The 132,102-nt window shown below is 32.3% G+C and overlaps 3 protein-coding genes, 5 long non-coding RNA genes and 2 pseudogenes across 12 annotated transcripts; 9 read left to right on the top strand and 1 right to left on the bottom strand.

The window, feature by feature from the left end:
- Positions 1-13,449: 13,449 nt before the first annotated feature.
- Positions 13,450-14,177, top strand: LOC147411739 (uncharacterized). The gene is made up of 2 exons (XM_086432407.1): positions 13,450-13,537; positions 13,648-14,177. Exons 1-2 carry the CDS (start codon positions 13,450-13,452, stop codon positions 14,175-14,177), a joined length of 618 nt encoding a protein of 205 aa, XP_086288533.1.
- Positions 14,178-25,626: 11,449 nt separating this feature from the next.
- Positions 25,627-26,678, top strand: LOC147411738 (uncharacterized). Its single transcript, XM_086455451.1, has 3 exons — positions 25,627-25,775; positions 25,924-26,008; positions 26,091-26,678. Exons 1-3 carry the CDS (start codon positions 25,764-25,766, stop codon positions 26,582-26,584), a joined length of 591 nt encoding a protein of 196 aa, XP_086311577.1. The 5' UTR covers positions 25,627-25,763; the 3' UTR covers positions 26,585-26,678.
- A 9,032-nt stretch (positions 26,679-35,710) lies between these two features.
- On the top strand, positions 35,711-88,145 carry LOC147411731 (uncharacterized). 3 transcript variants are annotated; one of them, XR_015180894.1, is made up of 2 exons: positions 35,711-36,053; positions 87,552-88,145. It is a non-coding gene; the product is annotated as an uncharacterized LOC147411731 (long non-coding RNA). The 3 variants fall into 3 exon arrangements; XR_015180895.1 differs by lacking the exon at positions 35,711-36,053 and adding an exon at positions 85,313-86,066; XR_015180892.1 differs by lacking the exon at positions 35,711-36,053 and adding an exon at positions 87,062-87,403.
- Positions 38,382-40,103, top strand: LOC147411737 (uncharacterized). 2 transcript variants are annotated; one of them, XM_086451729.1, is made up of 3 exons: positions 38,382-38,950; positions 39,198-39,282; positions 39,367-40,103. In XM_086451729.1, the coding sequence occupies exons 1-3, from the start codon at positions 38,939-38,941 to the stop codon at positions 39,921-39,923; spliced, it is 654 nt and encodes a 217-aa protein (XP_086307855.1). In that variant the 5' UTR covers positions 38,382-38,938; the 3' UTR covers positions 39,924-40,103. The 2 variants fall into 2 exon arrangements, with proteins under 2 accessions (XP_086307855.1, XP_086307848.1); XM_086451722.1 differs by having other exon boundaries at positions 38,384-39,049.
- LOC147411736 (uncharacterized) lies at positions 48,808-49,980 on the top strand. The gene is made up of 3 exons (XR_015180886.1): positions 48,808-48,988; positions 49,140-49,224; positions 49,371-49,980. It is a non-coding gene; the product is annotated as an uncharacterized LOC147411736 (long non-coding RNA).
- Positions 54,879-56,073, bottom strand: LOC147411735 (long-chain-alcohol O-fatty-acyltransferase pseudogene; annotated as a pseudogene).
- Positions 72,646-76,126, top strand: LOC147411734 (uncharacterized). Its single transcript, XR_015180883.1, has 3 exons — positions 72,646-72,970; positions 74,685-74,782; positions 74,926-76,126. It is a non-coding gene; the product is annotated as an uncharacterized LOC147411734 (long non-coding RNA).
- On the top strand, positions 76,367-79,484 carry LOC147411733 (pyrophosphate-energized vacuolar membrane proton pump 1 pseudogene; annotated as a pseudogene). Its single transcript, XR_015175915.1, has 5 exons — positions 76,367-76,619; positions 76,970-77,024; positions 78,157-78,536; positions 78,648-78,734; positions 78,824-79,484. The product of XR_015175915.1 is annotated as a pyrophosphate-energized vacuolar membrane proton pump 1 pseudogene (transcript).
- Positions 82,698-84,593, top strand: LOC147411732 (uncharacterized). The gene is made up of 2 exons (XR_015180898.1): positions 82,698-83,904; positions 84,026-84,593. It is a non-coding gene; the product is annotated as an uncharacterized LOC147411732 (long non-coding RNA).
- Positions 88,146-111,975: 23,830 nt separating the features above from the next.
- LOC147411730 (uncharacterized) lies at positions 111,976-113,058 on the top strand. Its single transcript, XR_015181982.1, has 3 exons — positions 111,976-112,046; positions 112,196-112,280; positions 112,364-113,058. It is a non-coding gene; the product is annotated as an uncharacterized LOC147411730 (long non-coding RNA).
- The last annotated feature ends 19,044 nt before the right edge of the window (positions 113,059-132,102 follow it).

The following is a 132,102-nucleotide window of genomic DNA, read 5'->3' as shown; positions in this document are numbered from 1 at the left end:
TTATATTGACCTGATGTCACACAACATCATAGGTTTTGTTCTGATCTTACATCTAAGATAAGATGCATCCAAAAGTTGTGTAAAAAAACAGAAAATGTTCTATAAATGGATAAGTTGCATCAAATGGCACCAAATCACACTTTTTAAATGATAAATTTAAATAGTCTATCTTGATAAAAACGTCAACCACTATGATCATCGCTATCTATCATCATTGATGATCACCATTGATGTTAGATGAAGCAATTGTAGCAAACGTTTAAGTGTATTGGATTCCAAATCACATTGAAATATAAAACTAATTATTCCCTTGAGAAAGCTAAACATTTTATCTTGAGAATTTAAATTATTATTTAACATGTTGAACGGTAGAACACAATTTGTCCTTTTGAGATAATGTTTAGATAAAGTGAATATTAAATGATCGAATTTTTAAAGATTAGATCAGATATAAATAGTTTTTAGCTTAAGTGTAATATACATTTTATACTAATTTTTCAAGAACTATTAGAACCTGTGTTACAAGATTCATGGGTTCATTCGAATTTGGGTTTGTGGTTTGCTACTTGATAACTAATTGAGATTGTAGTGTACAGACAAAGATGAGGGCAATTGAAGGTTAAAGTGATGAATTGGGTAAAAGAGATAAAAGTATTTGATTATTTTTCATCAATTTATTAATGAAGAACAAGTTCAAAGGGGGTATTCTATCAATTTAAAATTCTAAGGGATATGCCAATGCATTAGACATCAACATGTGGAGGGAGGGAGCATGGTTATTAAACTCGGTATCGCGTCTCGTCTCATTCAGCTCCGATACCAAGTTGTTTCGGACGAATTTTTGGATACGTTTGAGACGTCTCGTGAGATAACTCAAAAAATATAATGTGGGATATAAAACTCGATAAAAAAAAATCAATTTGTGAGTTGGTCTCGTTCAATTTTGATACCGAGTTAACTTGGGAGATATGTCTCGGTCTCGGACGAGTTTAAAAACCATGGGAGGGAGTGAAGAAATTCATGCAAAATAACTTAATCAATCAAATTTTAAAAATGTGAGAATTTTTAAGTGATGGGAATCGATTCTAAGTGGAGTGCTAGTAATCACTTCCAAAAAAAAAAAAAAATGATACTTGAAAGTAGGATAATTCAATTGGTTGTTCGCATATAATTGGAAGAGTCAATCGAAATTGACTTCCTCTAGTATTGACGTGACCATGCATAGAGAACCATAAATTTCTTTCTCAAGATGCAAGGGAAAAAAATCCATGATTCTCTATACAGTGTCATGTCAACACAAATGTTGGCATTTCCCCTAATTGGAATCAAGTGAATTAAAAGAAATGTGACAATTTTAGAACAAAGACTTAAAAGTATAGAAATTTGTGTGCTAAGCTGATGAATTGATGACATGATACCACATGCATTAACAAAACAAGGCTAATTGGTCAATGGAGAGTACATCTTGAGAGAAAATTTCATAGTGTCTTGCCATTGGTTCATCAACTTAGCACACAAATTTCTAAATTTTAAATCTTTGTTTTAAAATTGTGTCGCATTTGTTTTAATTCACTTGATTTCAATTAGGGTAAATGTAGACACTATGTTGATGTGGGATTGTGTCAAGAACCATAGATTTTTTTTCCCTTGCATCTCGAGAAATTCTTTGGTTAAATATTTGTTTTTCAATACATATGACATCATGCTATTAGTTCATCAACTTAGAACATAAATTTCAAAACAGCATATCTCTGTTTAAGATTTTAATGCTTTTAATTCAATTATTTTGTTGGCATATAATTGGAATCAAGTGAACTAAAAGAAAGTGGGACAAGATTTTAACGTGCTTAATCCGTACCAGATCATTTCAATTCTATCACTACTTTTAATGGAATGATTCAAAAATTAAAAGTTGATGGACCCCACCTTTTGATTGGAAAACCGAGTGATCAAGGAAACGAATATTCAAATAAAGGTCAATTCTAATAATGTTTAAAAGGATATGAGAAAGGACGGAATGATGAATAACACCCTTGATGATAACCATTGAATTCGTGACACGTGTGATGATAAGCCTTATCTTCATTCTTTTTTACAGACGTGAAAGCAAAAATAACTAAAATGTGACCGAGTTCCTGTCTTCACGTAAACAAGTTGGCATAGAGAATCTAGAAAATAGAAATAGAAAATTAATCATTTTTTCCCGGTCTGAAATTATATGGATTAAAAAAAAAAATGAATTTTTTTTTTTTTGGTGTGGTGGGGACTTTGATGCTCTCTCAATCACCATCTGATTTTGATTGGCGAGGGGAATCATCTCCCACGACAAACAAAAGTTACCATCAACATCCCAAAAATAGCACTTAGCATATTTAGCCTTTTGTCAAATTGATGGGCCAAGCAAACGATGATCTCTTATTCAGTAACTCAATCAATCAATTATTTATCATCATACTATTCCGTGGCCTTGGATGTGGTAGAGTGGATGAATGAGATTTGTTTGGACGGCTCCAAATCTTTGTAATAAGGTTTTGTTGTAGTAAAAAACTATTGCCATCCAAAAAAAACCCAAGTGTTTTGTCGACCTGAATTTGGAATCTCAAGATTCCCTTCATGGACCCCCATTGATTGATCTACTATTGCAAATATGGATGATGTAGATAACAAGATGATAATTTGGTCTTTTACATAACTCAAGACATACTAAGACAAAATTCTAAATAATTTCTATCTACCACTTAGGGGTCCACCGTTGAGAGAACAAGTGATAAAAAGTAGATAAGAAGCCAAACTAGTCTTATGGTTATTAGTTTGTTTTGTTTCTTATTTTTTAGGGTGTGTGTGTGTGACCGATCTAGGGAGAATCCTCACATTGGTGAGATTATAACTACCTAGGGACTACTCAGAACCCACAGCCACATGTTCCATTTTTATCAAGAGGAGTTTGTAATTACTCGATTTCGAACTCACAACTAAGGGGAGCAAACCCCTGTACTTACATCTTACCGTTGAGCCCCCACCTTGGTGGGTGGTTATTAGTTAGCTTGTGCGGTAGGTTTCATGTTTTCACGTCGCTTTGTAAGCAAGTTGATTAGTTAATAACTTCCACCGACCTTGGAATAGGGTAAGTTTTGACCATCCCTAATACCTCGGAGGTAGAGATCTAGGGAGAACGATAACAATATTTTTTTCAAAATTTTGGGGTCCAACGTCTAAGTTGTCTCTAAAACTATGGTTTATACAATCCATTTTATTCATAATTCTCTCATATTGTTGAGGTTAGCTGAACCAATGACTTTCGTCCATTTAATTCTGTTTTAAATTTAATTATGATCGAACCAAAACTCCAAAATTTTTAAATATTCTATATAAAATCATGTCTTTTACAAATTCAAATATGTTCATGATTAACAATAAAACAAAAAAGAGCAAAAAATCTTTGTATTTCCTGCTGAGAGGCAAATGGTGAGACTCTTAGATATGATCTGAGAAATTCTGAAAGCAAATGTCAGAATAATAACAAATGCGGCCCCGCTCCCTAAAAACATTGCAGACTGACTCCTCCTTCTGAAGCTCTGAACAATACGGAAATTTAATTAAAACTCCTTGGACCCCACTAAAATCTGCCCTCGCTTATACTCTGTCCGCTCATGGCGTCACTACAGTAAACCTACCCTTTCATTGAAATCATGGTGACATACATGTCCTTCACTCACTCACATTTTAAGTCTGAAAACAAGGCGCCAAAACAAATGATTAGCCAGTTTTATCATATAAGGTTAATTTGGTCATTTGGAGTAAAAAGAGTCTGTTGTGGTCCTTGTTGAAGGGCAGAGTTGCAGTGAAAGATTAAAGAAGTGGAGCACGTGAAATGCAGGAAAAACACGTGTAACTTCGCTTTCCATTCTCGTTGAGAACTGTGACTCACAAAACAGCTCCATATTATTTAGAAAATGACAAAAGCCCCCTATATTTTAAACATTCTCTTAACTTTAGTCCATATTGGACACTCATTACCTTGTCTATCTCTATATAAGTTTTCGGGCCTCTCCACTCGTCGTCAATTTTTTAGTTGGACCCCAAACTTATCAGCGTATCACATAACAATTGAAGAGCTTGAAGATGATGGCATTTGATTCGTTTTTCATTAATTCGTGGAGATGACTAAGGTCAAGCGTTTGAACATATAAAGATATTTCAAATATTCACCAAAACACGTAATTGAGTGTGTATTAACTAACCTAAATATCTTAAAAATTCTTGGCTTTTAAATCATCTAGTGTGAAATCTTAATTGTAGATCATATCGTAATTGATCCATCTCGTATCCCAAATGTTCAACCCAATTATGAAATGTTAGCGATCAATTGAATTACAACTTGGAGAGTTGTAACCAACATTGCATGGAACATGCATGTACAATTTATGCATGGAACTGGGTAAGGTCGTGTCGTGTTGAGATAAGGGTATTCTGAAAAGATTAATGTTGGAGTGACCTCAGTGGAAGATATCTTGACGTGGTGGCACACATATGCCCATAGATGCATTTCTCCGAGATACGAGTAAAACGCATCTATGGACATTCATGTGCCACCACGTCAAGGTGTCCCCTATTGAGGTAACTCTAGCACAACTCTTTTGAAAATTTACCGAACCTGACCTATTTATTAAATAGGTAACACAACACAATCGGTGTAACCCATATAGTAAACATGTTGGTTTCTTACATGTTCAAGACGACAAGTATATCCCGTCAACACGACAAGATTACAATTCAAGAACAAACATGGTTACGACCTAATCATAAACATGAACATGATTACGTCTTGAACGTGAGTAGAACTCATACCTACCAACTTACAATTGATATTAATTGAGTTAGGGGTGGCAATCTTAATAAAACCAGTGAACAAGACTCGAAAACGACACAAAATTAGTGTGTTTGAGTCATAATAATGTCAAATCATCTAACACAATTATTAAATGGGTTAAATTTGAGTTAGGGGGATCAACCTGCTTAACCCATTTTGACACGTTTAATTATTCTGCCATTAACATATAGGTTTAAATGTATCAACAATTGTTTAAGAAAATTTTAAATTACACATTTTTTTACGTGAATTTCCAAAAACATTTTTATAATATTTTTTTTTTCAAATTCTATATAATATAGAGGTTGTTTTAAGATATTTATCAAATAATTAATTGCTAAACTTTTAGTTTTGGAAAGAAAAAAATACTTTCCTTACTAAGTTATTTATTTATTTATATTTGTATTTTTGTTAATCTAATTTTTCATTGAAATGTTAGAGGCATGCAGTTTTTTATTCCTAATATAGATATCCAATTGGGCAAAACGACTCTTAGTAAGATTTAAGACCTTACTAATTAAGGTTAGTATGTACATGTGATAATAAAATACATTTTACTTAGCTAATAATAATAATAATAATAATAATAATTATTATTATTATTATAATGAAAAACACTTTTCTTACGAAGTTAGCAATGAATTTTTTTTAACCACATCACCTTATGACATTCAAAAACATGATTTGATGCCATGTGATTGTAAAAGACAAAATTATATAAACTTAAAAGAAAATGATTCAAAAGAAAGTGAATTTTCACCATTGAACTTAGTTTATGGTTAGATGACTTTATTTTTAGTAATGATATTTTATTTTTGACGGTGAAAATGTAATTTATTTTTTTCAATAAAGATTAAAATTTTATTAAACAGGTTATATATGGGTTGGGACAGGAATACCTATTTATATATGAGTTGAGTTTGAGTTTTAGTTTTTGACACAACTATTAAATAGGTCAGGTTTGGGTTTGGTAAATTTTCATAATACCCTTACCTCAACACAACACATCACGAGCCGACCCAATGCCACCCCTTAATTGAGTATCACAAAATATAAATAGAATTCTACAAAAAAAAAAATCAAAACCATTAAATGGATGTTATATGGATCAGGTTGTATGCGTGCCAACATAATAACTAAACGTGCAGAAATGGGTTAGATGAGCTGATGTTCCTAACCTGAACTCGACCTGGCCCGTTTAACAAACGGTTTGGATTGGTCAACACAATTATGATCCAAACATGATTAGCATCAACCCAAACCCGTTCACTTCATGCTGTTATCGAGTCGTGTTACGACTCGTGTTAGAATTGCTGCCCCTTTACAATTTGCCATAAGTGGGACATGTATGGGCCGTCATTGGTTGGACAACGACAAATCCAATAAGACCTTGATCCTAAACAGGCCAAAAAATCAGCCTTGGCCCAGCTGAAAAGCTAAATTTTAAGCTAAGCCCAGCTTGATAGTCTATTTTTAAAGAACAATGCATTGGTAGCATTTGGGCCCAATAAGACAATATCGCGTAATCCAGCCTATGTGAATGGGTTTGCTTGGTTTGAATGTGGGCTTGAGGTCTGTGGTCTGCTTCGTTGTTGGTTAAGAAGAAATAATTCAATTTTATCTTATTCATGTAATAAATCATAAGTTCAATCATAAATGTTAAAAATTTCTAAGTCACACGATCAAGCAGTGGACCAATTACAAAATTGGTAAGCAAGTAGGATTATGTTATAAAGAAAGAACATGAAGGGCTGAGGGACCTAAGGAATCACCCAATAATCTCTCTTTTTGATCAATCACAGAAAATCTTCCTAATTGTTTGGTTTCGGCACGGATCCCTAAATTTAGTGATGTAACAATTGAATAAATAAATAAATAAAATAATCAAGAAAACACACAAGATTTATATGGTTGGATCGACTATATTTGTTTATGTCCATGGGATCAGAGTTGAGAAAGTTTTAATGTGTTTGAGAATGATTACAAAGCTCATAAATTTGTTGGTTTCTCAATTCGAAACCAACTTACTTTCTTTGATTACTAAGTACCACATTTTTGCCTAAGATTAGTAGTTAAAAATTCGGTGAAAAAAGTTACCCTAAAAACAGTCCTAAACGTACAACTGCCCCCTTTGTCAACATTAACAAGGCATAAACATCACACAATTAAATCAATGAAAAATAATCAAATCCAACTTAGACTCATGGCTCACTTCGTTGACAAAAATAATGAAAATCACTTGCAATTGAAAAAACTAAGGTCTCGTTTGATACAATTACAAGAATCTACTATAAGAAGTTGTTAAAATCTGTTGTTAGAAACTGAAACACTAAAATATTTGTTTGATAGAGTTTTGAAAAAGTGATGTGCTGTTTATCAGAATCTAGTAATTATTGTTTGATGCAGTTTTGGGAATCTACTGTATTATGGTAAAATGATCATAATACCCTTAAGGTAGATAATGCACTCAGAATGCATCAAAATTACCATAATACCCTTATAAATATATAATTACATTATATATATAATAAATTTATATTAACAATTTACAAAAATAATTATTTTAATTTTAAAAAGTTTATAAAAAATTATATAAAAAATTTATAATTCTATAGAAATTTCGACAACATCTCCTTTTAAAAATGGACATATGAAATTTTTCTGATAAACAAACCGATACATACCCGATATATTCCAAAAACATTTAATGTTTCAAGGTCAATAGTTTCAACCTTCACTACTGTTATCAATCGATACATTCTGGTATTTTAAACCATGAAACGAACATATAATAGACTATGAACCATCACCAATTCTAGATGAATCAAATAGAAGAAGAATCCACTTATGTCATTGAATGGGAGTCGCCACTGATCTTCGAAGTATGCTCAACCCCCAAAGGAAGATCATTCCATTTTTATTAAAAGCCCGATTTTTATTTGTTAAGTTTCAGTAGAGATAAAACAACGGGGGGAATCAACTAAAGTAAATATTGACATAAAAAGATCATGGGAAATTGCATCATTGATTCTAATATTCCAAGAGAGATTAGAATCTTAGTAATATGGTCCAATAGCCACTTGCATCTCCCTTTCTTGTCCCCTCCTTAATGTCTTGTCTATATCAGAATTCTCTCTTGTCCATTGGAGAATCCCAAACATGGTGTTTCACCCTTGTCTCTACAATCTTCATTGTATACACCACCTTCCTAATTCATATGGGGAACATACACTTACTCCTGCCAAGGTGGTTTACCTGATTGGAAAACTTCTAATTTAATAACCTATCATTCTCTCTCTATGCGTTCACTATTGTGCTATCAACCGAGAATCTAGTAGGACTTGGATCCATTCCTATTATCGACATTTCTCTATTAGGATAGGTCATATATCATTTGGTGTAGAAATTTTTTTGGTGACTTTTGAATAGTTAAGAGATTCCTATAAAAAAATTTGAGTTTGCTGAATTTTCAGCCTACTTTCCTTTTCAAATATATTATCCAAGTACATGTGTGTTAATTACTTCAAGTATAAATGTCGTATATGTGTTGCGTCATGGTCATATCCTAGGCATAACTGGGATGCCTCATTCATCATTGTAACTAAGTTAAAACAGGGCCTTATTCTTCCCATATCAAAAGATGCCTAGCTACCATTGCATGAGGGTTTGGGATCAATAGTTCTTTATCTTAACTATTTACTGTCAACAACGTAAATCTTGTTCTGCCCCTCAATTATATCTGATGTATTATTTTCTGCTAACCATGTATAATCAAATCTTCTCTCAATACCACATCATTCTTAAGCCTTCAACCGAAACCAAAGTGCTCATTTCCATTGGTGCCACCACATTGGTCTTCATTGACAATTTCTTTTCAGATCTTCCAATCAAGGACAACGTACCTCTAGATCTAGAGATTTAGGATTTCAAATGAATTATTAAGTGTCCCAATTCTCCAATTATGCAAAACTGAAATTCAGTCTTGGGCTTCAAAATTGAGCCTATTTTCTACTATAAATGCATAGTTTCCTCTTTGATGCCATTCAAAACTGAACCCCAACTATGTAATAATGTGATCGTACACGAGAAGAGATTCAAAAAGTAATGAAACCATAAAATTTTCAAGTTTGATTTCAACATAAAATGCTTAAAACATACCTCATCCATTATTGAATCCTACTTTGTGACAGATACAGACAAGATTAACAAAATTGAACAACACTATTACGAATATTCGAACACAATCACATAGCAAAAAAAAAAATTAAACAAAATAGCAGGGGAGGAAAATCATGGACAACATACCTCAAGATCTGGAAATCTATTACTTCAGATGAGTTTCTCAATTAAAAAAGATTGGACAAAGAAAAAGAGATAGAGAAGCAAAATTGTATACTTTCTCCAAAGAATCAAGACTGAAATTTAGACTAGTGTATCAAATTTGAACTTATTTTCTCTTACAAAGACCTAGTTTTCTCTTTGATTCCATTCAAATCTGAACTCTAATCATGTAAGACTGTGATCCTATATGAAAAACTATTGACCCTTAATCAAGATCTCAATTACGAAAATCAAAACACATGATAATAAATTAAAATTTAACTAAACTATAAGAATTTTCTGTTTGATCTGAACATAAAATGCTAGAAAGCTAGATCATCCAGAGAACAGAATCGATCCTTTACTAATAAGAAATCAATGAGAGAGTAAAAAAGAAAAAAACAGTTGCAGAGGTAAATCATGGAGAATGTACTTCTCGATTTAGAGATCTAGGGTTTCAGATAAATTTTGCCATTAAAAACCTTCGGCCGATAGAAATTTGGAGTTTTTTGCTTCAGTTTGATCTTCTATTCTTGTCGACAGAGAAGAAAAGAAGAGACACAGAGAGAGAGATCTGAAAGATAGAGAGAGAGAGAGGTGTGCGAGAGAGTTCTGTTGACAGAGAATAGAGACGAAGATGGGCAGGGGCATATACGTCCTTTCACACGAACCATTTTTTCGATGTTAGCTTTTTCCGCAAACGTGAAAAAAAAGCGCCTATCAGCCGCTTCTCATATTTGCATTTAAAAACACATTTTTTTGACGCTGATTCTTTTATCAAATAGTAATTACGGAGCCAAACGCATATTTTCAACAAAAACACACTAAAATTTGTATTTTGAAGTCAAAACAAATACCCACTAATGTGTATGGAAAATTGAAAATGTAAGAAGATCAAAGAAATGGGCTTAGACCCATGGCTCATTTCGTTTGGCACATTGCAATACAATTTTGAGATCGAAAAAAAAAAACACATAAATGAATATGTCCAGCAAATTAGTTTTATATTTACGTTTTTGTTTGCTTGAATCAAGATCTGAGCCAAGATTTTCTTGTTGTGAGGGCAAACTATGGTTTGTTGTATAGTTGAAGACCTTGAATGGTCAAAAAATTATTTGTGCTGAAAAATACAATTGGAGGCAGGTGAGGGTGTGGGGGTAAAAATTGGAGGGAGATGAGGTTGTGGGGGCAAATGGAGAGAGAGGTGAGGGAGTTGAAAGAAATGGGACATATAATTAGTTGAAAATATAGGGGTGTCTCAAAGTTCAAAGTTCTGTGGGGGGTAATTGCCCCCACCAGCTCCTTACTAGCTCCGTCACTGGCTTGAATGGTATAATGAGTTGGTCGAATTCAATTGAAAAACACTCAGTGAACCACAATGACTGGGTTCTCAAATCTATTGAAATAGAACCACTGCAAACAAATAGTTCACTCCATAGCGATTCATTATTTGAAAATAACTAGTGGCGTCATACCATTGACGAGTTATGATAATATGCTTCCAGTGTCTATGAAAATAACTACTTCATTCATTTTCCAACTAATTGTGCGAAACGTACACAATCACACGCTAAAGCATATAGAATCGTAACCAGTTAGGTAAGATAGAACTATCAATAAAGCACATGTGGATTTAACAATTCTTCGAGCAATTAAAGACAAAAGAACACGGCATGGTCATGACCCCTTCCTCCAATTTAGTGCGATTTTGTTGATGGGCATATTGTTTACGCATAGTGACCATGCAATCTTATTGGAGGATTGCTTGGAAAATTTTTGTATCAGTTCCTCCATGTTAATTTCGTTTATAATCCTTATATTCTTTATTAATGAAATTCAAATCCAAAACATCGTCATTTCAATTAAAATTGCAAAATACTTGTCTTACTAATGTAATAAGATTTTAATCTTTACTAAGGGTCGTTTTACTCATATAGATCACCACATTACCAATCCAACACTACCACAGCCCTCTAAGTTTCATAAAAACTTAGATAAAAAAAAAAAAATTCAAGAAACAATTTTTTTTTTTTTTAGCTTAATCCAAGTTTTTGAAAATTACTGAACTTCCAAATAACTCCAAAACTTAAAATTGAAATACAACGGTGAAAAATAATTTTTTTGAGGATTTATTTTTTCAAAATACATAATCTTTTGTCCTCAACAAGATTGAAGCATCTGATCTTATTTTTGGATGCCACAAAGTAAGCCCAAGGTTAGTCGAAAACAATAAAATATTTTAGAGAAGTATTTTTCCTATTAACTTAGTAAGATTTCAAATCTTACTAAGGATAATTGAGTTTAAATGGATTATCAAATTGGCAAATCCAAAACTAAGGTTTCTAGTCCTGAAAAAAAAAAATTATGAAAAAAAAATTATATATTTTTTAATAAAAATGATTTTCTTGAAAAATTCAGATAAAAATAATAATAATGAATGAAAAATATTTTTTTGATTAACCTGCAAAAATAAAAAGAGGTGTTTTAATTTTTTAATATGAGAGATATTTTAAGAGAGGGGTTATTGACACCCCAACTTTTATTATTACATTCTAATTACTTAAATTAACTATCACACCCCACTTAAAGATCAAAACACACTCTTCAAATATTACTAAGTTTTGCCTTAAATTACAATCTCATAATAAAATATTATAGCACTCATTCAAATAATTTCAATAGCTTTTACAATTAGAAAAAGTTCATATAAAATCCTAAACCTAAAACAATAGAATGTAAGAAAAAATAAATGAGAATTTCTATTGGCACCCCAACTTTTATTTATTCTCAACCATTCACCTATTTTCTTTATTTATTATTAAGGTTTGCCTCAAATTACAATTTCAACAGAATAAAATATTATAACACTGGTTCAAATAATTTTAGTAGTTTTTTACAATTAATAAAAAACTATTCATATAAAATCTTAAACCTAAAACAAAAGATTGTAAGAAAAAATAAATTAGAGTTTTTATTAGCACCCCAACTTTTACTTATTCTCAACCATTCAATTGTTTTATTTATTTTTAATTGGGGTGTAATAAACAAAAGTTGGGGTGCCAATAATACTTATCTTAAAATATTTCTTATAGTAAAAAAGTTGAAATACCTCCTTTTATTTTTTTGTAGGTTAATTAAAAAAAATGTTTTCATTCATTATTTTATTTTTTTCATGTTTTTATCTGAATTTTCAAGGAAATCATTTTCATTTAAAAAGCACAATTTGTTTTACATAAATTATTTTTTTGATTTTTTTTCATAATCGAAAACCTTGATACTGGATTGCCAATTTGATAATTCATTTGAGTTCAATAACTCTTAGTAAGATTTCAAATTTTACTAAGTTAATAGGAAAAATGCTTCTCTAAAATACTTTATTGTATTCAAGTAACCTTGGGCACACTTTGTGACATCTAAAAACATGATCTGATACTTTAATATTAAAGTGGACAAAATTATATAAATTTTGAAAATACAAATCCCAAAAAAATAATTATTTTTTACCGTTGTATTTCAATTTTAAGTTTGCGAGTTATTTGAAAGTTCGGTAGCCATTAATTTTCAAAAACTTGGATAAAATTAAAAAAAAAAATTATTTATTGAATTTTATTTTTTTGATATGAGTTTTTTATGTAACTTAGAGGGTTGTGATAGTGTTGGACTGGTGATGTGATTATCCATATGAGTGAAATGACCCTTAGTAAGGATTAAAATCTTATTACATTAATAAGATAAGTATTTTATTATTTCAATTAAAAATGATGGTATTTAAATTTATCTTTAATTAATAAAGAATACAAGAATTGTAAATAAAATTAAGATGGACAGACTACTGAAAAAAAAAATTTCAAAGCAAACCTCTAATAAGATTGCACTTTGCGTCAACGATACGCAACCCCCCCCCCCCCCCCCCCCCCCCCCCTCACATAAATTTCAATTTTTAATATGACACTTGTCTTCAACTACTTCAACTGTCAAGAGTATGCGGAGTGCCAGTATGTATTCTCTTTATTGCCACATGTAAATATCACTAACAAATTATTGGTCTCTCTCTCTCTCTCTCTCTTTAGCGCACCTCTATTAATACTTCTTCAATCCAAGAGTTTGGTGTTCATTCCTTCATCACTTCCAACAGTGACAGAAAAAGTCTGACAAACCCATCTTTTTCTGTTTTATTTTTTCTTTCTTTGTGTTGAGATATTTATTTAATATAACTTGGGTTTCTCTAAATAATGCAAGTTTGATCAATTTTGTTACAGATGTCGACAACATTGGTGTTGAAGGTTGATCTTAATTGCTGTAAATGCTACAAGAAGATCAGGAAAATTCTATGTAAATTCCACTATGGTGAGGTCTTTCTATCTAGATCTCTTCTCTCACATAGAACTTGTAAATTTTCTGATACAAAAACTTAATAATTTTATATTTTTTTCTTCAAATATTTGAGAAAAAAACAGAAATAAAAGGCAAGATATTTGATGAGAAGAATAACACGGTGACGATCCACGGTCCCTTCGACCCCATCAAGTTCTCAAAGAAGTTAAAATGCAAAGCTGGCGATGTTATAAAAAGTATTGAGATCAAAGAACCCAAGAAGCCAACATCAAATCCAACTAATCCCCCAAAGCCATCAGCACCCACACCTGAACCAAAGCCAAAAGCACCGGAACCGGCTCCAAAAGAAACTGAACCGAAGCCAAAAGTACCCGAACTGGCCACCAAAGTTTCTGAACCTGTACCAAAAATAGTTGTACCAGTTCCTGCAACAGGATACCCAGTACCATTTGGGTTTTGTTGTAGGCCATGTTATGAGGGTTACCATGGTTGGGGACCGTGGTATCATCCCGGCTATGGTAGGCCCCCACCATGTTATGATGCTCATGGAAGATCACAATGCTATTGTGGTTGTGGTGGAAATAAGGGTAATGTGAGTGGCTGTGATGTCTTTTTTATTGAAGAAAGTCCAACTACATGCATAATCATGTAATACTCTCCCAATTCTTCCTCTCTTCTTTTTTTTCTTTTTTCTTTTTTCTTTTTATTATGGATTATATACATGTTATATGAGTGGTACTGTTGATGTCATTGATAGTTTAAATGAAGCAAAATATTGTAGCTAAGAAGGTTTTAATGAGAAATTAAGATTCTCTGCATGGGTATCTATCTTAAAGATTTTTATGTAATTGAGGATCATTCCTTTATTCCTCAAGAATCGGGGAGTATTATGCTTGATGATTTAAATTGTAATTATATTTGAAAGCATAATTAATAAAGAGTGAGGGGGAGGGGGGGCCAGGGGTGGAGTGAGGATTTTGCTCATGTGGGAGCGGCCAAGAGTAAATTTTTTTGGGGAATAATTAAGAGTGAAAAAAAAAAATTGTGGAGCCAATAGTGACAGATTTATTTATCTGTCGTGGGGGAGGGGTGAGGGGGTCACTTCAATCCCACCTCACAGATTGAAAAAAAAAAATCTCTGCATGCAATAAATAATCTTGCTTAAAAGAACTTGAATAATCATTCATTTTAAGGAAAATACTATTAATTTATTTAGAAACAAAGCATTTTAAAATAGTCCAGAAGGTTGTGTTATTGTTGGTTCAAATGAACCAAATAGCTGATAAGGCATTATTCAGAAATTTTCCTGCATCTTTAGTAATGATATTTCTTGGAAAGCACTTAAATAACCATCATATTGAAGTGAAACAATGTAAAACTATTTCTGAGCAAAGCATTTTAAAAGTGGGCTGTATCCCTGGACACATGAAAACAACCTTATATAATTAAAAACATGCAATCCAAATCCAAATAATTGACTCGCAAAATCCAACAGTCACACGTGATATATATGTCTTTAGGATATATGTTTTATTTCAATAGTTGGATTTTTTTTGTTTCAACTTTTTTTATTTTTTTTAGATTAGTTTGTTTCGATTTTGTCCACATGGACTCCAAACATTATAAAATATGATTGATCTTCTAATATCACGCGCTATTTATCATTTTGACCGATGTCGTAAGAAAATATAAGGTGATTTAGACATATTCATCAAATTCCTACATGTTTTGATTTTTAATTTTAGATAGCTCACTGTATTTTCAAATTGATGGCATGCCCTTGACCTTGGTCTACTCTAATAGATTAATGAAAACTAACTTAAATGCCACTGTTTTCAACTTGTAGTAAAAACTCATGATTTTTCTTCCCAAAACCGTTCAACTTTAACTTCTTAGGTTAAAAATTGTATTTTCATTTTCAATCTTAAGATTCTATCTATTTTGACCTTAATTTAAAGCTCAAGAAAGACAAGGATTTAAAAAGAAAAATAGAAGATGAAGAAATTTTTTAGTAGACAAATTAAGAAATTTCTTCAATGGACGTGAAATGAGGATGACAGATTCTTAAAAGAAAATTCAAGGTTTTCTGGTTAGAGGTTGAATATGAATCATTTAGGGCATTTTGAATTGGTTTATAAGTAAAGACCAAGTTCATGGGAGTATGTCATAAGTTTGAAAACATAGAACTATCTCAAATATTGAGAAAGTAAGGCTAATTCATCAGAAAATATATGAATAAACGTACACTAACTAAATAAATAATCGTTATAACCTTGACGACCACATTCGTTAATTTGTTTATAGATCCATTTGTTATTAATACTTCAACAAACAAACAAAAGTGGGTCTACATTTTTATGGTGGAATTTGTAAAGATCATTTAACTTTATGATAGTGAAAGCAACCATTAAAAAGCTTAATCTTTGTATAGGACCTTAAAACCTTCGTCCTTAAGTAACCGACATTTTAGGTTTGGTTCCATTACCCAAACCATATTTTTACATGTTTGGCTATTTTCACAGTTCACTTTGTGAGAATATTCTTGTGACCTACGTGTTGAAATTTGAACACTTTTTTTTTTTCAACCAAGTATCCCTATAGACAGTAAACCGGGCCTGCATTTAGGCTTTGCCTAGTCAATAAATCATGGTCTTTTCCAAGGACTAGACCCGGGGCACATGCATCGCCCACACATCACACGCACTTGATTTAACTTAGATGTCCATCTAATTAAGTCTGGACTCGATTGTACAAATACTCTATCCAATGGTTAGGACTTATCCTTAGGATTGTTTTTCTGGAGATGGATAAATTATGTTTGAATAAAATTTAATATTTTATTTATTTTCTAGTTTTCAAAAATAATGTTAAATATAATATAGAATTAAACTAATGTTCCAATCAAACTGGAGAATTTTCAGATCCACTTGACAAATTTCCTTGTAAACTAATTGGAACAATTATTTTTGGGACAATGATTATGACCAATATTTTCCAATGTGGGATATTTTTGAGATCATGCATTGGTTTGCACCGATCACAGTCAGTCCAAGATTAAATCTTTTTGTCAAATAAATATATCATTTATGTTTAGGAATGCTGTCAATTTGTTAATACATCTCATAACTTGTTAATGAGGATATATATATCAATCAAAAGTAAGAATATGACATGGTCCAACTAAAAGTTGGAAAACTAAAGACGAAAAAGGCAAATAATTGATGGATGAAATGAAAGACGAAACAAATAAAGTTCATTTGAAATTGAAAGTGAAAAGTGAAGTTAGGTGTTTCATGTTTACTTGGTGGGTAAGCATGGAAAAAATGCAAAACACCAAGAAACTAAAGAGATATATCACTCACCCTTAAAGCTATTTAATTTCTTCCTTTTCATAGTGTGTGGCTTTAAACTTCGAATTAACCAAATTAACTTAGTTAGACGATGTCAATATCTCTTAAGTATATATTTAAAAAAAAACATCTAACATACTTATTTGTTTGAACAAAAACAAAAACAAAAATGAAAAAAGATCGATTGTCCTTTAAAGTGAACTTGCTCAGGTTGGATGGATTGGGGTCTAATTGAGGAAAATCCTGACATGTTCGATTTATATCAAATCATAAAATCCAACAAAATCATTATTGTACGGAAGAAGAGTTTATGGCCTTTAGATTAGTGTTGCATAGAGAGGGAATCCAAAAAAGAGCATTGGAAATTAAGGGGTAATATTAACGAGAGATTTATCGGGCAGACCTACCTGTTGCAATTTTATTACAAAACTTAGCTTACTTTATCAGGTTCGTTAGGGAACAAACCTTTACTTTAAGAATGAGGCTAGCACAAATAGCTTTGTAAGATTTCAAATCTTGCTAAGGGTCATTGGGTACACATGGATTATCAAATTAGCAATCTAATGCACAGACTTCTCGATTTCATGAAAAAAATCATATTAAGAAGAAATTTTTTTTTGAGCTTGATCCACAGTGTCATTGACGAACTCCAAAATTTAAAATTAAAATTCAACTGTGAAAAATTTTGTTTTTCGATTTTTTTTTTCAAAAGTTCTTAGAATTTTGTCCTTTGTAACTCTGTGGCATCAGATCAAGATTTTAGACGCCACAAATTGATGTTGATAGGATCCTTTCCAAGGTATGTTGAGTAACAAATTAACGCATCGGTTTGAATTTTATGATATGGATCCCACTTCAAGGTTTGATGGGTAACAAACTTGATAAAGTAAGGTTTGGTGGTTAACAAATTTCATAAGGTTCCCTTGGAGTTGAAAGAGCCTCAAGAGAGTTTTTGTAATAAAAATGCAATAGTTATATCCACCCCACATAAATCTCTCATAATATATTTAAAAGTGGGGGTATTTTTAGTCTTCCAAATTTTAGGGTCAATAAACACTTACTAGTTTACTCCGCCTTCTCTCTTTGTGACAGTAAAGACATACATGATATTACATAGAGTCGTGTAGGAGTAACATTGAAATGTATATCGATTTTGACATTGTGATGTGGTGGTGCACATATAACGATAGATTCTTTTCACTCACACCACCACATCAGAATGTAGAATCGGTGTACATTTTAATGTTACTGCAACATTATCCTGATACATAACTATAATGTATAATTGAGGTTGAGAGTCAAAATCCCATCATGTCATGACCCTTATTTATTGGTGTGTTGTACGAAACGGAGAAAGAAACCCCTTACCAAAATCCTTTAGGAGTTCATACTGGGCTAGGCATGAAATGAAAAAAAAAAAAAAAAAAAAATGTCCTTCTCATAACTTAATTTTTTCTGTTATTATGTGTCAATGTATAGTGCCCTAGCACTTAATAGAATGACTAGCTTGTAAGCAACTTTTTCTCTACCAAGTCCAATTCCCCATGAATTTAGTGCTTTCCTTATCTTGTAGGCATTTTACATCTTGAGTGATTTTCACTTCAGTCATAACACATGAAGGGGGATAAGGAGCCTAGTTGATAGTTATGTGATGCATTTTTTATATATCATGTGCACATCCATCTTTTTCGAGGGCAGATCCTTTGTAGTGGTTTTTTTGTTTTTTTACTATAGCAGTTTGCAACGATTGAGATGGCATTACTTCTACAAGTAAAATAAATCCAATCGTTTAAAATTGAGAGTTCAATGTTTGTTGATTTTCAATGCCCTTGACCTGGCTTAAAAGAGGTTTTTTTTTTTTTTTTTGTGAAATCCGATCTAAGGCACAAGTGTAGATGGCCTTGGTATTATTTTTTGTAACATGCTACTCTCTCGACATTTTTTTAAAGTGCTATAAAGAGTTACAGGAAAAAAAATCTTACGTACATCTAAAATTCATTTTTTCCCTAAATTTTCTTATTAACAACCTTTAAAAATTAAATGACTGTAATTACTATATATTAGTAGGAGACTAGGCCTTCAACGAATTTGGCAAACTTAGAAGCCAAATAAATAAATAAATAAATAAAATTAAAATGTAATTTTGTTTGAATAATTTGTGAATAATAATATGTTAATTATTTTACTAGGCTGAAAACTTGAGAATTATTCTGAATATTTAATAAGAGCCTAAAATATTCTTGCTTAATTTTATATAATATTTATCTAATACATTTACAATTGTGTATCGTAAGAAAACAGATTTATGATTCTGTGTTCGTTCGAGTATTGAACGAGTGAAAACATTACTCTTTTATTAAGAAATAAGAATATCTCAATTTTTTAAAGACGGACTTCCTGACCTGTAAGGTGAAAAGGTAAAAGTACGGATAATAAAAGACAATCTTTTTGACTCTTTTATTAAGAATATCTCAATTTTGAGAGACGGACTTCCTGACCTCTAAGGTCAAAAATTATAATAAAAAATAATCTTTTAAAACTTTAATCTCACGTCTTTTTTTTTTTTAATTTATTTATTTAGATAGCTACTATTGTCACACTAATTTAAAATCTCCCATAAACAATATGGGCTGTGAGGATTAAAAATGTTTGTTTTTATGTCTGTGTCTTTCTTCTCATCCCTCGTTCAAAGAGAAGAACAAAGGTGAAACTAGGTTCTCTCTCTCTCTCTCTCTCTCTCTCTCTCTCTCTCTCTCTCATCTTCACCATGAAAGTTTGAATTTTTCTTCTAAAAAATTCGAAGTTTCTTATTAAGATCGGAGATTTGGAGAAACTCGAGTCTATAAAGCCTGGATCGGAGATCTAGTTATCAAAATCAGAGATTTGGATAATTTCGTGAGGGATCTAAGTACCTTTTCCAAAATCGTACTGATCCTTCTTCGTCATCAAGGAGGCGTAGCTTCTCTGACCCTAGTTTCCAAAATTGACACATCATCTCTCTCTCTATGTATATATCTATCTATCTATGTGTGTGTGTTTTCACTATTACGATTTGGGAACTAAGTTACTTAAAGGTAAATAGATTTTTCTTTTGCAATAATAATTTACAGAAATTTTTATTTCTCATTTTCAATTTTAGCTCCAATCACCACTCACTAGAGATTTAAAGGTGTTTGAATATTTGTTGATTTAGTTAGGCATCAAAGGTGTTTGATGAACTGTTTAAGAGGAGAATGGGTGCAAAGGAATCTCTATTTGACTGTACTGTTTCTCATAGCCTTCAATGATTTCATTGCACTATTAGTTAAAAATAAATTGATGAGTCACTTAGGAAATTTTCACTTCATATCGAGAGAGTCGATTAAATATGTCACGTGGAAAAATCATATTATGTAACTGAGCAGCCCTAATCATGATTCCGTACGAGGCAAAGGCAGAACCACACATTTTTTTTTCCTTTGTATCTGTCCTTGCCACATCAGCTGCATACCTAATTCTGTATCAAGACCGCGTGCATTTATGACGACTCTGTCCTAAATAGTTCTTTACATCCTTCCACTATTAAAGAGGTAGACTTTTGTTTGTTTAATTGTCAATGGTAACTTGCTAAAAATTTGATTCTTGATCCTTACATGAATTATATATCATATATTAATTAAGGTAGATGTGATGACCTAGCCATATCCTCCATGTTTAGGTGACTTTTTGAGATGCCCATATGTTCTCAATCAATGACATACACACCTAATTAAATCTTGGTCCTACCATAGACTAACTTAAAATGACCTAAATGTTTTCATTTTCAACCTCTAACAAAAAAATCTTTATTTTGATAAGAGATTAGAACTTAAATTCAATCCATTAAAAGAGAACACATATCCCAAAAATAATCAAAATAAATCTTAAAAATTGAATTTCATGCTTTGTTGAGTTCATTTTCACCATTACATGATTATCAACTCATTTTTAAAAATGATTTGGTTGGGTATTACATGAGGGTGCATGTGGTTGGATTTTCTTCAACAACAAAGAAATCACATCCACTCACATTACCTCTATTACAACCACAACCACAATAACATTGTGATCTTCCGTAAGCATCATAACATGGTGGGGGCTTACAATAATCAGGATGATACCATGGTTCCCAACCATATTGACCCTCAGGATGATACCATGGTTCCCAACCATAGTGACCCTCATAACATGGCTTACAACAAAACCCATATGGTACCGGGTATCCTGTTACAGGTACTGTTACAACAATCTTTTGTTCAATTTGCTTCTTTCTTAAGTCTGGCTCATATTCCTTCTTTGAAGAATTTTTCTATATATATTTGTTTTATATATATTTTTTGAGAAAAACATAAATAAAATGGCAGATATACGATGAAAAGAATAACACAGTGACAATCTATGGTCCATTCGATCCCATCAAGTTTTCAAAGAAGTTGAAGTGCAAAGTTGGTGATGTTATAACAAATATTGAGATCAAGAAAGAAGTCGAGAAGGAAAAAAAGACTCAATCTCATAAAGAAGTCGACAAGATTGATAAAAAAAATTCTTCAAAGAAGGAAGATGAGCCGGATTCAACAAGAAAAAAGCAAATTGAGCAAAAGATTGTTGTAACAATACCTGTAACAGGATACCCGATACCATATGGGTTTTGTTGTAGGCCATGTTATGAGGGTCACATGGTTGGGGACCATGGTATCATCCTTGTTATGGTAAGCCCCCACCATGTTATGATGCTTGTAGACACCCCAATTTGAACGGGCCCATACTCGAAAGGGCCCAAAAATACAGATTTTTCAATAAAAATTGTCAACGGACCTCAAAAGTCCAAATAAATCGAAATATGGCATTTTGATCGAATCAATGCCCTTAAGACCCTCTAAGGGTCTAGGGAGCCCACCAAAAGGATTCAGCATGCTCCCATCTACCCCGATTCACTCAAAACATCGATTTTTTGACAAAATTGGCCAACGGACTTCAAAAGCCCAAATCGCTAAAAAGTAATGTCTTAATCGAACCGAGGCCCCTGAGACCTCTCAATGGTCTGACCTATCCTCTATTTGTCCAATCCTCACCGCTCCGCCTTTGTATTTAAGAATACCCGAATGCTCGATGAAATTCTCCAACGGGCCTAAAAAGTCTGATTTGCCAACACATGGCATCTCGATCAAACCAATGATTTCAAAAATATCAAAAAAAATAAATAAAATTAAAAAACGAGACTTGGGACGCTTACCACCTACTATACCCTCCACCGCTCCATCTCCAAATCAGAAAAAAAAAAAAAAAAAAAACCTAAGCCCACTTATGATCCATAAACCATCATCTCTCTAAAATCAATTTCTCACCTTACCCTCAACCTAAAATCGATCTCATATCACCTAAACCCTAAAATGAACCTACCCCCAAAAATTCAACCCAAAACAAATCTCATCCAATCCAAAATAACCCACAACCCTCCTAAAACTCAAGCTCAATACACTAAAAGCCCACAAACCACTATACATACCCAATTCATTATCCAACCCATAATCCTAACCCACAAACCACTACCCATATCAACAAATTACTGTTTTTATCATCAAAAGGTGACACATGTCATCACCCCATCTCACCTCCCTCACTCAACTACCTACCCATTAATTTTTTTTAAACCTCATCTACCCATACATCAACCCATCACTTTTTCTCTCAAATCAAACACATCTACCCACACCCCTAACCTATACCTCCTCCTAATCTATCCCCATCATTTCCTACAAAACCTACATCTACAATCTAAACATACACCAATCCTCTCAAATTAAACACTCATCCTTTCTCATCAACTCATCTTAACCCTTCATTTCCACCCACTTTGACATATGACATTATCTCCCTCATCTTCCCAAAATATCATCAACCACCTTCTTAAAATCCTCCATTCTCTTAAACCAAACACCATTTAATCACAACCACTAATTAATTACCCCATCACACAATTTCATCTTCTCAATCACTCTCATCAATTCTCTTCCATCTAACACTCAACCCAAATGGGTTGAAAGATCCAACCCATTTGGGTTGTAAACAACCTATTTGACCTCCCTTCTCTAAATACCCTCCTATCTCTCCCAAATTACACCCACTCCTCTTTCAAACTCATAACCATTCTATCATTTTTCTTCACTTCACCCCATTATACCCCTAAAATAACTCCTCAACATCTATAAATACCCTCATCCACTTCCCAAAAAATCTCAACTTTTCACTATAAAAATTATCCCCCCAACTCTTACTACTAACCACTATTACCTATTCTCTCACCAATTCTCTCTTACTATCCATCTTCTCTCCTCATCTTTTCTCCAATCTCATACTAATCATTTACAAAAATAATCACATATTTTTACATCACTAAGGACTCAAAAGACTTTAAAAAGAAGAAAGAGCAGATTGAAGATACAAGGTGGGTTCAAAGTGCACTCCCCCTTTCTCTCTACCCTCTCCTCCTCCCTCTTCTATCACCCCTCTCCTCTTCATTTTATTTTTTAGGATGAATGGACTCCAAGGCTAAAGGTCTATAACCATCAATGGAATGACCCTATGATCAAGCCGAAAATGAACTCCTATTTAGGGTACAAATGCACCCACATGGTACGTTATTTTTCACATCTTTTTAAATAAAAAAATGATCAAGTTTCTTTGAGGTTACCGCAATTTGACGAGAAGAAATGTGTGCCTAACACCTTCCCTTTTCTCCAACCGAACCGCTTACCCGAATCTCAAGGGTTGATTTAGCCTTATTCATCGTAAGTCACTACGAGCCCAAAATGATAATTTTTCAAAATGTACATCTGGTGATCATTGACACCCACTTACAACATGAATGATGGCGACTCCTAACCTTACTAGATGTGATCATCGTAACGACGAAATCACGTGTCTACAATGCTTGTGGAAGATCACAATGTTATTGTGGTTGTGGTGGTAATAGGGGTAATGTGCCTGGCTGCGATTTCTTTGTTGTTGAAGAAAATCCAATTACATGCACCATCATGTAATACTCTTCCAACTCTTCCTTGGTCTGTTTAATTTGGGTTTTTTATTTAGTTATTATGATTATATTGTTTCACAAGTTGGTTTTGTTGATGGTTGAAATAATCCAATCTATTGTAATTGAGATATTATACTTTATAAGCTTCTTGAGTAAATAATCTAACTTGGAAAGTACATAAATAAAAAGTCACCAAAAAATTAGGTGTGCATGTCACTGATTGAGAGCACATGGGCATCTCACAAAGTCACCTAAAAATGGTATGGTTGGGTCATAGCATGTACCTTTATGTAAGGGCTAAGAATCAATTATTTAAGAAGTTACCATTGACAAATAAACAAACAAAAATGGGTCAACCTCTTTAACAGTGGAAGATGTAAAGAACCATTTAGGATAGAGTCAGTGATGAATGCAACTAATGTGACAAGGACAGATACAAAGGACAAAAAAGATGTGTGAGTCTGTGCCTTTGTCTCGTACGGATCATAATTAGGGCTGTTCAATTACATAATATGATTTTCTCACGTGTCATACTTAATCGACTCTCTTGATATTTTAGAACCATAGGTTTTATGCCTCGAGATACAGAATCATACATTCTCATAAATATATGCAATTTGTGTATCCCGATCTATGATTTTGGCACACCCCACCACGTGGGGAGATTGATTATCACCACTCTTCTTGTACAGGTCCTTAAAGAAATTTGCCATTGTGACCGACACGGTAGGTTCAGAAATCAGAACCATCACGCAAACCATATTTTTGTATACGTGGGTCCTATTCTCAGTTCATTTTATCCTAATGGTAGCTGGGACTATTGTACGACCTATGATTTAAAACTGTCATTTGATGATTATTATATTATAAAGTAAATAATAATATATAATTATTTAAAACTGCAATTTGATGACTTATCAATAATATTAATAATAATAATAATAATACATAATTCTATATAATTTCCAGTTTGGCTTGATAATTTTGAAGTCAACTTAATAAATTTTCATATCAACTCTGTTAATTGGCTCTTTTTGGATTTGCATATCAAGTTATCGCAAAATTCAATCGAGTTGAATTGATGATTCATCCTAATGTTAATTTTGTGACAAATAAATATTTCATTTATGCTTAGAAATGATGTCAATTAACTGTGATAATTCTATGTAGATTACACTTTAGCGAGGATATATCTCAATTCGATGCAACAGATGACATCACCTTATCAATTAGAAGTAAGAAAAAAGATGGAAAAATTAAATTAATACTGAAAAGAAAAAGAATTGAATAAATCAGGAAAGTAATAAAGCTCAATTTAATGTGAAAAGTAGTTAAGAGTGTGTATGATTCATGGTTACTTAGTGGGTAAGCAGGGAAAAATGCAAAAAACCCAAGTGACTAAAAACACGTACACGTGTTATCATCCCCTAAAGCAATTTCTTCCTTTTTGATAGTGTGATGTGGGATGTGGCGTGTGGCGTGTGTCTTTAAACTTCTTATAATTCTTATTAAACAAGTTTGACTTGATTAATTGATGTGTATGGAAATTCCTACTCCTACCTTCATTTGCTATGTAAATGTGACACGTATATATTACTTTTTACAGATCCATGAGAAACACATGCTGATTTAATGCTTATCCATCAGCAGAACACGTCATGATCGTGACTCTTGATGACATAAAAATTGGACAGGTGTCTTCACCTGTTTGGCTCATTTAAGTCCCACTTACAAATTATTATGAAGAGCTTTGTTATATATCTCTCTCTTCGGTTTCTCTATTAATAATTTTTCTTTGTGGGGGTACTTGGTGTTCATACCTCGATCACTTCCGACAATGGCAGAAAAGGTCTTAAAACCTCTCTCTGTTCTTCAAACCCATCTTTTTCTACTTTTGTTTTTGTTTTAGAAATTAATTTTTTATTTTCTTTCTCATTTATATCTTTAATATAATTTGGGTTCTGTAAATAATGTAATTTTGATCAATTTTGTTACAGATTTCGACATTGGTGTTGAAGGTTGATCTTAATTGCTGTAAATGCTATAACAAAATCAGGAAAATTCTATGTAGATTCCACTGTAGTGAGTTCTCTCTCTTACTCCTATTTTTTTTCTCTAATAATAATATCTAACAGTTTTATATATATTTTTTTGAGAAAAACAGAAATAAAAGGGCAGATATACGATGAAAAGAATAACACGGTGACGATCTACGGTCCATTTGATCCCATCAAGTTTTCAAAGAAGTTGAAGTGCAAAGCTGGTGATGTTATAACAAATATTGAGATCAAGAAAGAAGCCGATAAGAAAAATACGACTCAATCTCAGCAAGAAACCAACAAGATTGATGAAAAAAATTCTTCAAAGAAGGAAGATGAGCTAGACTCAACAAGAAAGAAGCAAACTGAACAAAAGATTGTTGTGCCAGTACCTGTAATAGGATACCCAGTACCATATGGGTTTTGTTGTAGGCCATGTTATGAGGGTCACTATGGTTGGGGACCATGGTATCATCCTGGATATGGTAAGCCCCCACCATGTTATGATGCTTATGGAAGATCACAATGTTATTGTGGTTGTGGTGGTAATAGGGGTAATGTGCGTGGTTGTGATTTCTTTGTTGTTGAAGAAAATCCAACTATATGCACCATCATGTAATACTCTCCCAACTCTTCCTTGGTGTGTTTAATTTGGGTTTTTTGTTTAGTTATTAGGATTATATATATATATATATAAGGTTATGATTTATCTATATTGAGTGATGGATGTAGGGGAGGGGGGTTTAATATTGTTTCACCGGTTGGTTTTGTTGATGGTTGAAATGAATCAATCTATTGTAATTGAGATATTAAAATTTATAAGCATCTTGAGTAAATAATCTAACTTGGAAAGTACATAAATAAAAAGTCACAAAAAAAAAATAAAAAATAAAAAACAACTAAGTGAAACAATATAGAAGTACTTTAAATTAAAGCAAATCATTTTCAAAAAATGAGTTGGTAATCATGTACCAATGAAAATGAACTCAACAAAGCATGAAATTCAATTGTTAAGATTTATTTTGATGGACTGATTTTAAGTTCTAATCTCTTAGTAAAATAAAGATTTTTGATTAGAGGTTGAAGATTACAGCATTTGGGTAATTTTACGTTAGTCTACGGTAGGATCAAGATTTAATTAGGTGTGCATGTCATTGATTGAGAGCACATGGGCATCTTAAAATGTCACCTACACAGGGAGGATATGGTTAGGTCATAGACAAAAAATCAATTATTTAAGAAGTTTCCTTTGGCAAATAAACAAACAAAAATGGATACAAAGGACAGATAAAAAGGAAAAAAAAAGATGTTTGGTTATGTGTCTTTGTCTCGTACGGATTCATAATTAGGGCTGCCCAATTACGTAATATGATTTTTCCACGTGTCATACCTAATCGACTCTCTTGATATTTTAGAACCATAGGTTTTATGCCTCGAGATACAGAACCATACATTCTCATAAATACATGCAATTGGTGTATCCCGATCTATGACAATTAACTGTGATAATTAATTTATGTGGCTTTTAAGACATTTCGTATGTTTTTAGTGAGGATATATCTCAATCAAATGCAACATATGACATCACCCCACCAATTATAAGTAAGAAAAAAAGATGGAAAAACTAAATTAATACTGAAAAGGAAAAGAATTGAATAATAAAGTTCAATTTAATGTGAAAAGTAGTTATGAGTGTGTATGTTTCATGGTTACTTACTTAGTGGGTAAGCAGAGAAAAATGCAAAAAACCCAAGAGACTAAAGACACGTACGCGTCTTTTCATCCCCTAAAGCAATTTCTTCCTTTTAGATAGTGTGATGTGCCGTGTGGCTTTAAACTTCTTAATTCTTATTAAACAAGTTTGACCTGATTACATGGCACTAATCATATATATTGTTTGAAGCATATAAGACCATCCGTTACATTTTCTCATGTCCAAATTAAATTATAGGGTGATTTATCTAAACATATGCTGAAAATTGAAATTTTGTATAATGTCACATTTTAATTCCGAAATAAATTTTGTCATTCTCAGATTTAAAATATATTCTATATTTAAAAAAAAAAACTATCTTTCTGAAATTAAAATGGGAAAAGTATTTATTGTTTATAGAATATGAAAAAAATTCCACATCAATGAAAATATTTTAAGTTCTAAAATGATTATTTATCGTTTTTGAAATTAAAATAAATAAGGCACTGATTAAAAAAAATGCAATTTGTATCTATCATTTGTTGAAATATGGTTCCAAAACAATTAGGTCCGATCCAAGTATGTGTGTATTTTTGGGTCGGACCAAAGTAATTTGGGTTAGGCTTGTAACTCTTGCAAGTAACCCACTTATGTGGTGCTATGAAAAGGGGTTTTGTTTTCTTTTGTTGTAAATATAATTTTAAGTCTAAACTTTACTAAAAAAAAGAGTGAGGACACCTCAATTTGAACATGCCCTCACTCGAAAGAACCTTAAAAAAAATTGATTTTCTAATGAAATTTGCCAACGAGCTTAAAAAGCCTAAATCATCAAAACATGACATTTTTATCGAGTTGAGGGCTCCTAATACCCTTAAAGGTTTAAAGGGCTCACAATAAAGACTTCTATACCCTCACCTTCCCTATCTTTCATCGTTCCACCCTCAGAATCGAAAATACTCCATGCCTGTTTAAGACTCATAAACCCTCAATCATTCTTCACCTTATCCAACATAACCTAGATTTAATTTCATATCACATAAATCCTAAAACACACCCACCCTAAAAAAATAAATCATAACCAATCTAAAAATAACCTAAAACCTCTCCAAAACCCAAGCTCAACACATCAAAGCTCAAACTAATCCAAATCCACATTCATAATCCACAAAACATTATCCATATCAACCAATAAACTTTTGATCATCAAATAGACACTTGTTCACACCACAACTGACCTCCTAAAACAATCATTCTACAAAATCTAACCCATTACCTTTTTCTAACACAACCACCAACCCACACTCCATATTATAAATTTAACTCATCACTTTTCTCTAACTCAACCATCAATCCACATCACAATCCATGTCTCCCTTCATCATTCACCCTTAACCCATCCTTAAAAGTCATCCCCACACCTCTTCCTTCCAATCAACTCACCTAAACACTTCATTTTCATACTCTTTTTTACACTAGTCACAATCTCCTTTACCCTCTTAAAAATTTAAAATCCCTAATTCCTTACACAATTTATTATTTTAATCGAACACCACTAATTTTCATCTCATCTAACATTAAATCTTATTCTTTCAACAAAACACTTTATCATTTCACCTCACCAAACACTCAATCCAAATGAGTTGGGGTGGATCCAATCCATTTGGATAAAAAAAATATCCATTTATCCCCATTCCACAAATACCATCATCTCAACTTTAAATTTCACATCCACCACCCTCAAATCTAATGTCATTTTCTACTCTTCTACTTGCTTACCCCATTATACCCTGAAAAGCAATCATCAACACCTATAAATACCCCTCTTCCTTTTCAAAATGGGTACCAAATCTAAGTGAAAAAATAATAATTCTCTTAACTCTGCCCTATTCCCCTCATTTCATCTACTCTTACAATTTACTTAGGACTCAAAGAAAGAGAAATCATAGAAGAAGAAAAATGAAAGAAATAAGTATCAAGTTAAGGCTTCAAAATGGGTCAAAAGAAGCTGTATACCCCCTCTCTCCCCTTCTCCATTTCCCTCTTCTACTTCCCTCTCGAATATTTTTTAAAATTTTTTTATTTATAGAAAACCCCCTAAGATATGATGTTTCTCCTCCCATATCTCCGGTAGATTGAACTTCTGTTCAATTGAAAGTATAGGGATTGTAATCACCTTAAAAAGAAAACTGTTTTAAATCCTGCAACTCGTTTTCAAGCAATCGGTATTCGAGTCATTCTCAACATATGAGAATGGACTCACAACTATTAGCCAACATTTTTCAAAAATCTGTATTATTCTCAAGGTTAGATTCGTATAAGGATCACCTACTTCAATGAGATGATCCCTATAAGTTAAGTCGATTGAAAATCCATATTTAGGATACAAGTCGTTAAACATGCGACACTTTTATTTTATTTAGTTTTCATTTGAAAATAATCGAGTTATTTTGAGGTTACCATCATTTAATGGAGAAAGAGGGGTGCTTAATACCTTCCCCTCTCTAATTGGACCTATAACATCAATTTTATGTTGATCGGTACCTTATCCATACAAAAGTCATTAAACGACAAAAATAATATATTTTCTAAAAATGTACATCGGGTGACCATTCATACCCCATTACAAAAATGAATGGTGGCGACTCTAAACCTTTATAGAAATGATTTTCGAAAATAAAAAATTACACATCTACAAAGAGTATATAAAGAAAGAAACCCAAGAAAGAAGAGGTTAAGAGGTTTAGAAAGATTAAATTTTAGAAGAAGGTAAAGCGAAGTGATAGAGATGACTTATTGTATCGATTTGTTCCATTTTTTTCATAGTGAAATCAAGCTCTAACACTCATACTTCCGTAGATGTAACCTTCGAGTGAACCATATAAAATCATACGTTGTGGGTATTGTGTTCTTACTCTTTCTTTTATGGTTGCTTATCTTCTTTTCATTTGCATTTATTAGTTGGATTGTTAATTATTGTTATTATCAAATAAGGTCTTGGAAGGTAGGGTGTACAAGGTGTTTGGTTAAATATCCAATAAGTGTTTGATCAAATTATTAAGTAAGCGTCACAAAAGTGTTCACATACACAACATCATTTTGGGAAAAAAAGAAATTGAATTAAATAATATTGATGGTCCTTTGAGTTGCAGCTTGCTTAGTTAAGAAAGATTGGGATCTTCAATGTGTGAAACGTAAAACCTAAACTAGGATTGTTTTATAAATTGGGGATGCCCTCAATACATGTGAGCTCATGTGATTGGTCTATCCAAGATCCTATGAGCAAAACTAATTTCCAAATAAAAAAAATTGGTTGGGCAGAGCCAAGAAGCGGTAAGCGGAGGTTGTTGCCCCCCACTCATGTTCTTTTGGATGAAGTAAATGCCCACTAAACTTTGATGATTTTGTGATACACTTGTGTTATAATGTGCCCTCTTTCATCGTTTTGCCCTCACAACCCTCAACCCTTCAACTTTTTGCCCTCTCCCCACTACTTTTTGGTGAATATTTGGGGTACCTAATTGTGTTTTTAAACTGTTGGCATGTCTTCTTTAACCTTTTTTTCCCCTTCCCCTGTGTTTTAGTAAATCCCAACTTACCAATCGAAAAATATAAATAATTCTCTGCATGCAATAAATAATCTTGTTTAAAAGCACTTGAATAATCATTCATTTTAAGTGAAATCATATTAAAGTATGTAGAAGCAAAGCATTTTAAAATAGTCGAGAAGGTTGTGTTATCGTTGGTTTGAATGAACCAAATAGCTGATACGACATTATTCAGAAATTTCGTGCATCTTTAGTAATGATATTTCTCGGAAAGCACTTTAATAGCCATCACATTGAAGTGAAACAATGTATAACTATTTCAAAGCAAAGCATTTTAAAAGTGGGTTGGGTCCCTGGACACATGAAAACAACCTTATATAATTAAAAACATGCAATCCAAATCCAAATCATTGACTCGCAAAATCCAACTGTCATTCATGATATATATGTCTTTAAGATACATGATTTCTTTCAATAGTTGGATTTTTTTTGTTTGAACCTTTTTTTTTTTTAAGATTAGCTTGTTTCGATTTGTCCACATGGACTCCAAATGTTGTAAAATATGGTTGATCTTCTAATTTTTTCGAGCGCTATTTATCATTTTGACCGATGTCGTATGAAAATATAAGGTGATTTAGACATATTCAACCAATTCCTACATGTTTTGATTTTTTATTTTAGATAGCTCACTGTATTTTCAAATTGATGACATACCCTTGACCTTGGTCTACTCTAATAGATTAATGAAAACTAACTTAAATGCCCTTGTTTTCAACTTGTAGTAAAAACTCTTGATTTTTCTTCCCAAAACCGTTCAACATTTACTTCTTGGGTTAAAAATTGTACTTTCATTTTCAATCTTAAGATTCTATCTATTTCTACCTTAATTTAAAGCTCAAGACATTTTTATGGTGGAATTTGTAAAAGATCATTTAACTTTGTGATAGTGAAAACCATTAATAAGCTTAACCTTTGTATAGAACCTTAAAACCTTCATCCTTAAGTAACCGACATTTTAGGTTTGGTTCCATTACCAAAACCATATTTTTACATGTTTGTCTATTTTCTCAGTTCACTTTGTGGGATTACTCTTATGACCTACATTTTAAAATTTGAACACTTTTTTTTAATTTTTAAAATCAGGTATCCCTATAGACAGCAAATGTGCCATATTTAGTCATTGTCCAGTCTATAAACCATGGTCTTTTCCAAGGATTAGACCCAGGGCACGTGCATCGCCCACACATCACATGCACACGATTTACCTTGGATGTCCATCTAATTAAGTTTTGACTCGATTGTGCAAACGCTCAATCCAATGGTTAGGATTTATCCTTGGAATTATTTTTCTAGAGATGTATAAATTATGTTTGAATAAAATTTAATATTTTATTTATTTTCTAGTTTTCAAAAATAATGTTAAATATAATATAGAATTAAACTAATGTTCCAATCAAACTGGATAATTTTCAGATCCACTTGACAAATTTCCTTGTAAAGTAATTGGAACAATTATTTTTGGGACAATGATTATGACCAATCTTTTCCAATGTGGGATATTTTTGAAATCATGCATTGGTTTGCACCAATCACAGTCTGTCCAAGATTGATTCTTTTTGTCAAATAAATATTTCATTTATGTTTAGGAATGCCGTCAATTTGTTGATACATCTCATAACTTGTTAATGAGGATATATATATCAATCAAAAGTAGTAATATTACATGGTCCAACTTAAAGTTGGAAATCTAAAGACGAAAAAGGCAAATAATTGATGGATGAAGTGAAAGACGAACCAAATAAAGTTCATTTGAAAGTGAAAAGTGAAGTTAGGTGTTTCATGGTTACTTGGCGGGTAAGCAGGGTAAAAATGCAAAACACCAAGAAACTAAAGAGAGATATCACTCATCCTTAAAGCTATTTAATTTCTTCTTTTTCATAGTGTGTGGCTTTAAACTTCGAATTAACCAAATTAACTTGGTTAGACGATGTCAATATCTCTTAAGTATATATTTAAGAAAAAATCCAACATACTTATTTGTTTGAATAAAAACAAAAACAAAAACGAAAAAAGATTGATTGTCCTTTAAAGTGAACTTGCTCAGGTTGGATGGATTGTGGTCTAACTGAGGGAAATCCTAACATGTTCAATTTAGATCAAATCATAAAACCCAACAAAATCGCTATTGTACGAAGAAGAGTTGATGGCCTTTAGATTAATGTTGCATAGAGAGGGAATAAAAAAAAGAGCATTGGAAATTAGGGGGTAATATTATACGAGAGATTTACCAGGCAGACTACCTACTGCAATTTTTTACAAAACTCAGCTTACTTTATCAAGTTTGTTATGGAACAAACCTTTACTTTATCAATCAGGCTAGCACAAAGTGCTTTGTAAGATTTCAAATCTTACTAAGGGTCGTTGGGCACACATGGATTATCAAATTAGCAATCTAATGCACAGACTTCTCGATTTCATGAAAAGAATCAAATTAAAAAGAATTTATTATTATTTTTTTGAGCTTGATTCATAGTGTCGCTAATGAACTCAAAAATTTAAAATTAAAATTCAACTGTGAAAACTTTTGTTTTTTGATTTTTTTTCCAAATTCTTAGAATTTTGTCCTTTATAACTCTATGGCATCAAATCAAGATTTTAGACATCACAAATTGATGTTGTTAATTAGGATCCTTTCCAAGGTATATTGAGTAACAAATTAATGCATCGGTTTGAATTTTAGGATATGGATCCCACTTCAAGGTCTGATGGGTAACAAACTTGATAAAGTAAGGTTTGATAGTTAAAAAATTTCAAAAGATTCCCTTGGAGTTGAAAAAGTTTCAAGAGAGTTTTTGTAATAAAAATGAAACAGTTATATCCACCCCATCAGGTAAATCTCTCATAATATATTTAAAAGTGGGGGTATTTTTAGTCTTTCAAATTTTAGGGTCAATAAACACTTACTAGTTTACTCCGCCTTCTCTCTTTAAGAGAGTAAAGACATACATGATATTACATAGAGTCGTGTGGGTGTAACATTGAAACATACATTGATTATGACATTGTTATGTAGTGGTGCACACATAACCATAGATGCTTTTCACTCACACCACCACAATAGAATGTTGAATCGGTGTACATGTTAATGTTACTTCAGCATTATCATGTTACATGATTATAAAGTATAAATGAGGTTGAGAGTCAAGATCCCATCATGTCATGACCCGGATTTAAAAACGTGTAGTACAAACGGAGAAAGAAACCCCTTACCTCAATCCTTTAGGAGTCCATACTGGGTTTGGCATGAATGAAAGAAAAACAAAAATATCCTGCTCATTACTTAATTTTTTCTGTTATTATGTGTCAATGTAGAGTGCTCTAGCACTTAATAGAATGACTAGTTTGTAAGCAACGTTTTCTCTACCAAGTCCAGTTCCCCATGAATTTAGTGCTTTCCTTATCTTGTAGGCATTTTACATCTTGAGTGATTTTCACTTAGTCATAACACATGAACGGGGATAAGGAGCCTAGTTGATATTTATGTGATGCATATTTGATACATTATGTGCACATCCATCTTTTTTGGGGGCAAATCCTCTGTAGCATTTTTTTTTTCTTTTTACTATTGCAGTTCGCAACGATTGAGATGGCACTACTTCTACAAGCAAAATAAATCCAATCGTTTAAAATTGAGAGTTCAATGGTTGTTGATCTTCAATGCCCTTGATCTGGCCTATAAGAAGTCTTTTTTATTCTTCTTCTTGTCTTTTTATTTTATTTTAATTTTAATTTTAATTTTTAAATCCGACCTAAGGCACAAGTATTGATGGCCTTGGTAATATTTTTTGTAACATGCAATCCTCTCGACATTTGAAAAAGTGCTATAGAGAGTTACAAGAAAAAAAAATGTTACGTACATCTAATACTCAATTTTTTCCCAAATTTTCTTGTTAACAATCTTTAAAAATAAAATGATTGTAATTGCAATATATTCGTAGGAGACTAGGCCTTTAACAAATTTGGCCAACTTAAAAGTAAAAAAATAAAAATAAAAATTTATAATGTTATATTGTAAAATGTAATTTTGTTTGAATAATATGTTAATTATTTTACCAGGCCGAAAACTTGAGAATTCTTCAGAATATTTAATTAGAGTCTTAAATGATCTCGCTTAATTTCATATAATATTTATCTAATACATTTATAATTGTGTATCCCGAGAAAATACACCTATGATTTTATGTTGGTGCCATGTCAGTCGAGTATTGACCGAGTGAAAACGTCATAAGTAGTAAATCATTTCACGTTTATTAAGAATACCTCAATTTTTTAAAGATGGACTTCCTGACCTCTTTGGTCAAAAAGTAAAAGTACGGACAATAAAAGACAACCTTTAGGAAGATTAGTCCCACGTCTCTTTTTTATTTTTTTTTATTTTTTATTAGGAGTTATTATTGCCAAACCAATTTAAAATCTTCAATAAACAATATAGGGTGTGACGAGTAAATTCAAAAAAATGTTTAGTTTTTATGTTTATGTCTTTCTTCTCATCTCTCATCCCTCTTCCAAGAGAAGAACAAAGTTGGAACTAGGCACTCTCTCTCATCTTCACCATGAAAGCTTGGATTTTTCTTTTAAAAAATCCGAAGTTTCTTATCAAGTTCGGGGATTTGGAGAAACTCAAGTCTATAAAGTCAAGATCAGAGATCTACTTACCAAAATCAAAGATTTGGAGAATTTCGTGAGGGATCTAAGTACCTTTTCCAAAATCGTACTGATCCTTCTTCCTCATCGAGGAGGCGTGGCTTCTCTGGCCCTAGTTTCCCAAACTAAGGCGTCCTCTCTGTCTAGTATATATCTATCTATCTATGTGTGTGTGTGTGTGTGTGTTTTCACTATTGCGATTTGGGGACTAAGGTGTTGTTTGTTAAACTGAAAAAAATAAGTGCTGAATAGCACTAAGCGCTGAAACTTATAAGCGCTGAATTCAAGTGCTGAAAAAGTTGTTTGTTTAGATGCTGAATCATGTTTGTTACACATTGCTAAAACTGATAAATTGTCTTTGTTACCCTTACAATCATATTATACATTGTTTGTATGTTTCAAATGCTTATTTATTATCAAACACAATAAAATATATTATTTTTTATAAAATTAAAATACAATTTATTTTTAAATAATAAATAATACTCAAATCTTCAATTTATAAATAATAATTTATATTTATAAAAGCCCACAAATTTCAAATTAAAAATAATAATGTCATACAAGTAACCAAAATTTGAAATTAACTTTAAAAAGAACTTAATTTTCGATGAATAATTTTCGATGGAAATGAAGGATGTGTAATTATAAAAGCACCCTATGAATTAATAAGGGCAATCCACACTATAGCCATTTTTTATTTTGTTTTATATGGATTAAAGTTTTTGGAATGAACAAAGTTTTAGTGAGGATGGTTTATATGGTCTAGAGGTCATCCTCACCAAAAATCAACCTATTTGTAAACTTCTAACTCGTTAAAAATAGTTTTCAAAAAAAAATAAAATGGATAATTTACGGTTCTTGAACTTGTTTTGATAGGGTTAGAAGTTTCAAGATGTGCTGATTTTTTGTGAGGATGATCTCCTCATTGTAGAGATCATCCTCATCAAAAAGCAACTCATTCCAAAACTTTTAACCCATGTAAGACAAAATAATTTAACTATGGTGTGGGTTTATTAATTTGTGGGGTGTTTATATACTTATCCATGGGATATAAGAGGTAATATCCTTTTAAGAATAAGGGCATCCTTGTCCATGCTCAAAAAAATAAAGGGCATACTTGTCCGTATTGAAAAAAGAGAAGTGCTTACCGCTTCAGCACTTTTTTTTAGCATCAAAATAGTACTGAATTTTTTTCACTTATTTTCAGCAATAAGCTCGAGTAAACAAACGTACTATTTTGACAAAAGTGCTGAATTTAATTTTTTTCAGCAATAAGCGCTGAAAAATAGCGCAAACAAACACCGCCTAAGTTACTTATAGGTAAAAGGATTTTTCTTTTGCTATAACAACTTACGCAAATTTTATTTCTCATTTCGAATTTTCGCTCCAATCACTACCACTAGAGATTTAAAGGTGTTTGAATATTTGTTGATTTAGTAAGACATCAAAGGTGTTTGATGAATTGTGTAAGAGAAGAATGGATGCTAAGGAATCTCTATTTGATTGTACTGTTTCTCATAGCCTTCAATGATTTCATTGCACTATTAGTTAAAAATAAATTGATGAGTCACTTGGGAAATTTTCACTTCATCATCTTGGCAAATACTTCTACAGAGTTTCATTTCATCTCACATTTTTATTTTTAATTTTATTGTTCTACAGCATTGATGTGTAATACAAAAAATGGTGTGTACATTTGTTTTTTCAATAAATGGTGTGCGGATTCCTTTTTATTGGTGTGGCTTATGTAATTTCATTAATTAGTGAGACAATGATAAAATTGATGGGACAATAACAACTCTCCTTTTTTAAATTTTGCTAAGATGACTACAACACCCTTTCCTCATTTACCAAATTACCCATGGAAAAAACCTTTCTATCTTTTGTGTGTGAGTGTACATGGTGGTCCAAACTCCAAACATTCAAGAAATAATTAACTCTCCTTAAACTTCTCTTGGTGATGATATTTTGATGCTGTCCATGTACTACCATAGAACGTACGATTACACTCCACTGGTAAGATTAATTCAATTTCAATAATCAAATTTTCCATCTCTATTATATCAATTAAATATTTTGACTAATGAAAAAATTGATAAGACGTCAATTGAAACTTTTTATACAAATCATTACATTCTAATACATAGTCAATACATTTTGATACATATCCAATAAAATTTTAAAATATTCAATATTTTGTATCCATCTCAATATATATATTAATTGGTATATTTTTCATATTTTAGATCATGGTTACATGTTGGGCAAAATCTCCATTATTCTTATGTGCGACGTTAAGTAGTGGAATTATCATCACATCCAATGATTTTGTGCTGAGAAAATTTTGGATTTATTTTTTAAGTGAAATTCAAATTGAAGAATGGGTCAAATGGTTATAATAATTGATATGGTAACCTCATGATATTCGTATTTGGGCCCATAAGGTTTTAAAATAATAATAATAATAATAATTCAAATTACTGTAAAATTACAGAAATACCCTCTGAAAATCTCTATTGACAATTTGATGTTATAAGGTCATCTTTGGAACAAGTGTTACAAAAGACATATATAGATGTGACGTTTTCTAGGAAAGATCACTTTCGTACGATTTCAAATGATGCCATAGCCTAAAAAAATCAAATAGATAAACACAGTATAAGTTATGATAAGAAGCTTCGTGTGTGTATGGAAATTCCTACTCCTTCCTTCTTTTTCTATGTAAATGCGACACGTATAAATCACTTGTTCCAGATTCATCAACAAAGCACATGCTGATTTAACAATTGGAGCTATTAAAGGCGGAACACGTCATGGTCATGACTCTTGATGACATAAAATTCAATTAATATGACAGGTGTCTTCGTCTGTTTGGCTGATAAGGTGTACGTCCTTACTGTCTTTCCACATGTAAGTTCCACTTGCAAATTATTATGAAGAGCTTTGTTATATCTCTCTCTCTTCGGTTTCTCTATTAATAATTTTTCTTTGTGGGTACTTGGTGTTCATACCCCGATCACTTCCAACAATGGCAGAAAAGGTCTTAAAACCTCTCTCTCTTCGGTTTCTCTATTAATAATTTCTCTTTGTGGGGTACTTGGTGTTCATACCCCGATCACTTCCAACAATGGCAGAAAAGGTCTTAAAACCTCTCTCTATTCTTCAAATCCATCTTTTTCTATTTATGTTTTTGTTCTAGAAATTAATTTTTTATTTTCTTTCTCATTTATATCTTTAATACAATTTGGGTTATGTAAATAATGTAATTTTGATCAATTTTATTACAGATTTCGACATTGGTGTTGAACGTTGATCTTAATTGCTATAAATGCTATAACAAGATCAGGAAAATTCTATGTAGATTCCACTGTAGTGAGTTCTCTCTCTTACTTCTATTTTTTTTTCTCTCTAATAATAATATCTAACAGTTATATATATATTTTTTGAGAAAAACAGAAATAAAAGGGCAGATATACGATGAAAAGAATAACACGGTGACGATCTGCGGTCCATTCGATCCCATCAAGTTTTCAAAGAAGTTGAAGTGCAAAGCTGGTGATGTTATAACAAATATTGAGATCAAGAAAGAAGCCGAGAAGGACAAAAAGACTCAATCTCAAAAAAAAGCCGACAAGATTGATGAAAAAAATTCTTCAAAGAAGGATGATGAGGTAGTTGACCCGGACTCAACAAGAAAGAAGCAAACTGAACAAAATATTGTTGTAGCAGTACCTATTACAGGATACCCAGTGCCATATGGGTTTTGTTGTAGGCCATGTTATGAGGGTCACTCTGGTTGGGGACCATGGTATCATCCTGGTTATGGTAAACCCCCACCATGTTATGATGCTTACGGAAGATCACAATGTTATTGTGGTTGCGGTGGTAATAGGGGTAATATGAGTGTTTGTGGTGGTAATAGTTGTGGTGGATGTGGTGGTAATAGGGGTAATGTGAGTGGTTGTGATTTCTTTGTTGTCGAAGAAAATCCAACTACATGCACCATCATGTAATACTCTCCCAAATCTTCCTTGGTGTGTTTAATTTGAGTTTTTTATTTAGTTATTAGGGTTATATATATGTAAGGTTATGATTTATCTATATTGAGTGATGGATGTAGGGGAGGGGGGTTTAATATTGTTTCACAAGTTAGTTTTGTTGACGGTTGAAATGAATCAAACTATTGTAGCTAAGGTATAATTGGGATATTATAATTTATAAGCATCTTGAGTAAATAATCTAACTTGGAAAGCACATAAATAAAAAGTCACAATAAAAAAAAAACAATTTAGTGAAATAATATAAAAGTATTTTAAAATAAATCATTTTAAAAATGAGTTGGAAATCATGGGCAGTGAAAATCAACTCGACAAAGCATGAAATCCAATTGGGGATATGTGTTTTATCTTGATGGTTTGATTTTAAGTTCTAACCTCCTATCAAAATAAAGATTTTTGATTAAGGGTTGAAGATCAGAGCATTTAGGTCATTTTATGTTAATCTATAATAGGATCAATATTTAATTAGATGTGCTTGCTGTTGGTTGGGAGCATATGGGCATCTCAAATAGTCACTTAAACATGGAGGATATGATTAGGTCATCGTACCTACCTTGAATATAAAAAAACAATAAATTATGTTATTGGTCAAATATTATAAAGGCCGTGACAATGATGACAACAGCTTAATTGACATATGTTCTGTGAATCATGACCACTTTGACCAGGACCAACAATCAATTATTTAAGAAGTAACCATTAACAAATTATACATAATTATTGTATTTTTGTATTTGTGACTCTTTTCTCAGATCATTTTATCCTAGTGGTTGGTGGGACCATTTGCTGACTTTTATATATTAATAATAATACATAATTCAACCTAGTTTCCAGTCTGGTTCCATGATTTTGTAGTCAACTTAATAAATTTTCATATCAACTCTGTGATTTGACTCTTTTCGGATTTGTATATCAAGTTATGACAAAATTCAATCGAGTTGAGTTGATTCAATAAAATTTTGAAGTGAGTCATTGAGTTTTTGAACTATGATAATGACCATAGTATTGAGCTTTATTAATTGGTGATGTTGTGATGGTGACCAGAGCTTTGTGATATTGAGACATCGTAAATATGAGTTCGGGTAGGCATGGACATCTACTACTATATAATAAAAGAAAAGGTTCGAAGTGATTTTCTTCCACGTGTATATCTATTTGATTATCTCAAGATTAATTTTAATCTTTCATGAAGTAATTTTCTTTCACTTGTACAGAGAAATTAACAAGACTGTTAACTATCTTGCGTCATTGCAACCCGTTATTAGCTGTCATGTGCTGAATTGTAATTCTTTTCCTATTGAGCTTTTGTCGATTTTTGAAAATGATCGTAGTGGTTCGCGGTTCTTAAGATTGTAATTGGTTTGGGTCTGGCCTTAACCCAGTTAATCTTCCAAAAAAGTAAATATGAGTTCGCACCTACAACATACCTACTTTGAAGCAATAATAGTCATTCTAATATTAATTTTGTGACAAATAAATATTTCGTTCATGCTTAGAAATGGTGACAATTAACTGTGATAATTAATTTATGTGACTTTTAAGACATTTCGTATGTTTTTAGTGAGGATATATCTCAATCAAATGCAACATATGACATCACCCTACCAATTATAAGTAAGAAAAAAGATGGAAAAACTAAATTAATACTGAAAAGGAAAAGAATTGAATAAATCAGGAAAGTAATAAAGTTCAATTTAATGTGAAAAGTGGTCAAGAGTGTGTATGTTTCATGGTTACTTAGTGGGTAAGCAGGGAAACATGAAAAAAAACCCAAGAAACTAAAGGCATATACACGTGTTATCTTCCCCTAAAGCAATTTCTTCCCTTTTGATAGTGTGATGTGTTGTGTGGCTTTAAACTTCTTCATTCTTATTAATCAAGTTTGACCTTATCACATGGCACTAATCATATATATTGTTTGAAGTATGCAAGACCATCTGGTACATTTTCTCATGTCCAAATAAATTATAGGGTGATTTATCGAAACATATGCTCAAAATTGAAAAATTATATAATGTCACATTTTAATTCCTAAATAAATTGTCATCTTCAGAATTAAAATATTTTCAATAATTAAAAATATATATATCTTATTGAAATTGAAACAGAAAAAGTATTTATTGTTTATAGAATATGAAGAAAAAAAAAATCCACTTCAATTAAAATGAATAATGCATTGATTAAAAAAAATGCAATTTGTATCTATCATTTGTTGAAGTGTGCCTCGAAAATAATTAGATTCAGTCCAAGTATATATATATTTTTGTGTTAGACTTGTAATTTATATAAGTAGCCCACTCATGTTGTGCTTCTAAAAGGGATTTTGTTTTCTTTTATCATAAGTCTAATTTGAAGACTAAATTTTTTCAAGAAAAGAGATTAGAGAAAGAAAGAAACCCAAGACAGGAGAGGTTGAGAAGTTTGGAAATATTGAGATCTAGAAGAAGGTAAAGCTCATTGAAAGAGATGACTTCATTTATCAATTTGTCCCGTTTTCTTCATAGTGAAATCGAGTTCTAAAACTCATACATCCGTAGATGTAACCTTCAAGCAAATCACATAAAATCTTGTGTTGTGGGCATTGTATTTTTCTCTTTCTTTGTATGGTTGTTTACCTTCTTTTCATTTACTACTATTAGTTGGATTGTTATTATCTAACAAGGTCTTAGAAGGTGTGACATACAAAATGTTTGGTTAAATATCCAATAAGTGTTTGATTAAATTATTAAATGAGCTTTACCAAGGTGTTCACATACACAACATTATTTTGGAAAAAAAAAATTAAATAATATTGACGGTCCTTTAATGTGCAACTTGCTCAAGTAAGAAAGATTGGGATCTCTGATGTGTGAAACATAAAGTCTAAACTTGGATTGTTTTGTAAATTGGGAATGCCTTTAATACATGTGGGCTCGTGTGATTAGTCTATCTAGGATCCTATGAGCAAAAATAATTTCCAAACTAAAAAAATTTGCTAATTAAGAAGGGGTGAGCAGAGGCTATTGCCCCCCACTCAAGTATCACTCAAGTATTTTTTGGTGAGGTAAAAACCCTCTAAACTTTGATGATTTTGTGATACACTCATATTATAATGTGCTCTCTTTCATCATTTTGCCCCCACATCCCTTAACCCTTAAATTTTTTTACCCCTTCCCCTATGTTTTAGTAAATATTTGAGCCACCCCAGTTGTGTTTTTAAACTGCTGATAGATCCACTTTGAACTTCTTTGTTTCCCTCTTACCTCTCAATTGTTTTGGGTGATTTAGACACCGTACTATTAAATTGATTAATATTTGAATACACCATTTTTTAAAAATTGGTGACATTCACTACCCTTGATTTGGATCTTCTCTCATTGATTTATGAGAAACGAAATAAATGCTCTTTTTTCAATCTCTAACAAAAAGAAAAAAAATTCCTTGAATTTTATCCACAAAATCAATCATCTTCAAATTCTTCAACCTTAATATATAATGTATATTATGCTTCCTCTAAAAGAAAGTCCTGGCTCCGCCCGTCCGTGAACGTGACGGATCCAGAGATCACCCCCCTACCTGCCAATTCCATGTTTGGATAGGAAGAGGAAAAAAGATAAAGCAATTCTATGTATATATTTGCATGTGTAGAGGAGGAGAGTTGCTGTACATCCATCCAAGCCTGCCTTATGTGATGAGAATGGTCAACACCCACCCCACCACCTACCCTGCTGCACATAACATATGATTGCTCTTAAACACAGCTCAAAGCCCCATCAAACAAATAATTTCTTTTCTGCCACATACTGAATCCTTTCCTAAATAATATAAGGAATCTGTCAATAGGCGTCTTCGGTCCGGGCTTCATTGAGCCCTAACCCAACTTTTAAAAAGGAGGGCTCTCCCTAAATCAGCCCCCTATCGGGCCTAAGGTGTCCCAGCACTAACAGACTTGATTTGGGCCGGATTTGGGCCAAATAAGAATGCCTAGAATTCAATTTTTTTAGTGGAAAAAAAGCATTTTTTATTTTATTTTTACAATAATGTTTTTTTTTGTATTTGATGATTATCCTGTTGAATTTTCAATTAGTATCTTATTAGCATATAATTGTAGTAAAAGATGAAAGCTAAATTCTAATTATACAACATATTTTACTTTTATTAGAAAAATATTTATCTAACTAATATTTTATGAATGTTTCTAAAATATATAATAGTGGGCTGGAAACTCGGATTGGAAGGGTTGTCCCTACCCTTGCGGGCTCAATATGAAGGCCGCCTAACCCTTGTTTTGGAAGGCGGACAGCGAGCTCAATTGACACCCCTATCTGTCAAAGCTCATTTTAGCTATTTTTATGTAAAAGAAATCCTTAGTAAGAGAAAAATAAGTATACAAAATAAAATACTGATGTAGGTGGCCATTCTAGCCATTTGTAAATTATTTCCATTTTTTTGTATTTAATTGAATGAAAACTGAAAATATTTCGAAACAAGATACCAAATTGCATAATGGCATTGGAAAAGAATCTGAAGTGAATTGAAACTAATTAATGCTTAGGTAATGGCCTTGCTTAAGTTATTTTAAATAGATGTAATTGACCAGAAAATAAGTGAAGAAAGAAATGCAAAATGAAATGGGTGACTAGTTTACTACACAACTACATTCCAATTTTCTTCCATAAAGCCAAGTAATTAATTATGAATCAAGTTAATTATCAAGGCTAGCTATTTGGAATTACCAATGAAAATGAATATGAATATCTCATGAAGCTCCTAATTAGTCTAGTCACAGAAAGGAAGATTAGTAGGAACTTTCAACCAATGCAACATTAGTAAGAATGGTCAATGGATGTCAGATACTAATTAAGAAGAAAAACCAAAATGGTCACAGGTGAAACATTCTGAACTAATCCAAAACATTGAAAACAAACCCTCTTACGGTTGAAACACAACTAGTGTTCAAAACCCGTATTCACCTACTAATTACTAACCACCAACTCCCTTATACACATTGTAGGGTTTAAAGGATTAAACCCTTTCTGGAGGTGATATGCAGTCAATTCAAGAGTTAGAGGCCTTTTTAATTGCATTTAATTAAATATTGTAAGATGAAGGATTAGCCAAATATTATTTACACTTTAACAAGGAACGATGTCAGAATATGGTAAATTCCATTTTTTTTCTAATAGAAAGATTTAAAAAAAAAAAAAAAGAACAGTCACCTTTAAGAACTTGACAATGAAAAGCCAAGAAAGGGCTTTCCTCGAGATAAAGATACAATTGGGCCTAGAGTATTAACTTAGCTAAAGGAGGGGGGAGGTGTTAGGTGGCCACTTCTCCAAAAATGAAATGGAGACCACCAAACTGGGACATGGGCCTTCTTGATCACCCATTGACCCTGTCAAGGTACGTATATATCCAGCTCTATCCTACCCATAGTTGCTGCTTTACTCATGGAAACTAAAGCAATCCAAGCAGCAGCCAAAAAGACCTTTGCCTTCTCCACATCAATCAAGTTCACAGATGGAGGAACTTGAGTGCACACCAGACCCAGATCCATGTGGGTGTACCTGTATGATTCTAGGGTGACTTTACAGTTAATTTCCGAGTTATTTTCTGTATTAAATACAACAAGCCATATATGGTTGGAAAGCTCTTCAAACAATGTTTCATTTGGACTTCCCCAGATAAAGTTATGACCATTTTGCTAGATGGTGTTTGGGTGACTGTGGAATCCGCACAAATCAACATTTTACTACCTTTTAATTTTCAGTCCAACACATTTTATTGAAAGTTAATTTCTGTAGTTTCTTAAAGTTTAAGTCTTGATTAGTGTCTATTAAGTTTACTTACTAGGTTACTTGGTCCTCAAGAATTGTATTGGAATTGTAATTGCTTTTAGTACCATGTATCTATTTAAGTCTATAACTTTGTAATTGGAAGGTGATTGAATGAATTTTCTTTAATTCTAGGTTAATTATGTGTCTTCTTCAGTTCTTATCCAACGATGGATTCCGACAAATAAGAACTTTAGTTGGAAAGTGGTTGAATGAATTTTGAGCTTTAAGACTTTTGCAGAACAAGTTCTTCATTTCTTTAACTCTGAATTATGTGCCTTCCTCAATTCTTATCCGACAGTGGTGAATTGTATCCATGTCTACCCTTGTTTTGTACTCATTGTTCTTTCCTCAATTCTTTGTCCCTCTGTTTCTGACATCTAATTAGTATCAAAGCCTTGGTTCTGAGATGACTGGTGAGGTTTAAGACAACGTGGTCCTAACATTGAAGAAGTTTCAGCTCGAGAAAGAAACCTAATATATGTGGTAATGGACAACCTCAATATTAAGAAAACAAGCGCAATCGAAACAAGAAAACAAATCGAAAAAAGCAAACACAAGATGCAATCACACAAAGATTTTATGTGATTCCCTCTAGATTGAAGTATGTCCACGGATCACAAAGATTCCACTATGAAGAAAAACTCGCAGTTACAGATTGCACCCTTTCACCAAAAAGAAATATAAATACCCCAGGAAACCTAACTAGGGTTTTACGTAATATTAGTGAAATTTCAAAAATACCCTTGAAAATTTTCTTTCAAGGCTTCGTCCCCGAACTCCTAGTGAGCTCACTGTCGAACCCAACCAACGTAAAGGCATGACTTGATTTATAGTACCTTCTCGTTAACCAGTACTATTAGGCTCCACAACACTCAAGAGACAATTACAAGAATTTACACAATGTTTATAGCACTACGAAGTTTTGAACAATGATGAGACAATTCATGGATCAAATTTTGAGATTTTTTTATGAGGAGGATGTACATCTATCTATTCATGCTCATGATCCAGCACCTAGATTTGCCTCACGCCCAAACTCGACTCTCAATAAAATCTTTCTCTTAATTCCTACGAAAAATCTCATATCTAAGAGGTTTTCCTAGTATCAAGACCTTTCAACAATCAAATTAGTCAGAAATCCAGAAGAATTATGAATTGCAGAATGAATCAGAAATAAGTTTTAATATGTTACATAAATTGTAATCCTTGATTTCTCCTCAACAAGGTAACCACATGATCTTGTTCAGTCGAATGCTTTGGATTCTACCATATGTCACTCAATTTGAATTCTTTTAAGGACTCCGCTAAGTTAACATGTGGACTTCACAACCATGCCACTCATCCGCTTGAGTGGGTTTGTTGATTTTAATGATACAACGCAAGTTTTTCCTGATTTGATTTTCTCTTGTTTTTAACGGCCACGTGGAGGCCTCGTACTAATCCACCTTTCAAAAGGTAATTATACAGCCACAATACTTGTATCTTCTCTCTTGGTAGGCAATGCATGGGCCACCATAACTGATGTTTGCTTTAGAATAGGCCCACTAAAGAGAGGGCCAACATTCATGGATTAAAATAAAAATAAAAACAAGGCTCCATTTCTGAAATATAAAAATAAAATGAGAGACGTGGAACTAGGTTACTTAACTAAAACGGGTCAGGATCAAGGGGCATATGTAAAAATAATGTAATATTAATAAATTTTCAAAATATAGGTTAGAAATTTTGGATTGAACTATTTTTTGTAAGGATGATTTTTATAATGGAAAGATCATCCGAAAAAAAAAAAAAATCAATCCAATCTGAAACTTCTAACCTCATTAAAAGTGATTTAGAATGTGGACTATCAATTTTTTATTAATTTTTGTCAATAATTTATAAATCACTTTTGATGGATTTAGAAGTTTCAAATTGAATTGATTTTTTGTGAAGATAATCTTCTCATCATAGTGATCATCCTCGCAAAAAATCAACTCAATCCAAAACCACTAACCCATATTTTGAAAAATCATTGTTTTTACATATGTCCCTTGAACCGCCTCCAATTAAAACATCTCCAACTTGACAAACCAAATGACCCACTGAGAAATTAATCACAACCGTTAATCAAAATAAAATAAAGCACCGTACTCCCCAATTACCCTCATATCAACACCGTGCAATAAGTATGGCACAGATCCATCACCAAAGCACATATTGATTTAACAATTAGAACTATTAAAGGCAGAACACGACGTGGTCATGGCTCTCTCGAGTCGTGCTGGGGTGACCCAAACGGAGACAAAGGGATGATAAAATGATGTAGAGTCATGCATATTACCGTCAATGCTTTTTTGCGAGATATGATTAAAAAGTATCTACGGTTATCTGCACGCCACCACATCATTTTTTTTTTTTTTTTCATTCTTGATCTCCGTTCAAGCATTTTTCCTCTTAATAACGTAAAATTCAATTATTATAACAGGTGTCTTCAACTATTTGGCTTTTAGAGTGTACACCTTCTAGTACAATCCACGTGTAAGTAAAATGATGATGAGTGCACACAGTAAATCATATGTGGTTGGTATTGAGTGTGACCTCACAAGGGCAGAGAAGATCTTTTTCATCTGGTATCTAAGGATAAAGATCTACGATATCAGCAACATATCGACCGACGTATTGTTTTTTAGTGCATTCACACCACTCATCTAAAAGTAGAGTCCCAATCCTAAGCACCCAGGGTGGAGGAATAAAACCCTCCTCCCCACCTCAACACATGACATGTTAGTCATATTTAAAGAAAATTTTGAAAAAAAGATATTTTAGATTTTTATTCCTTGAAATATTGCTAACGTGGCATTAATTGAGATTTGGGAGGAGGGTTTTATTCCTCCACCCTGAGAGCACACAATCTAATTAAAAATAAGAGTCGTGATAATTTGACACTCTTATTTTCAGATGCCCCTATCACAGAGTCGTTGATCATTTGCCTTGAGATACACAAGACAAAGATTTTAAGATTTATGATTGTATAACTGTCAAGGCAAGGAGCGTATAGAGGCGTCTGAAAAGAGGAGCGTCAGTTATTATTAGTCTACAAATTATGAAGAGCTTTGTCATATCTTTCTCTCTCTTCAGTGGCGGTGACTCTATTAATATTAATAGTTGTTGTATGTGGAGTGCCTGGTGTTCATATCTTGATCACTTCCAACAATGGTAGAAAAGGTCTTAAAATCTCTGTCTATTCTTCAAATCCATCTTTTTCTGCTTATGTTTTTGTCTTAAAAATTAACCTTTTATTTTCTTTCTCACTTATATATCTTTAAGATAATTTGGGGTTCTCTAAATAATGTAATTTTGGTCCATTTTGTTACAGATTTCTACGTTGGTGTTGAAGGTTGATCTTAATTGCTATAAATGTTATAACAAGATCAGGAAAATTCTATGTAAATTCTACTGTGGTGAGTTCTCTCTCTCTCTCTTTCTCTTCCCATATCTCTCTCTTATTAGAAGATATATGTAAAATTGCTGATAATAGTTTTATATTATTTTATTTTTTTCATTTTTTGTGAAAAAAAATAAAAAATAAAAATAAAATACAAAACAGAAATAAAAGGGCAGATATACGATGAGAAGAATAATACGGTGACGATCTACGGTCCCTTTGATCCCATCAAATTTTCAAAGAAGTTGAAATGCAAAGCAGGCGATGTTATAAAAAGTATTGATGAGATCAAAGATAATACTACTGATAAGAAACAAAACGAGAGCAAAAAATTAAATACATCAACAACCAAACCTACACCTACACCTACGCCTACACCTAAACCAGAACCGAAGCCAACTCCAGAGACAGTAGTACCTTCATCAGGATACCCAATACCATGGTATCATCCGGGTCATGATTGGCCTCCACCATGTGATAATGCTTATGGAAGACCACCACCATCGTATCATCCGGGTCATGATTGGCCCCCACCATATGATAATGCTTATGGAAGACCACAGTGCTATTTTGGTTGTGATGCTAATACGCCAAACGTAGGTGATCGTGATGTCTTTGTAACTGAAGAAAGTCAACCTTCATGGACCATCATGTTATTCTACCTTTGTGTTTTTTTATTTTTTTTATTTTTCTTAATTTTTTAGGGGGGGTTTGTTGTTTTGTTGTACACAATGAAAAATATATATGTAACTGACAAGGAATTATGTAGATATATATTATGAGTATCCTGAGTAAATAATCTTCTTTGGAAAACATACAAGTAAATAATAATAATAATAATTTTCTGACTCCCTCTTTGACATGACATATGTTAGAATCATAGATTATTTTCATAAGAATATATAACTACACATATTTATGGGTATGTGCAATTGTGTATCATGAGAGGAAAAAATCAATGATTATAACCGATGCCACATCCGTAAGTGTACGGGAATATGTGTTAGAAGGGTGTTAGAAAATCACGGCTCATAAAAAAACTCACCATCTTAAATTAGTTAAGTGATGCGAAATTAGGAAAAAGCAATTTAGAAATGAGCCGGGACAAGTGAAAATAATTAAACTGATGAAAATATGAGATCTAATTGTTAGAATTTTTCTCGATGATTTTTGAGATATGTATTTTATCTTAAAGGTTGGATTTTATATTCTAACCCTTAAACAGGACATAAAATAGGAAATTTTATTAGGAATTAAAGATGAGAGCATTTACATCATTTTACATTGGTCAGAATATAGAGATTTAATTAAGTGGACATGTCGTAATCAGTTGACAGCGTAGGGGCATCTCAAGTGGTCACTAAACACGGAGGGTATGGCTAACGCTACCATTGTAAATCTTTGAAATGTATTTCTACTACTTTTAAGTTGAAAATGTTAGAAAATTTATACAACTACTTGATGAATTTTTAATTTTATAATGTAAATTTTGTACATAATTCAACCCAATTTCCAGTCTAGCTCGGTGATTTTGAAGTGAACTTGATAAATTTTCATGTCTACTCTGTGAATGGCTCATTTCTGATTTGTACATCAAGTCATAAAATAAAATAAAAAAAATCTGACAAATTGAATCTGGATTCAATGAAGTTTTGAAGTGAGTCATTGAGTTTAAGAACTATGATTATGGTCTAATTAGGACTCTGCATTATTGATCAGTGATGGTGGTGACCAAGCCAAACTTTGTGAAATTAATATATTGAGATTATGTGTTAAACAATCATATTCAATTAAATATTAACTCTTTTAAACAAATAAATATTTCATATATTTGCGTTGAAATGATTTAAAATAACCGTGATAATTAGTTTGTGTGGTGCTTCAGACATTTAATTCATATGTTCTTAGTGAGGAATATGTATCAAATGTAAAATATGGCATCACTCTACTAAAAGTAAGGAAAAGGAAAGGAATTGATGAATGAGGAATGTAATAAAGTTCTATGGAATGTGAAAATTGAAGGGTATGTTTCATGCTTACTCAGTGAGTAAGCAGAGAAAAATCAAAAAAAAAAAAAAAAAAAAACAGAGACTTAAAAATACGTGTTATGACTTGATTGGATGTATCATGTGGCTTTAAACTTCTTATTAATCAAGTTGACACTTGGGTATGAAATGATCCAAAATATATACGATGCCCTGATCGATTAGATATGAAAAAAAAAAAAAAAACATGAAAGATCGGATTGAAATTTCATATTCAATGTAATTTCGGATCAGACTTGTATGTACCTTAATCCGCTCTAAAAAGATCTGATCCAAACATCTTTTAAAACATGTTTTTAGCCCTTTTTTTTTTTTTAATTCCCTAAGCATCCAAGGTCCTTTACCCATTTCTCCCCTGCATGCCACCACCAAAATGTCAAAAAATCAGATGATGACGGATAGTCGATCAAGTATCTCTCTCTCTCTCTCTCTCTCTCTCTCTCTCTCTCTCTCTCTCTCTCTCTCTTTTTCTGAATTGATGCAATAAAGAGAAACAAGAGGAGTGTGATTGCAATTGTGGAAACAAAAAATTGGCGGTTCAAAGCATGGGAGTTTAGGTATGTATTCGAATCGGGTTTGGATTAAGTATTAAATGAAACGATTCGGATTCTGTTCCTATATTCATTAATCTGGTCAGATCGACAATATGATTAAAAATGTTCAAATTGATATTGAACTGATATTGATTTGATACTGAACCGATCTAGCCCTAGATGACACTAATCAATCTATTGCTTGAAGTATAAATGATCAATATTGATCAACCACATTTCCTTATGTTCAAATAAATAATATTGATGGTCCTTCAAAGAGCACTTTGCTTAGGTTGGACGGATTGGAGTCTAACCCGAGATCCATGCAAAGGTTAACTTGACATTAGGTATATAAAGACATGTTTTTCATCCAACCATGCTTTTGGAGGATGGTTCTTCAATTCAGAATTGGTGGATTAGATCTGAATGTCTTTAATATTTATTATATAAATATGTATTTATTATTTAAAATATTAATATACTTTTATTTTTTTTATAAAAAGACAAAATGAATAAGAATATTATTAGAAAATGAATATAAAGGCAACTGTTAATCTTATATACTTTTCTTAAGGGATGTAGGCATGTTGTCTACTTGTTTTTATCCTCACCACTTAGCCTATCGACACATAACATATGCTCTTCCACATATAGCTCAATGTCCATCAAACGAACAATTTGTTTTAATCCACAAAACCAATCCTTTCTTAATCAATAGTAGGAATTTGTCAAAAGACTGTTAGGAGCTTAGTTCTAGTATTTACTAATACTAGAAATGAGTATCTCGAGTGCTAAACACACAGTGTAAAACCGTGATTAAAAATAAGTATTTACTAATAATTAATAAGGAAACTACGTCCTATAAATAAATAGCTATATTTCTAGTATGACATGTTTTCTATTTTATTTTTCTTTATTGCTCATTGAAATAACATGATGCTTAACCAGAATAAGATGAATCACTACAGCCAAATGCAGCAATCGAATCCCTTTACAGCTTATAGGAAAACCTATTGTTGCAATTTAAACCAAATATTTGATCAAAAATAGAATGAAAAACAAATTACTAGAGAAAAGTCATGAATAATAGATTTTAAGACAATTGTATTAGAAGAAATTAAGGGGAAGATAGTATTCGAGAAGTTTGAATTGACCTAAGAAGAATTCGAGTGCAAAAAAACATCCTAGAAGTGAAATTAAAAAACATCAGGAGAGCCAACAAATGACATCTAGATAGTTATTTTAGTACAGAGGATTGTTAATGGTAAAAGTGGATGGGAGAGGGAGTGTGACATAAATCCGCCCATCTTTCTCCTCTCTCTCTCGCTCATTTCTATTCCTTAAGCATCTCTATTAATCTTGACAACATATGTTTTTATATAGTTGAAGGAAGACAACCATGGATTAGCGGTTGTTTGGTCCTCGATGGTTAGTTGTCTCTAATTTAAAATAAGTATGAATTATCATAAAAAAATCATATTATAATTTTTTTTATGGATTAATTGTTTTTGGGTCTTCGATGGTTTGTTGTCTCTAATTTAAATTAAGTGCAAATTATTATAAATAATCATATTATAATTTTTTGTGGATTAATTAGTTGTTGTTTGATCATTGAGGGTAAGTTGTCCCTAATTAAAATAAGTACAAATTAACATTAAAAAAAAATTATATTATAATTTTTATTTAACAATAAATATATATATATATATATATGGATGGAATCCTTTGACTCCTAAGAATAACTCATGAAAATACACATGATCCCAATCTTTTAATTGCAAAATCCAATGGGTGAGATTTATCTTTAGGATAAGTATCTTTGTGATTTGTATTATTAAGATACTCATAAATCTCAACCATTGGGTTTTGTGCTTAAAGGATTGAGATTTGAGGCGGAGCTAGTGGGGGCACTTGCCCCCTCCGAAATTTGAGAAACCCCTATATTTTCAATTAACTATAAGCCCCATTTGTCCCCATTGCGTCACCTCTCTCCCCATTTGCCCTCACACCCTCACCTCCTTCCAATTTTTGCCCCCACAAAAATTTGAGACACCCTTATATTTTCAACTAATTACATGTCCCATTTGTTCACATTCCCTCACTTCTCTCCCCATTTGCCCCCACACTCTCACCTCCCTCCAATTTTTGTCCCCACAGAACTTTGAGATATCCATATATTTTCAACTAATTATATGCCCATTTGTCTCCACTCCCTCATCTCTTTAATTTTTTATTGATGACATTACCTCTTGATCGGGACTACTCAAATATTTATTGGAAATGGCCTAACTATTAATTAAAAACCTTTTAATTGCACTATAAAATTATTCATCTTCACTATACAATTAATCATAGTTTGCCCTCACTATAGGAAAATCCTGGCTTCGTCCCTAGTTGAGATCATGTGTTTTTTTCATGAGTCATTTTTAAGAGTCAACAGATCGCAACCCATATATATTTATATATATATATACACAAAACATTCACCTTTATTTTTAAGTATTTTCTTAACTGACATATATTAATTGATTTTTGGTGGGCTTTAGAGTATATCCACTCTATACATTAATTATGTCGGTAAAAAAAGATTTATCTCACCCCCAAACTTGAAAAATTCCCCCGAATTCTTAGGAAAATTTTTAGATTTGAGAGATTTTTCTAAAATAAAGACCTTCAAGAATCAAATTAGCCAAAATTCTAGAAGAATTATGAATTGTAAAATGAATCAAAAAGTCATTTTCCTGTGTTCCGTAAATTGTAATCCTAATATCGCATCGGATCTCCCAGTTACCGAAGATTTTATTATTTTCTTAGATTTCTCTTCGACAAACTTAACTAACCACCCCATCGTGTTGATCAAGTGCTTTCGATTCTATCACATGTCACTCAAGCTGAATAGACTCCACCGAGTTAACATGTGATTGCCTCATCTAAGCCACTCATCCGCTTGAGTGAGTTTATTGATTTTAATGATACAACACCCAACTTTATTTATATATAAAAAAGACGTGGAGTTGGGTAACTTAATTGTGAGCCTAAAAAAGTTCCAACTTGATAAAGCAAGAGGCTTACTGATTCATCAATCACGACCGTTAATCAAATGAACATTTTTATTTAGGAAGTACGATTAAACAAGAGCGATAGATCATGTTTCACAAAATCAAATAGAGCACCGTACTCCCCAATTACCCTCACATCCACACCGTTCCTTACAATCTGGGGGAAGAACAACCAGAAACCCGTTACCGAAACGAACCCAATTGTTAGCGAACCAGAAACCGCCCGATGCAACTGAAACTTGGTTTTCTTCTTCACAGCAATCTCCACAGCCACACAGATTCCATGGAGTACGAAGAACCACGTCACCTCCCAAGTGGGCCTCACTCGCGTAAAATAGAAGTAGAACAACTCGTGCATAAGCCCAGATACAAAGAATGTAACCAATACGGCCAATAATAGGGAGCACCTCCTCCCTACAATAGGGATTGCTGTACTCCGCATGGGTTCGTATACAGTGGGGCGTAGAATACTTGGGACCATGAGGTTCCAACTCCTTCCCCAAAAGTCTTGTAGCGAGCTCGATAGGTAGGGCTCGTTGAACTGTGACTCGATCTCGATACCCAACACAGTATGTACCGGAGCTGCACACGTGGCGAATATGATTTCTGAAGCAAAGTATATGTGACAACAATAGAGGGTTAAAATGATGTTTGGGTGGATATATTGTTTGTAATCGTAGATACGGATCACTATAGCTAAAAGCAAGGCTTTTATAGCATAATTTAGAGGTGATTTTAGGCCCTTTTTGGTGATTTGAAGAGATGGGTTTTCTTTGTTTTTGATGTTATGGAGTGGGTCTTGTTTGATTTTGATGGGAAGACAAGCTGTGGAGATGAAATGTAGGAGAGAGAGAGGTGGGTTGGATGATAAAGGTCCCAGATTGAAGGCGAAAAGAAGAAGCTTGAAGTTAGCAAGCCAAGTGAAGAAGAAAGTTGTGATACCTATAAGATGGATGGATGAGAGATACAATGGGAGGAGAGTGAAGAGGGGGAAGATGGGGAGCAGAAAGAGGAGTCTGATCTTGCCTTTTGGGATCTTTGTGGGTATGAAATAGCAGTAACTTAGAGATGCAATAACTGTAAACCATACCTTGATAAGTCTCTGAACCTCACCTTCCATCTTTCCTCCTCTTCTTCTCTCTAATTACTTGTTTTTATATCATTGCTCTTCTCTGACCTCCCAGTCTTTCCTGTTATAATATTGGCCTATTTATTTATTAAATGGGACTCGTTGAGTACCATGTGACGAATGGTTTATTTAAGGATGATAAATACTTCCCTTACTGACAGGTATCTAAGAATTGGATATTAGTAAGGCAGTATTTGTTTGTGCCATTTTTTAGTGTTTATTATTGAAAAAAATTAAATTTAGTATTTTTTGTCAAAATAGCACATTTGTTTACTCTATATTTTCAGTATTTATTGTTGAAAATAAGTGAAAAAAATTCAACACTATTTTGATGTTAAAAAAAAATGCTAAAGCGGTAAGTACTTCGCTTTTTTCGACACGAACAAGTATACTCTTTATTTTTTTGAGCATTGACAAGTATATTCTTATTTTTAAAAGAATATTATCTCTTATATCTCATGCATAAGTATATAAGCATCCCACAAATTAATAATCCACACCATGGCTAAATTATTTTGTCTTATATGGGTTAAAAGTTTTGGACTTAGTTGATTTTTGATCAAGATGATCTCCTCATTAGTATGGGAAATGTTCAACACCCTAAGTTTTACTCTACACTTTAACAAACGTATTTTGTCCTACATGGGTTAGAAGTTTTGAAATGGGCTGATTTTTTATAAGGATGATCTCTATGATTAGAAGTTCATCCTCACCAAAAATTAGCTCATTCCGAAATTTTTAGTTCCATGTTTACAAGTTGAAAAATCGTGGACCGTCCATTTTTTGTAAACCATTTTTTATGGGGTTAAAAGTTTTGGAATGGGCTGATTTTTGCTGAGGATGATCTCCTCACCATAGAAATCATCCTCACCAAAAATCAGCCTATTCCAAAACTTCTAATTCATGTTGGACAAAACACGTTTGTTAAAGTGAAGGGTAAAGCTTAGGGTAGCGAACGGTACCCCATTAGTATATAAGCACCCCACAAATTAATAAACTCACATCATGGCTAAATTATTTTGTCTTATATGGGTTAAAAGTTTTGGAATAAGTTGATTTTGATAAAGATGATCCCTACAATGAGAAGATCATCTTCACAAAAAATCAGTACATTCTGAAACTTCTAACCCTATCAAAACAAGTTCAAGAACCGTAAATCATCATTTTTTTAAAAACTATTTTTGACGAATTAGAAGTTTCAAAATTGACTGATTTTTGGTGAAGATGATCTCTAGACCATATAGACCATCCTCACTAAAAATTTACTTGTAGACACCCCAATTTGTACGAACCCATTAGGAAGATCCAAATTTCTTCGAATTGATTTCGATTTAGAACTCAAGCCTCTCAACAGGCCCGCATTGCCACTTGACATCATTTTCATGCATAGATGCATCATGTCATATAATTTGCATGCTCAACCTTGTCTCTAACCCACTCTAAATTCATATTCATTCTCCATTAACCGATCCATCACCCATCCCCTCACATGGTCCACTCCCTAACCAAATCTAAGCCCAAAACAAAGTCCGTCTTTTTACCGAAATTCAAGCCCATTCTCTTAGCCCTAAACCCAATTACCCAAATCCATTACCTAGCCCAATCTAAGCCCAAAACCCAAGTCCATCCTAAGTCCAAACCCAAGTCCATATCCTAACCTAAACCCAAGTCCATATCTTAACTCAAACCCAAACCCAACACCAAGCCCACTCCAAGTCCATTCTCTCACCCCTTCATATGATGACACATGTTGATACCTCATAAGCCCCCAATGCCCAATGCATCACTTAATTGGAGGGTCAACTTCCTTTTTGTGTAAACTCAATAATGCCCTTCTCAAAAGGTTTAGTCAAACCAAAAAGGTTGTTTAGTCTTTGGTAATAATCCATAAAGGTGAGGGAACTTCCCATTATGCCCTCAAAAGGTGGGAATCTTCAAGTACATACATGGAGTTCTCCCATTGGCCCATTTCAAAATTATACTTCCACCCTTGCTTTATTTGTTATTTACAAATGAACCAAAGTCTACTTTTCACCTACCACTTCACCTTTACACATGTCATCTTCCTATTCATCCTCTCAAATGTGTTTTTGTTTTTCCATTGGTCCATTTCAAAACTACACTTCCACCCTTGCTTTATGAGTTATTTACAAATAAACCAAGATCTACTTTTTACCTACAACTTCACCTTTACACATGTCACTCCCCCATTCATCCTCCCAAAAGTACTTTTGTTCTCTCGCCTCTATTTACCAAAAAAATCAAGGATCAAAGAATGTTTTTAGGATTTCTTCACAAATGTCATCTTTACCCTTATACAAATGGAAAATCTAAAAAGAAACAACATAAATCTCATATCCATTTTCTTTATTTTTAGGGTTGGACCACTTTATCCCCAAAAGTTCTCCAAAAACTCTATAAATACCCTCATTTTCTATGATCAACTCATGCTCTCAAGCCCCCATCTCTCAACCTAAAACTCTACAAAAATTCCTACTCATTCTCTCATCTTCTAAATTTCAACCCAACCTTCAACCGTCTCACTCAACTCTCAAGTTTTCATTTCAAGGTTCAAGTTCATCAAGGGACAAGGTGGGGTTTAACATATAGATTTTATTTCAAAGCTTGCATATTCTTCTTCTAACCCTCTACTTTAATTTCTTTTTCTAAAAATCCTTTAGGATGTAATGTATACCCTCTCCCATCCCCAGTAGATTGGACTAAGGTTCGATCGAAAGGATGGGAGTTGAAGTCCTTTTAACTTTAGTTTTATGCATCATATTATACACAATGCACCCACCCATTCATGCATGGCAATGATGAAGAAATGTGTCACCCTCTTGATGGGGTGAAGCACAAAGTTTCTAGCCATGCATACATGCATTAAGGTTGTGACTTCAAGGGAACTCCATTATGGAGTCTCTCTAAGAGTTCAAATCAACATTCACTTCATAAATTTAATGTGATTATATGGGTCATTCTCTTCCATAGAATGCCTTAATGTCACTTTGAAATCAAAACCCTTTTGGAAAAGGGGACATTTCACTTTAATGCACATACCACCCTTGTCATGCATTCTCATGCATTTTTAATATTTGTTTTCTCAAATTTTTACAAAATAAAATGCCCAAGCAAGGTAACCACCTTTGGTGGAGAGGATGGGGTGCCTAACACCTTCCCCATTCTCTAACCGAACCTCCTTACCTAGATCTTAGGTAGACCTTGTCCTTTTCAACAAATGAGAGTCACTACAATGCCATGGAAAAATGATTTTCAAAAAAATTAATTTGGGTGCCTATTCACACCCAATTCCAAAAAAAGAATGGTGACGACTCCAAACAATGTAGCATTGAGGTTCATTATGAACATTTCATGTCTACATTACTCATTCCAAAAAATTTAATTCATATAGGACAAAAAAAAATTGGTTATGGTATGAGTTACCCTTATTAATTCATAGGGAGCTTTTATAATTACACATCCCTTATTTCCATCGAAAATTATTCATCCAAAATTAAATTTTTTTAATGTTAATTTCAAATATTGGTGATTTGTATGACATTATTATTTTTAATTTGAAATTTGTGGGCTTTTATAAATAGAAATTATTATTTATAAATTGAAGATTTGAGTATTATTTATTATTTAAAAATGAATTGTATTTTAATTTTATAAGAAATAAGCAATTTGAAACATGCAAACAATGTATAATATGATTGTAAGTGTAACAAAGACTATCAGCTTCAGTAATGTATAACAAACATGATTCAGTATTTAAACAAATAATTTTTTCAACACTTAAATTCAACTCTTAATGTTATTCAGCATTTATTTTTTTCAATTTAACAAATAGCACCTAAGGGTTGGTGAGCTGAAATGGATCACCAAAGTAGAACACTTTCTTTAAATAGTAAGATTTAAAGTCTTAGTTTACCAAGAGTCGTTTTACAAAAATGGATTACAACATCAACAATCCAACACCCACAACCCTATAAGTTTCATAAAAAAAAACTCATATAAATTAAAATTCAAAAAATAAATTCTTCTAAGCTTGATCCAAGGTTTTGAAAGTGGATGATTACTTAAAAATTAAAATTCAATATTGAAACATAAATTTTTTTGTGAATTTTTTTTTTTCCTTCAAAGTTTATAGAATTTTGTTCTCTACAACCGTTAGGCATTGGAGGATTATGTTTCTGGACCCTAACGGGTGAAATCCTTACTTGCTTAGTTAGGCTAATTGGACTCATTACTAAATTGGCAAGCCAACTGAACATACTCTACATTTCATTAAAAAATAACTTAGGTCCAAATTTTTTATTATTTTTTTTGAACTTGATCCAGTGTATTGAAAATGAATAGATATAGAACTCCTACCAAACTCTCAAATTTAACAATGAAAAATAAATTTTTTTAAGTTTGTTGTTGTTTTCTTTTATATGATTTCATGGAATTTTGTTCTCCACATCTACATCCCTGTAGCATCAGATTTTGGATGCCACAAGGTAAGTTCAATAGTCCTTGGTAAGATTTGAAATCTCACTAAACTAGTAAGGTTAGCCTTACTCTTTAGGAAACGTTTTTGTAATGAAATCGATCCCAGCCTTATATTATATAGATAGGTAGCTAAATTTTTTGCTCACATAATTTTTTGTCACAATACTCATAGACCAGGCGCACATGTGATTAGTGCATCCTAGATTCTATGAGCATTGTGAGCAAATTTTTTGATCAGGTGGTAAAAAATGAAGAAGCAGTCCAAGGTAGGGGTGTCAATGGGTCGATTCTGATTTAGTTGCTTAGGTATACAGAATCTAAACCAATAATTTTGTTTTTTTTTGTGTTTTTTATCGATTTCTAAAATAGAATAGAAATAAAAGCCTTGAAAAATGTGAGTACCCATTGATTCATATTCTTAATAATTGAATAAGAAAAAGATAGTATCTCAAGTTATTAATAAGTTTTTTTCGTTTCAAAATATTAATGTACTAACTAAAAAAAATATTGACTTAACTACAATTTGTTTACTACATAAATGAGTTAATGACTTTTTCGAAAATTAAATTTATCTTCTTTAAAAGAGCTTAACTTTTAGAAGAGAGGGTCCATCTTAGCTCACTATATAATTTATAAGGAAAATTGAAGAATTTTATGTAATATATATTAATTTAAAACATATATATCTTAAATAGATCATAATTTAAAGATAGATGAGAAAAAAATTGGTTCCAAGTATCTATAGGTACCCATTGAAAAAAAATCTAATTGTTCTGGTTCATATTAGTTTGATTCCAATTTAGAATTGAGTCTAATTGGATCCAATAACAATGGAACCAAAACTAGGGTTTTCGATTCCGATTAAATGGGTAACCATTGACACCTCTAGCAAAAAAAGGTCAGTTATAAACCAAAAAAACAATCCCAATCATGTTTGTTTACAATATTTATCAAAAGAGTCATATTTTCAGTTTGGTATTCTTTTATTTTTATGAAAAGTATACCCGTGACTTAACTTTTTAGCCTTCTTGTGAGCTTTAAAGGTAAATTGAATTAAAAATAGCTTTTTAGAAGTAGGTACCCATTTTAGTGAAGACAATTAAATACCAAAATGGGTATAAGGCCCTTTTGATTAATATTTCAAAAATATCATTGGGCCAGTAATCTCAGCAAAATACTTGGCCGTTCTGATGAAATAATTGTAAAAAATATCAGCACTCATGATCCCCTGTTTTTGTAAACTGTTTTTGTAAAGATGATCTCCAAATCCTCTTAGGATTGGATCATGCCCCTTTAGGATATAGAGTATAATAATAGAATAGGTCATGTTACATAATAGTACCATTGGTTGAGATTTGATGTAGGATTAGGGGTACAATTAGTTTTAGATAAGGGATTAGTTGATTTTATCTATAGATTAACACATTTGATATATGTCATGTTGTTGGCTATTAAGTACCATTTGAATATTATGCCCTTGAGAATTAGGACCCCAAACCTGCTTCATGACTTCCAAGTTGAGGCCCTACCCCTCGTTTTTTAAAGAGGGTCAACCAGATTAGCGAGCTAGCCTGCCCATGCGAGCCATATTTGTTGGGCCGCATTCACCTGTGGATTATTCTTAGGCTTTCTTAGAGTTTGGGTGATCTTGCATCTAATCGTTCTTAATATTTATATCACTCATAAGCCCATCTATGGGGTCTTAACAAGCAGGTTTAGCCATGGACAATCCAAGTCCACGCCTTTCCTAAAGAGTTCGGCTTCACAGTGGCCAACCCAAAATGTGCTATAATTTAAGTTTTGGTTGGAAGTTTGATAAAGTTGATCCTAAAATAATTTTTTTCCACATGTGGAGTTATAACTTGAGTTGTGATAATATGATGCCCTCCTCTATGCCCCATCACAAAATCATAGATCATTTGCCTTGGGATACACAAGAAAATATTATAATTATGTGTATCCCAAGGAAAGTGATCTATGGTACTGTGGTGGGGGCGTTTGAAAATCATTACACTCATAGTTTATAAGGACAATATTTTGACTATCCAACTAGTATTTTTTTTTTTTTTTTGGGGTGATAGGTTAATGCTTGGTTAGAATAGGTAATATGGTTAATTGTTAACAAAAGAAGTATGGGTTCAAAGGATTTGAAAATAGGACGTGGGAACAACCCTTCACACATTTTACCATTAAGTTAAATGGCACTTCTTCAACTAGTATTTAGTTATTCTTCACATGATGATGATGATTGAAAGAAAATGAAAAAAAAAAAAAAAAAAAAACCCATAAATTCTAATATTATTATTTATATAAAAAAATTTGACATAAAATAACAATTAAATCAACATTAATTTCTAACTTTTAATAATATTATTGTATTCTTTGGCCGAGCACGAGGCGCACACAATACCATATGTTATAGACTAGTTGACCCAAAAACCTTGTAATTACAAATGTGAATAGAAAATGAAGGGTGATTTATAGACCCTTGCATTCTCAAAGCGATTACATGCCCCCTTGACCTATGTCTCCTTTGTAAGATTTTCTACACTATTTTAACTTAAATGTCCTTATCTTCAATCTCTAGCTAAAAACCCTTGATAATATTCTCCAAAAAAGCACACATTCAAGCTCTTTGATCACTTGGTAAATTATTTTAACATATTCAACCTCATGTTTAACTTTGCTTTCAAATTATCTCTTAGCCTTTTAGGAAACCTTTTATTTTCTAGCATGTCTTCTACTCTTTCCTGTTCCAAAGGTTTGAAGGTTGAAGGAGATAAAATCTTAAGATTGAAAATTAAAATACAAAATAAACCCAAAATGACACATTTGGAGAGAGAAAATTCGCAGAGTCATCTTGCCCAGATGAGATAAACCATTTAACTCCATTTATAATTATTTATTAAATTATATTTATATTCAAATTATAATTATTTATTAAATTATATTTTGAAAATGCTTAGTCCCAATATCATATTTTGTTAAAATAATGAATATTTAAATCATTAAAAATTAGTTATTTTTATATTTTAAAAAATGTACAAAAACCCGATTGACCCAATTTAATTTGTTTGTTTTTATGTATGTGTCTTTCTTCTCATCCCTCATTCAAAGAGAAGAACAAAGTTGAAACTAGGTTCTCTCTCTCTCTCTCTCTCTCTCTCATCTTCACCATGAAAGCTTGAATTTTTCTTTTAAAAAATCCAAAGTTTCTTATTAAGATCGGAGATTTGGAGAAACTCGCGTCTATAAAGCCTGGATCGGAGATCTAGTTACCAAAATCAGAGATTTGGATAATTTCGTGAGGGATCTAAGTACCTTTTCCAAAATTGTACTGATCCTTCTTCGTCATCAAGGAGACGTGAATTCTCTGGCCTTAGTTTCCAAAACTGACGCATCATCTCTCTCTCGCTCTCTATGTATATCTCTATCTATCTATGTGTGTGTGTGTTTTCACTATTGCGATTTGGGAACTAAGTTACTTAAAGGTAAACAGATTTTTCTTTTGCAATAACAATTTACGCAAATTTTTATTTCTCATTTCCAATTTTAGCTCCAATCACTACTCACTAGAGATTCAAAGGTGTTTGAATATTTATTGATTTAGTTAAGCATCAAAGGTGTTTGATGAACTGTGTAAGAGGAGAATTGGTGCAAAGGAATCCCTATTTGACTGTGTACTGTTTCTCATAGCCTTCAATGATTTCATTGCACTATTAGTTAAAAATAAATTGATGAATCCGTACGAGGCAAAGGCACAGAACCACACATTTTTTTTTCCTTTGTATCTGTCCTTGCCACATCAGCTGCATTCCTAATTCTGTATCAAGACCGCGTGCATTCATGACGACTCTATCGTAAATGGTTCTTTACATCTTCCATTATTAAAGTGGTTGGCCCATTTTTATTTGTTTATTTGTCAATGGTAACTTACTAAATAATTGATCCTTGGTCCTTACATGAATTATATATCATATATTAGTTAAGGTACATGTGATGACCTAGCCATATCCTCCACGTTTAGGTGACTTTTTGAGATGCCCATATGTTCTCAATCAATGACATGCACACCTAATTAAATCTTGGTCCTACCATAGACTAACTTAAAATGACCTAAATACTATCATTTTCAACCTCTAACAAAAAAATCTTTATTTTGAGTTCATTTTCAGTGGTACATGATTACCAACTCATTTTAAAAAAATGATTTGGTTTGGTATTACATGAGGGTGTATGTAGTTGGATTTTCTTCAACCCCTATTACCACCACAACCACAATAACATTGTGATCTTCCGTAAGCATCATAACATGGAGGGGGCTTACCATAACCAGGATGATACCATGGTTCCCAATCATAGTGACCCTCATAACATGGCCTACAACAAAACCCATATGGTATCGGGTATCTTGTTACAGGTACAGTTATAACAATCTTTTGTTCAATTTGCTTCTTTCTTGTTGAGTTCGGCTCATCTTCCTTCTTTGAAGAATTTATATATATATATATATATATATGGGTCCCTATCCGTGGCCAACAGTTTGGCAAACATTTTGGCAAACACTTTTTCAAAACATGGGTTAGAGGTCTTGGAATGGGCTGATTTTTGGTGAGGATGATCTCTACGGTGAGGAGATCATCCTCACCAAAAATCAGCTCATTCCAAAACTTCTAGCCCCATTTTACAAGTTGAAAAATCGTGAACCGTCCATTTTTTGTAAACCATTTTTGATGAGGTTAGAAGTTTTGGAATGAGCTGATTTTTGGTGAGGATGATCTCCTCACCGTAGAGATCATCCTCACCAAAAATCAGCCCATTCCAAGACCTCTAACCCATGTTTTGAAAAATGTGTTTGCCAAAATGTTTGCCAAACTGTTGGCCATGGATCGCTACCCTATATATATATATATATATATTTGTTTTATATATATATTTTTTTAAGAAAAACAGAAATAAAAGGGCAGATATACGATGAAAAGAATAACACGATGATGATCTACGGTCCATTCGATCCCATCAAGTTTTCAAAGTAGTTGAAGTGCAAAGCCAAGGATGTTACAGCAAATATTGAGATCAAAACACCCGAACCAGACAAGGTAAAAAAGCCTCCATCCACGCCAGAAGATGACAAAATTTTTTTTAAAAAGAAGGTAGATAAGCCGGACTCACCAAAACGAACACCAACAACAGTTGAGCCAAAGATTATTGTGCCAGTACCTGTAACAGGATACCCGGTACCATATGGGTTTTGTTGTAAGCCATGTTATGAGGGTCACTATGGTTGGGGACCATGGTATCATTCTGGTTATGGTAAGCCCCCACCATGTGGTGGTAATAGGGGTAATGTGCGTGGTTGTGATTTCTTTGTTGTGGAAGAAAATCCAACTACATGCACCGTCATGTAATACTCTTCCAACTCTTCCTTGGTGTGTTTAATTTGAGTTTTTTATTTAGTTATTATGGTTATATTGTTTCACAAGTTGGTTTTGTTGATGGTTGAAATGAACCAATCTATTGTAATTGAGATATTATAATTTATAAGCTTCTTGAGTAAATAATCTAATTTGGAAAGCACATAAATAAAAAGTCACCCAAAAAATAAAAAAAAACAACTAAGTGAAACAATGTAATAGTACTTTAAATTAAAGCAAATCATTTTCAAAAATGAGTTGATAATTATGTACCAATGAAAATGAACTCAACAAAGCATGAAATTCAATTGTTAAGATTTATTTTGATGATTTTTGGGATATGTGTTCTATCTTGATGGATTGATTTTATGTTTTAATCTCTTAGTAAAATAAAGATTTTTGATTAGAGGTTGAAGATGATAGCATTTAGGTCATTTTACGTTAGTCTAGGGTAAGACCAAGATATAATTAGGTGTGCATGTCATTGATTGAGAGCACATGGGCATCTCAAAAAGTCACCTAAACATGGAGGATATGACTAGGTCATAACATGTACCTTTACTAATATATGATATATAATTCATGTAAGGACCAAGGATCAATTATTTAAGAAGTTACCATTGACAAATAAACAAACAAAAATGGGTCAACCTCTTTAATAGTGGAAGATGTAAAGAACCATTTAGGATAGAGTCTTGATGAATGCCCAATTACATAATATGATTTTCCCACGTGGCATACTTAATCGACTCTCTTGATATTTTAGAATCATAGGTTTTATGCCTCGAGATACAGAACCATACATTCTCATAAATTTATGCCACTTGTATATCCCGATCTATGATTTTGGCACACCCCACCACGTGGGGGGAGTTTGATTATCACCACTCTTCTTGTACAGGTCCTTAAAGAAATTTGCCATTAAGTGACCGACACTCTAGGTTCAGAAATCAGGACCATCACGCAAACCATATTTTTATCTATGTAGGTCCTTTTCTCAGTTCATTTTATCCTAGTGGTTCGTGGGACTATTGTACGACCTATGATTTGATGACTATTATATTATAAAGTAAATAATAATACATAATTATTTAAAACTGCTATTTGATGACTTATCAATATTAATAATAATAATAATAATAATAATAATACATAATTCTACCTAATTTCCAGTTTGGCTTGATAATTTTGTAGTCAACTTAATAAATTTCCATATCAACTCTGTTAATTGCCTCTTTTTGGATTTGTATATCAAGTTATCGCAAAATTCAATCAAGTTGAATTGATGATTCATTCTAATATTAACTTTGTGACAATTAAATATTTCATTTATACTTAGAAATGATGTCAATTAACTGTGATAATTATTTTATGTGATTTTTAAGACATTTCATATGTTTTTAGTGAGGATATATCTCAATCAAATGCAACATATGATACCACCCTATCAATTATAAGTAAGAAAAAAGATGGAAAAACTAAATTAATACTAAAAAGGAAAAGAATTGAATAAATCAGGAAAGTAATAAAGTTCAATTTAATGTGAAAAGTAGTTAAGAGTGTGTATGTTTCATGGTTACTTAGTGGGTAAGCAGGGAAAAATGCTAAAAACCCAAGAGACTAAAGACACGTACACATGTAATCATCCCCTAAAGCAATTTCTTCCTTTTTGATAGTGTGATGTGGCGTGTGGCTATAAACTTCTTAATTCTTATTAAACAAGTTTGACCTGATTACATGGCACTAATCATATATATTGTTTGAAGCATATAAGACCATCCGCTACATTTTCTCATGTCCAAATAAATTATAGGGTGATTTATCCAAAGATATGCTGAAAATTGATAATTTGTATAATGTCACATTTTAATTCCGAAATAAATTTTGTCATTGTCAGATTTAAAATATTTTCAATATTTTTTTTTTAAAAACTATCTTTCTGAAATTAAAACCTGAAAAGTATTTATTGTTTATAGAATATGAAAAAAATTCCACATCAATGAAAATATTTTAAGTTCTGAAATGATTATTTATCGTTTGTGAAATTAAAATAAATAAGGCACTGATTAAAAAAAATGTAATTTGTATCTATCATTTGTTGAAGTATGGTTCCAAAACAATTAGGTCTGATCCAAGTATGTGTGTATTTTTGGGTTGGACCAAGGTAATTTGGGTTAGACTTGTAACTTATGCAAATAACCCACTTATGTGGTGCTTTGAAAAGGGGTTTTGTTTTATTTTGTCGTAAATATAACTCTAAATTTAAACTTTAATAAAAAAAAAAAAAGTGAGGACATCCCAATTTGAACAGGCCCTCACTCGAAAGAACCTTAAAAAAATTGATTTTCTAATGAAATTTGCCAATGAGCTTAAAAAGCATAAATCATCAAATCATGACATTTTTATTGATTTGAGGGCTCCTAATACCCCTAAAGGTTTAAAAGACTCTCAATAAAGACTTGTATACCCCAACCTTCCCTATCTTTCATCGTTCCACCCTCAGAATCAAAAATACTCCAAGCCTGTTTAAGACTCATAAACTCTCAATCATTCCTCACCTTATCCAACCTAACCTAGATTTAATCTCATATCACATAAAGCCTAAAACACACCCACCCTAAAAAAAAAAATCATAACCAATCCGAAAATAACCTAAAACCTTTCCAAAATCCAAGCCCAACACATCCAAGCTCAAACCAATCCAAATCCACAAAACATTATCCACATCAACCAATCAACTTTTGATCATCAAACAAACACTTGTTCACACCACAACTCACCTCCTAAAAAAATCATTCTACTAAATCTAACCCACTACCTTTTTCTAACACAACCACCAACCCACACTCCATGTTATAAATTTAACTCATCACTTTTCTCTAACACAACCACCAACCCATATCACAACCCATGTCTCCCTTCATCATTCACCCTCAACCCATCCTTAAAAGTCATTCCCACACCTCTTCCTTCCAATCAATTCACCTAAACACTTCATTTTCATACTCTTTTTTATACTAGTCTCAATCTCCTTTACCCTCTCAAAAATTTAAAACACCTAATTCCTTACACAATTTATTATTTTAATCAAACACCACTCATTCTCATCTCACCTAACACTAAATCTCATTCTTTCAACCAAACACTTTATCATTTCACCTCACTAAACACTTAACCCAAATGAGTTGGGGTGGATCCAACCTATTTGGATAAAAAAAAATATTCATTTATCCCCATTCCACAAATACCATCATCTCAACTTTAAATTTCACATCCATCACCCTCAAATCTAATGTCATTATCTACTCTTCTACATGTTCACCCCATTATACCCCTAAAAGCAATCATCAACACCTATAAGTACCCCTCTTCCCTTCCAAAATGGGTACCAAGTCTAAGTAAAAAAAAAATTTCTCTTAACTCTCCCCTATTCCCCTCATTTCATCTACTCTAAAAAAATATATTCTTACAATTTACTAAGGACTCAAAGAAAGAGAAAGCATAGAAGAAGAAAAATGAAAGAAATAAGTATCAAGTTAAGGCTTTAAAATGGGTCAAAAGAAGCATTATACCCCTTCTCACCCCCTTCTCCATTTCCCTCTTCTACTTCCCCCTCTCACTTTTTTAATTTTTTTTTATAGAAAAACCTCTAAGATATGATGTTTCCCCTCCCCTATCTCTGGTAGATTGAACTTCAGTTCAATTGAAAGTATAGGGATTGTAACCACCTTAAAAAGAAAACTGTTTTAAACCCTACAACTCGTTTTCAAGTAATTGGTAATTGAGTCATTCTCAACCTATGAGAATGGACTCACAACTATTAGCCAACATTTTTCAAAAATATGTATAATTCTCAAGGTTAGATTCGTATAAGGATCACTTACTTCAATGAGATGATCCCTATAAGTTAAGCTGATTGAAAATCCATACTTAGGATACAAGTCGTCAAACATATGACACTTTTATTTTATTTAATTTTCATTTGAAAATAACCGAGTTATTTTGAGGTTATCATCATTTAATGGAGAAATAAGGGTGCCTAATACCTTCCCCTCTTTAATCAGACCTATAACCTCAATTTTAGGTTGATCGGTACTTTATCCATACAAAAGTCATTAAACGCCAAAAATAATACTTTTTCTAAAAATGTACATCGGGTGACTATTCACACCCCGTTATAACAATGAATGGTGACAACTCTAAACCTTTGTAGAAGTGATCTTCAAAAATAAAAAATCACACATCTACAAAGAGTATATAAAGAAAGAAACCCAAGAAAGAAGAGGTTAAGAGGTTTAGAAAGATTAAATTCTAGAAGAAGGTGAAGCGAAGTGATAGAGATGGCCTATTGTATCGATTTGTTCCAATTTTTTTCATAGTGAAATCAAGATCTAACACTGATACCTCCGTGGATGTAACCTTCGGGTGAACCATATAAAATCTTGTGTTGTGGGTATTATGTTCTTACTCTTTCTTTTATGGTTGCTTATCTTCTTTTCATTTGCTACTATTAGTTGGATTGTTAATTATTGTTATTATCAAATAAGGTCTTTGAAGGTATAGTGTACAAGGTGTTTGGTTAAATATCCAATAAGTGTTTGATCAAATTATTAAGTAAGCGTCACAAAAGTGTTCACATACACAACATCATTTTGGAAAAAAAAATTGAATTAAATAATATTGATGGTCCTTTGAGTTGCAACTTGTTTAGTTAAGAAAGACTGGGATCTTCAATGTGTGAAACATAAAACTTAAACTAGGATTGTTTTATAAATTGGGGATGCCCTCAATACATGTGAGCTCATGTGATTGGTCTATCCAAGATCCTGTGAGCAAAACTAATTTCCAAATTAAAAAAATTGGTTGGGCAGAGCCAAGAAGCGGTGAGCGGAGGTTGTTGCCCCCCACTCATGTTCTTTTGGATGAAGTAAAAACCCACTAAACTTTGATGATTTTTTGATACTCTCGTGTTATAATGTGCCCTCTTTCATCATTTTGCCCCACAACCCTCAACCCTTCAATTTTTTGCCCTCTCCCCACTACTTTTTGGTGAATATTTGGGGTACTTAATTGTGTTTTTAAATTGTTGGCATGTCTTCTTTAACCTTTTTTCCCCCTTCCCCTGTGTTTTAGTAAATCCCAACTTACCAATTGAAATATATAAAAAATTCTCTGCATGCAATAAATAATCTTGCTTAAAAGCACTTGAATAATCATTCATTTGAAGTGAAATAATATTAAAGTATTTAGAAGCAGAGCATTTTAAAATAGTTGAGAAGGTTGTGTTATTGTTGGTTCGAATGAACCAAATAGCTGATACGACATTATTCAGAAATTTCGTGTGTCTTTAGTAATGATATTTCTTGGAAAGCACTTTAATAACCGTCACATTGAAGTGAAACAATGTATAACTATTTCAAAGCAAAGCATTTTAAAAGTGGGTTGGGTCCCTGGACACATGAAAACAACCTTATATAATTAAAAACATGCAATCCAAATCCAAATCATTGACCATGTGTTTGAACGTGTTTTTTTTTTAAAGATTAGTTTGTTTCAATTTGTCGACTCCAAACGTTATAAAATATGGTTGATCTTCTAATTCTTTCGAGCGCTATTTATCATTTTGACCGATGTCGTAAGAAAATATAAGGTGATTTAGACATATTCATCCAATTCCTACATGTTTTGATTTTTTATTTTAGATAGCTCACTGTATTTTCAAATTGATGACATGCCCTTGACCTTGGTCTACTCTAATAGATTAATGAAAACTATCTTAAATGCCCTTGTTTTCAACTTGTAGTAAAAACTCTTGATTTTTCTTTCCAAAACCGTTCAACTTTAACTTCTTGGGTTAAAAATTGTACTTTCATTTTCAATCTTAAGATTCTATCTATTTCGACCTTAATTTAAAGCTCAAGAAAGACAAGGATTTAAAAAGAAAAATAGAAGATAGTAGAAAAATTAAGGAGTTTCTTCAATGGACGTGAAATGAGGATGACAGATCCTTAGAAGAAAATTCAAGGTTCTTGGTTAGAGGTTGAATATGAGTCCGTTTAGGGCATTTTTAATTAGTCTATAAGTAAAGACCAAGTTCATGGGAGTATGTCATAACTTTGAAAACGTAGAACTATCTCAAATATTGAGAAAGTATGGCTAATTCATCAAAAAATATATGAATAAACATACCCTAACTGAATAAATAATTGTTATAACCATGACGACTACATTCTTTAATTTGTTTATAGATCCATTTGTTATTAATACTTCAACAAACAAACAAAAGTGGGTCTACATTTTTATGGTGGAATTTGTAAAAGATCATTTAACTTTATGATAGTGAAAACCATTAATAAGCTTAACCTTTGTATAGAACCTTAAAACCTTCATCCTTAAGTAACCAACATTTTAGGTTTGGCTCCATTACCAAAACCATATTTTTACATGTTTGGCTATTTTCTCAGTTCACTTTGTGGGATTACTCTGATGACTTACATTTTAAAATTTGAACACTTTTTTTTAATTTTTAAAATTAGGTATCTCTATCACTACGTCATATTGCGTTTTCGGCGATACCAAATTGCGCTAAAAACGACTGCTAAAAGCTGTCGTTAATTGCGACTGTTTTTAGCTGTCGTATAACCGTCGGTTCAACATACTCATGGGCGGTAATAAGTAAAAGTTGGGGTGCCAATAGTCACTCTTTAAAAAAATCCTCACAGACCTTCGTTTACAAAAGTTCGATCTCCGCCACACTCTCTTCTCTCTCTCGAATCGGTCTCTCCTCTCTGTCTCTCTCTCTAGAATTCGTCGCTCTTCTCGCTCTGTCTTGAATCTGTCACTCTCTCTCCCTCGAATCTATCTCTCTCTTACTCGTCTCTGTCTTGATTTTTTTGTAAAGAAATCGATCGGAGTTTGAGTGAAAGATCTTCGCTCGATCTCTCACTCACAAAATCTGTCAGTTTGAAGACGCAATCAGACTTAGATTTGCAAGTTTTAGGGCAGAATTGATCGACGTTTGATCGAAAGTTTTAGGGCATTGTTCGATCTCCCTCCCTTTGCTTGGTTTGTGATCGAATCTTTAGGTATGTTAAAGTTTTTTATTGAATCTCAAATTTTCCTTAATTAATTTAGGATTTCAAATGTTTTTTTTCATTTGAAGTCATACTGTTTTTGGAGGATTAGCAATGGATCGAGTCAATTCAAAGATCTGATCCGAGCTTGATTTGTAAATTATGAGTGTATTGCAAATTATGCACATTGTTTTAATTGGAGTTTCTGCTATGTTATGTAATATACTAGCTGATTTCAAATGACTGTATTTGGCTTTGATCCTTGAAAGTTATAGTTTGTTTGGTGTTCTTTTAATGGCTTTGAACATCTGATCTAATAATTGGATGTGTGCCTCGTGTATGGAAAAGGCATGTGAGATCTTTTCAACCATCTTGTACTGATATGAGTATTGCTCCTCTATCTAATAGTTGTCCATTAACTAGTAATCTGCACATGAAATTTTTTTTTTCAATATAAGCTTTTAAGTTCCATTTTTCTTTATGGAATTCCATAAGAGAATGCCGTCAAAGTACTTTTTTCTGCCATTTTGGTACTTTTGCTTGAGTTAAGAATTGTTTTGATTTGCATTAAAAAATTTAGCATGAGTTGAGTTACTTCTATAAGCTATTTTTAATTTGCATATTACATCATATATGTGATATCTTTCATGTTAATCTATTTGTATACCCCTTTTTGTGCTGCTAGATTATTATTGCAATCTATTCTCATTCATATTTTGTGATTTATTTGAAAATTTATTAGGTAAACACTTCATCATAGTTTAGTACTAATTAACTAATTTTTTTTCTTTTTATAATTTTTTGGGAATCCGAGTTCTTATGAATCAAACTCATTTAGTTTGACTTCTTATTTATGATTTGATGCTGCAGTTTTCCAATCCTTCTTTATTTATTCCCAAACTGCTCAACTTAATTAATTTGTAGTTGTCCCCCAAAAGTTTTTCTCTAAGTATGCTGGATTGTTATTGTGTCTGTGACAAAGAGGGCTCTTGTAGTGTTGAAACTTGAAAGTAGATCCCAATATTTGGAAACAAGAAATGTATGTATAAATCTTGTTATACTATTGGGAGTAAAGATTACATAGGAAGACAAATACAGGTTGCAATGAGTCGGTTCTGGTTCAGTTCCTATGAAAATAAGAATTATAACCACTATATTTTAGTGGTTCTGGTTTTTGTTGGTTCTAGTTTTAAAATAAGTGGAAATAGTACTGTCAAATCTGCAACAATTTTAGTAGTTTATATACTAATGCAGGGTAGTTGTAGGAAATATCCACCTTTAGTAGCAAAACATAGGTGTATGACTTAGTTGTTGGAAGTGATAACAAAGTAAAGAAGAAAACTTATGTCTTGATCAAGTTGATGACCCCATTGAGTGGTGGATCCCACCTCCTTTATGTTAGTAGCTTGTACAATTATGTTGTTGGTAGCAAGCCATTGGTGACTTCACCATTTGCCTCCTCTTTTCTTCCATCTCTCTCCTCCCGAAGCTTCAGCTTACGGACATGCCATTACCCTCCTTTGTTTTAATTTATTACATTGGTAGCATACTGGAAGTAAAATTAATTCAACATTTTGTAAGTATGGCTGAATGTTGGTTCTTGAGTAACACACAATTTAAATGCTTTTTCTATATATGTGCTGGTTGCATCTATAGGTGCAATTATATATTGTTTTGATCATATTTTAAAGATTTCAGCTTTCATCTACTGGTACTATCTTTTTAGGTACACAGATAGAATGAAAAGTGCAGTTGATCACTTTAAGCAGGCCTTGTCCATAGACCTCTAACTGTGGACTGCATATGATGAACTCTGTATATTAGGTCAGTACAAAGCATGCTTGAACTTGGATCTTCTTTTTCTGTCAATACCCACAACATTAATTCAGTGATTCAGACAAGTTTGAACACTGTTTTCAGATTTTGTGAGTGAATTTTTAAACTGTTGATCATTAACCCCTCTATAGTTGTCCTGTTACTCCATATGTAAAAAACGAGGACTCGGCTTGGAAATCTCAAGTTGATTGGGCTTTGTCCTGAAAAGGTTTGTGATTTATAAGTTGAAACCAACCATCGCTTGGTTGATTCTAGCAAATCAGTTTTTTTCTCATTCAATTATTTTCTTGTGCAACTCGACTAGGTTGAATCAAAAACTCACACAATGTGATTTGCCCATTCTATGATGAATTTTGAAACGAGTTTTAGAGTCGGTGAATTTTCTAAAAAATATTCCAATATTCTGTAACTTCATGAAGACCACACTGTTTTGGATGTGATAACTTGATAATTAATGTAACCCCATTTACTATTTCGTGAGGTGTTTGGACCATGGTTTTAAATCTTGTCTGCAATAAGAACATGTGAATGTTGCAGTGCTAAGATATTATGTAATATGAGTCTGAAATGGGACAAGTTTCAAAGGGAAAAAGAAATAGAGGGGAGGGGGCGTGCTTAGTAGAATATGGCTCATCCTTTGTAGGACATGGTTTCTTCAACATCAAGAAAAAGGCATAGATGTGCCCACCATTCACAGAAAAGGATAGGTTACCCTCCCATCCTTCTATTTTCTTCCTGTTATTCTACATAATCAAATTACCCTCATCTGTCTATCTCAATTCTCAAGAGTCAAGTCACCTTGTAGTTAGTCATTTAGCTGCTGGGATTTGAATTACTGAGTTGAGTTCTAAGGGCAAGAAAATCTATAGTATTTTATCCTTCAAGGTTAAGCTGTCCATGCCGTGAATACTCAATACCCTGCCCAGCCCATCCCAACCCAACCCAACCCAATCCAATTTACACCCTTAACTGTGACTTTCAAGGATGGCAGAGATTATGTTGAATGTGCCAACAAAGTTTATCTCAAAGGGGGGAGCAAACCCATTATCAACTTATTGGTTCTCTTGCAAGCATGATGAATTTTACCAAAATTCCAATAATAAAATTGATCGATTTACTATTTTGACTTATAACTTAATTTTGAATAGGTTAAGTTTATAATTTTATTATGTATTGGTAAAAATCAAAGTGACATTCATGAGTTAGACATGAACCAATCAAATGGCACTTGTGCTGCATTTTTATTACATGGCCATTAATCTTTCTTTCAATCAACAATCAATGCTTGAGTATGTCTCCAATGGAAGTTAACCATGCTGACTCAGTTATTCTTTTGTTTGTTGATTCAGTTTTGTGGAACTTATGGCCCCTATATTTTGTTGGGAAGCATGGCGTTGCGTGTGGCATATGATTCAGGTGTCATTACATTTTGATGGAACACGCTGTTCCTTTATTTTTTTTTATTTTTTAGATAAGCAAGTGGGTTACTGGTTAATAATTAGTAGGTGAAGGCTGGTTTTGTGGCATTGACTCTCACATAATTAAACCAACTTAGCAAGTTGGTTTTCGAATATAGGATAAAATTGTGATATGACTTAACAGTTATGTGATCACGTGCCCATGCAAAACGTCGAATTCAGGTGATGAGATGCAGGGCGTGCTCTCACGTGGGGACTGTTTTTTTTTTAAATAGAAGGGATGGTAAAGGAGAGGAGGGACCACCCAAACCTTCTGCCAGTTTCTATGATAATATGCTAAGAGTTAATTGTCATACACGTTCTTCATCATGTCTTTCTACTCCCTCCTCACACATGAATTTGCCAATGTAAGCTGTCAGATTCTCCGTTATAACATTAATACTTGAAATAAGATTTGGGACTTAAGAGTCATTTTGCAAGATATGGTTCCAAATTACTGAGAGAATTGAAGTTTGTTTGTAGTAATGTTTACTTGTTTTAATCATAGAAAGATCAAATGGTAACCAAACTTGTAAGTCTGACATTTAGAATTATGTTAGAATGACTCAGCACATTTTTCTTCCAAAAAAGTTTAATTTCTCAAGGTGTGGGGGAAGGGTGTTCTTTATTGATTAAGTATCTTTCAATTCAAAGCATCAAAAACTTTATAAAAAAATTGATCCAAGTACATGCTTTTAACCTGTTGTTTATGTCGTAGTGTTTCTATTTGCAGTGTTCCCAAAAATTGATTGCCCAATGATGTATCCAGTCCTGTGAGCATTCTAACTCGTTCTTTGTTTCTATGTTCATTGATATTTTTTATTATAAAACAATGATTGGGAGTTTTTTTTTTTTTTTTTCTATTTGATGAATGTCCCTCTCCTTGAATATTGGTCCAAATTAACAAATGTATTGAAGGGATTGAATGATTGGTAGGTCTTGCGTACTGTTAGAATTTCCATATTTAGAAAAATATGTGAGTTACATCTGATAAGGGAAAGAATTAAATTGTGGGTGATCCCAAACAGTTTATCCAAAACAGTTCTTTAAAACAATATATTAGAAGATAGGCAGGGTACTACTAGTTACTCTTTGTTTTGACCAAACATATGGCGATAAAGGTTTAATAATGGTGATGATGATCTCTTTATATGGATCAAATCAGCTTACGTCAATATAAGGGCAATCTCAATTCACAACTCTCATTCGATCATTTCTGTTGCCTGAATTAAGATTCATACTGGTGGTATCATTTCCAAACTAACAGTCTACCATAATTTTAATTATTGTTTGCTTTACATGGGCTAGATAGAGTTTTGGAGCTTAAACTAGTGCACACAACACTGAGGCAGCCAGTTTTATTCTATCTTATCTGCCCCAAATGAATAAAATGGCATGTTAATAAATCCCTATACGCCTTGTTAAATTCATGGGCTTTGATGGTGTTTTTATACTTCGTTGGCAAAGGGGCATGATGCTGCTACTGTTTTAAAGAAGCTAGCCTCAAGGTTGTAGTCTTTGAAAAATGTGGATGGTTCACACTTTTATGCATTATGAATGCTTTGTATCAGAGGCATGCAGCTTACATGCATATGTTGTTGGTGGTAGGTTGTGGTAGTTTAAAAAAAGTTTAATTTATTTCAATTTTTGTATCCCCACCACACAAACACACATATATCAACGTATGGTGCACACCACTTACACGGGGCATTAGAAATGGTATAGAAGGTGTTACGCATCCCCCTTGGTTAAAGCCTCACACACAGACACATAAGGTGTAGAGTGCTTTGTGGAAGCCCATCCTCATGGCATGAGCTGCAAACACCTTTGGGATTTTGAATCTCTAGTTTTTTTAAAGTCCAGGGTTTATTATGGCCTAATTATATCTTTGCTTTCTTCTTAAAGGTGATCGCTGACAATGTTGGTGATAATGTTGGGGATATTGCTGGGATGGGATCTGATCTTTTTGGCTCTTACGCTGAGTCCTCATGTGCTGCTCTTGTTGTTGCCTCCATCTCCTCATTTGGGATCAACCTTGAGTTCACTGCAATGTGTTATCCCTTACTCATCAGCTCCATGGGCATCCTTGTTTGCTTAATCACCACTCTATTTGCAACTGATTTCTTTGAAATCAAGGCTGTCAAGGAAATTGAGCCTGCCTTAAAGAAGCAACTCATTATCGCCACTGCTCTTATGACTGTTGGAATTGCTCTTGTTAGTTGGGTTGCCCTCCCACCATCCTTCACAATCTTCAATTTTGGAGTCCAGAAGGTTGTGAAGAACTGGTATGCTCCATAACTGTTCTTCATGCTTTTTCAAGATATTTGCAATTTTTTTTACATATATTTTGGTTGTTTCAAAATAATAAAATATGTTGACAGAGACTCCAATTGCAGGGAACTGTTCTTCTGTGTTGCCATTGGCCTATGGGCTGGACTGGTTATTGGATTTGTAACCGAGTGTTACACTAGCAATGTATACAGGTAACTAATCTTAGTAAACCTTCCGTTCCTCTTCAATTCTGTCGCATAATAATTTTTATCTTAACAAAAATCTGTCTTTCATTTTACAGCCCTGTACAAGATGTTGCTGATTCATGCAGAACTGGGGCTGCTACCAACGTTATCTTTGGTCTTGCTTTGGGATACAAATCCGTGATTATTCCGATTTTTGTCAGTTTCAGCTTGGCTGCTATGTACGGCATTGCCGTAGCTGCTCTTGGAATGCTGAGCACCATTGCTACCGGATTGGCCACTGATGCTTATGGACCCATTAGTGACATTGATGTTTTGAGTTTTTCATTTGGATTTTGGTGGCAGATTTGGATTTCGATTTTGGTAGATTTGGGTGGCAGATTTGGATTTGGATTTTGGCAGATTTTGTATTTCATAAAAATAATTAAAAATGACACATTTTTTTTCATTTATAAATTTAGGAAAAAATGTAATTTTTTTTTATTACAAATCAAGAAAAAACGACTGTCTGTGACAGTCATTTTTTCCGACTATTACTGTCGGTTTTACCGACTGTCAAAGACCGTCGTTTTTTCCGACTGTCGAGGACAGTCGTTTTTTCTGACTGTTTTAGACTGTCGTAATTTAAAAACCACTCCTTTTAAAACGACCCCTATTCCGACTGTAGGGGCAGTCGGTTTTTTCAAAAACGACTGTCATGGACAGTCGTTTTTAGCGCATTATGACGTAGTGTATAGACAGCAAACGGGCCATATTTAGGCTTTGTCCAGTCTATAAACCATGGTCTTTTCCAAGGATTAGACCTAGGGCACGTGCATCGCCTACACATCACATGCACATGACTTACCTTGGATGTCCATCTAATTAAGTTTTGACTCGATTGTGCAAACGCTCAATCTAATGGTTAGGATTTATCCTTGGAATTATTTTTCTAGAGATGTATAAATTATGTTTGAATAAAATTTAATATTTTATTTATTTTCTAGTTTTCAAAAATAATGTTAAATATAATATAGAATTAAACTAATGTTCCAATCAAACTGGATAATTTTTAGATCCACTTGACAAATTTCCTTGTAAAGTAATTGGAACAATTATTTTTGGGACAATGATTATGACCGATCTTTTCCAATGTGGGATATTTTTGAGATCATGCATTGGTTTGCACCAATCACAATCAGTCCAAGATTGATCCCTTTTGTCAAATAAATATTTCATTTATGTTTAGGAATGCTGTCAATTTGTTAATACATCTCATAACTTGTTAATGAGGATATATACATCAATCAAAAGTAGTAATATTACATGGTCCAACTAAAAGTTGGAAAACTAAAGACGAAAAAGGCAAATAATTGATGGATGAAATGAAAGACGAACCAAATAAAGTTCATTTGAAAGTGAAAAGTGAAGCTAGGTGTTTCATGGTTACTTGGTGGGTAAACAGGGAAAAAATGCAAAACACCAAGAAACTAAAGAGATATATCACTCACCCTTCAAGCTATTTAATTTCTTCTTTTTCATAGTGTGGCTTTAAACTTCGAATTAACCAAATTAACTTGGTTAGACGATGTCAATATCTCTTAAGTATATATTAAAAAAAAATCCAACATACTTATGTGTTTGAATAAAAACAAAAAACAAAAACGAAAAAAGATTGATTGTTCTTTAAAGTCAACTTGCTCAGGTTGGATGGATTGGAGTCTAACTGAGGAAAATCCTAAGATGTTCGATTTAGATCTAATCATAAAACCCAACAAAATCACTATTGTACGAAAGAAGAGTTTATGGCCTTTAGATTTTCTTTACCAAGTTGATGGCCTTTAGATTAATGTTGCATAGAGAGGGAATCCAAAAAAGAGCATTGGAAATTTAGGTGTAATATTATTCGAGAGATTTACCAGGCAGACCTACCTGCTGCAATTTATTACAAAACTCCGCTTACTTTATCAAGTTTGTTACGGAACAAACCTTTACTTTATGAATCAAGCTAGAACAAATAGCTTTGTAAGATTCAAATCTTACTAAGGGTCGTTGGGTACATATGGATTATCAAATTAGTAATCTAATGCACAGACTTCTCGATTTCATGAAAAAAATCATATTAAGAAGAATTTTTTATTATTATTTTTGAGTTTGATCCATAGTGTCGTTGTCGAACTCCCAAATTTAAAATTAAAATTCAACTATGAAAACTTTTGTTTTTTGATTATTTTTTTCAAAGTTCTTATAATTTTGTCCTTTATAACTCTTAGGCATCAAATCAAGATTTTAGATGCCACAAATTGATGTTGATAGGATCCTTTCCAAGGTATGTTGAGTAACAAATTAACGTATCGGTTTGAATTTTATGATTTGAATCTCACTTAAAGGTTTGATGGGTAACAAACTTTATAAAGTAAGGTTTGGTGGTTAACAAATTTCATAAGGTTCCCTTGGAGTTGAAAGAGCCTCAAGAGAGTTTTTGTAATAAAAATGCAACAATTATATCCACCCCACCGGATAAATCTCTCATAATATATTTAAAAGTAGGGGTATTTTTAGTCTTCCAAATTTTAGGGTCAATAAACATTTACTAGTTTACTTCGCCTTCTCTCTTTATGATAATAAAGACATACATGATATTACATAGAATCGTGTAGGAGTAACATTGAAATGTACATCGATTTTGACAGTGTGATGAGGTGGTGCACACATAATCATAGATTCTTTTCACTCACACCACCACATCAAAATGTAGAATCGGTGTACATTTTAATGTTACTTCAGCATTATCCTGTTAAATAATTATAAAGTATAATTGAGGTTGAGAGTCAAGATCTCATCATGTCATGACCCTCATTTATAAGTGTGTGGTACGAAACGGAGAAAGAAACCCTTTACCAAAATCCTTTAGGAGTCCATATTGGGCTCGGCATGAAATGAAAAAAAAAAACAAAAATGTCCTTCTCGTAACTTAATTTTTTCTATTATTATGTGTCAATGTATAGTGCCCTAGCACTTAATAGAATGACTAGCTTGTAAGCAACATTTTCTCTACCAAGTCCAGTTCCCCATGAATTTAGTGCTTTCCTTATCTTGTAGGCATTTTACATCTTGAGTGATTTTCACTTCAGTCATAACACATGAAGGGGGATAAGGAGCCTAGTTGATATTTATGTGATGCATTTTTGATACATCATGCGCACATCCATCTTTTTCAATTTTGTTTTTTACTATAGCAGTTTGCAACGATTGAGGTGGCACTACTTCTACAAGTAAAATAAATCCAATCGTTTAAAATTGAGAGTTCACTGTTTGTTGATTTTCAATGTCTTTTTTTTTTTTTTTTTGTGAAATCCGATCTGAGGCACAAGCGTAGATGGCCTTGGTATTATTTTTTGTAACATGCTACTCTCTTGACATTAGAAAAAGTGCTATAAAGAGTTACAGGAAAAAAAAATGTTATGTAAATCTAAAATTAATTTTTTCCCTAAATTTTTTATTAACAACCTTTAAAAATAAAATGATTGTAATTACCATATATTAGTAGGAGACTAGGCCTATAACGAATTTGGCAAACTTAAAAGCCAAACAAATAAATAAATAAAATTAAAATGTAATTTTGTTTGAATAATTTGTGAATAATAATATGTTAATTATTTTACCAGGCTGAAAACTTGAGAATTATTCTGAATATTTAAGTAGAGCCTAAAATGTTCTTGCTTAATTTTATATAATATTTATCTAATACATTTACAATTGTGTATCGAGTGAAAACATTACTCTATTAAGAAATAAGAATATCTCAATTTTTTAAAGACGGACTTCCTAACCTCTAAGGTAAAAAAGTATAATAAAAGATAATCTTTTGAAACATTAATCCCACGTCTTTTTTTATTTATTTATTTATTTAGAAAGCTACTATAGCCCTTTTTTAGTTTTTGTTTTTTTTTTTAAGAGCTACTATTGCCAAACTAATTTAAAATCTCCCATAAACAATATGGGCTGTGAGGATTAAATTAAAAAAAAATGTTTGTTTTTATGTTTGTGTCTTTCTTCTCATCCCTCATTCAAAGAGAAGAACAAAGTTGAAACTAGGTTCTCTCTCTCTCTCTCTCTCATCTTCACCATGAAAGCTTGAATTTTTCTTCTAAAAAATCCGAAGTTTCTTATTAAGATCGGAGATTTGGAGAAACTCGAGTCTATAAAGCCTGGATCGGAGATCTAGTTACCAAAATCAGAGATTTGGATAATTTCGTGAGGGATCTAAGTACCTTTTCCAAAATCGTACTGATCCTTCTTCGTCATCAAGGAGACGTGGCTTCTCTGGCCTTAGTTTCCAAAACTGACGCATCATCTCTCTCTCTCTCTCTCTCTCTCTCTCTCTCTCTCTATGTATATATCTATCTATCTATGTGTGTGTGTGTTTTCACTATTGCGATTTGGGAACTAAGTTACTTAGAGGTAAACAGATTTTTCTTTTGCAATACCAATTTACGCAAATTTTTATTTCTCATTTCCAATTTTAGCTCCAATCACTACTCACTAGTAAAGAGGTAGACTTTTGTTTGTTTAATTGTCAATGGTAACTTCCTAAATAATTGATTCTTGGTCCTTGCATGAATTATATATCATATATTAGTTAAGGTACATGTGATGACCTAGCCATATCCTCCATGTTTAGGTGACTTTTTGAGATGCTCATGTGTTCTCAATCAATGACATGCACACCTAATTAAATCTTGGTCCTACCATAGACTAACTTAAAATGACCTAAATGCTATCATTTTCAACATTTAACAAAAAAATCTTTCTTTTGATAAGAGACTAGAACTTAAATTATGTCCATCAAAAGAGAACACATCCCAAAAATCATCAAAATAAATCTTAACAATTGAATTTCAAGCTTTGTTGAGTTCATTTTCACTGGTACATGATTACCAACTCATTTTTTAAAATGCTTTGGTTGGGTATTACATGAGGGTGCATGTAGTTGGATTTTCTTCAACAACAAAGAAATCACATCCACTCACATTACCCCTATTACCACCGCAACCACAATAACATTGTGATCTTCCGTAACCATCATAACATGGTGGGGGCTTACCATAACCAGGATGATACCATGGTTCCCAACCATAGTGACCCTCATAACATGGCCTACAACAAAACCCAAATGGTACCGGGTATCCTGTTACAGGTACTGTTACAATAATCTTTTATTCAATTTGCTTCTTTCTTGTTGAGTTCGGCTCATCTTCCTTCTTTGAAGAATTTTTTTAATAAATATTTGTTTTATATATATTTTTTGAGAAAAACAGAAATAAAATGGCAGATATACGATGAAAAGAATAACACGGTGATGATCTACGGTCCATTCGATCTCATCAAGTTTAGAAAGAAATTGAAGTGCAAAGCTGGTGATGTTATAACAAATATTGAGATCAAAACACCCGAACCGGACAAGGTAAAAAAGCCTCCATCCACGCTAGAAGATGACAAAAAAATTCTAAAAAGAAGGTAGATAAGCTTGACTCACCAAAACGAACGCCAACAACAGCTAAGCCAAAGATTGTTTTGCCAGTACCTGTAACAGGATACCCGATACCATATGGGTTTTGTTATAGGCCATGTTATGAGGGTCACTATGGTTGGGGACCATGGTATCATCCTGGTTATGGTAAGCCCCCACCATGTTATGATGCTTATGGAAGATCACAATGTTATTGTGGTTGTGGTGGTAATAGGGGTAATGTGCGTGGTTGTGATTTCTTTGTTGTTGAAGAAAATCCAACTACATGCACCATCATGTAATACTCTTCCAACTCTTCCTTGGTGTGTTTAATTTGGATTTTTTTATTTAGTTATTAGGGTTATATTGTTTCACAAGTTAGTTTTGTTGATGGTTGAAATGAACCAATCTATTGTAATTGAGATATTATGATTTATAAGCTTCTTGAGTAAATAATCTAACTTGGACAGCACATAAATAAAAAGTCACTCTAAAAAAAAAATAATAATAATAACTAAGTGAAATAATGTAGAAGTATTTTAAATTAAAGCAAATCATTTTCAAAAATGAGTTAGTAATCATGTACCAATGAAAATGAACTCAACAAAACATGAAATTCAATTGTTAAGATTTATTTTGATGATTTTTGGGATATGTATTCTATCTTGATGGATTGATTTTAAATTCTAATCTCTTAGTAAAATAAAGATTTTTGGTTAGAGGTTGAACATGATAGCATTTAGGTCATTTTACGTTAATTTAAGGTAAGACCAAGATTTAATTAGGTGTGCATGTCATTGATTGAGAGCACAAGGGCATCTCAAAAAGTCGCCTAAACATGAAGGACCAACAAACAAAAATGGGTCAACCTCTTTAATAGTTGAAGATGTAAAGTACCATTTAGGATAGAGTCGTGATGAATGCACAATGTCTTGATACAGAATTGAGTATGCAACTGATGTGACAAGGACAGATACAAAGTAAAAAAAAGATGTGTGCTCGTACGGATTCATAATTATGGCTGCCCAATTACATAATATGATTTTCCCGCGTGGCATACATAATCGACTCTCTCGATATTTTAGAACCATAGGTTTTATGCCTCCGGATACAGAACCATACATTCTCATAAATTTATTCTATTTGTGTATCCCGATCTATGATTTTGGCACACCCCACCACGTGGGGGAGTTTGATTATCACCACTCTTCTTGTACAGGTCCTTAAAGAAATTTGCCATTAAGTGACCGACACTGTAGGTTCAGAAATCAGATCCATCACGTGACATTGTAATGTGGTGGTGCACACATAATCATAGATTCTTTTCACTCACACCACCACATTAGAATGTAGAATCGGTGTACATATTAATATTACTTCAGCATTATCCTGTTAAATAATTATAAAATATAATTGAGGTTGAGAGTCAAGATCCCATCATGTCATGACCCTCATTTATAAGTGTGTGGTACGAAACGGAGAAAGAAACCCCTTACCAAAAAATTTACGGAGAAAGAAACTCCTTACCAAAAAATTTTTGGAGTCCATACTGGGCTTGGCATGAAATGAAAAAAAAAATCTAAAAATATCCTTCTCATAACTTAATTTTTTCTGTTATTATGTGTCAATATATGGTGCCCTAGCACTTAATAGAATGACTAGCTTGTAAGCAACGTTTTCTCTACCAAGTCCAATTCCCCATGAATTTAGAGCTTTCCTTATCTTGTAGGCATTTTACATCTTGAGTGATTTTCACTTCAGTCATAACACATGAAGGGGGATAAGGAGCCTAGTTGATATTTATGTGATGCATTTTTGATACATCATGTGCACATCCATCTTTTTCAAAGGTAGATCCCTTGTAGTGTTTTTCTTTTTTTTTTAACTATAGCAGTTTGCAACGATCGAGATAGCACTACTTCTACAAGTAAAATAAATCCAATCGTTTAAAATTGAGAGTTCAATATTTGTTGATTTTCAATGCCCTTGATCTGGCTTATAAGAGGTCTTTTTTTTCTTCTTCTTTTTTTTTTTTTTTATACAAATCATTACATTCTAATACATAGTCGATACAATTTGATACATATCCGATAAAATTTTAAAATATTCAATATTGTGTATTCATCTCAATATATTTATATATATTAATTGGTACATTTTCATAATTTAAACCATGCTTACATGTTGGGCAAAATCTTCATTATTCCGATGTGTGACGTTAAGTAGTGGAATTATCGTCATATCCAATGATTTTGTGCTGAGAAAATTTTGAATTTATTTTTTACGTGAAATTCAAAGTGAAGAATGGGTCAAATGATTACAATAATTGATATGTCAACCTCATGATATATATATATATATATATATATATATATATATATATATATATATATATATTTTTTTTTTTTTTGATAATGAAGGGTATCCGGGCCAGTTTGCATGCACCAGACTAGTCCCTACGCCCCGCACTTAGGCTATACCCCACTATGTGGAGCGGTGCGTGGCCAGCAAGATTTTTTTATGGGTAGTGGGATTTGAACTTGAGACCATAGAAAAAGCAGATTCCTTGGCCCCAATTAACACTCATGATATTCGTATTTGAGAACATAACACTCAGGGTTTTAAAATAATAATAATAATAATAATTCAAATTACTGTAAAATTACATAAATACCCTCTGAAAATCTCTATTTACAATTTGATGTTATAAGGTCATCTTCGGAACATGTTTTACAATTTGATGTTATGAAAGATCACTTTCGTACCATTTCAAATGATGCCACAGCCTAAAAAAATCAAATAGATAAACACAGTATAAGTTATGTTAAGAAGCTTCGTGTGTGTATGGAAATTCCTACTCCTTCCTTCATTTGCTATGTAAATGCGACACGTATAAATCACTTGTTCCAGATCCATCAGCAAAGCACATGCTGATTTAACAATTATAGCTATACGTCATGGTCATGACTCATGATGACATAAAATTCGATTAATATGACAGGTGTCTTCGTCTGCTTGGCTGTTAAGGTGTATGTCCTTACTATCTTTCCACATGTAATTACCACGTACTAATTATGAAGACCTTTGTTATATATATATCTCTCTCTCTGGTTTTTCTATTAATAATTTTTCTTTGTGGGGGTACTTGGAGTTCATACCTCGAGCACTTCCAACAATGGCAGAAGAGGTCTTTAAACCTCTCTCTGTTCTTCAAATCCATCTTTTTCTACTTATGTTTGTGTTTTAGAAATTAATCTTTTATTTTCTTTCTCATTTATATCTTTAATATAATTTGGATTCTCTAAATAATGTAATTTTGATCAATTTTGTTATAGATTTCGACATTGGTGTTGAAGGTTGATCTTAATTGCTGTAAATGCTATAACAAGATTAGGAAAATTCTATGTAGATTCCACTCTAGTGAGTTCTCTCTCTTACTCCTATTTTTTTTCTCTCTAATAATAATATCTAACAGTTTTATATATATTTTTTTGAGAAAAATAGAAATAAAAGGGCAGATATACGATGAAAAGAATAACACGGTGACGATCTACGGTCCATTCGATCCCATCAAGTTTTCAAAGAAGTTGAAGTGCAAAGCTGTTTATGTTATAAAAAATATTGAGATCAAGAAAGAACCCAAGAAGGGAAAAACGACTCCACCTAAATCAGAACCAACGCCAACAACAGTTGAGCCAAAGATTATTGTGTCAGTACCTGTAACAGGATACCCGGTACCATATGGATTTTGTTGTAGGCCATGTTATGAGGGTCACTATGGTTGGGGACCATGGTATCATCCTGGTTATGGTAGGCCCCCACCATGTTATGATGCTTATGGAAGATCACAATGTTATTGTGGTTGTGGTGGTAATAGGGGTAATGTGAGTGGTTGTGATTTCTTTGTTGTTGAAGAAAATCCAACTACATGCACCATCATGTAATACTCTCCCAACTCTTCCTTGGTGTGTTTAATTTGGGTATTTTATTTGGTTATTAGGGTTATATATATATATATATATAAAAGGTTATGATTTATCTATATTGAGTGATGGATGTAGGGGAGGGGGGGTTTAATATTGTTTCATAAGTTGGTTTTGTTGATGGTTGAAATGAACCAAACTATTGTAGCTAAGGTATTATTGGGATATTATAATTTATAAGCATCTTGAGTAAATAATCTAACTTGGAAAGCACATAAATAAAAACTCACGATAAAAAAAAAAAAACAATTTAGTGAATCAATGTAAAAGTACTTTAAAGTAAAGGGAAAATTATGAAAAAAATACAAAAAAATACCAAAAAAAATATTTATAAAAAAGAATCTAATTTTTGAAAAATTAAAAAAAAGATAAAAATCCGATCATTGAAAGACTAGTTTCTTCTCTCTCTTCTCTTTCTCTCTCTTCTACATTTAAAAAAAATCAATTTTTTTTAAATAGTTGTCATTGAAAGATCGATTTCTTCTCTCTCTTCACTTCTCTCTCCTCTACATTTAAAAAAAAAATCAAATTTTTTTAAAAATACCGATCATTGAAAGACTAGTTTCTTCTCTTTCTTCACTTCTCTCTCCTCTACCTTAACTAATATATAATATTTAACTCGTGTAAGGAAAAATGGTACTAAAAAAATGAGAAATTATGTTATTGATCAAATATTATAAAGGTTGTAACAATGATGACAACAACTTAATTGAGATATGTTATACGAATCATGACCACTTTGACCAAGAATCAATTATTTTAAGAAGTAACCATTAACAAATTATACATAATTATTGTATTTTTGTATATGTGCCTCTTCTCTCAGACCATTTTATCCTAATGGTTGGTGGGACTATTTGATGACTTTTATATAATAATAATAATACATAATTCAACCTAGTTTTTATCCTAGCGGTTGGTGGGACTATTTGATGACTTTTGTATCAATTCTGTGATTTGACTCTTTTCGGATTTGTATATCAAGTCATGACAAAATTCAATCGATTTGAGTTGATTCAATAAAGTTCTGAAGTGAGTCATTGAGTTTTATTAATTGGTGACGTTGTGATGGTGACCAGAGCTTTGTGATATTACGACATCATAATTATGGGATCGCACCTACAACATACCTACTTTGAAGCAATAATATTCATTCTAATATTAACTTTGTGACAAATAAATATTTCGTTTATGCTTAGAAATGATGTCAATTAACTATGATAATTAATTTATGTGATTTTTAAAATATTCCATATGTTTTAGTGAGGATATATCTCAATCAAATGCAACATATGACATCATCCTACCAACTATAAGAAAAAAGATGGAAAAACTAAATTAATACTGAAAAGGAAAAGAATTGACTACTCGAGGAAAGTAATAAAGTTCAATTTAATGTGAAAGGTGGTCAAGAGTGTGTATGTTTCGTGCTTACTTAGTGGCAAGCAGGGAAAAATGCAAAAAACCCAAGAGACTAAAGGCACATACACGTGTTGTTATCCCCTAAAGCATTTCTTCCCTTTTGATGGTGTGAGGTGGTGTGTGGCTTTAAACTTCTTAACTCTTATTAATCAAGTTTCACCTGATTAATTGACACTAATCATATATATATTGTTTAAAGTATATAAGACCATCTGGTACATTTTCTCATGTCCGAATAAATTATAGGGTGATTTATCGAAACATATGCTGAAAATTGAAAATTTATTTAATGTCTCATTTTAATTCCTAAATAAATTGTCATCTTCGGAATTAAAATATTTTCAATAATTTTTATAAAAAACCTATCTTACTAAAATTAAAACAGGAATAGTATTTATTATTTATAGAATATGAAAAAAAAATCCACTTCAATGAAAATATTTTAATTTCTAAAATGACAGTTTATCATTTTCAAAATTAAAATGAATAATACACTAATTAAAAAAAATGTAATTTGTATCTATCATTTGTTGAAGTGTGCCTCCAAAACAATTAGGTCCGATCCAAGTATATATGTATTTTTGGGTTGGACTTGTAATTTATGTAAGTGACCCACTCATGTGGTGCTTCTAAAATGGGTTTTATTTTCTTTTATTGTAAGTCTAACTTCAAGTCTAAATTTTTTTGAAAAAAGAGAGTAGGAAAATAAACAAATCCAAAAGAGGAGAGGTTGAGAGGTTTGAAAAAATTGAGATCTAGAATAAGGTAAAACTAAGTGATAGAGATGATTTCTTTTATCAATTTGTCATGTTTTCTTCATAGTGAAATCGAACTCTAATACTCATACCTCTGTGGATGTAACCTTCGGGTGAACCACATAAAATCTCGTGTTGTAGGCATTATATTCTTACTCTTTCTTTGTATGGTTGTTTATCTTCTTTTCATTTGCTACTATTAGTTAGGTTGTTATTCATTGTTATTATCAAACAAAGTCTTAGAAGATGTGACATACAAAATGTTTGGTTAAATATCCAACAAGTGTTTGATTAAATTATTAAATGAACTTCACAAAGGTGTTCACATACACAACATCATTTTGGGAAAAAAAATAAATAAATAATATTGTCAGTCCTTTAATGTTCAACTTGCTTAAGTAGGAAAGATTGGGATCTCCAATGTGTGAAACGTAAAGTCTAAACTAGGATTGTTTTGTAAATTGGGGATGCCCTTAATACATGTGGGCTCATGTGATTGATTTATCCAGGATCCTATGAGCAAAAATAATTTCCAAATAAAAAAAGTTAGCTAAGCAGAGCCAAGAAGGGGTGAGCGGAGGCTATTGCCCCCCACTCAAGTATTTTTTGGTGAGGTAAAAGCTCTCTAAACTTAGATGATTTTGTGATACACTCGTGTTATAACGTGCCCTCTTTTATCGTTTTGCCCCCACATCCCTCTACCCTTCAATTTTTTTTGCCCCCACCCCACTACTTTTTAGTGAATATTTGGGATACTTAATTGTGTTTTTAAACTGTTGGCATGTCCACCTTAACCTTTTTGCCCCTTCCCCTATATTTTAGTAAATATTTGAGCCACCCCAGTTGTGTTTTTAAACTGTTGATAGATCCACTTTGAACTTTTTTTTTTCCCTCTTACCTCTCAATTGTTTTGGGTGATTTAGATACCGTTCTATTAAATTGATTAATATTTGAATACACCATTTTTTAAAAATTGGTGACATTCACTACCCTTGATTTGGATCTTCTCTCATTGATTAATGAGAAACGAAATAAATACTCTTTCTTCAATCTCTAACAAAACAAAACAAAAAAAACAAAAAAAACAAAACAAAAATCCTTGAATTTTATCCACAAAATCAATCATCTTCAAGTTCTTCAACCGTAATGTATAACCTATATTATGTTTCCTATAAAAGAAAATCCTCGCTCCGCCTGTGCGTGTGCGTGACGGATCCAGAGATCACCACCCTACCTGCCAATTCCATGTTTGGATAGGAAGAGGAAAAAAGATAAAGCTATCCTATGTATATATTTGCATGTGTAGAGGAGAGTTGCTGTACATCCATCCTTATGTGATGAGAATGGTCAACACCCATCCCACCACGGCACCACGGCACCACCTACCCTGCTGCACATAACATATGATTGCCAAGTATCTATAGGTACCCATCGAAAAAAATCTAATTGTTCTAGTTCATATTAGTTTGATTCCAATTTAGAATTGAGTCTAATCGGATCCAATAACAATGGAACCAAAACTAGGGTTTCCGATTCCGATTAAATGGGTAACCATTGAGACCTCTAGCAAAAAAGGTCAGTTATAAACCAAAAAAACAATCCCAATCATGTTTGTTTACAATATTTATCAAAAGAGTCATATTTTCAGTTTGGTATTCTTTTATTTTTATGAAAAGTATACCCGTGACTTAACTTTTTAGCCTTCATGTGAGCTTTAAAGGTGAATTGAATTAAAAATAGCTTTTTAGAAGTAGGTACCCATTTTAGTGAAGACAATTAAATACCAAAATGGGTATAAGGCCCTTTTGATTAATATTTCAAAAATATCATTGGGCCAGTAATCTCAGCAAAATACTTGGCCGTTCTGATGAAATAATTGTAAAAAATATCAGCACTCATGATCCCCTGTTTTTGTAAAGATGATCTCCAAATCCTCTTAGGATTGGATCATGCACCATGGCCCCTTTAGGATATAGAGTACAATAATAGAATAGGTCATGTTACATAATAGTATCATTGGTTGAGATTTGATGTAGGTTAGGGGTACAATTAGTTTTAGATAAGGGATTAGTTGATTTTATCTATAGATTAACACATTTGATATATGTCATGTTGTTGGCTATTAAGTACTATTTGAATATTATGCCCTTGAGAATTATGACCCCAACCCTGCTTCATGACTTCCAAGTTGAGGCCCTACCCCTCGTTTTTTAAAGAGGGTCAACCAGATTAGCGAGCTAGCCTGCCCATGTGAGCCATATTTTTTGGGCCGCATTCACCTGTGGATTATTCTTAGGCTTTCTTAGAGTTTGGGTGCTCTTGCATCTAATCGTTCTTAATATTTATATCACTCATAAGCCCATCTATGGGGTCTTAACAAGCAGGTTTAGCCATGGACAATCCAAGTCCACGCCCTTCCTAAAGAGTTCGGCTTCACAGTGGCCAACCCAAAATGTGCTATAATTTAAGTTTTGGTTGGATGTTTGATAAAGTTGATCCTAAAATAATTATTTTCCACTTGTGGAGTTATAACTTGAGTCGTGATAATATGATGCCCCCCTCTAACACATGCCCCATCACAAAATCATAGATCATTTGCCTTGGGATACACAAGAAAATATTATAATTATGTGTATCCCAAGGAAAGTGATCTATGGTACTGTGGTGGGGGCGTTAGAAAATCATTACACTCATAGTTTATAAGGACAATATTTTGACTATCCAACTAGTATTTTTTTTTTTTTTTTTGGGTGATAGGTTAATGCTTGGTTAGAATAGGTAATATGGTTAATTGTTAACAAAAGAAATATGGGTTCAAAGGGTTTGAAAGTAGGACGTGGAACAACCCTTCGCACATTTTACCATTAAGTTAAATGGCACTTCTTCAGCTAGCATTTTGTTATTCTTCACATGATGATGATGATTGAAAGAAAATGAAAAAAAAAAAACCATATATTCTAATATTATTATTTATATAAAAAATTTTAACATAAAATAACAATTAAATCAACATTAATTTCTAACTTTTAATAATACTATTGTATTCTTTGGCCGAGCACGAGGCGCACACAATACCATATGTTATAGACTAGTTGACCCAAAAACCTCGTAATTACAAATGTGAATAGAAAATGAATGGTGATTTATAGACCCTTGCATTCTCAAAGCGATTACATGCCCCCTTGACCTCCATCTCCTTTGTAAGATTTTCTACACTATTTTAACTTAAATGTCCTTATCTTCAATCTCTAGCTAAAAACCCTTGATAATATTCTCCAAAAAAGCACACATTCAAGCTCTTTGATCACTTGGTAAATTATTTTAACATATTCAACCTCATGTTTAACTTTGCTTTCAAATTATCTCTTAGCCTTTTAGGAAACCTTTTATTTTTCTAGCATGTCTTCTACTCTTTCCTGTTCCAAAGGTTTGAAGGTTGAAGGAGATAAAATCTTAAGATTGAAAATTAAAATACAAAATAAACCCAAAATGACACATTTGGAGAGAGAAAAATCGCAGAGTCATCATGCCCCAGATGAGATAAACCATTTAACTCCATTTATAATTATTTATTAAATTGTATTTTGAAAATGCTTTGTCCCAATATCATATTTTGTTAAAATAATGAATATTTAAATCATTAAAAATTAGTTATTTTTATATTTTAAAAAATGTACAAAAACCCGATTGACCCAATTGAATTTTATTGACTTAGTCAATATTTTCAAAACATTGGAAGCGCAATTCTTATTGAGTCCAAACGAGTCAATATTAAGGAAGATCCACACTGAACATCCCGCTCGTTCATGAATAATATTGAGATGACTCGGACAAGTAATCTCAATCTCAAACTACATTTAAAATCATGTTTGTCGTTGACCGAGGATTAGTTTAGAATGAGGTGCACCCAACAAAAGTGCGTTGGAGCACTTTTCAAGAAAAAGCCATTACTACCTGTGTACTGTATCATGCAACTCAATGATTTGTTTTGCTTACATTGTGATGCTGTTGAGGAATCCAACCCTAATATTGAATTTTGCTTCAAAGTAAGGAACCCCTAGGCAAACCCTAGGGGGTGAAAACTTGTACTTGGACACCTTGAGCTTTTCGATATCAAATTGAAAATTATGTTTGAATGAGGTAAGACCATGGTTTTAAAACTCGTTTTGACTTATCGTCTCGAATGAGTTTTCTGATACATTTGAGTCATCATGTTCAACAATGAGACAAATGAACCACAGTTTTAAATCTCATCCAATACGTTTGACTTGTCTATCCGTCTCGTTGGTGGACGATTAGGATTGTCAATGGGTGGTGTATAGGCCCGATCCAGCTCAGTCCGTCTTGGATCGGGTTTGGGTTTAGTAATTAAGCCCATTTAGTTATTGGGTCTGGCTAAGCCATTTTATTATAGGGCCGGGTTTGAGTATTGAATGGAGGCCCAAATGGTGGCCTGGCCCGTTGTATTATATTAAAATATGTCGCATAATAATTTTTTTATGAATTAATAATGGTGCCCATAAAATTTTACTGTATAGAATACAATTAATTTTTTTAAACATGCTAATAAAATATTATTTTAATTAGTTTATTGTTATTTAGTATGCTTTTAATACAATAAAAAAGAATTAAAAACGAATTTCTCCCGAATATAGGTGATGGGCTATAGGTAGATCGGGCTTAGACTAAGGTTTTATTACTTAAGCCCGGCCCGAAATTCAGATGGATTGGGTTTGGGCCATGTTTTTTAGCCTTAAAAGGCTCGATGTGAGTCAAATCCACAATTCCGATCCACATCAGTTAATTCATCCCTCTCTCATTGATTCAAGCCATGCTTGGTTGGTATTCTAAGGTGGTGTGACCCTTTGAATTTGAAGGATAACTGGGGATTGGGCCATCTCCACGTGCATCTCACGTGCCTCTAATTTTGTGGTAATTAATGCATGTCCGCACTTAGTTGTTCAATGTGAAGAAACACATGAGATTTTGCTGGAGCCGCATAAAGAGAATTGGTAGTTCATAATCATATCTGGATCCCCCAAATCTTACCCAAAATTATGACAAACGGACAAAGATCTTTTTGTAGTCTGATGTTCATAATCATTCTACTGGCACAATGTCCCAATTTGAGCATGTTTTTGCCGAACCCAAAAAAAAAAAATCAATTTCAACTCTCTCTTTGTACTCTCTTTATTTTCTTTATTATTATTATTATTTTGTCCTCAGTCAACACTCTTACATGTTCCTTTATAAGTACAAGAAAGGAGAGCACCCCCTCGTCCTTCAATGCAAATTCAATTAGTGGTCGATGTCTGTCGTGGGGTAACATCCGTTCTATGGAATCCGACTTTGAACCCTCCTCGTGACAAACACGTGGTATTTTGAATTTATTTCACACCCGTGTATTTCCATCAAAATTTGGAATACCTCCATAAGTCCATTGCAACACATTTTTTATCATTCAGTCCAAATCTCCAATTTGGATTATTAAAAGAAAAAAAAATGTAAAATTTTATTTTTAGTAAATTTTAAAGAAATTTATTAAGGAAAAAAAAAAAAGATTACAAAGATTTAAAAATTAATTATTTTTTAGGTTGTGGCAACTGGCAAGCAGTCCCTTAGGCTATATTTGAGAGAAATGGAGAGAAGAGAAGGGAAGAGAAAATAAATGAGTTTTTCTTCATTTCTTTTGTTTGAATTGTTAAGTGTGGAGAGAAGAGAAAAGAATTTGAGAGAAGAGGAAAGAAAAAAATGTAAGTTTTTCTACTCTCCAAAAGTGGAGAGAAGATGAGAGAAAAGGAGAGAAACTCTTTTAAAATCTTATACAATTCCAATTCTGCCTCTAAATCTCTTTTTAAAGTATTTTTAAATATTTCAAAGTTGTCCCAAGTTCTCTCTTGTCAATCTAAACATGGTGGAGAGAAATTGAATTTCTCTTCTCTTTTATTTTCTTCTCTACACTTCTCTCGATCCAAACATAGCCTTAGAGTCGAATTACTTATCAAGTTTTTTACCCACCAAACTTAGGGGTGCAACTTGGTTCGGGTTAGAGCAAAATCAGAATCGAACCGATCAAAGATCGGTTCTACTATATAAGAACCAGAACCGAACTGAATTGTTCTTGAACCAAATCAATTCAAATCGATCTTAATTCAATTCGGTTCCATGAGATTTACGATTTGATCGTAAATCACAATCGCAGAGAGAGAGAGAGAGAGAGAGAGAGAGAGAGAGAAAGAGAAGGGGGGAGGAAAAAAAAATACTAAGTGAAACAATGTAAAAGTACTTTAAATTAAAGTAAATCATTTTTTTAAAATGAGTCAATAACCATATAACAGTGAAAATGAATTCAACAAAGCATGCAATTCAATTGTTAGGATTTATTTTGATGATTTTTGGGAAGTGTGTTCTATCTTGATGGTTTGATTTTAAATTCTAATCTCTTATCAAAATAAAGATTTTTGATTAGAGGTTGAAGATGACAACATTTAAGTCATTTTACATTAGTCTATGGTAGAACCAAGATTTAATTAAATGTGCTTGTCATTGGTTGAGCGAACATCTCAAAATGTCACCTAAACATGGGGGATATAACTAGGTCATCGCACATACCTTAACTAACATGTGATATATAATTCATGTAAGACCAAGAATCAATTATTTAAGAAGTTACTATTAACAAATAAACAAACAAACAAAAGTGGGTCTACCTCTTTAATGGTGAAAGATGTAAAGAACTATTTAGGATAGAGTCGTGATGAATCCACGCGGTCTTGATACGGAATTAGGTATGCAGCTGATGTGGCAAGGGCAGATAAAAAGGAAAAAATATATGTGTGATTCTATGCCCTTGCCTCGTATTAAGAAATTATGTTATTGATCAAATATTATAAAGGATGTGACAATGATGACAACTACTTAATTGAGATATGTTATGACCACCTTGATCAAGAATCAATTATTTAAGGAGTAACCATTAACAAATTATACATAATTATTGTATTTTTGTATATGTGGCTCTTCTCTCATACCATTTTATCCTAGTGGTTGGTGGGACTATATGATGACTTTTATATGTTAATAATAAAACATAATTCAACCTAGTTTCCATTCTGGCTCGATGATTTTGAAGTCAACTTAATAAATTTCCATATTAACCCTGTGATTTGACTCTTTTCGGATTTGTATATCAAGTCATGACAAAATTCAATCGATTTGAGTTGATTCAATAAAGTTTTGAAGTGAGTCATTGAGTTTTCGAACTGTGATAATGATCATAGCATTGAGCTTTATTAATTGGTGACGTTGTGATTGTGACCAGAGCTTTGTGATATTGCGACATCATAATTATGGGTTCGCTAATACCTACTTTGAAGCAAATAATATTCATTCTAATACTAACTTTGTGACAATTAAATATTTCGTTTATGCTTAGAAATGATGTCAATTAACTGTGATAATTAATTTATGTGATTTTTAAGACATTTCATATGTTTTTAGTGAGGATATATCTCAATCAAATGCAACATATGACATCACCCTACCAATTATGAGTAAGAAAAAAGATGGAAAACTAAATTAATATTGAAAAGGAAAAGAATTGACTACTTCAGGAAAGTAATAAAGTTCAATTTAATGTGAAAAGTGGTCAAGAGTGTGTATGTTTCATGGTTACTTAGAGGGTAAGCAGGGAAAAATGCAATAAACCCAAGAGACTAAACGCACATACACGTGTTATCATCCCCTAAAGCATTTCTTCCCCTTTGATAGTGTGATGTGGTATGTGGCTTTAAACTTCTTAATTCTTATTAATCAAGTTTGACCTGATTACATGTCACTAATTATATATATTGTTTGAATTATATAAGACCATCTGGTACATTTTCTCATGTCCAAATAAATTAGAGGGTGATTTATCGAAACATATGCTGAAAATTGAAATTTTATATAATGTCAAATTTTAATTCCTCAATAAATTGTCATCTTCAGAATTAAAATATTTTCTATAATTAAAAAAAAAAAAAACTATCTTACTGAAATTAAAACAGGAAAAGTATTTATTGTTTATAGAATATGAAAAAAAATCCACTTCAATGAAAATATTTTAATTTCTAAAATGACAGTTTATCATTTTCGAAATTAAAATGAATAATGCACTAATTAAAAAAAATGCAATTTGTATCTATCATTTGTTGAAGTGTGCCTCCAAAACAATTAGGTCCGGTCCAAGTATATGTGTATTTTTGGGTTGGACTTGTAATTTATGTAAGTGACCCACTCATGTAGTGCTTCTAAAATGGGTTTTGTTTTCTTTTATTGTAAGTCTAACTTCAAGTCTAAATTTTTTTCGAGAAAAGCAAGTAAGAAAATAAAGAAATTCAAAAGAGGAGAGGTTTGAAAAGATTGAGATCTAGAAGAAGGTAAGACTAAGTGATAGAGATGACTTCTTTTATCAATTTGTCATATTTTCTTCATAGTGAAATTGAACTCTAATACTCATACCTCCATGGATGTAACCTTCGGATGAACCACATAAAATCTCGTGTTGTGGGTATTGTATTCTTACTTTTTCTTTGTATATTTGTTTATCTTCTTTTCATTTGCTACTATTAGTTGGATTGTCATTTATTGTTGTTATCAAATAAGGTCTTAGAAGATATGACATACAAAATGTTTGGTTAAATATCCAACAAGTGTTTGATTAAATATTAAAAGAGTTTCACAAAGGTGCTCACATACACAATATCATTTTGAGAAAAAAAAATTAAATAATATTGACGGTCCTTTAATGTGATTGGTTTATCCAGGATCCTATGAGCAAAAATAATATCCAAATAAAAAAAGTTGGCTAAGCAGAGCCAAGAAGGGGTGAGCAGAGGCTATTGCCCCCCCTCAAGTATTTTTTGGTGAGGTAAAAGCCCTTTAAACTTTGATGATTTTATGATACACTCATTTTATAACGTGCCCTCTTTCATTGTTTCACCCCCACATCCCTCTACCCTTCAATTTTTTTGCCCCCTCCTCACTACTTTTTGGTGAATATCTGGGATACCTAATTGTGTTTTTAAACTGTTGGCATGTCCACCTTAACCTTTTTGCCCCTTCCCCTATATTTTAGTAAATATTTGAGCCACCCCAGTTGTGTTTTTAAACTGCTGATAGATCCACTTTGAACTTTTTTCCCCCTCTTACCTCTCAATTGTTTTGGGTGATTTAGACACCGTTCTATTAAATTGATTAATATTTGAATACACCATTTTTTAAAAATTGGTGAGATTGACTACCCTTGATTTGGATCTTCTCTCATTGATTAATGAGAAACGAAATAAATGCTCTTTCTTCAATCTCTAACAAAACAAAACAAAAAAATCCTTGAATTTTATCCACAAAATCAATCATCTTCAAGTTCTTCAACCTTAATGTATAACCTATATTATGTTTCCTCTAAAAGAAAATCCTGGCTCCGCCTGTGTGTGTACGTGTACGTGTACATGACGGATCCAGACCACCTACCCACTGCTCATAACATATGATTGATATTCAACACAGCTCAAAGCCCCATCAAACAAATAATTTCTTTTCAGCCACATACTGAATCCTTTCCTAAACAACACAGGGAATCTGTCAATGGGAGCGTTCGGTCCAGGCTTCATTGAGCCCTAACCCGACTTTAAAAAAGGAGGGCTCTCCCTAAACCAGACCCCTATCGGGCCTAAGTTGACTAAGCCCAATCTATGCCCTAACAGGCTTGATTAGGGCCGGGTGTGGGCCAAATAAGGATGTCTATAATTCAATTTTTTTTAGTGGAAAAAAAAAAAAGCTTTTTTTTTTTTTGTATTTGATGATTATCCTATTGAATTTTCAATTAGTATCTTATTAACATATAATTGTAGTAAAAGATGAGAGCTAAATTCTAATTATACAACATACTTTACTTTTATTAGAAAAATATTTATTTTGTTAATATTTTATGAATGTTTCTAAAATATATAATAGTGGGCTGGAAACTCAGATTTGAAGGGTTGAAAATAATTGAGCTCGAACTTACCCTTGCAGACTCAATATGAAGGCCCTAACCCTTGTTTTGGAAGGTGGACAGCGAGCTCAATTGACATCCCTATCTGTCAAAGCTCATTTTAGCTATTTTTATGTAAAAGAAATCCTTAGTAAGAGAAAAATAAGTATACAAAATAAAATACTGACGTAGGTGGCCATTCTAGCCATTTGTAAATGATTTCCCTTTTTTTGTATTTAATTGAACGAAAACTGAAAATATTTCAAAACAAGATACCAAATTGCATAATGGTATTGGAAAAGAATCTGAAGTCAATTGAAACTAATTAATGCTTAGGTAATGGCCTTGCTTAAGTTATTTTAAATAGATGTAATTGACCAGAATAAAAAAATACATTCCTTACTCTAATAAAAAAATGAAAAAACCATATATTCTAATATTATTATTTATATAAAAATTTTGACATAAAATAACAAGTAAATCAACATTAATTTCTAACTTTTAATAATATTATTGTATTCTTTGGCTGAGCACGAGGCGCACACAATACTACATGTTATAGACTAGTTGGCCCAAAAACCTCGTAATTACAAATGTGAATAGAAAATGAAGGGTGATTTATAGACCCTTGCATTCTCAACTCGATTACATGCCCCCTTGACCTCCGTCTCCTTTGTAAGATTTTCTACACTATCTTAACCTAAATGTCCTTATCTTTAATCTCTAGCTAAAAACCCTTGATAATATTCTCCAAAAAAGCAGTCACATTCAAGTTCTTTGATCACTTGGTAAATTATTTTAACATACTCAACCTCATGTTTAACTTTGCTTTTAAATTATCTCCAATCCTTGTAGAAAACTTTTTATTTTTCTAGCATGTCTTCTACCCTTTCCTGTTCCAAATGTTTGAAGGTTGAAGGAGATATAATTTTAAGATTGAAAATTAAGATACAAAATAAACCCAAAAGGACACATTTGGGGAGAGAAAAATCGCAGAGTGATCTTGCCCCTGACGAGATAGACCATTTAACTCCATTTATAATTATTTATTAAATTATATTTATATTTAAATTATAATTATTTATTAAATTATATTTTGAAAATGCTTAGTCCCAATATCATATTTTGTTAAAATAATGAATATTTAAATCATTAAAAATTAGTTTTATATATATATATAAAGTACAAAAACCCGATTGACCCAATTGAATTTTATTGACTTGGTCAATATTTTCAAAATATTGGAAGCGCAACTCATATTGAATCCAAATGAGTTAATATGAAGGAAGGTCCACACAAAATATCCCGCTCGTTCATAAACAATATTGAAATGACCCGAACAAGTAATCTCAGTCTCAAACTATATTTAAAATCATGTTTGTCGTTGACCGAGGATTAGTTTAGAATGAGATGCACCCAACAAAAGTGCGTCAGAGCACTTTTCATGGAAAAGGCATTACCACATGTGATACTGTATCATGCAATTCAATGATTTGTTTTGCTTACATTGTGATGTTGTTGAGGAATCCAACCCTAAGATTGAATTTTGCTTCAAAGGAAGGAACCCCTAGACAAACCCTAGGGGGTGAAAACCTGTACTTCGACTCCTTGAGCTTTTCGATATCAAATTGAAAATTATGTTTGAATGAGGTAAGACCATGGTTTTAAAACTTATTTTGACGTATTTTCTCAAATGAGTTTTCTGATACATTTGAATCATCATGGTCAACAATAAGACAAATGAACCACGATTTTAAATCTCGTCCGATACATTTGACTAGTCTATCTGTCTGGTTGGTGGACGATTAGGACTGTCAAGCTGTCTTGCATCGGCCTAATCCGTCTGAGTCCATCATGGATTGGGTTTGGGTTTAGTAATTTAGCCCATTTAGTTATTGGGTTTGGCTAAGCCATTTTATTATAGGGCCTGGTTTGGGTATTGAATGTAGGCCTAAATGGTGGATCGGCCCGTTGTATTATATTAAAATATGTCGCATAATAATTTTTTATGAATTAATAATGGTGCCCATAAAATTTTACTCTATAGAATACAATTAATTTTGTTAAACGTGCTAATAAAATATTCTTTTAATTATTTTATTGTTATTTAGTATGCTTTTGATACAATAAAAAAGAATTAAAAACGAATTTCTCCGGAATATAGGTGGTGGGCTATTGGTAGATCGGGCTTGGACTAAGGTTGTATTACCTAAGCCGGGCCCGATATTCAGATGGATAGGGTTTGGGCCAAATTTTTTTTGCCTTAACAGGCTCGATATGAGTCAAATCCACAATTCCAATCCACATCAGTCAGCTCATCCCTCTCTCATTGATTCAAACCATACTTGGTTGGTCTTCTCAGGTGGGTGTCACTCTTAGAATTTAAGGATAGCTGGGGATTAGGCCCTCTCCACATGCTTCTCACGTGCCTCTAATTTTGTGGTAATTAATGGATGTCCGCACTTAGTTGTTCAATGATTTAATGTGAAGAAACACATGTGATTTTGCTCGAGCCGTATAAAGAGAATTGGTGGATCATAATCATATCTGGATCCCCCAAATCTTTCCCAAAATTATGAAAAACGGACAAAGATCTCTGTAGTCTGATGTTGGACCTAGACACGTCCAGGAACTATATCATTCTGCCACAATGTCCCAATTTCAGCATGTTTTTGCGAACCCAAAAAATCAATTTCAACTATCTCTTTGTACTCTCTTTATTTTCTTTTTTTTTTTTCTTTTTTCCTTAGTCCACACTCTTAAATGTTCCTTTATAAGTACAAGAAAGGAGAGCACCACCTCGTCCTTCAATTAGTGGTCGATGTCTGTTGTGGGTCAGCATCCATTCTATGGAATCCGACTATTTGAACCCCTCCCCGTGACAAACACGTGGTATTTTGAATTTATTTCACACTCGTGTATTTCCATCAAAATTTGGAATACCTCCTTGAGTCCAGTGCAACACATTTTTTATCATTCAGTCCAAATCTCCAATTTGGATTTTTGAAAGAAAAAAAAAACGATTACAAAGATTTAAAAATTAATTATTTTTTAGGTTGTGGCAACTGGCAAGTGGTCCCTTACGCTATGTTTGGATTGAGAGAAATGGAGAGAAGAGAAAATAAATGAGTTTTTCTCCATTTCTTTTGTTTGAATTGTTTAATGAGGAGAGAAGAGAAAAGAATTGAAGAGAAGAGGAAAGAAAAAAATGTGAGTTTTTCTTCTCTCTAAAAGTGGAGAGAAGATGAGAGAAACCCTTTTAAAATCTTATATAATTCCAATTCTGCCTCTAAATATCTTTTTAACATATTTTTAAATATTTCAAAGTTGTCCCAAGTTCTCTCTTGTTAATCCAAACATGGTGGAGAGAAATGGAATTTCTCTTCTCTTCTATTTTCTTCTCTACACTTCTCTCGATCCAAACATAGCCTTAGAGTCGAATTACTTATCAAGTTTTTTACCCACCAAGCCTAGGGGTGCAACTTGGTTTAGGTTGATTCGGGTTAGAGCAAAATCAGAATCAAAATCAAATCGAATTGTTCTATAACCAAATCAATCCAAATCGATCTTAATTTGGTTTGGTTCGGTTCGGTTCCATGAGATTTACGGTTTGATAGTAAATCGCAGCCGCAGAGAGAGAGAGGGGGGAGGAAAGCACATAAATAAAAAGTCATTAAAAAAAAAAAAAAAAAAAACTAAGTAAAACAAGCTAAAAGTATTTTAAATTAAAGTAAATCATTTTTTTAAATTGAGTTAGTAACCATCTATCAGTGAAAATGAACTCAACAAAGCATGAAATTCAATTGTTAGGATTTATTTTGATGATTTTTGGGACATGTGTTCTATCTTGATGGTTTGATTTTAAGTTCTAATCTCTTATCCAAGTAAGGATTTTTTATTAGAAATTAAAGATGATAGCATTTAAGTCATTTTACATTAATCTATGGTAGGACCAAGATTTAATTAGGTGTGCTTGTCATTGAGTGGGCATCTAGAAAAGTCACCTAAACATGGAGCATATAGCTAAGGTCATCGCATGCACCTTAACTAACAAGTGATATATAATTCATGTAAGAACCAAAAATCAATTATTTAAGAAATTACTATTAACAAATAAACAAACAAACAAAAGTAGGTCTACCTCTTTAATGGTGGAAGATATAAAGAACCATTTTTTGATACAGAATTAGGTATGCACCTGATGTGGCAAGGGCATATACAAAGGGCAAAAAAAAAAAAAAAAATGTGTGATTTTATGCCCTTGCCTAGTACCAAGACCATGTGCATTCATCATTATTATACGATAGTTGAAAGTAATGAGTAGGAACTGCCAACTAATACCCAATTTGTTTTAAGTGGTCATGCTTGAATTCATGATTAGGGTTGCCCAGTTACACTTAATCTTGTATGAGTGGTGATATTATGATTTTTCCACGTGGCATACTTAATCGACTCTCTTAATATGTCAGAACCATAGGTTTTATGTCTCGAGATACACAATCATATATTCTCATAAATATATGCAACTTGTGTATCCCAACCTATGATTTTGGCACACCCCACTCTACTGGGGTTGATTAAGTATGCCACGTGAGGGAGTTGGATTATCACACCACTCTTCTTGTACAAGCGCTTAAAGAACTTTGTCATTAAGGTGCTGTTTGTTTTCGCTTCAAAACGCGGATTTTAGTGCGTTTGCATCTAAAATCTGCGTTTCCGGTTGTAATTACCGTTTGGTAAAATGTGCGTTACGAAATTGCGTTTCGGAATTGCGTTTTGAAACGCAAATTAGAGAAGCTCTTTCGAACTGTTTTTTTATTCGCGTTTGCGGGGGAATTATTCACCGAATAAACGGCTCATGTGAATTGACGATCTTGCCCATGTCCATCGTCTATATTCTCTCGTTCGACCGAAACTGATCAGAACCCACTCGTTCGATAGAAATCGTCAAACCTCATCTCACAGACACTCTCTCGCACTCCTCTCTCTGTCGCACACCTCTCTCTCTATCTCTAGGTCTCGATCTCTGCTTCTTTTCTTCTCTTCTCGGTCGACAAACATCACACACAGCCGTTCAGTTTCGATCTCGCATAGAACCCTCTTTTGCAAAGCTCTCACTCTCTCTCTCTCTCGTACATCTCTCTCAACAGAGCCTCGCACAGATCCGTCTTCTCCTCTCGACATTTCTGCTTAGTAGGTAAGCAAAGTTGATCCCTTCTCCCATGTTTTTGCTTCGAAATTTAGGGCTTCTTCTTATTTCTTTCAATGTCATTTGATGTTAAAGCTCGTGATCGATTGAATGGCTCTCTAATTTTTTTTTTCTATGTGATTTCTTATGGATACTTTATGATCTTTAGTGAAACATTTAATTTGATCTCAAATTTTATTTTCTAAATTTCGATTCAGTATAGATTGTTCTGTAGATGTAATTCCTTGATGTTGTGCATGATTCGTAGTTGAAAATATCACTGATTTTCTCTGAATTTTTTTATCTCAATCTTGAGCTAGGTTTTTTCTGTAGATTTGCACAAACTGAAAATGAAAATGAAAAAAAAAAAAACAACTCAAATAAAGAACAGATTTTCATTAGGCTTTCTTGTTATTTCTTTTTATGTACTTTAATACACCATTCCTTCTTATTTTTCTTCAGGTCATGGCACCTTCTCCTGTATTAATTTCTATTATATCTTATCTTGTTTAGATCATTTGTTTCTCTTTAGTTTCTTCACTTTTTTGTATGTCTATTATTGTTTGGCTGAAGTTTTTAGGAGATTCTCAATGTATATTTTCCAAACTATTGTTTGGTTGTAATCTTCAAAATGTATTTGGACTCAAAATGTACGAGGTCTCCGAGACCGATATAAGTACTAAACGATTGGAAATATATATTATCGTATTTATTTACTTAATCATAGATTAAACTATGAGTTTCCAAGTTGTTCTTGGTGAATCACCTCATCCATGACAATGGTTATAATAGTTAGAGTTTAATCAAGAAAACAAATATTTTAATCGACAAATGAGCTCACTGATTGGTTTTGATATCAAAAATGGAAAACGCCTTGTACTTTCTCAAGCCTTTTGATTTTGGTGAAACTCAAGATGTTTATGATCATCTTCAAGGTTATGGGATGGAAGGAGTGAACAAAGGGAAACAAACCCATATGGAAGGAGATTCTCAATGTATATTTTCCAAACTATTGTTTGAAGTTTGAACTAAATCGTGAATGCTTTTCTTTAACTTACACACACACACACACACACACAGTTTGAATTGAATCATGAATTTGAAATCTGTAGAATTATAAAATTTTCTATAATTTTTTTTTTTGAATTATAAATATTTTAAAATTAATACAATTATTTTTAAAAAAATTTATATAATTTTATTATATTTATATATATTTAGTGTAATTATATATTTATAAGGGTATTCTGGTAATTTTTTATGCATTCTGAGTGTTCTATCAACCTTAAGGGTATTCTGGTCATTTTACCCTAAACAGCAGATTCTAAAAGCTGTATCAAACAATAATTACCAGATTCTGGTCAACAGCACAGCACTTTTACGAAGCTGTAACAAACAAGCTTTTCAGTGTTTCAGCTTCTGACAGCAGATTCTGACAGCAGAAACTGACAGCAGATTCAGGCAGCTGAATCAAACGGGGCCTAAGTGACCGACATTGTAGGTTCAAAAATCAGAATCATCACCCAAACCATATTTTTGTATATGTGGCCCTTTATTCAGTTCATTTTATCCTACTTGTAAGTGGGACTATTGTACGACCTATGATTTGATGACTATTATATTCTAAAGTAAATAATAATACATAATTATAAAAAACTGCTATTTTTGATGACTTATCATCAATATTAATAATAATACATAATTCAACCTAGTTTCCAGTCTGGCTCGATAATTTTGAAGTCAACTTAATAAATTTTCATATCATCTCTGTGAATTGGCTCTTTTTGGATTTGTATATCAAGTCATCGTAAAATTCAATCGAGTTGAGTTGATTCATTCTAATATTAACTTTGTGACAAATAAATATTTCATTTATGCTTAGAAATGATGTCAATTAACTGTGATAATTAACTTATGTGATTTTTAAAATATATATCTCAATCGTATGCAACATATGACATCACCCTACCAATTATAAGTAAGAAAAAGATGGAAAAACTAAATTAATACTAAAAAGGAAAAGAATTGAATAAATCAAAAAAGTAATAAAGTTCAATTTAATGTGAAAAGTGGTCAAAAGTGTGTATGTTTCATGGTTACTTAGCGAGTAAGCAGGGAAAAATGCAAAAGACCCAAGAGACTAAAGACACGTACACGTGTTATCATCCCCTAAAGCAATTTCTTCCCTTTTGATAGCGTGATGTGGTGTGTGGCTTTAAACTTCTTAATTCTTGTTAATCAAGTTTGACCTGATTACATGACACTAATCATATGTATCGTTTGAAATATGTAAGAACATCTGCTACATTTTCTCATGTCCAAATAAATTATAGGGTGATTTATCGAAACATATGCTGAAAATTGAAAATTTATATAATGTCACATTTTAATTCCTAAATAAATTGAGAAGGTTGTGCTGTTGTTGATTCAAATGAACCAAATAGCTGATACGGCATTATTCGGAAATTTTGTGCATCTTTAGTAATGATATTTCTTGGAAAGCACTTTAATAACCATCATATTGAAGTGAAACAATGTAAAACTATTTCAAAGCAAAGCATTTTAAAAGTGGGTTGGGTACCTGGACACATGAAAACAACCTTATATAATTAAAAACATGCAATCCAAATCCAAATCATTGACTCGCAAAATCCAACAGTCATTCATGATATATGTCTTTAGGATACATGTTTTCTTTCAATATTTGGATTTTTTTTGTTTGAATGTGTTTTTTTTTTTTAAGATTAGTTTGTTTTGATTTGTCCACATGGACTCCAAACGTTATAAAATATGATTGATCTTCTAATTTTTTTGAGCACTATTTATCATTTTGACCGATGTCGGAAGAAAATATAAGGTGATTTAGACATATTCATCCAATTCCTACATGTTTTGATTTTTAATTTTAGATAGCTCACTGTATTTTCAAATTGATGGCATGCCCTTGACCTTGGTCTACTCTGATAGATTAATGAAAACTAACTTAAATGCCCTTGTTTTCGACTTGTAGTAAAAACTCTTGATTTTTCTTTCCAAAATCGTTCAACTTTAACTTCTTGAGTTAAAAATTGTACTTTCATTTTCAATCTTAAAATTCTATCTATTTTGACTTTAATTTAAAGCTCAAGAAAGACAAGGAATTAAAAAAAAGAAAAAAAAAAAAAAAGAAAGAAGAAGATGATGAAATTTTTCAGTAGAAAAACTAAGGAATTTTGTCAATGGGCGTGAAATGATGAATTAAATATGACGTTGAAAAGTTTAAAGATGACAGATTCTTAAAAGATACTTCAAGTTTTTCTTGTTAGAGGTTGAATATGAGTCCATTTATGGCATTTTTAATTAGTCTATAAGTAAAGACCAAGTTCGTGGGAGTATGTCATGAGTTTGAAAACGTAGAACTATCTCAAATATTGAAAAAGTATGGCTAATTCATCATGAAGTATATGAATAAACGTACCCTAACTGAATAAATAATTGTTATAACCATGATGACCACATTCTTTAATCTGTTTCTAGATCCATTTGTTATCAATACTTCAACAAACAAAGAAAAGTCGTCTACATTTTTATGGTGGAAAATGTAAAGACCATTTAACTTTATGATAGTGAAAGCAAACCATTAATAAGCTTAACCTTTGTGTTAAACCTTAAAAACTCGGTCCTTAAGTAATCAATATTTTAAGTTTAGTTCTATTACCCAAACCATATTTTTACATGTTATGACTATTTTCTCAGTTCACTTTGTGGGACTATTCTTATGACTTACATTTTAAAATTTGAACACATTTTTTTTAATAACCAGGTATCCCTATAGATAGCAAATCGGACCCGTATCTAGGCTTTGCCTAGTCCAAGGACTAGTCCCGAGGCACGTGCAACGCCCCCACATCACACACACTCGATTCAACTTGGATCTCCATCCAATTAAGTTTTGACTCGATTGTGCAAACACTCTATCCGATGGTTAGGATTTATCTTTGGGATTATTTTTCTAGAGATGCATAAATTATGTTTGAATAAAATTTAATGTTTTATTTATTTTCTAGTTTTCAAAAATAATGTTCAATATAATAGAGATTTAAACTAATGTTCCAATCAAACTTGATAATTTTTAGATCCACTTGACAAATTTCCTAGTAAACTAATTGGAACAATTATTTTTGGGACAGTGATTATGACCAATCTTTTCCAATGTGGGATATTTGTGAGGTCATGCATGGGTTTGCATCAAGCACACATTCAATCCAAGATTGATTTTTTTTCTTCAAATAAATATTTCATTTATGTTTAGGAATGTTGTCAATTTGTTGATATATCTCATAACTTGTTAATGAGGACGGATATATATATATCAATCAAAAGTAAGAGTATGAAAGACGTAATGGCGTTCGGATGAAGAATTCTCTCAAACTTAAGAGAGATTCAATGATCTGTTAGTCAAATGCCCTCACTATGGCATTGACAAAGCATAATTAGTGCAATGCTTCTATCATGAATTAACGTACCTTATTTAAGTCTATGCATAAGGGTTAATTTATGAACCAGACTCCCAATCAAACGTACGATTTTCTAGTAGAGATAGTCGAGAGTGCTCAAAATTGAAGTACTAATAACGGAGAGTTTGATAGAAACGACTTCATCTAGAAGTCATGAAGATATGAGATAGAGGTAAACATTGATCTTAAGAATGTTATGTCCAATCTAGTGAGCGGTATACATAGTCTTACAAGGAAGCTAGATACTTTTACCATTTCAACATCTACCCCTCACCATGATTCTCATTCAAGTGTCAGTCAAACCAATTTTTTTATGTCTTGTGTGATGACAACAACCATTTGATTGAATGTTATCCCAACTTACCATACATTAAGACGAGCATTCCAATGATGTCAATGGATACAGTGCTTTTAGAAAGCCAACTCAGAATTCTTATAGTCAAACGTATCATCCAGATAATAAGTTTCATCCTAATTTTTCGTACAAACAAAACGAACCTATTTAATTTAGTGTTCCGTTAAGTTATAATAAGAACTATCCTAAACAAGCCAGTCCTTTCATGTGCCAAGTCATTGTTCCACAAGTATTTTATTAATCTCAGCAATCTACTAAATGTAGAGTCACAATCCCTAATTCCATGAACAACTATAATCCGTCTGACAAATAACAATCATTCTTAGACTTTGTGATGGTAGAATTGATGAAACAACAACAGTAGCTCATTCAAACTCAATAGCAAATCAATCAAAATCATGTCCAAATTAATCAAGTCACTATTTAGTCTATAGCTAAGATGAAAGTTCAATTAGTCCTTAAAAGGAGAGAGAAAAGTCAATTTCTCAGTCAAACATTCAAGAAATAGTAGACTTAATTCTCCTTAAACTTCTCTTGGTAATGATATTTTGATGCTGCCCATGTGCTACCATAGAACGTATGATTACACTCTACTAGTAAGATCTATTCAATTTCAATAATCAAAATTTTCATATCAATTAAATGTTTCGACTAATGGAAAAAATTGATAAGACGTAAATTGAAACTTTTTATATAAATCATTACATTCTAATACATAGTCAATACATTTTGATACATATCCGATAAAATTTTAAAATATTCAATATTTTGTATCCATCTCAATATATATATTAATTGGTACATTTTCATATTTTAGACCATGGTTGCATGTTGGGCAAAATCTCCATTATTCTTATGTGCGACGTTAGGTAGTGGAATTATCGTCACATCCAATGATTTTGTGTTGAGAAAATTTTGGATTTATTTTTTACGTGAAATTCATAGTGAAGAATGGGTCAAATGGTTACAATCATTGATATGGCAACCTCATGATATTCGTATTTGGGACCATGACTCTCAGGGTTTTAAAATAATAATAATAATAATTCAAATTACTGTAAAATTACAGAAATACCCTCTGAAAATCTCTATTAACAATTTGATGTTATAAGGTCATCTTCGGAACAAGTGTTACAAAAGACATATATAGATGTGACGTTTTCTAGGAAAGATCACTTTCGTACAATTTCAAATGATGCCATTGCCTAAAAAAATCAAATAGATAAATATAGTATAAGTTATGATAAGAAGCTTCGTGTGTGTATGGAAATTCCTACTCCTTCCTTCATTTGCTATGTAAATGCGACACGTATAAATCACTTGTTCCAGATCCATCAGCAAAGAACATGCTGATTTAACAATTGGAGCTATTAAAGGCAGAACACGTCATGGTCATGACTCTTGATGACATAAAATTCAATTAATATGACAGGTGTCTTCTTCTGTTTGGCTGTTAAGGTGTACGTCCTTACTGTCTTTCCACATGTAAGTACCACTTACAAATTATTATGAAGAGCTTTGTTATATATCTGTCTCTTCGGTTTCTCTATTAATAATTTTTCTATGTTGAGTACTTGGTGTTCATACCTCGATCACTTCCAACAATGGCAGAAAAGGTCTTAAAACCTCTCTCAGTTCTTCAAACCCATCTTTTTTCTACTTATATTTTTGTTTTAGAATTTAATCTTTTATTTTCTTTCTCATTTATATCTTTAATATAATTTGGATTCTCTAAATAATATAATTTTGATCAATTTTGTTATAGATTTCGACATTGGTGTTGAAGGTTGATCTTAATTGCTGTAAATGCTATAACAAGATCAGGAAAATTCTATGTAGATTCCACTGTAGTGAGTTCTCTCTCTTACTCCTATTTTTTCTCTCTCTAATAATAATATCTAACAGTTTTTTTTTTTTTTGTTGAGAAAAATAGAAATAAAAGGGCAGATATACGATGAAAAGAATAACACGGTGACGATCTACGGTCCATTCGATCCCATCAAGTTTTCAAAGAAGTTGAAGTGCAAAGCTGGTTATGTTATAAAAAATATTGAGATCAAGAAAGAACCCGAGAAGGGAAAAATGACTCCATCTAAGCCAGGACCAACGCCAACAACAGTTGAGCCAAAGATTATTGTGCCAGTACCTGTAACAGGATACCCGGTACCATATGGGTTTTGTTGTAGACCATGTTATGAGGGTCACTATGGTTGGGGATCATGGTATCATCCTGGTTATGGTAGGCCCCCACCATGTTATGATGCTTATGGAAGATCACAATGTTATTGTGGTTGTGGTGGTAATAGGGGTAATGTGAGTGGTTGTGATTTCTTTGTTGTTGAAGAAAATCCAACTACATGCACCATCATGTAATACTCTCCCAACTCTTCCTTGGTGTGTTTAATTTGGGTATTTTATTTGGTTATTAGGGTTATATATATATATATATATATATATAAAAGGTTATGATTTATCTATATTGAGTGATGGATGTAGGGGAGGGGGGGTTTAATATTGTTTCATAAGTTGGTTTTGTTGATGGTTGAAATGAACCAAACTATTGTAGCTAAGGTATTATTGGGATATTATAATTTATAAGCATCTTGAGTAAATAATCTAACTTGGAAAGCACATAAATAAAAACTCACAATAAAAAAAAAAAACAATTTAGTGAATCAATGTAAAAGTACTTTAAAGTAAAGGGAAAATTATGAAAAAAATACCAAAAAAAAATATTTATAAAAAAGAATCTAATTTTTGAAAAATTAGAAAAAAGATAAAAATCCGATCATTGAAAGACCAGTTTCTTCTCTCTCTTCTCTTTCTCTCTCTTCTACATTTTAAAAAAAAATCAATTTTTTTTTAAATAGTTGTCATTGAAAGATCGGTTTCTTCTCTCTCCTCTACATTTAAAAAAAAATTGAACCAGTCATTGAAAGACCGATTTCTTCTCTCTCCTCTACATTTTTTTTTAAAAAAAGGGAAAATTATAAAAAATAAAAATTATAGTGATTAAGATTCTAATATTCATAGGAATCAAACCGGAACCAATCCATTGACACCCCTAATGTTCACGAAGTTGGTCGCTTTTACATATTATTTATTTAATCTTCTTTTCATCCCTTTTTCTTCTTCTACAAAATATGCCATTGCTTTTTAAAGTTAACAATAAACGATGAGATGGTAGTTAAACTCTCCCAAGTCCCAACCCTTCATACATAACGGTACAAACTAGGCTATTGCACCCACCATTTGTGCTCATTGCATTCACTTATAACCATAGTCACAAAAATTGGTGAATTTTTAAAAAAAAAATCACATTTAAAATGCGATTTGCAATTTCTCTCTTTTTTTAAACGTGGGATTTGATATATGATAGAATTTGATAATTCATAAATGTAGAAATATGGGATTTGATGATGATAACTTGATTTTAAGAATTTTTATTAGATATATATTTTTTCATAATTTTTATTAGACATATTAATCTTGAATGTAGAGGAGAGAGAAGTGAAGAAAGAGAAGAAACTGGTCTTTCAATGATCGGTATTTTTAAAAAAATTTGATTTTTTTTTAATTGTAGAAGATAGATTAGTGAAGAGAGAGAAGAAACCGATCTTTCAATGACCGGTATTTTTTAAAAAAATTCGATTTTTTTTTAAATATAAAGGAGAGAAAAGAAACCGGTCTTTCAATGACCGGATTTTTATGTTTTTTCTAATTTTTAAAAATTAGATTCTTTTTGATAAGTAATTTTTTTTTTTTTTGGATTTTTTAAGTAATTTTCCCTAAAGTAAATCATTTTAAAAATAAGTTGGAAACCATGGACCAGTGAAAATCAACTCAACAAAGCATGAAATCCAATTGGGGATACGTGTTTTATCTTGACAGTTTGATTATAAGTTCTAACCTCCTATCAAAATAAAGATTTTTGGTTTAAGGGTTGAAGATGAGAGCATTTAGGTCATTATACGTTAGTCTATGATTGGATCAATATTTAATTAGGTGTGCATGTCGGCGGTTGAAAGTATATGGGCATCTTAAGTAGTCACCTAAACATGGAGGATATGGCTAGGTCATCGCAGCTACCTTAACTAATATATAATATTTAACTCATGTAAGGAAAAATGGTACTAAAAAAATAAGAAATTATGTTATTGATCAAATATTATAAAGGATGTGACAATGATGACAACAACTTAATTGAGATATGTTATACGAATCGTGACCACTTTGACCAAGAATCAATTATTTTAAGAAGTAACCATTTACAAATTATACATAATTATTGTATTTTTGTATATGTGCCTCTTCTCTCAGACCATTTTATCCTAATGGTTGGTGGGACTATTTGATGACTTTTATATAATAATAATAATACATAATTCAACCTAGTTTTTATCCTAGCGGTTGGTGGGACTATTTGATGACTTTTATATCAATTCTGTGATTTGACTCTTTTCGGATTTGTATATCAAGTCATGACAAAATTCAATCGATTTGAGTTGATTCAATAAAGTTCTGAAGTGAGTCATTGAGTTTTCGAACTGTGATAATGACCATAGCATTGAGCTTTATTAATTGGTGACGTTGTGATTGTGACCAGAGCTTTGTGATATTGCGACATCATAATTATGGGTTCGCTAATACCTACTTTGAAGCAAATAATATTCATTCTAATATTAACTTTGTGACAATTAAATATTTCGTTTATGCTTAGAAATGATGTCAATTAACTGTGATAATTAATTTATGTGATTTTTAAGACATTTCATATGTTTTTAGTGAGGATATATCTCAATCAAATGCAACATATGACATCACCCTACCAATTATGAGTAAGAAAAAAGATGGAAAACTAAATTAATATTGAAAAGGAAAAGAATTGACTACTTCAGGAAAGTAATAAAGTTCAATTTAATGTGAAAAGTGGTCAAGAGTGTGTATGTTTCATGGTTACTTAGAGGGTAAGCAGGGAAAAATGCAATAAACCCAAGAGACTAAACGCACATACACGTGTTATCATCCCCTAAAGCATTTCTTCCCCTTTGATAGTGTGATGTGGTATGTGGCTTTAAACTTCTTAATTCTTATTAATCAAGTTTGACCTGATTACATGTCACTAATTATATATATTGTTTGAATTATATAAGACCATCTGGTACATTTTCTCATGTCCAAATAAATTAGAGGGTGATTTATCGAAACATATGCTGAAAATTGAAATTTTATATAATGTCAAATTTTAATTCCTCAATAAATTGTCATCCTCAAAATTAAAATATTTTCTATAATTAAAAAAAAAAAAAACTATCTTACTGAAATTAAAACAGGAAAAGTATTTATTGTTTATAGAATATGAAAAAAAATCCACTTCAATGAAAATATTTTAATTTCTAAAATGACAGTTTATCATTTTCGAAATTAAAATGAATAATGCACTAATTAAAAAAAATGCAATTTGTATCTATCATTTGTTGAAGTGTGCCTCCAAAACAATTAGGTCCGGTCCAAGTATATGTGTATTTTTGGGTTGGACTTGTAATTTATGTAAGTGACCCACTCATGTGGTGCTTCTAAAATGGGTTTTGTTTTCTTTTATTGTAAGTCTAACTTCAAGTCTAAATTTTTTTCGAGAAAAGCAAGTAAGAAAATAAAGAAATTCAAAAGAGGAGAGGTTTGAAAAGATTGAGATCTAGAAGAAGGTAAGACTAAGTGATAGAGATGACTTCTTTTATCAATTTGTCATATTTTCTTCATAGTGAAATTGAACTCTAATACTCATACCTCCATGGATGTAACCTTCGGATGAACCACATAAAATCTCGTGTTGTGGGTATTGTATTCTTACTTTTTCTTTGTATATTTGTTTATCTTCTTTTCGTTTGCTACTATTAGTTGGATTGTCATTTATTGTTGTTATCAAATAAGGTCTTAGAAGATATGACATACAAAATGTTTGGTTAAATATCCAACAAGTGTTTGATTAAATATTAAAAGAGTTTCACAAAGGTGCTCACATACACAATATCATTTTGAGAAAAAAAAATTAAATAATATTGACGGTCCTTTAATGTGATTGGTTTATCCAGGATCCTATGAGCAAAAATAATATCCAAATAAAAAAAGTTGGCTAAGCAGAGCCAAGAAGGGGTGAGCAGAGGCTATTGCCCCCCCTCAAGTATTTTTTGGTGAGGTAAAAGCCCTTTAAACTTTGATGATTTTATGATACACTCATTTTATAACGTGCCCTCTTTCATTGTTTCACCCCCACATCCCTCTACCCTTCAATTTTTTTGCCCCCTCCTCACTACTTTTTGGTGAATATCTGGGATACCTAATTGTGTTTTTAAACTGTTGGCATGTCCACCTTAACCTTTTTGCCCCTTCCCCTATATTTTAGTAAATATTTGAGCCACCCCAGTTGTGTTTTTAAACTGCTGATAGATCCACTTTGAACTTTTTTCCCCCTCTTACCTCTCAATTGTTTTGGGTGATTTAGACACCGTTCTATTAAATTGATTAATATTTGAATACACCATTTTTTAAAAATTGGTGAGATTGACTACCCTTGATTTGGATCTTCTCTCATTGATTAATGAGAAACGAAATAAATGCTCTTTCTTCAATCTCTAACAAAACAAAACAAAAAAATCCTTGAATTTTATCCACAAAATCAATCATCTTCAAGTTCTTCAACCTTAATGTATAACCTATATTATGTTTCCTCTAAAAGAAAATCCTGGCTCCGCCTGTGTGTGTACGTGTACGTGTACATGACGGATCCAGACCACCTACCCACTGCTCATAACATATGATTGATATTCAACACAGCTCAAAGCCCCATCAAACAAATAATTTCTTTTCAGCCACATACTGAATCCTTTCCTAAACAACACAGGGAATCTGTCAATGGGAGCGTTCGGTCCAGGCTTCATTGAGCCCTAACCCGACTTTAAAAAAGGAGGGCTCTCCCTAAACCAGACCCCTATCGGGCCTAAGTTGACTAAGCCCAATCTATGCCCTAACAGGCTTGATTAGGGCCGGGTGTGGGCCAAATAAGGATGTCTATAATTCAATTTTTTTTAGTGGAAAAAAAAAAAAGCTTTTTTTTTTTTGTATTTGATGATTATCCTATTGAATTTTCAATTAGTATCTTATTAACATATAATTGTAGTAAAAGATGAGAGCTAAATTCTAATTATACAACATACTTTACTTTTATTAGAAAAATATTTATTTTGTTAATATTTTATGAATGTTTCTAAAATATATAATAGTGGGCTGGAAACTCAGATTTGAAGGGTTGAAAATAATTGAGCTCGAACTTACCCTTGCAGACTCAATATGAAGGCCCTAACCCTTGTTTTGGAAGGTGGACAGCGAGCTCAATTGACATCCCTATCTGTCAAAGCTCATTTTAGCTATTTTTATGTAAAAGAAATCCTTAGTAAGAGAAAAATAAGTATACAAAATAAAATACTGACGTAGGTGGCCATTCTAGCCATTTGTAAATGATTTCCCTTTTTTTGTATTTAATTGAACGAAAACTGAAAATATTTCAAAACAAGATACCAAATTGCATAATGGTATTGGAAAAGAATCTGAAGTCAATTGAAACTAATTAATGCTTAGGTAATGGCCTTGCTTAAGTTATTTTAAATAGATGTAATTGACCAGAATAAAAAAATACATTCCTTACTCTAATAAAAAAATGAAAAAACCATATATTCTAATATTATTATTTATATAAAAATTTTGACATAAAATAACAAGTAAATCAACATTAATTTCTAACTTTTAATAATATTATTGTATTCTTTGGCTGAGCACGAGGCGCACACAATACTACATGTTATAGACTAGTTGGCCCAAAAACCTCGTAATTACAAATGTGAATAGAAAATGAAGGGTGATTTATAGACCCTTGCATTCTCAACTCGATTACATGCCCCCTTGACCTCCGTCTCCTTTGTAAGATTTTCTACACTATCTTAACCTAAATGTCCTTATCTTTAATCTCTAGCTAAAAACCCTTGATAATATTCTCCAAAAAAGCAGTCACATTCAAGTTCTTTGATCACTTGGTAAATTATTTTAACATACTCAACCTCATGTTTAACTTTGCTTTTAAATTATCTCCAATCCTTGTAGAAAACTTTTTATTTTTCTAGCATGTCTTCTACCCTTTCCTGTTCCAAATGTTTGAAGGTTGAAGGAGATATAATTTTAAGATTGAAAATTAAGATACAAAATAAACCCAAAAGGACACATTTGGGGAGAGAAAAATCGCAGAGTGATCTTGCCCCTGACGAGATAGACCATTTAACTCCATTTATAATTATTTATTAAATTATATTTATATTTAAATTATAATTATTTATTAAATTATATTTTGAAAATGCTTAGTCCCAATATCATATTTTGTTAAAATAATGAATATTTAAATCATTAAAAATTAGTTTTATATATATATATAAAGTACAAAAACCCGATTGACCCAATTGAATTTTATTGACTTGGTCAATATTTTCAAAATATTGGAAGCGCAACTCATATTGAATCCAAATGAGTTAATATGAAGGAAGGTCCACACAAAATATCCCGCTCGTTCATAAACAATATTGAAATGACCCGAACAAGTAATCTCAGTCTCAAACTATATTTAAAATCATGTTTGTCGTTGACCGAGGATTAGTTTAGAATGAGATGCACCCAACAAAAGTGCGTCAGAGCACTTTTCATGGAAAAGGCATTACCACATGTGATACTGTATCATGCAATTCAATGATTTGTTTTGCTTACATTGTGATGTTGTTGAGGAATCCAACCCTAAGATTGAATTTTGCTTCAAAGGAAGGAACCCCTAGACAAACCCTAGGGGGTGAAAACCTGTACTTCGACTCCTTGAGCTTTTCGATATCAAATTGAAAATTATGTTTGAATGAGGTAAGACCATGGTTTTAAAACTTATTTTGACGTATTTTCTCAAATGAGTTTTCTGATACATTTGAATCATCATGGTCAACAATAAGACAAATGAACCACGATTTTAAATCTCGTCCGATACATTTGACTAGTCTATCTGTCTGGTTGGTGGACGATTAGGACTGTCAAGCTGTCTTGCATCGGCCTAATCCGTCTGAGTCCATCATGGATTGGGTTTGGGTTTAGTAATTTAGCCCATTTAGTTATTGGGTTTGGCTAAGCCATTTTATTATAGGGCCTGGTTTGGGTATTGAATGTAGGCCTAAATGGTGGATCGGCCCGTTGTATTATATTAAAATATGTCGCATAATAATTTTTTATGAATTAATAATGGTGCCCATAAAATTTTACTCTATAGAATACAATTAATTTTGTTAAACGTGCTAATAAAATATTCTTTTAATTATTTTATTGTTATTTAGTATGCTTTTGATACAATAAAAAAGAATTAAAAACGAATTTCTCCGGAATATAGGTGGTGGGCTATTGGTAGATCGGGCTTGGACTAAGGTTGTATTACCTAAGCCGGGCCCGATATTCAGATGGATAGGGTTTGGGCCAAATTTTTTTTGCCTTAACAGGCTCGATATGAGTCAAATCCACAATTCCAATCCACATCAGTCAGCTCATCCCTCTCTCATTGATTCAAACCATACTTGGTTGGTCTTCTCAGGTGGGTGTCACTCTTAGAATTTAAGGATAGCTGGGGATTAGGCCCTCTCCACATGCTTCTCACGTGCCTCTAATTTTGTGGTAATTAATGGATGTCCGCACTTAGTTGTTCAATGATTTAATGTGAAGAAACACATGTGATTTTGCTCGAGCCGTATAAAGAGAATTGGTGGATCATAATCATATCTGGATCCCCCAAATCTTTCCCAAAATTATGAAAAACGGACAAAGATCTCTGTAGTCTGATGTTGGACCTAGACACGTCCAGGAACTATATCATTCTGCCACAATGTCCCAATTTCAGCATGTTTTTGCGAACCCAAAAAATCAATTTCAACTATCTCTTTGTACTCTCTTTATTTTCTTTTTTTTTTTTCTTTTTTCCTTAGTCCACACTCTTAAATGTTCCTTTATAAGTACAAGAAAGGAGAGCACCACCTCGTCCTTCAATTAGTGGTCGATGTCTGTTGTGGGTCAGCATCCATTCTATGGAATCCGACTATTTGAACCCCTCCCCGTGACAAACACGTGGTATTTTGAATTTATTTCACACTCGTGTATTTCCATCAAAATTTGGAATACCTCCTTGAGTCCAGTGCAACACATTTTTTATCATTCAGTCCAAATCTCCAATTTGGATTTTTGAAAGAAAAAAAAAACGATTACAAAGATTTAAAAATTAATTATTTTTTAGGTTGTGGCAACTGGCAAGTGGTCCCTTACGCTATGTTTGGATTGAGAGAAATGGAGAGAAGAGAAAATAAATGAGTTTTTCTCCATTTCTTTTGTTTGAATTGTTTAATGAGGAGAGAAGAGAAAAGAATTGAAGAGAAGAGGAAAGAAAAAAATGTGAGTTTTTCTTCTCTCTAAAAGTGGAGAGAAGATGAGAGAAACCCTTTTAAAATCTTATATAATTCCAATTCTGCCTCTAAATATCTTTTTAACATATTTTTAAATATTTCAAAGTTGTCCCAAGTTCTCTCTTGTTAATCCAAACATGGTGGAGAGAAATGGAATTTCTCTTCTCTTCTATTTTCTTCTCTACACTTCTCTCGATCCAAACATAGCCTTAGAGTCGAATTACTTATCAAGTTTTTTACCCACCAAGCCTAGGGGTGCAACTTGGTTTAGGTTGATTCGGGTTAGAGCAAAATCAGAATCAAAATCAAATCGAATTGTTCTATAACCAAATCAATCCAAATCGATCTTAATTTGGTTTGGTTCGGTTCGGTTCCATGAGATTTACGGTTTGATAGTAAATCGCAGCCGCAGAGAGAGAGAGGGGGGAGGAAAGCACATAAATAAAAAGTCATTAAAAAAAAAAAAAAAAAAACTAAGTAAAACAAGCTAAAAGTATTTTAAATTAAAGTAAATCATTTTTTTAAATTGAGTTAGTAACCATCTATCAGTGAAAATGAACTCAACAAAGCATGAAATTCAATTGTTAGGATTTATTTTGATGATTTTTGGGACATGTGTTCTATCTTGATGGTTTGATTTTAAGTTCTAATCTCTTATCCAAGTAAGGATTTTTTATTAGAAATTAAAGATGATAGCATTTAAGTCATTTTACATTAATCTATGGTAGGACCAAGATTTAATTAGGTGTGCTTGTCATTGAGTGGGCATCTAGAAAAGTCACCTAAACATGGAGCATATAGCTAAGGTCATCGCATGCACCTTAACTAACAAGTGATATATAATTCATGTAAGAACCAAAAATCAATTATTTAAGAAATTACTATTAACAAATAAACAAACAAACAAAAGTAGGTCTACCTCTTTAATGGTGGAAGATATAAAGAACCATTTTTTGATACAGAATTAGGTATGCACCTGATGTGGCAAGGGCATATACAAAGGGCAAAAAAAAAAAAAAAATGTGTGATTTTATGCCCTTGCCTAGTACCAAGACCATGTGCATTCATCATTATTATACGATAGTTGAAAGTAATGAGTAGGAACTGCCAACTAATACCCAATTTGTTTTAAGTGGTCATGCTTGAATTCATGATTAGGGTTGCCCAGTTACACTTAATCTTGTATGAGTGGTGATATTATGATTTTTCCACGTGGCATACTTAATCGACTCTCTTAATATGTCAGAACCATAGGTTTTATGTCTCGAGATACACAATCATATATTCTCATAAATATATGCAACTTGTGTATCCCAACCTATGATTTTGGCACACCCCACTCTACTGGGGTTGATTAAGTATGCCACGTGAGGGAGTTGGATTATCACACCACTCTTCTTGTACAAGCGCTTAAAGAACTTTGTCATTAAGGTGCTGTTTGTTTTCGCTTCAAAACGCGGATTTTAGTGCGTTTGCATCTAAAATCTGCGTTTCCGGTTGTAATTACCGTTTGGTAAAATGTGCGTTACGAAATTGCGTTTCGGAATTGCGTTTTGAAACGCAAATTAGAGAAGCTCTTTCGAACTGTTTTTTTATTCGCGTTTGCGGGGGAATTATTCACCGAATAAACGGCTCATGTGAATTGACGATCTTGCCCATGTCCATCGTCTATATTCTCTCGTTCGACCGAAACTGATCAGAACCCACTCGTTCGATAGAAATCGTCAAACCTCATCTCACAGACACTCTCTCGCACTCCTCTCTCTGTCGCACACCTCTCTCTCTATCTCTAGGTCTCGATCTCTGCTTCTTTTCTTCTCTTCTCGGTCGACAAACATCACACACAGCCGTTCAGTTTCGATCTCGCATAGAACCCTCTTTTGCAAAGCTCTCACTCTCTCTCTCTCTCGTACATCTCTCTCAACAGAGCCTCGCACAGATCCGTCTTCTCCTCTCGACATTTCTGCTTAGTAGGTAAGCAAAGTTGATCCCTTCTCCCATGTTTTTGCTTCGAAATTTAGGGCTTCTTCTTATTTCTTTCAATGTCATTTGATGTTAAAGCTCGTGATCGATTGAATGGCTCTCTAATTTTTTTTTTCTATGTGATTTCTTATGGATACTTTATGATCTTTAGTGAAACATTTAATTTGATCTCAAATTTTATTTTCTAAATTTCGATTCAGTATAGATTGTTCTGTAGATGTAATTCCTTGATGTTGTGCATGATTCGTAGTTGAAAATATCACTGATTTTCTCTGAATTTTTTTATCTCAATCTTGAGCTAGGTTTTTTCTGTAGATTTGCACAAACTGAAAATGAAAATGAAAAAAAAAAAAACAACTCAAATAAAGAACAGATTTTCATTAGGCTTTCTTGTTATTTCTTTTTATGTACTTTAATACACCATTCCTTCTTATTTTTCTTCAGGTCATGGCACCTTCTCCTGTATTAATTTCTATTATATCTTATCTTGTTTAGATCATTTGTTTCTCTTTAGTTTCTTCACTTTTTTGTATGTCTATTATTGTTTGGCTGAAGTTTTTAGGAGATTCTCAATGTATATTTTCCAAACTATTGTTTGGTTGTAATCTTCAAAATGTATTTGGACTCAAAATGTACGAGGTCTCCGAGACCGATATAAGTACTAAACGATTGGAAATATATATTATCGTATTTATTTACTTAATCATAGATTAAACTATGAGTTTCCAAGTTGTTCTTGGTGAATCACCTCATCCATGACAATGGTTATAATAGTTAGAGTTTAATCAAGAAAACAAATATTTTAATCGACAAATGAGCTCACTGATTGGTTTTGATATCAAAAATGGAAAACGCCTTGTACTTTCTCAAGCCTTTTGATTTTGGTGAAACTCAAGATGTTTATGATCATCTTCAAGGTTATGGGATGGAAGGAGTGAACAAAGGGAAACAAACCCATATGGAAGGAGATTCTCAATGTATATTTTCCAAACTATTGTTTGAAGTTTGAACTAAATCGTGAATGCTTTTCTTTAACTTACACACACACACACACACACACAGTTTGAATTGAATCATGAATTTGAAATCTGTAGAATTATAAAATTTTCTATAATTTTTTTTTTTGAATTATAAATATTTTAAAATTAATACAATTATTTTTAAAAAAATTTATATAATTTTATTATATTTATATATATTTAGTGTAATTATATATTTATAAGGGTATTCTGGTAATTTTTTATGCATTCTGAGTGTTCTATCAACCTTAAGGGTATTCTGGTCATTTTACCCTAAACAGCAGATTCTAAAAGCTGTATCAAACAATAATTACCAGATTCTGGTCAACAGCACAGCACTTTTACGAAGCTGTAACAAACAAGCTTTTCAGTGTTTCAGCTTCTGACAGCAGATTCTGACAGCAGAAACTGACAGCAGATTCAGGCAGCTGAATCAAACGGGGCCTAAGTGACCGACATTGTAGGTTCAAAAATCAGAATCATCACCCAAACCATATTTTTGTATATGTGGCCCTTTATTCAGTTCATTTTATCCTACTTGTAAGTGGGACTATTGTACGACCTATGATTTGATGACTATTATATTCTAAAGTAAATAATAATACATAATTATAAAAAACTGCTATTTTTGATGACTTATCATCAATATTAATAATAATACATAATTCAACCTAGTTTCCAGTCTGGCTCGATAATTTTGAAGTCAACTTAATAAATTTTCATATCATCTCTGTGAATTGGCTCTTTTTGGATTTGTATATCAAGTCATCGTAAAATTCAATCGAGTTGAGTTGATTCATTCTAATATTAACTTTGTGACAAATAAATATTTCATTTATGCTTAGAAATGATGTCAATTAACTGTGATAATTAACTTATGTGATTTTTAAAATATATATCTCAATCGTATGCAACATATGACATCACCCTACCAATTATAAGTAAGAAAAAGATGGAAAAACTAAATTAATACTAAAAAGGAAAAGAATTGAATAAATCAAAAAAGTAATAAAGTTCAATTTAATGTGAAAAGTGGTCAAAAGTGTGTATGTTTCATGGTTACTTAGCGAGTAAGCAGGGAAAAATGCAAAAGACCCAAGAGACTAAAGACACGTACACGTGTTATCATCCCCTAAAGCAATTTCTTCCCTTTTGATAGCGTGATGTGGTGTGTGGCTTTAAACTTCTTAATTCTTGTTAATCAAGTTTGACCTGATTACATGACACTAATCATATGTATCGTTTGAAATATGTAAGAACATCTGCTACATTTTCTCATGTCCAAATAAATTATAGGGTGATTTATCGAAACATATGCTGAAAATTGAAAATTTATATAATGTCACATTTTAATTCCTAAATAAATTGAGAAGGTTGTGCTGTTGTTGATTCAAATGAACCAAATAGCTGATACGGCATTATTCGGAAATTTTGTGCATCTTTAGTAATGATATTTCTTGGAAAGCACTTTAATAACCATCATATTGAAGTGAAACAATGTAAAACTATTTCAAAGCAAAGCATTTTAAAAGTGGGTTGGGTACCTGGACACATGAAAACAACCTTATATAATTAAAAACATGCAATCCAAATCCAAATCATTGACTCGCAAAATCCAACAGTCATTCATGATATATGTCTTTAGGATACATGTTTTCTTTCAATATTTGGATTTTTTTTGTTTGAATGTGTTTTTTTTTTTTTAAGATTAGTTTGTTTTGATTTGTCCACATGGACTCCAAACGTTATAAAATATGATTGATCTTCTAATTTTTTTGAGCACTATTTATCATTTTGACCGATGTCGGAAGAAAATATAAGGTGATTTAGACATATTCATCCAATTCCTACATGTTTTGATTTTTAATTTTAGATAGCTCACTGTATTTTCAAATTGATGGCATGCCCTTGACCTTGGTCTACTCTGATAGATTAATGAAAACTAACTTAAATGCCCTTGTTTTCGACTTGTAGTAAAAACTCTTGATTTTTCTTTCCAAAATCGTTCAACTTTAACTTCTTGAGTTAAAAATTGTACTTTCATTTTCAATCTTAAAATTCTATCTATTTTGACTTTAATTTAAAGCTCAAGAAAGACAAGGAATTAAAAAAAAGAAAAAAAAAAAAAAAGAAAGAAGATGATGAAATTTTTCAGTAGAAAAACTAAGGAATTTTGTCAATGGGCGTGAAATGATGAATTAAATATGACGTTGAAAAGTTTAAAGATGACAGATTCTTAAAAGATACTTCAAGTTTTTCTTGTTAGAGGTTGAATATGAGTCCATTTATGGCATTTTTAATTAGTCTATAAGTAAAGACCAAGTTCGTGGGAGTATGTCATGAGTTTGAAAACGTAGAACTATCTCAAATATTGAAAAAGTATGGCTAATTCATCATGAAGTATATGAATAAACGTACCCTAACTGAATAAATAATTGTTATAACCATGATGACCACATTCTTTAATCTGTTTCTAGATCCATTTGTTATCAATACTTCAACAAACAAAGAAAAGTCGTCTACATTTTTATGGTGGAAAATGTAAAGACCATTTAACTTTATGATAGTGAAAGCAAACCATTAATAAGCTTAACCTTTGTGTTAAACCTTAAAAACTCGGTCCTTAAGTAATCAATATTTTAAGTTTAGTTCTATTACCCAAACCATATTTTTACATGTTATGACTATTTTCTCAGTTCACTTTGTGGGACTATTCTTATGACTTACATTTTAAAATTTGAACACATTTTTTTTAATAACCAGGTATCCCTATAGATAGCAAATCGGACCCGTATCTAGGCTTTGCCTAGTCCAAGGACTAGTCCCGAGGCACGTGCAACGCCCCCACATCACACACACTCGATTCAACTTGGATCTCCATCCAATTAAGTTTTGACTCGATTGTGCAAACACTCTATCCGATGGTTAGGATTTATCTTTGGGATTATTTTTCTAGAGATGCATAAATTATGTTTGAATAAAATTTAATGTTTTATTTATTTTCTAGTTTTCAAAAATAATGTTCAATATAATAGAGATTTAAACTAATGTTCCAATCAAACTTGATAATTTTTAGATCCACTTGACAAATTTCCTAGTAAACTAATTGGAACAATTATTTTTGGGACAGTGATTATGACCAATCTTTTCCAATGTGGGATATTTGTGAGGTCATGCATGGGTTTGCATCAAGCACACATTCAATCCAAGATTGATTTTTTTTCTTCAAATAAATATTTCATTTATGTTTAGGAATGTTGTCAATTTGTTGATATATCTCATAACTTGTTAATGAGGACGGATATATATATATCAATCAAAAGTAAGAGTATGAAAGACGTAATGGCGTTCGGATGAAGAATTCTCTCAAACTTAAGAGAGATTCAATGATCTGTTAGTCAAATGCCCTCACTATGGCATTGACAAAGCATAATTAGTGCAATGCTTCTATCATGAATTAACGTACCTTATTTAAGTCTATGCATAAGGGTTAATTTATGAACCAGACTCCCAATCAAACGTACGATTTTCTAGTAGAGATAGTCGAGAGTGCTCAAAATTGAAGTACTAATAACGGAGAGTTTGATAGAAACGACTTCATCTAGAAGTCATGAAGATATGAGATAGAGGTAAACATTGATCTTAAGAATGTTATGTCCAATCTAGTGAGCGGTATACATAGTCTTACAAGGAAGCTAGATACTTTTACCATTTCAACATCTACCCCTCACCATGATTCTCATTCAAGTGTCAGTCAAACCAATTTTTTTATGTCTTGTGTGATGACAACAACCATTTGATTGAATGTTATCCCAACTTACCATACATTAAGACGAGCATTCCAATGATGTCAATGGATACAGTGCTTTTAGAAAGCCAACTCAGAATTCTTATAGTCAAACGTATCATCCAGATAATAAGTTTCATCCTAATTTTTCGTACAAACAAAACGAACCTATTTAATTTAGTGTTCCGTTAAGTTATAATAAGAACTATCCTAAACAAGCCAGTCCTTTCATGTGCCAAGTCATTGTTCCACAAGTATTTTATTAATCTCAGCAATCTACTAAATGTAGAGTCACAATCCCTAATTCCATGAACAACTATAATCCGTCTGACAAATAACAATCATTCTTAGACTTTGTGATGGTAGAATTGATGAAACAACAACAGTAGCTCATTCAAACTCAATAGCAAATCAATCAAAATCATGTCCAAATTAATCAAGTCACTATTTAGTCTATAGCTAAGATGAAAGTTCAATTAGTCCTTAAAAGGAGAGAGAAAAGTCAATTTCTCAGTCAAACATTCAAGAAATAGTAGACTTAATTCTCCTTAAACTTCTCTTGGTAATGATATTTTGATGCTGCCCATGTGCTACCATAGAACGTATGATTACACTCTACTAGTAAGATCTATTCAATTTCAATAATCAAAATTTTCATATCAATTAAATGTTTCGACTAATGGAAAAAATTGATAAGACGTAAATTGAAACTTTTTATATAAATCATTACATTCTAATACATAGTCAATACATTTTGATACATATCCGATAAAATTTTAAAATATTCAATATTTTGTATCCATCTCAATATATATATTAATTGGTACATTTTCATATTTTAGACCATGGTTGCATGTTGGGCAAAATCTCCATTATTCTTATGTGCGACGTTAGGTAGTGGAATTATCGTCACATCCAATGATTTTGTGTTGAGAAAATTTTGGATTTATTTTTTACGTGAAATTCATAGTGAAGAATGGGTCAAATGGTTACAATCATTGATATGGCAACCTCATGATATTCGTATTTGGGACCATGACTCTCAGGGTTTTAAAATAATAATAATAATAATTCAAATTACTGTAAAATTACAGAAATACCCTCTGAAAATCTCTATTAACAATTTGATGTTATAAGGTCATCTTCGGAACAAGTGTTACAAAAGACATATATAGATGTGACGTTTTCTAGGAAAGATCACTTTCGTACAATTTCAAATGATGCCATTGCCTAAAAAAATCAAATAGATAAATATAGTATAAGTTATGATAAGAAGCTTCGTGTGTGTATGGAAATTCCTACTCCTTCCTTCATTTGCTATGTAAATGCGACACGTATAAATCACTTGTTCCAGATCCATCAGCAAAGAACATGCTGATTTAACAATTGGAGCTATTAAAGGCAGAACACGTCATGGTCATGACTCTTGATGACATAAAATTCAATTAATATGACAGGTGTCTTCTTCTGTTTGGCTGTTAAGGTGTACGTCCTTACTGTCTTTCCACATGTAAGTACCACTTACAAATTATTATGAAGAGCTTTGTTATATATCTGTCTCTTCGGTTTCTCTATTAATAATTTTTCTATGTTGAGTACTTGGTGTTCATACCTCGATCACTTCCAACAATGGCAGAAAAGGTCTTAAAACCTCTCTCAGTTCTTCAAACCCATCTTTTTTCTACTTATATTTTTGTTTTAGAATTTAATCTTTTATTTTCTTTCTCATTTATATCTTTAATATAATTTGGATTCTCTAAATAATATAATTTTGATCAATTTTGTTATAGATTTCGACATTGGTGTTGAAGGTTGATCTTAATTGCTGTAAATGCTATAACAAGATCAGGAAAATTCTATGTAGATTCCACTGTAGTGAGTTCTCTCTCTTACTCCTATTTTTTCTCTCTCTAATAATAATATCTAACAGTTTTTTTTTTTTTGTTGAGAAAAATAGAAATAAAAGGGCAGATATACGATGAAAAGAATAACACGGTGACGATCTACGGTCCATTCGATCCCATCAAGTTTTCAAAGAAGTTGAAGTGCAAAGCTGGTTATGTTATAAAAAATATTGAGATCAAGAAAGAACCCGAGAAGGGAAAAATGACTCCATCTAAGCCAGGACCAACGCCAACAACAGTTGAGCCAAAGATTATTGTGCCAGTACCTGTAACAGGATACCCGGTACCATATGGGTTTTGTTGTAGACCATGTTATGAGGGTCACTATGGTTGGGGATCATGGTATCATCCTGGTTATGGTAGGCCCCCACCATGTTATGATGCTTATGGAAGATCACAATGTTATTGTGGTTGTGGTGGTAATAGGGGTAATGTGAGTGGTTGTGATTTCTTTGTTGTTGAAGAAAATCCAACTACATGCACCATCATGTAATACTCTCCCAACTCTTCCTTGGTGTGTTTAATTTGGGTATTTTATTTGGTTATTAGGGTTATATATATATATATATATATATAAAGGTTATGATTTATCTATATTGAGTGATGGATGTAGGGGAGGGGGGGTTTAATATTGTTTCATAAGTTGGTTTTGTTGATGGTTGAAATGAACCAAACTATTGTAGCTAAGGTATTATTGGGATATTATAATTTATAAGCATCTTGAGTAAATAATCTAACTTGGAAAGCACATAAATAAAAACTCACAATAAAAAAAAAAAACAATTTAGTGAATCAATGTAAAAGTACTTTAAAGTAAAGGGAAAATTATGAAAAAAATACCAAAAAAAAATATTTATAAAAAAGAATCTAATTTTTGAAAAATTAGAAAAAAGATAAAAATCCGATCATTGAAAGACCAGTTTCTTCTCTCTCTTCTCTTTCTCTCTCTTCTACATTTTAAAAAAAAATCAATTTTTTTTTAAATAGTTGTCATTGAAAGATCGGTTTCTTCTCTCTCCTCTACATTTAAAAAAAAATTGAACCAGTCATTGAAAGACCGATTTCTTCTCTCTCCTCTACATTTTTTTTTAAAAAAAGGGAAAATTATAAAAAATAAAAATTATAGTGATTAAGATTCTAATATTCATAGGAATCAAACCGGAACCAATCCATTGACACCCCTAATGTTCACGAAGTTGGTCGCTTTTACATATTATTTATTTAATCTTCTTTTCATCCCTTTTTCTTCTTCTACAAAATATGCCATTGCTTTTTAAAGTTAACAATAAACGATGAGATGGTAGTTAAACTCTCCCAAGTCCCAACCCTTCATACATAACGGTACAAACTAGGCTATTGCACCCACCATTTGTGCTCATTGCATTCACTTATAACCATAGTCACAAAAATTGGTGAATTTTTAAAAAAAAAATCACATTTAAAATGCGATTTGCAATTTCTCTCTTTTTTTAAACGTGGGATTTGATATATGATAGAATTTGATAATTCATAAATGTAGAAATATGGGATTTGATGATGATAACTTGATTTTAAGAATTTTTATTAGATATATATTTTTTCATAATTTTTATTAGACATATTAATCTTGAATGTAGAGGAGAGAGAAGTGAAGAAAGAGAAGAAACTGGTCTTTCAATGATCGGTATTTTTAAAAAAATTTGATTTTTTTTTAATTGTAGAAGATAGATTAGTGAAGAGAGAGAAGAAACCGATCTTTCAATGACCGGTATTTTTTAAAAAAATTCGATTTTTTTTTAAATATAAAGGAGAGAAAAGAAACCGGTCTTTCAATGACCGGATTTTTATGTTTTTTCTAATTTTTAAAAATTAGATTCTTTTTGATAAGTAATTTTTTTTTTTTTTGGATTTTTTAAGTAATTTTCCCTAAAGTAAATCATTTTAAAAATAAGTTGGAAACCATGGACCAGTGAAAATCAACTCAACAAAGCATGAAATCCAATTGGGGATACGTGTTTTATCTTGACAGTTTGATTATAAGTTCTAACCTCCTATCAAAATAAAGATTTTTGGTTTAAGGGTTGAAGATGAGAGCATTTAGGTCATTATACGTTAGTCTATGATTGGATCAATATTTAATTAGGTGTGCATGTCGGCGGTTGAAAGTATATGGGCATCTTAAGTAGTCACCTAAACATGGAGGATATGGCTAGGTCATCGCAGCTACCTTAACTAATATATAATATTTAACTCATGTAAGGAAAAATGGTACTAAAAAAATAAGAAATTATGTTATTGATCAAATATTATAAAGGATGTGACAATGATGACAACAACTTAATTGAGATATGTTATACGAATCGTGACCACTTTGACCAAGAATCAATTATTTTAAGAAGTAACCATTTACAAATTATACATAATTATTGTATTTTTGTATATGTGCCTCTTCTCTCAGACCATTTTATCCTAATGGTTGG

Source organism: Akebia trifoliata, chromosome 1 (genome assembly GCF_017979445.1).
Source record: "Akebia trifoliata isolate Shusen 1 chromosome 1, ASM1797944v1, whole genome shotgun sequence".
Taxonomy (NCBI): Eukaryota; Viridiplantae; Streptophyta; class Magnoliopsida; order Ranunculales; family Lardizabalaceae; genus Akebia; species Akebia trifoliata.
The sequence above is the reverse complement of the archived record's forward strand: the minus strand, read 5'-3'. Positions and strand labels throughout refer to the sequence as shown.

Coding starts and splice junctions, on each gene's coding strand:
- LOC147411739 (XM_086432407.1), top strand. CDS start 13,450: ATGTCGACAACATTGGTGTTGAAGGTTGATCTTAATTGCTGTAAATGC. Junction 13,538..13,647: donor TCTATGTAAATTCCACTATG/GTGAGGTCTTTC, acceptor AGAAAAAAACAG/AAATAAAAGGCAAGATATTT.
- LOC147411738 (XM_086455451.1), top strand. Junction 26,009..26,090: donor TCTATGTAGATTCCACTGTA/GTGAGTTCTCTC, acceptor TGAGAAAAACAG/AAATAAAAGGGCAGATATAC.
- LOC147411737 (XM_086451729.1), top strand. Junction 39,283..39,366: donor TCTATGTAGATTCCACTGTA/GTGAGTTCTCTC, acceptor TGAGAAAAACAG/AAATAAAAGGGCAGATATAC.